The sequence below is a fragment of the Schistocerca piceifrons genome, chromosome 7, assembly GCF_021461385.2.
Source record: "Schistocerca piceifrons isolate TAMUIC-IGC-003096 chromosome 7, iqSchPice1.1, whole genome shotgun sequence".
Taxonomy (NCBI): Eukaryota; Metazoa; Arthropoda; class Insecta; order Orthoptera; family Acrididae; genus Schistocerca; species Schistocerca piceifrons.
Window position 1 is genome coordinate 11,081,745 of NC_060144.1, and position 144,179 is coordinate 11,225,923.

The following is a 144,179-nucleotide window of genomic DNA, read 5'->3' on the forward strand; positions in this document are numbered from 1 at the left end:
GAACCTTGTTGACAACTTGGGTCCATGGCCTCATGGGGTCTGCGCCACACTTGAACCCTACCATCAGCTCTTACCAACTGAAATCGGGACTCATCTGACGAAGCCACGGTCTCCCTGTCGCCAATCCATACAGTGATGAGCCCAGGGTGCCTATTCTGTATCTTTCCGCCATTGTGCCGATCGTTTCGGTACTCAATAGCACCGAACGGTTTAGTACTCGAACTAGAGTCTCAGCGTTATTCAGTATGCATTTCGGTAGCGATACCGTTCGGGTCTACAGAACCGAAGCGCTGTTGTCGGTTCGTGTCGCACAAGCCAATCAAAAGCAAGCGGACCCAGCTCTGCGCATGCGCACTGCAGCGCGCACGGCGCCACGAAAACAAAGCGGTTAGCAGACGACACAGGCGCGCTGTTCTTCCAAGTACCGAAAATTGCGATTACGTTGCCATAACGCATGACGCCGCATTCCATCGAGCTGGCGTGCCCGCCTTCATCATGTTTGCCTCCTCCTTAACAGTATCAGGCGCAGTATATCCATTTCCACGATTCTCAGCTGAAATGCATAAAAAATTTTACAGTTTCTCTGACCGCATGTTTCCTTGCATGCATAATAACGGTAGTGTATTTGACTGTATTCTGCAGATTGTCGTAAATGCCGCATTATGTCATCTTATTCTCGTTCACACTGACATCGTGCTTAGGATTTTACGTTTCGGAAAATGAGTTAGGAATAGTGTGTAGTATCACATTGTAGAGATACATCTATAAATACACCCGAAAAATTGATTCTGAGAGTTTCAAGGAATAAGAAGATAAACAGAATGTGCTTATAACACGCTCCTAGAGATCAAAATGATTAAGTAGCTCACTTCCCTACATGATGCGTCAACGATTTGGGTCTTAAAAATAAAAATTGAAAAATAAACGCATTTTCGAGAGCTCCTGCAGTTCGTCGAAGTTTACAACATGCATCTCATGAATGAAAATGTTTCGTATATGGTGCTACAGTCTAAAAATATGACGGCAGAGAGCTTTCATCTCTGTCTACTGTGGTTGAGGATTCGATCGCAGATAAATACTTGTGACAAGCAAGATTATGAAGAGACAACTGTTGCAGGTTGCTGACGCTGAACGAGGACTCTGTACCAGCACCCAGCGCCAGCCGCCGAGCAGCACAAACGCACAACGTCAAGGTATCGACATGCATGATACCCACTACTAACAAAGCCTATCCTTACACAACCTATCGCAGGCAGCAAGACAACCGCTACTGCTCTTGCCGCCCGACCTAACTTTCGCAGAGGTTTTTTTCCCTTGGCCCTTGCCTTGGCACTTTTTTTCCTCTGCCCTTCAAACCGCCACCCTTCGTCAGATTTCGACCAATCTATCTCCAGATGAGCGCGTATTAATGGTTAATCCTGACCAGACGTATGCAAACATCGCAGTACCCACATCCTGCGACACCTCACTTTAGTGAATACTAACCCTTATGCAGAGATGGCAGTAGACCTTTTGTGTTGGCCATCATGCCGGTGTGGGCGTGGAGGGGCTCCACCTCTTGAAAAAAAAAAAAAAAAAAAAAGATTATGAAGATGACTGCTGCTAGTTACATTCCCAGCAATTTAAGTTGTACTCTTAAATTCCTGTCCAACCGCATACTCCGAAATCGCTACATATTCGGAAAAAATGGTGTATTATTTCTGATAAGAAAAAATATAAAGGTCACTGTCGGTTGTTTCACTCGCAGCAATTTCATCTCCAACAATTTCATATTTCGTATTTTAAACACACAGAAATCACGAAATCATTACTGAGAAGGTGCACTCTTACATGTAAGTAATGACGAATATTGCAGAAAAATCTTAACTTAAACGAATAACAATGTCTCAGAACGTGCTGCATATATGAAGAGGAAAAAAATTTTTGCATCTACCCACGCAGGAATTCGGTATCGCATTCCCACGTGCTAACCACTTGGTCACGCCAAACAACAGACAGTGCTCATTTGTTGTAGTATTGTCTAGAGGAACGTAGGCTGACTTCGTTACCAAACGGTGCTGCGTAAGTCACAAATACGTGATAGTTTGGAAAGTTTCCAATATCGGGCTTCACATAATTGCTTTCCATTGTTACTTGAAAGTTGTAAACACGTTCAATAATTACTAACTAACCTATTTGTGGGAAAGAGTACACAAAGACACTAGTAACGTCAGTTCACACTCGTGTAATATACGTAAGCAGAGCCGATGTCTTGGTATTTAATGATCTTCAAACTCTTATTTGCATAAAAGTAACACGTTTTTTGAGAGAATATTGAGCGAAAACTTTTCTTTTATCTTATCATTCACAGTAACAACCTAACCATATTTGTAACACAGGAAAATAGTGTATTACGAACTCACTTTCCAACTGGATGTACCCAGCGGAGAAGTTGGAACAGCTGATTTACGACCAACTGTACATCCTCCAACGACAGGGCAAGCAAGTGTCCTTTTGCTGGGTGCCAGGGCATGTGGGCATACGGGGAAATGAACAAGCTGATAGAGCTGCCAAGGACGCCTGCAGATTACCAGAGGTGACACAGTGTTCTATTCCTTTGCAAGGTGTCGTTTCTGTGCTGCGGCGGAAGTATATGCAATTGTGGGAGGAGGAATGGCTGGCGGTGAGGGAAAACAAGCTGCGGCTGGTGAAACCCACCATCCAGCCGTGGTGTTCCTCCTGCCGGTCACCTAGGCGTGACGAAGCGACCCTTAAACGTCTTCGCATAGGGCACTGTCCTCTTACGCATGCCTTCCTACTACGGCGATAGGAAGCCCCGCTGTGTGATGCCTGTGGTGTACCAATCACTGTACGCCACGTTTTAGGTGAGTGTGATTTATATCGTTCTGTCAGGGCGGAAGTTAATATTAGTGGGGATCTGCCCTCGATTTTAGCCGATGACGAGGCGAGTGTCAAGAAAGTTTTACTGTGATGTTTCTGGGCTTCAGCCTAAAATTTTAGGTTGGAATTTTTAGTGTGTTGCCGAGTGGCTTACCACTCCTTTTTATTCTTGTAATAGGCCAGTTCCAAAAATGTGCTATGTGTTTCATTTTAACCCCTTCCCCTACGTTCTCTTGCAGTTCTCCTCTTTATGTGCTGCTTTCCACTTTGCTACTGTTGACGTGGAAACTGCCTATGTAGGCTTTCACCTTTAATTTTAGTCCTATTTTTGCACTTGCTGCATTTTAGTGACACTCGTCCGTTGTTCTTTCCGTTCGGGCGCTAAAGACTACACTGTTGAGCGCCCATAACACTATATCCATCCATCCTCCATCCATCCAACTGGATGTGTCCTCTGGTGATTCCTTAGTAACACAATCACTAAATCCAAATCTAAAACCGCTAATTATGTTTAAAATAACAAATTATAGGTGTACATAAACCACAGCTCACCGATCGACAGGGCCAGACCGAAATCCAAAACCTCTCGGTACAATTGTCGTAAAATCAGTGGAAGGACTGTTCGGTAAAAAGTCTCAGAAGCTTACTGAATAGGATATTTCGAATAAGAACCGAAAATGACGTCACTACTGAGACTAACCTACTACACCGATTGGTATGAACGATACAGAATAGGGCCCCAGGAGAGGCGCAGCAGGCGACGTCGTGCTGTTAGCAAATGCACTCGTGTCGGTCATCTGCTGCCATAGCCCATTGAAGCCAGATTTCGCCGCACTGCCGTAACGGATATTTTCGTCTTACGTACCACATTGATTTCTATGGCTATTCCAGGCAGTTTTGCTTGTCTGTTAGCACTGACAACTCTACGCTAGTGCCGCTGTTGTCGGTCGCTAAGTAATGGCCGTCGGCCACTGTGTCGTCCTTCGTGGGAGGTAATGCCTGAAATGCGGTATCGTCGGCACAGTCTTGACACTATGGATTCAGAATATTGAATTCCGTACCGATTTTCGAAATTTTATCTCTAAAGCGTCTAGCTCCAGCTACCATTCCGCGTTGAAAGTCTATCGATTCCCATCGAGCGGCCATACCCACGTCGGACACCTCATCACACGAGTCACCTGACCTCGTATGACAGCTCCACCACTGCACTGCCCTTTGACACCTCGTGTGCGGGATACTACCACCAACTGCGTGCGTGCATATCGCTGTGCCACGACTTGTCACCTCAGTGCATGGAGCAGTGTGTCTCAGACAAATGAAGGTAATTTAATCAATTAAACCTCTTGCCTCGTGTGTTGGAGCATGGTAGATATTGTCTGACAGTTTGACTACTCTTGTAACTAGGCTGTTTAGGTTTTTATGTTGGTAACGTCACGTAGCGCTCTGTACGAAAATCACTGGCTGTGCTGTGTGCAGTCTGTGGCTGGTTGGCATCGTTGGAATATTCACTATTGCTGTGTTGGGCAGTTGGATGTGAACAGCGCGTAGCGTTGCGCAGTTGGAGGTGAGCCGCCAGCAATGGTGGATGTGGGAAGAGAGATGGCAGAACTTTGAGAGCGGACGATCTGGACGTGTGTCCATCAGAAAGAGTAAATTACTAATACTGTATATCATGAACTATATACAGGGTGAGTCACCTAACATTACCGCTGGATATATTTCGTAAACCACATCAAATACTGACCAATCGATTCCACAGACCGAACGTGAGGAGAGGGGCTAGTGTAACTGGTTAATACAAACCATAAAAAAATGCACGGAAGTATGTTTTTTAACACAAACCTACGTTTTTTTAAATGGAACCCCGTTAGTTTTGTTAGCACATCTGAACATATAAACAAATACGTAATCAGTGCCGTTTGTTGCATTGTAAATTGTTAATTACATCCGGAGATATTGTATCCTAAAATTGACGCTTGAGTACCACTCCTCCGCTGTTCGATCGTGTGCATCGGAGAGCACCGAATTACGTAGGGATCCAAAGGGAACGGTGATTGACCTTAGGTACAGAAGAGACTGGAACAGCACATTACGTCCACATGCTAACACCTTTTTATTGGTCTTTTTCACTGACGCACATGTACATTACCATGAGGGGTGAGGTACACGTACACACGTGGTTTCCGTTTTCAATTACGGAGTGGAATAGAGTGTGTCCCGTCAGGTCAGGCCAATAGATGTTCAATGTGATGGCCATCATTTGCTGCACACAATTGCAATCTCTGGCGTAATGAATGTCGTACACGCCGCAGTACATCTGGTGTAATGTCGCCGCAGGCTGCCACAATACGTTGTTTCATATCCTCTTGGGTTGTAGGCACATCACGGTACACATTCTCCTTTAACGTACCCCACAGAAAGAAGTCCAGAGGTGTAAGATCAGGAGAACGGGCTGGCCAATTTATGCGTCCTCCACGTCCTATGAAACGCCCGTCGAACATCCTGCCAAGGGTCAGCCTAGTGTCAATTGCGGAATGTGCAGGTGCACCATCATGCTGATACCACATACGTAAACGCGTTTCCAGTGGGATATTTTCGAGCAACGTTGGTAGATCACTCTGTAGAAACGCGATGTATGTTTCAGCTGTTTGGGCCCCTGCAATGAAGTGAGGACCAATGAGGTGGTCGCCAGTGACTCCGCACCATACATTTACAGCCCACGGTCGCTGTCGCTCTACCTGTCTGAGCCAGCGAGGATTGTCCACGGACCAGTAATGCATGTTCCGTAGATTCACTGCCCCGTGGTTTGTGAAACCCGCTTCATCGGTAAACAGGTAGAACTGCAACGCATTCTCTGTTAATGTCCATTGACAGAATTGCACTCGATGATTAAAGTCATCACCATGTAATTGCTGATGTAGCGACACATGAAACGGGTGAAAGCGGTGACGATGCAGTATGCGCATGACACTACTTTGACTCAGTCCACCGGCTCTCGCAATGTCCCGTGTACTCATGTGTGGGTTCATGGCAACAGCAGCTAACACACCAACTGCACCCGCTTCTCCTGTGACGGGCCTGTTACGAACCCGTTTGCGTGCTACGACCATACCTGTTGCATACAGTTGGCGGTAGATGTTTTGCAATGTGCGGCAAGTTGGATGCTCTCTGTCCGGGTACCGTTCCGCATACACCCTGCAGGCTTCAGGTGCATTTCGTCGACGCTCGCCATAGATGAGTATCATCTCCGCCTTTTCAGAGTTCGAATACACCATGGCCACAGTTCCTACAACACTAAACTATCACAGACGTCTGGTAACACGGTGTACTACAGTTGGTCCGCGTGCGGAGACGAATGCAGAATAACAATAGCAGCAAGCGCTACATGCGGACACTGCGACAGCTAGACCAAATCACAACAGTGCACTACAGCCACACTCGTAAACACGGTCGTCATCGTAAACATGTCTCTGCAGATGCTGCTCGCCGACCGTGGCCCGTGTTTGTTACAACACGCAACTGAACGTCGGAGGTTTCAAGCGTCAACTTTAGGTTACAATATCTCCGGATGTAATTAACATTTTACAATGCAACAAACGGCACTGATTACGTATTTGTTTATATGTTCAGATGTGCTAACAAAACTAACGTGGTTCCATTTAAAAAACATAGGTTTGTGTTAAAAAACATACTTCCGTGCATTTTTGTATGGTTTGTATTAAACAATTACACTAGCCCCTCTCCTCACGTTCGGTTTGTGGAATCGGTTCGTCAGTATTTGATGTGGTCCACGAAATATATCCAGCGGTAACGTTAGGTGGCTCACCCTATATATTTACATATTGCTCAGCAGTTTGAAAATCAAATAACGTAAGTGGTTTACCAGCACAGTAATTCATAAATTTTTCCAAATGGGACGTTTCACTCTTTTGCATCAATTTCGTATAAATTCACAAATGACACAGAAAAGTGGGGGGGGGGGGCAACATGGAAGGGACATCCTAATTACGTTAAGAAGAGAAATTATCTTCTGGCTGCCAAAGGTAACGACTATACTTCAGAGTTTTATTTTTTTTTTTTTTTTTTTTTTGTCATCAGTCAACTGACTGGTTTGATGCGGCCCGCCACGAATTCCTTTCCTGTGCTAACCTCTTCATCTCAGAGTAGCACTTGCAACCTACGTCCTCAATTATTTGCTTGACGTATTCCAATCTCTGTCTTCCTCTACAGTTTTTGCCCTCTACAGCTCCCTCTAGTACCATGGAAGTCATTCCCTCATGTCTTAGCAGATGACCTATCATCCTGTCCCTTCTCCTTATCAGTGTTTTCCACATATTCCTTTCCTCTCCGATTCTGCGTAGAACCTCCTTATTCCTTACCTTATCAGTCCACTTAATTTTCAACATTCGTCTATAGCACCACATCTCAAGTGCTTCAATTCTCTTCTGTTCCGGTTTTCCCACAGTCCATGTTTCACTACCATAAAATGCTGTACTCCAGACGTACATCCTCAGAAATTTGTTCCTCAAATTAAGGCCGGTATTTGATATTAGTAGACTTCTCTTGGCCAGAAATGACTTTTTTTCCATAGCGAGTCTGTTTTTGATGTTCTCCTTGCTCCGTCCGTCATTGGTTATTTTACTGCCTAGGTAGCAGAATTCCTTAACTTCATTGACTTCGTGACCATCAATCCTGATGTTAAGTTTCTCGCTGTTCTCATTTCTACTACTTCTCATTACCTTCGTCTTTCTCCGATTTACTCTCAAACCATACTGTCTACTCATTAGACTGTTCATTCCGTTCAGAAGATCATTTAATTCTTCTTCACTTTCACTCAGGATAGCAGTGTCATCAGCGAATCGTATCATTGATATCCTTTCACCTTGTATTTTAATTCCACTCCTGAACCTTCCTTTTATTTCCATCATTGCTTCCTCGATGTACAGATTGAAGAGTAGGGGCGAAAGGCTACAGCCTTGTCTTACACCCTTCTTAATACGAGCACTTCGTTCTTGATCGTCCACTCTTATTATTCCCTCTTGGTTGTTGTACATATTGTATATGACCCGTCCCTCCCTATAGCTTACCCCCACTTTTTTCAGAATCTCGAACAGCTTGCACCATTTTATATTGTCGAACGCTTTTTCCAGGTCGACAAATCCTATGAAAGTGTCTTGATTTTTCTTTAGCCTTGCTTCCATTATTAGCCGTAACGTCAGAATTGCCTCTCTCGTCCCTTTACTTTTCCTAAAGCCAAACTGATCGTCACCTAGCGCATTCTCAATTTTCTTTTCCATTCTTCTGTATATTATTCTTGTAAGCAGCTTCGATGCATGAGCTGTTTAGCTGATTGTGCGATAATTATCGCACTTGTCAGTTCTTGCCGTCTTCGGAAATGTGTGGATGATGCTTTTCCGAAAGTCAGATGGTATGTCGCCAGACTCATATATTCTACACACCAACGTGAATAGTCGTTTTGTTGCCACTTCCCCCAATGATTTTAGAAATTCTGATGGAATGTTATCTATCCCTTCTGCCTTATTTGACCGTAAGTCCTCCAAAGCTTTTTTAAATTCCGATTCTAATACTGGATCCCCTATCTCTTCTAAATCGACTCCTGTTTCTTCTTCTATCACATCAGACAAATCTTCACTCTCATAGAGGCTTTCAATGTATTCTTTCCACCTATCTGCTCTCTCCTCTGCATTTAACAGTGGAATTCCCGTTGCACTCTTAATGTTACCACCGTTGCTTTTAATGTCACCAAAGGTTGTTTTGACTTTCCTGTATGCTGAGTCTGTTCTTCCGACAATCATATCTTTTTCGATGTCTTCACATTTTTCCTGCAGCCATTTCGTCTTAGCTTCCCTGCACTTCCTATTTATTTCATTCCTCAGCGACTTGTATTTCTGTATTCCTGATTTTCCCGGAACATGTTTGTACTTCATGGTTTCTTCGCAGCTACCTTCTTTGTACCTATGTTTTTCTTCCCAACTTCTGTGATGGCCGTTTTTAGAGATGTCCATTTCTCTTCAACTGTACTGCCTACTGCGCTATTCCTTATTGCTGTATCTATAGCGTTAGAGAACTTCAAACGTATCTCGTCATTCCTTAGTTCTTCCGTATCCCACTTCTTTGCGTATTGATTCTTCCTGACTAATGTCTTGAACTTCAGCCTACTCTTCATCACTACTATATTGTGATCTGTATATCTGCTCCTGGGTACGCCTTACAATCCAGTATCTGATTTCGGAATCTCTGTCTGACCATGATGTAATCTAATTGAAATCTTCCCGTATCTCCCGGCCTTTTCCAAGTATACCTCCTCCTATTGTGATTCTTGAACAGGGTGTTTGCTGTAACTAGCTGAAACTTGTTACAGAACTCAATTAGTCTTTCTCCTCTTTCATTCCTTGTCCCAAGCTCATATTCTCCTGTAACCTTTTCTTCTACTCCTTCCCCTACAACTGCATTCCAGTCGCCCATGACTATTAGATTTTCGTCCCCCTTTACATACTGCATTACCCTTTCAATATCCTCATACACTTTCTCTATCTGTTCATCCTGAGCTTGCGACGTCGGCATGTATACCTGAACTATCGTTGTCGGTGTTGGTCTGCTGTCGATTCTGATTAGAACAACCCAGTCACTGAACTGTTCACAGTAACACACTCTCTGCCCTACCTTCCTATTCATAACGAATCCTACACCCGTTATACCATTTTCTGCTGCTGTTGATATTACCCGATACTCATCTGACCAGAAATCCTAGTCTTCCTTCCACTTCACTTCACTGATCCCTACTATATCTAGATTGAGCCTTTGCATTTCCCTTTTCAGATTTTCTAGTTTCCCTACCACGTTCAAGCTTCTGACATTCCACGCCCCGACTCGTAGAACGTTATCCTTTCGTTGATTATTCAATCTTTTTCTCATTTTCTCATGGTAACCTCCCCCTTGGCAGTCCCCTCCCGGAGATCCGAATGGGGGACTATTCCGGAATCTTTTGCCAATGGAGAGATCATCATGACACTTCTTCAATTACAGGCCACATGTCCTGTGGATACACGCCTTCTGCATCCTCATGTCGTTGATCATTGCTGATTCTTCCGCCTTTAGGAGCAATTTCTCACCCCTAGGACAAGAGAGTGCCCTGAACCTATATCCGCTCCTCCGCCCTCTTTGACAAGGCCGTTGGCAGAATGAGGCTGACTTCTTATGCCGGAAGTCTTCGGCCACCAATGCTGATTATTTATCAAAATTTAGGGAGTGGCGGGGATCGAACCCGGGACCGAAGACTTTTTGATTTTTAATCAAAGACGCTACCCCTAGACCACGGTGACGCCACTCACTTCAGAGTGTAGGTATACAATGATTCATGAAGATATTTGAGCAACTCAGCGAACGCGTACTTTAGCGAAATTTACAACGTGTACCGATAAGGCTTTGAAAGTTCCGTTCAGTTCATCCAGTAACATCACAGGGACCCACGGAGTGTCTGAAGAACACTTGATCGGTCACTAGTGAACAACGAAAAACCAAGCTGAGTCCCAGTATCTCATAAGTGAAGCAAATCATCCGTGTAATTGGACGATGAATAAGTTTATAATGTTGTGTTGTGTTTCATAAAAGATAAAATGGGGGCTATGGAGTAGATAACAGAACGCAGCATGTCATTCTCAATGGAGAGAAGTCTTCCGAAGTAAGAGTCATTTCAGGTGTGCCGCAGGGGAGTGTCGTAGGACCGTTGCTATTCACAATATACATCAATAACCTTGTGGACAACATCGGAAGTTCACTGAGGCTTTTTGCGGATGATGCTGTGTTATACCGAGAGGTTGTAACAATGGAAATTCTAAGGAAATCCAGGAGAATCTGCAACGAATTGACGCATGGTGCAGGGAATGGTAATTGAATCAGAATGGAGACAAGTGTAATGTGCTGCGAATACATAGAAAGAAAGATCGTTTATCATTTAGCTACAATATCGCAGGTCAGCAACTGGAAGCAGTTAATTCCGTGAATTATCTGGGAGTAGGTATTAGGAGTGATTTAAAATGAATGATCATATAAAATTAATCGTCGGTAAAGCAGATGCCAGACTGACATGTGAGATTCATTGGAAGAATCCTAAGGAAATGCCATCCGAAAACAAAGGAAGTAGGTTACAGTACACTTGTTCGCCCACTGCTTGAATACTGCTCACCGGTGTGGGATCCGTACCACATAGGGTTGATAGAAGAGATAGAGAAGATCCAACGGAGAGCAGCGCGCTTCGTTACAGGATCATTTAGTAATCGCGAAAGCGTTACGGAGATGATAGATAAACTCCAGTGGAAGACTCCGCAAGAGAGACTCTCAGTAGCTCGGTACGGGCTTTTGTTGAAGTTTCTAGAACATACCTTCACCGAGGAGTCAAGCCGTATATTGCTCCCTCCTACGTATATCTCGCGGAGAGACCATGAGGATAAAATCAGAGAGATTAGAGCCCACACAGAGGCATACCGACAATCTTTCTTTCCACGAACAATACGAGACTGGAATAGAAGGGAGAGCCGATAGATGTACTCAAAGTACCCTCCGCCACACGCCGTCAGGTGGCTTGCGGAGTATGGATGTGGATGTAGATGTAGATGTATGTGAAGGACATGTTGATCGAGATAAAGAAACGGCTAAGTATTTCAACACAAGATTGCATAAGAATCTGAGTATTATTCACAGAATAAATAATTTAACCACTCATTCATGAATTAAATTCAGTTATTGTGATTCCTAATGTTTCACACGTGGACATGGCATCAACACAAATCACAATTTCCTAAGTCTCCTAACTCACTTAAGGTTAAGGATTTCGGTCTTGCTTTAAGCGCAATCAGTTTCTCTGAAACAATTCTCAAATACGATAGTGAGTTTACTGTGATAAACTTAAAGAAAAAGTGCGGTACCTTTGTGTAATCGCAATCACATTCACCAGTTGACCTGAGCACGAAGCACAACACAAAAGAACTAGTTTAATTACAAAATCACATACACTACAACGATTAAAACTGCATATAGCATAATGATGTTTCAAGGAAAATTGTTAATCATAATATTAGCGAACTTAAAGAACATTCAAATTCCTTCATTGTATCCATTACAAAATGAATAGCAATCACTTCTGTCTTACTTAGAGTGCACCGGAAGTGTGTCAGTTTGAACCGTCCTTCGTTAAATATCCTCACAAAGCCAAGGAGCGGGAAACGACTCCTCCCAAGAGGCTGGAAGTACTCCCGCCACCACAGCGGGGCACTCCTTGGCCCCTACACCTGTCGTGCCGGCGCGGCTTACCTCCCCGTCCGTGCACTGGTATCCCAAACACTGGCAACACTCAGTTACCAGAATGTGCATCCCGTCACCGACAACGACATAAGTTCAACTCATTCTATCATTGATTCAAGTTCACACACAGGATTGGCAAATACAGGAATAATACTGATACTCTTCAGACAGAGATAAAATGAAGAAACAGACATTCTTCCTTCTCGAGGGCAACAACTATCGCAAAGTAGGGAGAGGCTAAGATTAATTGTCATGAAAGCGGTCTGATGGATCCCTTTCAAAGAGAGTAGCAATGATTGACGGTGTAGTGCTCACATAGTCTCTGTTTACTAAAGGAATAAATAGAAACGACTCAGTTTTGTTAATTTATTTATTTGTGCCATTTTAGTGATGAATATTTCAGACATTCAACAATTTTAAATATACTTTTTTCTCATAATTCACTTCAGCCATATACCAGTCTATAAGTATTTTCTGGAAAAAGTACTGCTCTGGAAGGGAGAAAGGAAGTTTGGGACTTAATGACTCACTGACTAGGATGTCATTATAGACGATACTGCTCCGGAAGCTGCCTGCTGCCATAGACTTCCGCTATAAATGCCGCCGAATCCTTGGGCGTCCTCGTTCTGTTTGGACTGCTAAAATCCACCTCGTAGACTCCAAACTTCGCCCTGCATCAAAATATTGTTACATTACAAGACAAGTTTTGTTGATACTTGACATACACACACTGCGCAATTCACGTAATGCTCTCTGCATCTACGTCTATTGTCTACAAAGCACTACTTTGTGTTGGAGAGGGTATTTCTTATTGCGCCTTGAATAAACATTTCCTTCCGTTCTATTCTCGGACGAAGCGCAGCAAAATCTGTGCCCTCCCTGAAAATAGGGCGATTGTCGATGACATTAATTGGGCGCTCAAATTAGTGCATAATGTCAACCGCAAGTACGTACTGGCCACTTCCGGGGCATTTGATAACAGCTGGTAGTCACCGACGTTCGGAAACTACGCGAAATGTAGGGTTCAGTCTGTGGGTCCATCTTTTGTGATGTTTCCATAGAGCCTGACAGAAACGGACGGGAAACACACAGTGAGAGAATTATCGCATACGCTGATGATGTGTTGGCTGTGGTATCAGAAAACTCAGGAAGAGAACGGGAGACTAAAACCAGTTGTATACCACACAATATGGGAAGGTGGTGCCCGGAAAACAATCTCGGTGTTGCTCCCGACAACACAGTCCACGCAGACGATCAGAAGTGCTGTTATGAGAGGTCAAAGAAGTGTTCTGCTGAGACTATCAGGATCTTTCAGCACCATGTCGGTGGAAGTACTGTGCGTAGTGCTCGTAACATATCCGGTAGACCTAACAACCAGTCAGCGAGCTGCGCCATACTGGCTGCAGAGGGGCAGAAGCTTTAAGGGACAAACGGCAACTGAAACAGTGGCGAGTGAATGCGAGGCAACGTGAGTGGCCAACCGGTATTAAAGGGTGTAACGTTCATTCCTTTTTCCCCGACATCCGGAACTGGCTGAAAATGCTCCATACAGACATTAATCTAGAGCCAGGCAGCCTTGAAATGCATTTTTACACTAGCTTAGCGCTCGCTGCCTCGCTCGCGCATACTGTGTGGCCTGCAGATTTTTTTCTTATTTAATGGAATTTTTATGTTTTTCACAAATTGCAACTCCTTCTAAGCTTTTCACGCTAATTAAGCATGACCTTTTCCGAATGTACACTAATAGACATTAAAATTGCTACACCACGAAGATGACGTTCTACATACGCGAAATTTAACCGACAGGAAGAAGATGCTGTTATGTGCAAATGATTAGCCTTTCAGAGCATTCGCACAAGACTGGCGCCGGTGGCGACACCTACAACGTGCTGGCATGAGCAAAGTCTCCAACCGTTTTCTCATACACAAACAGCAGTTGACCGGCGTTGCCTGGTGAAACGTTGTTGTGATGCTTGCGTTGGTCGAGATCCAATTACTGTTGGCAGAATATGGAATCGCTGGGTTCAGGAGGGTAATACGGAACGCCGTGCTGGATCCCAACAGCCTCGTATCACTAGCAGTCGAGATGACAGGCATCTTATCCGCATGGATGTAACGGATCGTGCAGCCACGTCTCGATCCCTGAGTCAACAGATGGAGACGTTTGCAAGACAACAACCATCTGCACGAACAGTTCGACGACGTTTGTAGCAGCATGGACTATCAGCTCGGAGACCATAGCTGCATCACAGACGGGAGCGGCAGCGATGGTGTACTCAACGACGAACATGGGTGCACGAATGGCAAAACGTCATTTTTTTTGGATGAATCCAGGTTCTGTTTACAGCTTCATGTTGGCCGCATCCGTGTTTGGCGACATCGTGGTGAACGCACATTGGAATCGTGTATTCGTCATCGCCATACTGGCGTATCACCCGGCGTGATGGTATGGGGTGCCATTGGTTACACGTCTCGGTCACCTCTTGTTCGCATTGACGGCACTTTGAACAGTGGACGTTACATTTGAGATGTGTTATGACCCGTGGCTCTACCATTCATTCGATCCCTGCAAAACCCTACATTTGAGCAGGATAATGCACGACCGCATGTTGCAGGTCCTTTACGGGCCTTTCTGGATACATAAAATGTTCGACTGCTGCCCTGGCCAGCACATTCTTCAGATATCTCACCAACTGAAAACGTCTGGTCAGTGGTGGCCGAGCAACTGGCTCGTCACAATACGCCACTCACTACTCTTGATGAACTGTGGTATCGGGTTGAAGCTGCATACACGCCATCCAAGCTCTGTTTGACTCAATACCCAGGCGTATCAAGGCCGTTATTACGGCTAGAGGTGGTTGTTCTGGGTACTGATTTCTCAGGATCTATGCACCCAATTTGCGTGAAAATGTAATCACATGTCAGTTCTAGTATAATATATTTGTCCAATGAATATCCGTTTATCATCTGCATTTATTCTTGGTGCAGCAATTTTAATGGCCAGTAGTGTATTTCTTACCAAGAAGCGATTCTGATGGCTAGAGTCCAAGGTTTTTGTTAATCATGCCTTTCGCGTTCTTTTGGAGATATTTCCATAGCAACTTTCATTTCAAAACAAATTTTTCTCTATCTCTGACCGAGAAGGGAAATAAATACCAATTTTCATAAATTTGGTTTCAAAGTTGTTTTAACGTAGCAAAATATTTTCTCAAAAATTTTCATACCCTATTCCACTTCTTTAGGGACTGAATTTCCAGAAAGACTGAAATCATATGTTTTTCTTTTATTTTCTAACCAAGAGGTCGACTATCAGTTGTCATATATGTAGCCTTAAAATCCTGTAGTAGTTCTTTGGTAATTATTTATTTTCATAAAAACTTTCACCCACTATTTGGCCGCAGTAGTGGTTGATTTTCAAAAACTCTGAAACGCGTATTTTTTATTTTCTGATTGAGAAACCAAATACCAGTTTTCGTAGTTCTAGTTTAAAAAATTACCTTAATAGCGACATACTTTCAAAAAGCCGTTCATCCACTATTTCATTACATTAAGAGTGTAATTTCGGACAATCCCTTTTTAATCGATACCTACACTATAAGATTCACACCTTCTTCATCATCATTTATCATTTAAGACTGATTATGTCTTTCAGCGTTCAGTCTGGAGCACAGCCCCCTAATAAAACTCCTCCATGATCCCCTATTCAGTGCTAACATTGGTGCCTCTTCTGATGTTAAACCTATTACTTCAAAATCATTCTTAACCGAATCCAGGTACCTTCTCCTTGGTCTGCCCCGACTCCTCCTACCCTCTACTGCTGAGCCCATGAGTCTCTTGGGTAACGTTGCTTCTCCCATGCGTGTAACATGACCCCACCATCTAAGCCTGTTCGCCCTGACTGCTACATCTACGGAGTTCATTCCCAGTTCTTCTTTGATTTCCTCATTGTGGACACCCTCCTGCCATTGTTCCCATCCACTAGTACCTGCAATCATCCTAGCTACTTTCATATCCGTAACCTCAACCTTGTTGATAAGGTAACCTGAATCCACCCAGCTTTCGCTCCCATACAACAAAGTTGGTCGAAAGATTGAACGGTGCACAGATAACTTAGTCTTGGTACTGACTTCCTTCTTGCAAAAGAGAGTAGATCGTAGCTGAGCGCTCACTGCATTAGCTTTGCTACACCTCGCTTCCAGTTCTTTCACTATGTTGTCATCCTGTGAGAATATGCATCCTAAGTACTTGAAACCGTCCACCTGTTCTAACTTTGTTCCTCCTATTTGGCACTAAATCCGTTTATATTTCTTTCCCACTGACATTACTTTCGTTTTGGAGATGCTAATCTTCATACCATAGTCTTTACACTTCTGATCTAGCTCTGAAATATTACTTTGCAAACTTTCAATCGAATCTGCCATCGCAACTAAGTCATCCGCATATGCAAGACTGCTTATTTTGTGTTCACACATCTTAATCTCACCCAGTCAGTCTATTGTTTTCAACATATGATCCATAAATAATATGAACAACAGTGGAGACAGGTTGCAGCCTTGTCTTACCCCTGAAACTACTCTGAACCATGAACTCAATTTACCGTCAACTCTAACTGCTGATGACTATCCATGTAAAGACCTTTAATTGCTTGCAAAAGTTTGCCTCCTATTCCATAATCTCGTAGAACAGACAGTAACTTCCTCCTAGGAACCCGGTCATATGCCTTTTCTAGATCTATAAAGCATAGACATTTCGAACCTTCTTCAAATTTTAAATTTGTATCCTTTGCGATGATGTGTCAGTCAGTCAGTGAGACAGGACATTGCCTTTTCAGGGTTGCCACAAGTTTCCCCAAGTGAAATTCCCTGTTATTATCCCGATTTCCAGACAAGTTTTAGCACTTTTCCCTGACGATTTCGAGATCTCAAGGGTGAGTTAAGACGTAAGTTGACAATATGTATTTGCAGTTGCGGTACAAGTGCAGACGAGAAAATGTCTAAAAAAATTGCAAGTAGATGGCGTTTCCTGATGTGAGCAAAAATTAGTATTAACATCAAAATGTTTTGTAATGAACTGTTTGTAGACGGAGAAAGCAAGCCAAATGGTATATGTATTCCATTAAGACCAGGGTGTTATTTCGTTTCAGCAAAGCCGGCCGAAGTGGCCGAGCGGTTAAAGGCGCTGCAGTCTGGAACCGCAGGACGGCTACGGTCGCAGGTTCGAATCCTGCCTCGGGCATGGATGTTTGTGATGTCCTTAGGTTAGTTAGGTTTAACTAGTTCTAAGTTCTAGGGGACTAATGACCTGAGCAGTTGAGTCCCATAGTGCTCAGAGCCATTTTTGTTTCAGCAAAACGAAATACATTTGTTGAGAAAAATACGCATATCCTTGGAATCGCAAGACAGACTTGAAATTCTTTCACTGAGTTCAGAAATAAGCTCAGAAAAAAGTAGGCCTCTTCAAAAAAGTGTATAAGGCGGGAAATAATTGTGCAAACCAACACTGTAGGTTACCGCCAGTAAAATGTTGGTTGCACTATGTTTGTTATTGTGAGTTATTACCCACTGTGTTATAGCTATTATTTTACAGGTATTGTGTGATTTTTCTTTCGAGAAGTATATGAGTACATACCATACAAACCGCCAGCGGCTGGCACGATTTTCGTCTTCTTATCAGCCATACTTTCTAACATTTAAACTACTTTTGAAGAGCCAAAATGTACTAGAACAAATAAATGTAAAATGCCACACTGTACAACGCACTTGCGGTGAGACAGTCGCGAGTCCTGAAATCCATCGTCCATGCCCTCTGGCCTGTTGAGGAGCCCTGCAGTCCCGAGTCCAAGGACAAGCCGTGAAAATCCGCTGGTTTACGCCACACACAGACAGATCCGGCCTGCGGGCAGGTCGGTGAGACTAGATCCAACAGACAGGGCCTAGCGTTAGTGAGAACCAGATCAGCAGGGCCGATCCATTACAGGTACCCGCAGAAATGGCCTGCGGTTTTGGCCCGTCGTGGAAATCCACTCGTGTGGCCAGAAATTCACGAGCCACAGACAAAATGTTGATGAAATGTGACAACGGTGATCAATCCATACAAAAGCTAACTTTTGCGAATACTCTGTGAGCAGTAATAACGAGAATAGGTAGCAACTCACCGTGAAGATGATTGCTGGGCTGCAGGCAGGCACGTAGAAAAAACAATCACACTCTCACGACTAAATTTTCAGCAATAGCTTTTGTCAGAAAATGAGAGCACACACATCCACATAACCACTGAGCCACAAATCATGCACACATGACCGCCATCTCCGGCCGCTGTCTCTACAGTCTATGAGAATCAGATCAAAACAAACCTCTCATCGGCAGCTGCTAGGCTAGCGGCAAGCTGAGGGGAGTGGTAAGAAGCGGAGAAGCAGTAGGGATGAGAGAGTAGCGAAGCGGCGCATGTTCTCAGCAGCACCCAGCCAGCGGCGGTGCATGTCACCTCACTAAACAAACCATTTCGTCTACTGGAACAAAAACGAGATTTTTCCAGGTTTTTTCAAATTTCTTTGATATTTCCCTGACTTGTTTGAAATTCCCTGGTATCCAGAACCTGTGGCAACCCTGCTTTTATATTGCACACTACACATGTGCACCCGATGAACTAATTTTGCACATGATAACATCTACGAATCCATAAGGGACCCAGACAAATGGCAATATCTGAACGGATCCGTTGACGCTACATCACTTATACTATATGCCAAATACATAGAAACAAGACCGTACAGAACTGGACAGGCAGTTGCCCGAGGAGAACCTGATCCGTGGGAAATACCCGACACGGACCAGGAACGAAAGCACTAACTCTGACAATGACAGTTTACAACCAATGAGCGATGCAGTGGAAGCAACATTGGCAGACTGGCGGCTAACACCTGCCAAATAAGGAGATACAAAGGACTAACGCCTGTAGACTGTAACTGTTACTGAGGTATGCCCCAAATAGGCACGTTAAATGTGTAAGAGCTATAGTACAGAAGCAGTACCACTAGGAACCTAACTGGTATCTAGCCGGCCGATGTGGCCGAGCGGTGCTAGGCGCTTTAGTTTGGAATCGCGCGACCGCTACGGTCGCAGGTTCGAATCCTGCCTCGGGCATGGGTGTGTGTGATGTTAGGTTAGTTAGGTTTAAGTAGTTCTAGGGGACTGATGACCTCAGAAGTTATCTCCTATAGTGCTCAGAGCCATTTGAACCATTTTGAACTATTTTGAACTGGTATCTAAACGAAATAGGCCAACCAATACTTTGAACGATACAAGTACTTGCATTAAATTAGAATAGAACAGTTTTGGAATAGAATAGAACAGTTTTGGAATAGAATCGTGTAGAAGACAGAGTAACGGTAGCGACTCCACGCCCTTTCGGAGATGCTTCCTTACAGTCAGTCAATCACTAGGATTCGAAATCAGTATGCCACGCAGAGGTGAGCGGATCGAAGTTTACTACCGAGGGTCTCGCGTTTGGAATGGCACCGGTGGTGGGAACACACATTCTATTATTTTTCTTTTTTCCATCCTAATCGAAAAATCTTTGCGTTTATTCTTCCAATATGTCGATCTAAAGTAATTTTTAAATTTTTATTTAATTATAAAATCATTACTGTATACAAGGATACAACAAAATCGTCTTTTGTACAATTTTTTTTTTTAAAAACGGTGGTCTCGCGGTTAGGGCGCTCAGTCCGGAACCGCGCGACTGCTACGGTCGCAGGTTCGAATCCTGCCTCGGGCATGGATGTGTGTGATGTCGTTAGGTTAGTTAGGTTTAAGTAGTTCTAAGTTCTATGGGACTGATGACCACAGAAGTTAAGTCCCATAGTGCACAGAGCCATTTTAAAAACGGTAATGCAGAAAATAGTCCATTTAGTTACCTAGGTAACGGAGCATCAATAAAGTTAAATGTAAATAATTGTACGTTCAGTACCCCAGTGATCTCTACTCCGCTTATATAGGCTGTAAGAAAAAGGTATGTCCAAACTTTCAGGAAATATTCCTGACACCTATAAGAAATAAATATATTGTATGGACATCATTTCTAAGTTAGAGCTAGGTGTCTACAACTCTCCAACACATTAATTATGGGGAATACACAGGAAAAGAACGTATCGCCACAATGTGAAACGCCATTCTAAATGAAATGTTCAGAATGCCCTCCATTAGCAAGATACATCAACCCGCGGCCGCACTGAATCCCTTAATCACTCCTATAGCCGTGGAGAACAGTGCAGTGTTTCACAGCCTTTTACAAAACGGGCACGAAGACTCTGTACATCTTGTACCGGGCTTCCGTACACAAGAGCTTTCAAATGCCCCCCCACAAATAAAGGTCTTGTGGTTTTAGGTCCACTTCTACACATCATCCGTCACGGTACGTGTTATGTGTAAGCGTACGAACATTAAAAGTGAAATGAGGAGGAGCTCCATTGTACGCGACGTACGTGTGTCACCCTTCTAAAGGCTCATGTTCTAGAAGAACAGGTAAAGTATTCTCTAAGAAAGCACTGTAGGTTCCTCCGTTGAGTGTGGGTGGAAGAAAATGAGGCCGTAACAAACAGTCAACAATGGCGGCCCAAACGTTGACAGAAAATCTTAGTTGATGATTGCTCAACATTATTTCGCGAGGATTCTTGACAGCCCACAATAAGGAATAGGAGTGGACCAAAAATTGAACCTTGTGGGACTTTCTTCGTGATTTCTCCCTGGTCATTAAATTTTTTTCTTCTTCCAACGTATTTTGAAATATTCAGCACAGCATTTTGCTTTCTGTTTGTTAAGATTGTTTCAAATCTGTCATTTTCCCCTTCATTCATGTGATTAGGAAGAGGAGTAGAAAATGAACTTTGATATGGAATTAAAGCGTTTCTGGACTCACGTCCATACACATTCTATTCATCTACGTGTAAGGAGTGTTTCCTGAAAGTTTGACCATCGTTTTCTGTGCACTTTTCATAAATAAAGCACACGTTGTAGTTGGGAACTTGAGGAAAAACCATATGTTTTTTTTTTTTTTTTTCTGGGGTTACTCTGACATAGAAATTTCGAGATGTAGAAATGAACCCTGCAGTATTCTCGGGTACTATGACTTGAACAACAAAGCTCGTTCACCAAGATCGAATCTTTACGTGGCTAAAACCCGATAAAAATCCACAGTGCATTAAGTTTGTGCCGAGCTTGTTGTGGACCGTAGTACAGTTTCAAGTTGGGTTAATCGTTTTCGTAGTGGTCGCATGAGTATAGATGATAATCCAAGACCCGGAAAACTAAAAACTTCAGCAGATGAACGACGTGTGAAAATTGCGACAGATGCTCTTGAAGGAGGTCGCAGTGCGACTTGTGAGGAATTCTCTGAAACTACGGGAATTCTCCAAACAAATCTTATGACAAATGATTAGAAGACGAGAAAAATTTCTGTGAGATGGATCGCACACTGTTTGACTGCCTAAGAGAATCAGAAACGCCTGGTCATTGTAACCTTTCTCAAACAACGATTCGAAGGTAAAGGTCAAGGATTCTGGGGTCGAATTGTCGCTACTGATGAAACGTGGGTTAGAGACTCTGAATCGGAGTTGAAACCACAGTCCAATGAGTGGAGAGCTTCAGGTTTTGTACGTCCGAAAAAATTTCGAAGCGCTCAATCGAAGCTCAAGGTTCAAATGGTTCAAATGGCTCTGAGCACTGTGGGACTTAACATCTGAAGTCATCAGTCCCCTAGAACTTAGAACTACTTAAACCTAACTAACCTAAGGACATCACACACATCCATGCCCGAGGCAGGATTCGAACATGCGACCGTATCGGTCGCGCGGTTCCAGACGAAGCACCTAGAACCGCTCGGCCACACCGGCCGGCCGAAGCTCAAGCAAATGATGACTTTTGCTTATGATCACCACGAAATCGTCAAGACAGATAGAGTTCCATGTAGACTAAGTGTCACAGTAGTGTACTATCGTAACTTCATGCAAAACCTAAGCATAAAAATGCACAAGACCAGACATGAGTTGCTCAAAGCTGGGCCACTCCTTCATCACGAAAATGCTCGCTCGCGTATCAGCATGTTGTAGCCCAAACATGCGGATTGGAAGTGTTTCCGTATCCTGCCTATAGCCCGGACAAATTCCCGAAGTTGTTATCTTTCTCTGGAAGAGATTTCTACCGCCGTTACCCGAGCCATTCGACAGAGAACAGAAGTGGTGTCCTGGATGGAGTAATAGAACTTCCGAGGCGTTTGGATACACTCATAGAGAAACAAGGATACTATATTGGACTGTAAAGAGATATTGCAAAAAATGTGTAAGCAAACAAAAAATAGTATTCATTATTTGCGAAATTTCCATCGTACTTTCTTTCCCGCGTCACGTGGCCGTAACCCCGTCAGGCGGCATTCAATATGGACATAAATTAATAGCGCACTTCCGGGTGTACAGCCAAGTAGTTTCAGTTTTATGGATTTTGCGCATAAAATGGGGTCAAAAACTCGACGGAACACCCAGAAGTGCACCATTAATTAATCACGCCGAGAAAACTAAGGACATCACAGTCGTAATAAAGTTTTGGCTCGTCAGTGTGCGTTCAAAAATGTTATTCTTTCACCCTCCCCTTCATTCTAATCGCACAAAAGTCGGCAGACATACAGTTAGTGCAAATCTTTTTATTTAGCAGTTTCTGAAGGTTACTCACGTGAATCCTGAATCCCATTCCAGGACGTCCATGAGAGACCATAATGTGTACCCGATCACTGGAACACCGTCTAGGTTCACCGCTTCCAGGAGGGCTCCCAGAAAATCCTGAAAATAGTAAATTAAAATACTTGTAACCAAAATGTGTTTACGTACTCAAAAACACGAGTTATACAGCGGCCCAGCACAATAAGTGTTACATACCGCAAAGTAATTTATCCTGGTAACGTCGTTACGGCCACCAAAATCTTTCAGACCATTCTCTGTTATAATAATCGGGTATCCCGGATATTCGTTAGCAATCCAGTTCAATGATCTTCGAAATCCCGAGGAATCTATCTGAAAATAAAAAAGAAAATCTTACTTGTACTTATAATTTCTCCATTTAACACTCTTTTTTAAGAGAAGTGTGCATAAGGCCAGCATCAGCTTAATTCTTAAACTCACACTCTGTCAACAGTCTCTCTCTCTCTCTCTCTCTCTCTCTCTCTCTCTCTCCTCCCTCCCACTGTTACAGACACACACACACACACACACACACACACACACACACACTGTTTATTCTTCATATTTTACTGTGCATGCTTTAACACATATCGATCAAACGAATATCAGACAAGACTAATTTGGGAGCGCACTATAGAATGATCCCGCAAAATTCTGATTTAAAAATAATTTTGGTTATAACTGAAACAAATTGACGTTTTCCGTTGACATTGGGTGTTGCATGAAAGACATGACAAGCGATAATTGTTTGGACTTACTCAAACTACATAATTCGAAACCAAAATTGCAAGTATCTGCTGAACCACCAGAGAAAATATGCCTGCCGACTCTTAAGAGAGACAATCGGTAGATCGAAAACATCACTTCAGACATGGGGCTCCCTTGTCTAGTGGTATAGTTTATCGTTTCTTTCTACTGTGTATCGTATTTTATAAATATCTTTTACTGTTTTTATTTTATGGTTTGGCTGTTCATTCCATTTGATAATGCACCACAATATACTTCTCTGTACACTATCTATAAGCAATGCGCGTTTCGGCAGATTACACTCACTCCCCTTTCACAGTATTGGCTTTCCTATGAGTGTACAATCTTTTTTCCTGAAACAATGGTACTCTTCACTGAGGAAATGTTCCGACAGTACTTTAACTCTGTGTGTAACTTTAGCGCGTATTTTCTGTGGTACGTTTAGCAGGGTTACACCTCTGTAGCTTATAGGATGAACACTTTCACTTGTATGGAACGTCGTTTATATTAAGACATTTTTCACTCAGTTGGTATTCAGCATGTATCACACGCATATATTCAGTACACTCGTACGAAAGCTTCTATCTTTCACTTACTGCGAAGAGTGTTTCAGAAGTTCGCTATTGATAATATCGGTACCAGGGCTCTTCTTATTTGTCTTCGGCACAATTTCTAACGGGTCAGTTGGATGTAGCCATGTTAGTTGTAGTCCGCACAGTGGAGTTTTCTTGTTCAGAAGGACTGAACCAAAACTGTGTATAATGTTGCAGCAACGTATTTTCAGGTACACTATTTATCTGTGCAGTGTCTTTCCCGTCTTTTTTTAAAATGTTTCTGCATTATCAGAAACCAATACCACACCCTCAAGGACTGTGTTCAGTGTCACCAGGGTATAAATTGTGCAAAACTGAGGGGTTGTATGCTAATGATTCATCTGTCACGGTCATCGGCGATCAGACTGCGCCCAGACGTTTTGATGATGTTTTCTGTACCTTTGTAATTGTATTCTCATGTTATAAAATTGTAGTTGACACCAGTTCATCAAATTAAGTAACTTGTAAGCATTCATTTGAGTGCAGCCATTTCTGTTGGTCATTGTATATGCACAATATGTGAGAAGTTGGGACTGTTAGTGTTTGCACGTGTGTTAATAATTCAGCAAGGGACTGGTTAAAAGCATTGCTGGTTCTAAGGACAATTCCAAAAACTTTTTGAGTGCATAAGTAGTGGTTTATGGACTTGCTATATTGTGCGCAAGACTCTTCGATGGTGATTGTGCACCTGCACAGCCGCAACAGATGGCTGCTTGCCGTCTCTACAAGGACTGCAGTGGGTCTTCACCTTTGATGGCCCACCAATACCATACTCTCTACAAGGACTACAGTGGGTCTGCTCAAAGTTTGGCATGCAATCGTTTAGTGTCAATAGCTTCTGAAGAAGGCCAAATTATTTTGGCTGAAACCTAGGTAAATATTGGTTTCTGTTTGCAACTGAGGCTGACGTGTTATATTTTTAATGATTTTGGGCTGAGATTATTAGACTACGAAACTAAAGATTCTCAACTGAATATGCAATTTATTGTGGCATGCAAGTCACGACTCATTTAAAGACGGAACATTTTTATTGTCTTTTTTTGCGCAGATGGGGCCTATCTCTAACATAGAGGTCTGTGCAACTTAAGATATTCACGGAAACAGGGAAGGAATATTATGTTGCTACTGTTCTTTCTAAAGTTCTCGCATGATCATGATGCTCGTCATTCATTCTCATTTTACTGGAAATGCTTTGACTAAAATAGCAGCTGACCTTGGTTACTGGCACTATTTGATTTTGTCCGGAACACGCGATGAAGTACTAATAATGTTGGGCATGGGTCTAAGCAGACAAAAATATACTCCAATTAGGCACATATAAAATTTATTACATCCTACTAAATTCTTCACATGCACTTATTTGTCCCAACATGAATTTCAACAAGAACGATCATTTTTCAATGACTGTGCAGCCAATACCACGTTGGAAGTCAAGGCGGTATGTTGGAACTCACCTTAGTCCATCGTTCTTGGAAAATAATCAGAAATTCACACGAGACACATGATTTGTGCACCCAAGCCCAGTTGGTAGTCGTAAATTAACGGCTCTTTTAATTACTCACTCATGTGGATCGTTTTCGGTTTTATTACAAAAGTAAACCTCATGCGCATTTCCTGTTTGAACCTAATTTAGGACGCTGGTGGTCAAGTCTCCTTGCAGAACTGCTCACGTGGCAGCGTGGAGACAATGACCAGTAGACCGGAAATAAAAAATTAGCAAAGAGTTTCACTCGCAAGCTTACTTAAGTATTTCACACAATTCATGCTCAAAATGCCTAACCATACAGCGTGCTATGGTCTCTGCTATCTTTGTGATACTGTGGCGACCACAAATTTCTATCTAACGCACAGGGTGAGCCCCATTCTATAAAGATAATTCGTGTAATATTTGGCAAACTAATTTACGTTAATCATTAAAGTAAATATAATTGATGACAGAATTCAAATAAAACCAAATGTGTTGAAGGCACCTCGAGGTTGACTTTGTATTACTGGATTCTATTGTGCTCCGTGCTCTCGATAAAATATCAAACCTAACCACTGAATGTGTCTGTAAAACTACTACAGCAGGTGGTCGCCACATAACCCTGACTATAATCTCTCTGAAAAAGAATGGTTTAGTAATCTTAACAATAAGGTACCTCATCCCCTTCAACTTTTGCAAACTACGTGACGGACCCATCACAGCTTCCGCCTGCGCTCTAGCCAGACCAGGAGCTGAATGCCGAAGCCTCCTTAACGGTCACGCTCCTCTTCCCTGAGGGCTAATGGGACAGATACCCCACCAACCCTCTACAACTACAGGTGTGTCTTTGTCAGGTCCATACAGGAGTTAAACATTCACCAAAATCTAGGTAAAGCATGCATCTCTGTCCTACAGCTGTTCTGCAAACGTACCCACAATAAAACAATTCTGTACTTTATAGCAACATGATGAAGATAATGTAAAGTAGGTACATAACGAAATAAAAAATAAATGAACACATTGGCGTACATCCCTTTTGCAGATGCCTACTGTACCGTATTGCACTTGCAAGAATGATTAATGCGACGTATAAAATCATTGTCACGAGGTACAATGTGACACAGTAAGGCGGAACCACTGGTTTCGTCTCAAAGTTCCAGTATGTGTTTAAGAAGTACTCAGTCGTCCAGGAGAGCAATGGAATCAGGTGTGCGTAACTTAGTGTCCAGAGGACTGTCACTCCGACTTAACAATTTGCCGGTCATCGCGAGCTGCCGCCTCACCATACGGCTATCCGTGCACGGCTCACCGCATGACCCAAACTTCCACAAGTCGTCGGTGATGCGACTACAACCTGAACTCGTACATCCATTACGTATATTCCCGCACGAGTGAAACATTTTACTTGAAAGTCGCTTTCTCGGTGTCGGCGGATGATTCGTATCCATGCATGCGTTTCCAAATGAACTCTGAATCGTAATCCAGAATAATAGAGGCACTGCAAAATCGTATTTACCCGCAGACACCGGCCAAGCGCTTTTAAGGCAAAATGTCTCACCTGTGTGCGAATATACATGGATGTACATGTACAGACACCTGGTTGACAGTCCGCAGCTGGTGGTCGTGCGGTAGCGTTCTCGCTTCCCGCGCCCGGGTACCCGGGTTCGCGCCCGGGTACCCGGGTTCGCGCCCGGGTACCCGTATTCGATTCCGGCGGGGTCAGGGATTTTCTCTGCCTCGTGATGACTGGGTGTTCTGTGATCTCCTTAGGTTAGTTAGGTTTAAGTAGTTCTAAGTTCTAGGGGGCTGATGACCATAGATGTTAAGTCCCATAGTGCGCAGAGCCATTTGAACCATTTTGAACCGGGTTGACGACACTTGGAAGTTTGGGTGTGGCCGTGAATCGTGCACGGATAGCTAAATGGTGGGGCGACGGCTCGCGATATGCGGGAAATCCGGGTTCCATTCCCAGTTCGGCACAAATTTTCACTGTCGTCATTCCATTCCAAAGCTGACGGTTGTCCATATTCGCAACGGCGAATACATTTAATGTCTTTCACACCGGCTGTTGTCGCCACACTGCCTGTTCCTTTCGGCATGCATGTCCAGAGGAGCTTTGCATTGTAATTCAGAATAACACAGGCACTGCAATTTCGTATCTTAATATAGAATACCTGATGTGTGGCTGGTATCGTTTGGTGGTTGGTCATTGGCTAGTAAGCAACGTTTTGACAAATTAAATGAAGCTGGAGTTCTTTTGTGGTGGTAATAGAGATTAAACAGTGTGTTTCTGTTGTGGTGTAGGGTATACATGTTGGGAAGAAACGCACTATCCATAGGTTCAGCAAGCTGTGTCGCTTTTCCTGCTGTTTTTTTACGAAGGGTAAAGATTTTGCGGGCAATATTTGTCAGCACATAAATGCAAAAATTTCTGGAGTGGATGCACCCCCATCATACTGTGTCTTCAGAAAGCAGCATCAGAATGCTGTGTGGCTGTGAGAGCTTCTGACAACGCTTGCCTGTGAAAATTTTCTTTTGGGAAGAAATGAGGGTGCTATTCCTTTCATTCAGACATACTGCAGTCTGCGATAAATTTGGACCTTCTGTTCCCTCATGTTGGTGTGTCAGACATCTATTTCTGATAAACGAATAACGGTTTTGTAGAAAGTGCTGTTATTTTATTATTTATGTTTTGCACATTGTCAATACCGGTAGTGGAAAATCGTTAAAATATATTCTATTTTTCTTTCCTACATCAGTCACACTTAGATCTGATCTTGATATGATAGCTGAGATTACACCATGATCTTGACACTTTCTTCGGAGATAAGCAGTGACCAGGAGTAAAGAATCGCAATTTTAGTGTCGAAACGTAGAATTCCCGAGGTTCGAAACACACTCATCGCAAAATTTCAAAAATGTTGACTTATTATGTAAATGCACATCATAATGATAGGAGTATCTATCTTCCATGCATATAATCCCACTACTTCATGTAGTCATCAATGCAATGTTGCTTTGCACGAGAATGTTTTATTTGACCAAGTGTGGTTTGCAATTTGTCAGTGTTGCCATTTCATCAGATATTGAGTTAGAGGTGGTAATTGAAACAGAGATTGTATTGCATCGTAGGAAGATTCAGGTGGCTCAAATTGAGTGGTAGCGCTTGTCCAACAGTCTGTCATACGTAGAGAGCCAATTAATCAACAAGTACGAGGCAGACCAAATCAATGCTGAAGTTTTCTCCAGCCAGTACCACCAACAGCAGCCACATTAGTTACTGTGTTTGATGAAACAGCAATCGAACTGTTGGGCTGAGTGACAGCACATAGTGTATTGTTCAAGAAATAGTGTTGGAAATATTCATACGTTTATAAATTGCGATATGTTTTACTGCTGACCAAACATAGCAGGTAAGTGGATATGTGAGAAATGTGTTCAGTGACACTGCGAGAAGTATAGTAAACATTGTGTGTGTGTATGTGTGTCACAAGTTGGTCAATCTCATCACTGCACACAAGCACTGCTACAAACAAGCTGAATTTAAAGTATATAAAAAAACAATTATTTGATAATTATTGGAATATGGCTAATGGTTCTGATGGAAGGAAATTGAGCATTTGCGAGGTTCATTTGGAAATTAAAGAATGTTCTTTTCTACAGAAATTTTTGATGTAATTAAACGAAATTGTGTTTTACATACGATTTGATACCGAAGCTACTTTTCACCGTTCAAATTTAGACATTTCTACCGTTTTACCAACTATACTATGCATTCTGCATACTCTGTTGCCGCCCTTTAGTTGAACCAACTCTTTCTTTAAGTTCGCCATCACTTCCGTGGAGTTGTCCATTCAAAAAATCCTTCATTTTGGGTAAGAAGTGATAAAGACTTTCGGCTAAGCCAGACTGTACGGCGCGTATTGAAACATTTCCCACTGAAACCGATGAACCAGGTCCTGCGTCACTCCCGCTGCACGCGGACGTGCGTTATCGTGGTGGAAGACGACTCCACTGGTTAGCATTCCGCGCCGCTTGTTTTAATGGCGCTGCGAAGTCATTCAAGCGGCCGACAGTAGGTCGCTGCATTTGTAACCTCGCCTCTAGGCATGTAGTCGATGAGCAGGACACGAGCAATATCAGAAAATACCGTAGCCATAATTTTTTCAGTGCTCAAAATTTTTCTTGTTTTATTCGGTTTCGTTGGGGATTGCTAATGATACCATTCCATTGATTGGTGCTATGTTTCTGGTGTGAAATGTGATAGTCAAGTCTCATAACGAGTGACTATGTGATCCAAAAATTCATCATCATCTGACAAATTCGAGGAAACCACTCGGCACACTTTTTATAGCCCATACCCACATTAGCAGTCTCGTTGAACACACTTCTTGCAAATGTCTGACAAGAATGAATGCCGTCCACTAATTGTGAAAGGCCTGTTGTTGTTGTTGTGGTCTTCAGTCCTGAGACTGGTCTGATGCAGCTCTCCATGCTACTCTATCCTGTGCAAGCTTCTTCATCTCCCAGTACCTACTGCAACCTACATCCTTCTGAATCTGCTTAGTGTATTCATCTCTTGGTCTCCCTCTACGATTTTTACCCTCCACACTGCCCTCCAGTACTAAATTGGTGATCCCTTGATGCCTCAGAACATGTCCTACCAACCGATCCCTTCTTCTAGTCGTGCCACAAACTTCTCTTCTCCCCAATCCTATTCAATACCTCCTCATTAGTTACGTGATCTACCCACCTAATCTTCAACATTCTTCTGTAGCACCACATTTCGAAAGATTCTATTCTCTTCTTGTCCAAACTATTTATTGTTCATGTTTCACTTCCATACATGGCTACACTCCATACAAATACTTTCAGAAACGACTTCCTGACAGTTAAATCTGTACTCGATGTTAACAAATTTCTCTTCTTCAGAAACTCTTTCCTTGCCATTGTCAGTCTACATTTTATATCCTCTCTACTTCGACCATCATCAGTTATTTTGCTCCCCAAATAGCAAAACTCCTTTACTACTTTAAATGTCTCATTTCCTAATCTAAGTCCCTCAGCATCACCCGACTTAATTCGACTACATTCCATTATCCTCGTTTTGCTTTTGTTGATGTTCATCTTATATCCTCCTTTCAAGACACTGTCCATTCCGTTCAACTGCTCTTGCAAGTCCTTTGCTGCCTCGGACAGAATTACAATGTCATCGGCGAACCTCAAAGTTTTTATTTCTTCTCCCTGGATTTTAATACCTACTCCAAATTTTTCTTTTGTTTCCTTTACTGCTTGCTCAATATACAGATTGAATAACATCGGGGAGAGGCTACAACCCTGTCTCACTCCCTTCCCAACCACTGCTTCCTCTTCATGCCCCTCGACTCTTATAACTGCCATCTGGTTTCTGTACAAATTGTAAATAGCCTTTCGCTCCCTGTATTTCACCCCTGCCCCCTTCAGAATTTGAAAGAGAGTATTCCAGTCAACATTGTCAAAAGCTTTCTCTAAGTCTACAAATGCTAGAAACGTAGGTTTGCCTTTCCTTAATCTTCCTTCTAAGATGAGTCGTAAGGTCAGTATTGCCTCACGTGTTCCAACATTTATTTTGGATTTTTGTTTCATTCCGTCATTCACCACTGAGGGCAGGCCCGAGCGATCTCTGTCGTGAACGTTCTTCCGCTCGCCATTAAATATGGTACACCACTTTCAGACTGACGCTTCATTCTTCACACTACCGTAAACCTCAGTTCTCTGTCTATAAATTTCGATGGGTCGGAATTTTTGCGCGTTTAAAAAGCGGATAACACCTCATACCTCACACTTGGCGGGATCGTCAGTTTTGCCACACATTTTAAAGTCGCACAGTTGAGCAGTAAGCAACCGTATTTTCTCGTGGCTTCCGCCAAATTGAAGTAGGTGAGTACCAACGTTGGATAATTCAAGTCAATGAATCAAAGCAGAATTCATAGTGGACGTTCTTGTCAAAGGTCTAGTGGTAAACTGTTCACACTCCTGAGAACTGAAAGTGTCACCCAAACATTTCAGAAAACATACATTTACGTGCTCGAGAAAATATATGCTTGCATCATTAGACAGCATGTTGAACGCAGTACTCTGCGCCTTTTTTCTCTTATCCTTTTTATCTTTTTTTCTTCCTAGGTGCCAAATAACATCGAAAATTATTTTTCTCGTCCAGTAATTCTGACTTTTTCACTGTTGAAATAATTTTCATTAAAACACGTTTATCTATTTACGTTGTTATTTATCCATAATGTAGGTTTTTCTCATCACCCTTCTTTCAGATATTTCGTCTCTCTTGTAGGGGAATACTAGTAGGAAAAAAATACGAAGACCTTGTGTAGATTTTCAGTGTGCCACGAAAGCACAAAATCCATTTTTATAGTAGGAGTGAACTCGACCAGAATAGGTTATAACTCACAATGTTAGCAGCTGCCGCCATAGTCCCTTGTCTCTGCCCACGGGCAGCGTCCAGCATACTCGGAAATTTATAACTCCACGCTCTGCACAGTCTGATCACCGACGTCACAGACACACCCGCATCGTGGTTGCTTGCTGATTTACGCGCAAACACCAAAGTTGATTGATTTGCTCGAAGAGACCAAACAGCGAGGTAATCGGTCTCATGGGATTAGGGAAGGATGGGGAGGGAAGTCGGCCGTGCCTTTTCAGCGGGACAATACTGGCATTTGCCTAAAGTGATTTAGGGAAATCACAGAAAACCTAAATGTCGATGGCCGGACGCGGAATTGAACCATCATCCTTCCGAATGCGAGTCCAGTGTGCTAACCACTGCGCCACCTCGGTCGGTCGCAAACACGAAGGCGTGCGTGCTTCGTGTAGTCGATTCTGACCAGAAAGTTGCTCGTGTAAAACGGGTTTAAAACAGCGTGTCCTGCGGTGCGATAACAGTACACTGTTCGAGGTACGGAAGCTTTTTTTTTGTTTGTTCTAAAATAAAGTGCATAGCTCTCTCTCATGTTCTTGTCCCGTAGGTAGTAGTGTAAATGCGGGCTATTACCGGCGTAAATACCTTTCTACAGAAGCGTTCCTACCGTTAGTTTTGCCAACTCTAAGGGACTCTTATGGGACCTGATTATGTCGTCTCTCGCTAACTGCGTGGGATAAGTTCGTTTAAGTGAAACGTAGGCCTGGTGAATATTTGTTATTAAATAACATTGATGTAACGCTGAAGATCCGTATAATTTTTTTTAAAATTATCCCGTAGCGGTGATGGATTGGCCCATATTTTTACATATAACGTCTTGAAAATATTGGCTATTTGTGCATCACTGGGGGAAAAACGGTAAAACCATAAAAAACAGTCGTGTGCTTACGGAAGGTACTTAGCAGGAGATTATCTGTGACTAAATAATGCATTGTGGGAATTTTTAAAAATTCACAGACCGGTATTTACGTATGTGTTCTTGAAAACTCAGTGAGATTAGATCAAAACCGGTATTTAAGTGCGTTTTCTTAAAAATCTGATTAAATCGTTACGAAACTTGTATTTATGCGTATCTTCCTGAAAAGTGAGGGAAAATCGTTAAACAGCTGCGAAACCCATGTTTACGGGTGTCTTCTTGAAAGGTGGGGGAAATCGGTGAAATAGCGCCGAAACCGATATTCACGTGCAGATTCTTAAAAAGAAGTCAGTTAAACTACCCGTGAATATCGTGAATATGTTGCGCAAAATAGCATTGGCTGCAATACTCTGTCAGAAATTTGAGGAAACAGGAGCCAAAACGTTTGGATGCAGTACCGTGCTGTAAATCTGCGAATATCATCTGAATTTAGTGCTACTGCTGCTTTCTCGAGCGAGGTGCAGTTTACGAATGCCAAATCCCCTCTCAGGATTGCGGTGATGTGGACTGGACCAGTAGGAGCACATTGCGCCAGTGCGGAAAGGACACGCAGTTTTGGGTAATAAATTACGACTTTTATGACGACAGTTATCACTTTAAACTAAAAGCATTTGACCACTAGTTAACTCCTGAGTAAACATGAGCACAAGTGCAATAATCGGAAGCAATCTTGAACATGTTGTTGTTGTTGTTGTTGTGGTCTTCAGTCCTGAGACTGGTTTGATGCAGCTCTCCATGCTACTCTATCCTGTGCAAGCTTTTTCATCTCCCAGTACCTACTGCAACCTACATCCTTCTGAATCTGCTTAGTGTATTCATCTCTTGGTCTCCCTCTACGATTTTTACCCTCCACGCTGCCCTCCAATACTAAATTGGTGATCCCTTGATGCCTCAGAACATGTCCTACCAACCGATCCCTTCTTCTGGTCAAGTTGTGCCACAAACTTCTCTTCTCCCCAATCCTACTCAATACTTCCTCATTAGTTATGTGATCTACCCATCTTGAACATAAATTACGGTAATCACAATCACAGTTATAGTCCATTAATTGTGTTCTAAATAAACAAAACAAGGACAGGTTACTCACATAAGAGACATTAAATTTAGCTAGGCCAAGTAACTGGTTTGTTTACAAAAGAAGAAAAATGGGGGCTTGGGGGTACTGTGCCAACTGCCCCACTGTTAGTACGTTGTTTGAACACATTTAAATGACTCTTATGATTGCAGTCGGATGTGCTGACTCCCACAGCTGTGCTTGGATTATACGCCGCACCAATGACCCTATAGTAATCACTATACATCCAACATACACAACTTTGTGTTTGAGCGAATGCACCTCTTAACTTTCTGCGTGTCGCCACCATAGCAACGACTGTAAGTTACTACTTCTAAGTTTACATTCAGTGCTTACCTTCATCAGATATTGTTGCTAAATACTGTAATTTTCACGTATCTGATGATTACGTCTGAGGGGCGAAACCGGTTAGGGAATCGATTTGTGTGCGAGTTGTGGTTTTTTTATATGAATATTGAATATTTCTAGTAATGGTAATAGCTTACTCTAGAAACGGAAGTGATGACGCCGGAGTCGCGGGTTTTGGACGGCGATATACCAGTCACGCCTGACGTCACGTAATCTGTTTGGTAGTGATTCACTCCAATAAAGTCAGCCGATCCTGCAAGAAAGATAATTGCTGTAACTTGATGCACGTTATAACACAAAGAGAGAACAATATAGGACAGAACTGTATCAAGGTAGTTAGTATTGTCTCGTGCAGCTGTTATCGGTAAAAATATTACTTTCGACAACTATTACTCTTCTGAGTAACACTATCTACTAAACAATGATGTTAATGTAGGGCAGTTATTGCTTCTGTTTGCAGTGATGTATATAACTGTTGGTCCTCTTAATTTTTTTCGTGCAGCCATTAACGTGTAACCACAAATAAAGTTCAGATTAAGGACAACCCAAAAGAATTTATTGACGGCCAATTCGTACTCCACTGACGAATTTCTTAACAGAATCAACTGATGTTTATATATCATTAACAATATCAAACAATCTGAGTATTATGAAAATGTGTCTTCTCTACATCTCCAGTGCAGTAATAATACTAATGTAAATAAACATTGCAAATGCAAACTGATTTTCTCTTTGATATATGGCTACTATAGTCTAAGAACTACAGTATGCACCTCAGAGTATTGCACCCTTCTATATTCTATGACAAGTTCGTTATTACCTTTTACATGAAAAAAGCGCATCCATCAGGAGCGTTTCGTGTGGGATATGTGGCAGTTAAATTAGAAAATCTCTATTACTTTGTAAATATATATTTTGTGTTCTTGTTTGAAAGAAAACAGTGTAGCAGTAACCGTATTTGTTGTGAATTTTCAAAACTACGTCCTCCTTCACCTTTATTTTGTTTGCAAATGAAAATTCCAGATGCATCAGGTTTCCAGAGCTTCCTGTAAAATTGTACCTTCAATTCGCGATATTTTCTTTTCTCTTTTTACCAGCCAGTGTCGAAAACTACCAAAACGCTAATATGGAAAGTATTAGCGTAGATCTGAACATTACCAGCCCGACAGCAATTTGCTGTGAACAAATCTAACACGAAACATACTCTCTCGCTTGAGTATGAGGGGTAATCAAAGAGGTTTAATTACCGTTAGCAAAAAAGCAAGACTCGATAATGGCATTTGGTGACATGTAGACACATATCCAAGATACAATTCTACTGTATTTTCTCGAGAATGGATGACTTGCCGAAGAACTTGATTGTACAAGTCCGCGGTGTAGAAGTACGCATTTTGATTGATCAGGAAACGTTTCACCTTGAAAATCATCTTGCCGTCAGTAGAAATACAGCGGGCATTCTAAACCATCTGCACCATGACGGCCTGGACTTAACAGTGATGTCATCAGCCTTATCAGTGACCTCATCACCCTTGTTAGTGTCAGCATAGTCCTTATCAGTGGGAAACCATGACCAATTTCCTCCTTTCTCCCTCTCCTGCCCACCACCCTATCTCCAACCAATCATAGTCCAATACTAAAAATGAAAGAATCAATCAAAATTCAAGAGCGCGGAAGTAACCCATTTCTGTCAGTGTGAAATTGAAAATCCATAATGAGGGAAATAGCTCAATTTCACTTTATGCCCCAACCCCCTCCTCTTTCCAATCAGTCACAGCGAAGTATTAAAAACAAAACAGCCAATCAGAAATCCAAACTGGGGGAACTAGCTCAATTGTGCTCCACAGCCCATATCCCTCTCCCTCTCCTCTTTCTAACCAATCAGAGCATAATATTAAAACTATGTTTAAAACTGGCTCAAAGTTGCATTACCTTCGTTATATTTATGTAAAGACACACTGGATAGTGTACTACGTCCCTTCCCTCTTTTCCAATCAGAGCCTAGTATTTTAGTAGTCATTAAAATGAAAGAGCTCAAAAGCATACAAATGACCAGAAGTATTTATAAAAATAAATCCATCATTAGCCACTGAGCATCACTGCCCACTGACCAGTCACTTTCCTTTGGCACTCACTTTTCACTGGCAGTCACTGTCCACTGCAATCACTGCCCACAGACCATAATTTTTCACTGACCATCATTGTTCATTGACCATCATGGAAGCAATGATATCCATTTTCATGTTTCAGATGGGTAGAAAATGAACTTCAGAAGATATGAAACAGGCAAAACAAGCTCTTGGTGGAGGTTTATCGTTTAGAAAGTCAGTTGGAAATTTTAAAATACCTCGGAGCACATACCGAGACATATTAAGTGTGGATATAAGACCATGCGCCGGTGGTTACCCTATGAAAACTATTCTTATCCATTTTTATGTTTCAGATGCATACAAAATTGACTCCAGAAGATTTTCAGATGCCGAAACAAAGTGTTGTTGAATGTTAATCAATTAGGAGGGCCACTGAAAGTTTTAGAATACCTTCTAGCATACTGAAAATCAGCTTAAGGAGTGGAAATGAACTGGACGAGCTTAGGAAAGGAATATGAAAACACCTGGAGCTACAGTGAGTTTAAAGAATCAAGTTCCCATTCGACTCAGTGAGTGAAAATGTAAAACAACATTGATTATGCAGTGTCTAGTCATTCCTTAATAGAGGCATTAATGAGACATTAAGTTTCAGATGCGAATCCAGTCGTGCGTAATGTTGGATACAAAAAGATCTCTCCAGGTTTTAGCAGAGAAAATGTGGTTCAAGAAGCATGCACTTTGACTTTCCATCAAACCCATTTCTCAGAGATTGAGATAGCTATTCCGAAAGAAAAGAGATGACGACGTTAAAACCAATGCATTTATGAAATCCTTAGCTGTAGAAGAAGAAGATAATTACGACAAAGGAAATGATGAAGGTGATTATAAAGACGAAGAACAAAATTATGAGTGTTATCATATTCACAACTCGAAGATCGTCCCTAACAAATTACCAGCAGATTTTGATCCAAATACATTCGCGGAGCGATTAGTATTTTTGCTAGCTTTGAAAGCAATAGGCAGTAACTGAATTGATACTGAAATACTGTCTACTGAAGCGGAACTTCGAGAAGCATCGATTATTGCTTGAAGTTGCAGGAAAGTAAAGCAAAAGACTGCCAAGTTTCATAGGATAACATTAAATCTTACCTAGACTGGATAAGATGACGTGGGAAATATGTTGTGATTGTATACTATTTGTCAAAAGGAAGACATGATAATGATGTGAAGGTTACGGATAATATTGAACTTCCACCAAATCTTCAGGAAGATGTAATGGTTTATAAACCAAAAGCAACAGTTGCTTCGTCATATGAACAGCAGGTGGCTGTAAGAGCTTTTGACAATACTCGGCCGTGTAAAATATGTTTTCAAAAAGAGAGGGGACTTCTATTCCTTCCGTGTAGGTACATCGCTGTTTGCATTTCAACTATAGTAACAGCATATTTGTCGTAATAAATTCAGTATCCATGAATAGTTTTCACATATAAAATGGGTTGTTAATATCAGCTATTCTACTTTGTGAAAAATTAATAACTGGTGTTAAAAGAACGTGATCCAGTGAGGAGGCTTCCAACAATTAGATACCCCTACGATCGAAATTTCGTTGTTTACCGATCAATAATTTATTTAAGTAGTATCAACATGCAAGACATGTGTATTTTAATATGTTAGACAGACAATTTAGATACTGAAATACTTGATTTGCTTGCAAAGGGCGAGAACTTGCGGTGATTTTTACACGTGAGAGTAATACTGGTGCATTTTAAGCTGTAAATTAGCTCTACAGTAGTGCCCATGTGTGAGCAATTCTTACATATTTAACTAAATTTAATGCTTAGCATCTAAATCGAATAAGAAAGTTGCATATATTTTGACAAGCTATAAAGACGATTTAGAAGCGTAAATATTTAGTTTGAAGCTCCACAGAGCTTGTAATTGTGGTACACATACCTAATTATCATCGTAAACGTATGCTGCTTAACCTAAAAGCTCTTATCCCTAATGCCTATATACAAGCTGTGCTCATTTTAATAAGTAATATGGACAATTTAGATGCTAGAATATTTAATATGAAGCGTGAGTATGGTTGCAAAGTGTGTGAAGTCCATTTGTAATAAGTAACTTCGATCTTATTTATTCTGTTGATGCTTTACCTTTGCTTCCCCCATAAGTTTGTTATAAATAACGGTAGGAGATGATAGTACACATAATCAGATTCAATACACTTTATGTATTTAGACACTGTTGTGATGTAAACATTACGCATTGCTGGGGCATTTTTACGTACTTTGAAGAATATTGCGACATCTGACAATCATCATGAAGATGAGGTAAAATAATAGTTACACTATGGTAAAACGTCAAGTAGGTTTCAATCATTTGCCATTATTGGCAGCAATTATATTTTTCTAGTCATACATTATATTCACTCCCTCGCCTGACACATACACTAAAGTTCACAGTCATGTTTTAAAGGTGCCACTCCGGCGGAAACGTGTGTAGTGGAAAATAACACTGCGATTCATGACATAAACATTATTCTTTTCTTCCATTGCTGACATATTTTGCGAACATTTTAGAAAATTGTGACATTTGGGAAGCATCATAGATGTGGAAAAATAATTATTTCAAGGCTCTGTTGTGTGATGCACGAAGTATGGAGCACAGATCGAAGTTTAAACATTTTTACAAGTGCAGACATCTGTTGGTGACAGTGAGCAGCTGAGACACAAGTCAGCAGTTGATTTTTTCCACGTTCTTCAGGGTTTTCAGAACAATATTTAAAGTAAAACTCATCTTCATCCTTTATGTAAAAGTAATTTTTAATTACATTTGATAAGCAAATGTTGATTTTGAACTGTTTGTGCAGGGTATGTTACATACCCATTGCGGTATTCCATAGAAACTGAGATATAGCTCCCAATGAAATTTGCCGATGCACTGGCGACACAGTATATAAACAATTTTTACGAGTCAAGTAGTTGCCAATGTTTTCGTCATTTTACACATTTCACGTACTTTTTTAAGTGTGTGGCGTATTTTTTATAAATAATTCAGGTCGTTCGAATACTTTTGAGCATAGACACGATGGAGCTACACTGTAATTGATTTTAAAGACTGACATCAGTCAGTAGTAAGACTGATGTCACTGATAAGCCCAGACCCTCATGATGCAGACGTAAACGACACGAAAAATGGTTCACAATGCTTGCTGTATTCCTACTGGCGTCATTCTGGAAATGTCTGCCACACAGTGCTTCCTAGATTTGAGGAGCGATGAAGAAGCCACTGGGGTGCTATGTCAGGACCATAACGTGCGTGAAACGAAATTTGATAGACGAAAGAAGTAGGAAGCGTGATCGCGTGCTGAGCAGAATGAATCATGGTTCAGAAACATCCCCTTGGTCAGCTTCCCGCGACACTTCTTATTGGCAGCTGCACATAACGTCATAAGGAAATATCTTTAATATGCTGCTGTGACGGTTTGCTCCTTAAGAAAATAATCTGTTAACACGGCATCGTTGCAGTCTCTCTCTGCCAATGATGTCGACTTTTTTGCATTTTCGGCAGAGGTAAATCCACATGTTTTCACTGCTCCTTCGTTTCAGGGTCGCAGTGATACAACCACCACTCATCCGTGGTGACTAAGAGGGTAAAGAAATCTGGATTAGCGTGACATAGCTGCAAGAGTTCCGATGCTGCTACCGGGTTTTCGAATGTGTATGGGCAGTCGGGGAATCCAGGGGATGGCAAAAAGTCATGAAAGTTGTTGAAAATTGATCGACTACTGATTTTTTGATGTGCCAATCTTTGAGGACCAGGCAGTCGACTTCGCTTGTGATTCCTTGTTCTTTACTGAAAACTTCTCTGCCGCTTCTTCCTAATTGAAAGGGTCAGCGGAAGAACTTAGTAAGGATTACTCTGACCACCATATCTACTGTATATTCCAATGTACCATACGCTGCGAACAAGTAATACCTCGTGTACCGATAGAGAGGGCTGATACATTAATTATTTTTCCTTATTAATTTATATTCCTTTCTTTGTATTTATGAAAACATACAGTGTGAAAATTAACAAAAGCGTGCAGTGACTGATTCCTGACCGGAAATGGGGGAAGGAAAGTCCTATGAACATGTGTCCGGAAACGCACGGCGTGCATGCAGCAACAAATCGTCCCGGATCAGAACTGTGTCGGTTTCACGCCACAACAGGTGTTCAAAGTGGTCTCCATCGGATACAATGCACAAGCTAACACGTCGCATCATGTTTCAAATGGCTCTGAGCACTATGGCACTTAACATCTGAGGTCATCAGTCCCCTAGACCTAGAACTAATTAAACCTCAGTAACCTAAGGACATCACACACATCCATGCCCGAGGCAGGATTCGAACCTGCGACCGTAACAGCCGCGCGGTTCCCGACTGAAGCGCTTAAAACCGCTCGGACACAGTGGCCGGCGTGACATCATGGATTGCCACACCCTTTCACACATTCCGGCCCCTCTATGAATAGCGTCACAGGCGTCGTGAATACGCTATTGAAGGATCTGCACATCAAAAACTGGCGCAGCATACACAGCGATTTTCAGATGCCCATGAGGTAAAAATCTAGAAGTCCGGTGATCTAGCAGGCCACGCTAAAGGGCCTTCACATCCTATCCAATGTCCAGGGAAGTTGATGTTGGGGTGTCGCCGAAACGTAATGCGGAAGTGGGGTGGTACTCCATCATGCAGAAACCACATAACCTTTCGTATTGCCAAAGGCATATTCTCAAGCAGTCCAGGCAGAGTATATCACAAGAAGTCCAGGTACATCCCCCTTCGAGGTGCTGTGCGATAATAACCAGGCCAAGTATATTGTCGCCAAGAATCCCCGCCCAAACACTGATGCCGAACCGATACTAATGAAACGCCTCAACCATTCCCCGAGGATTGTCTGTAGCCCACAGATAACTGTAACGATGCGGTGTTAACAGATTATTTTCTTAAGGAGCAAACCGTCACAGCAGCATATTAAAGACATTTCCTTATGACGTTATGTGCAGCTGCTGAACCGATACTAATGAAACGCCTCAACCATACCCCGAGGATTGTCCGTAGCCCACAGATGACTGTAACGATGCGGTGTTAACAGATTATTTTCTTAAGGAGCAAACCGTCACAGCAGCATATTAAAGACATGACGTTATGTGCAGCTGCCAATAAGAAGTGTCGCGGGAAGCTGACTAAGGGGATGTTTCTGAACCATGATTCATTCTGCTCAGCACGCGATCACGCTTCCTACTTCTTTCGTCTATCAAATTTCGTTTCACGCACGTTATTGTCCTGACATAGCACCCCAGTGGCTTCTTCATCTCTCCTCACATCTAGGAAGCACTGTGTGGCAGACATTTCCATATGCAGATTGATGATGCCAGTTGTCGTAAAGTTTGCGTCGTCAGTAACGAGAACTGAAGACAGAAATCCCGTGAGTGCGATGGTCTGGTGCAAAAACCATCGACGAAATCCTTCCCGTAGAGGAAATCCGCTGCTGATAACCCTTGCACTCGTTGCAGGTTATACGGATGGTATCGGTTGTCAAGCAGTATACACACAATAGTACTTTGGCTTACACCATGTTGGCGAGCCACTTGCCTGGACCTCTAACTAGGATTCGTCTCAGCATCGCGTAGAACTCCGTCCTCCAAATCTGGTGTAGTCTGCCGCCTAGCTGTACGTTCGTCCGTGTGAAAGCGCCAACAATCACACAAACGTCCAGAAAGGGCTTGAAACGTTGTCTGACATGGTTGGTGTCTGTGAGGGTATCTGTTTAGGTATAGTCATGCTGCCACTCGACCATTTCCATCTGCTTGGCCGTACACAAACACCATTTCGGCTTGTTCCCAACATGAATACCAGACCATTCTGCTGCTTACAGCACGGTGCTTCAGTCATAAAGCACAATCTTACAACACAAGAAACAACGGCAAGTAGAGGAACTTTCATTCGTCAGCGTCATCTCCTGTGGCAACGCAGCATTTCCGCGCACGTATTCATAGGACTGGTCCCGGCGGAGGTTCGAGTCCTCCTCGGGCATGCGTGTGTGTTTGTCCTTAGGATAATTTAGGTTAAGTAGTGTGTAAGCTTAGGGACTGATGACCTTAGCAGCTAAGTCCCATAAGATTTAACTCATATCCGAACTTTTTTTTTTTCATAGGACTTTTTTTCCTCCATTTCCAGTCAAAAACGCAGGTTGTAGGTTTCATTAATTTTCACCTCGTATAACACGCAACTAGTCAAAATCCCCTCTTATAGGTTAGCATTTTATTTCGGCGATTCTTTCAGATCACATTTGCTTGACAACATTATGCCCCTCAGCGCCACCTAGCCAGTGTCTGACATGACCGTGCTTTTCGCCGTGGAACACCACTGTGCCGCAGAGGATTGCAGTGTGTACCAGGACTACATACATGTATTTTCAGTTAATTCCATAACTTTCTTTTTTTGAGGTGATAAGTAAATCTTTGTGATTATCGCTTGTACGTTGGAGGTAATAGTTACCGAATGTAAAGTACTAACATCAAATCGTTCTGCGACAAGTGAATACCATAATATTTCTGAGTATCATTCTGTAAGGAACTGTGCTTCGTTTCCTCCCTTTCTATAAATCTAACAGACGTTTCTCCTTTAAGGGGGGTAGGACGTCAAACGGGCAGTCTTGGAGCAGGAGAGACACCACGGGACATTTTAATTTCCACTGTCTATACTTTTACAAATAAATTCATAAAACTTTGAAAGCATGATCAGGAATGATTCAGGATTCATACTCATAGCAGTGGAAGCTCAAAAACGTAACAAAATACATTTTTTTACATGTGAAATTTTATCATTTTTTCACTTACTACTGGCTGCATTTGTTTCTGTAGGTACACTTTTCTTCCTAAGTAAGAGAGATTCTTTGATGAATTTTGCACAGCATACAAACTATAGTTACATGTGTATGAAACTCTAGAGTTTATTTAATTTATGAAAAAATGCATGAACTGTTACATTTTAAACTTCTTGTCTAGAAAAAACTCAAATTTTGTAGTTAATTATCTCAATTTTTACCACAGTTTTAATAGATTTGGAAAATTCTAGAGTTTCATACACCTGTAAGTACTGATTGTACGCTGTGCAAAATTCATCGAAGAATATCTCTTACTTAGGAAGAAAAGTGTACCTAAAGAAACAAATGCAGCCAGTAGTAAGTGAAAAAAGTGATGAAATTTCACATGTAAAAAAAAGGTATTTTGCTACGTTTTTGAACTTCCACTTCTATGAGTGTGAGTCCTCAATCCTTCCTGGTCATTCTGACAAAGTTTTATGAATTTATTTGTAAAAGTATAGACAGTAGAAATTAAAATGTGCCTCTCCTGCTCCAAGTCGGCCCCTTTGACGTCCTACCCCCCTTAAGGAACAAACGGTGGGTTCGCTCTTGAGCCCATGTGGAACATTGTAATGTGCAGAAAGACACAACTACAGCGGCTGTTTTAGCAGTTTATAGAAAGGCGATAAACCCACGTGGAGTCTCGTGTTGGAGTAGAATCTGCTGAGACACTCACCCCTGATGTACTGGACCTCTTCCTGTGTGAAGGACGGCAGCCTGGACCTCGGTCTCCCCTCTGCTGCGCTGTTGGCGTCCACCCTCTCTCTCACCACAGCCGGGTAGTCCCCTTCCGCACTGTAGATGGGGTGAGCGTAAATGCCCATCTGCAATACAGAGTAGACCAGCATCCATCTCTGGCAGTCACTACATATCTGTGCCTAACAAACATTCGTGCACAAAATAGTTTTTATGTAGTCGACTTAGAAACTATAAACTACAAAGCAGATGGATCAAAACATTCTCGCCACTATCCATAGAGGGACTGAACGCAGCCTAGTGATGTTGAGAGCACGTAACGCGATAGGGAAAGTACAGGTATAGGATGTTTCACATTCGTCTTACACACACGTATAGGTGAGTTAATAGATGAAGTTTTACTAGGAACCCATGTCCGAAAACATCATCTAAGAACGCCAGGAGCGTTAATGTTTTAGGCGCCGGCGCCTGTAAATGTATCTATTCACATGGTGATTCCGTTATGAAGTTGAAAACTTTCTACGATGTTGCAGAAGAATAAAATTATCAATTTGAGGTAAAGCTCCCTTCACCGGAAACGGACGAGTCGAAAGTTAAAGCGGAGACCGTTCTGCTACCTCTCAAAGTGGCACCGGTATTGTTGTCGCTATGTTGGCAGGGCAGCTAACTTTCAGAAGTGCTAGTGTGGACCAAAAAAAAAAAGGAAAAAAGTGTCCGTTAAATACGGGCTCGAAGATTCATACGCTAAGAGGATGAGCACTAGTTCAATAGAAGAGACGTGTTGCGTAGTAGCGAAGAAGAACGGGTGCTCGTAACTCCTCAGGTATTCATTTTATAGCCAATGTTTACTGGACATATTTTTCCTTTTTTTAGTCCATAATGCCACCTCTGAGAGTTGCCTACTCTCCAACCTCAGCAACAACATTACCCGTACTTGTATTCCACTGACAGAAGTATCAGAATTGTTTTAGACTCGTTCGTTTCCGGTAGAGGGATCCTTACCTCAAATTTATACATTTATCCTTCTCCAGCATCCTAGAAAGTCGGTAGCATTATCACGGAATCACCCTGTACATACATACATTTACAGCGCCGGCGCCTGTGACTTTGACGGTCTAAGGCGCTGCAGTCATGGACTGTGCGGCTGGTCCCGGCGGAGGTTCGAGTCCTCCCTCGGGCATAAGTGTGTGTGTTTGTCCTTAGGATAATTTAGGTTAAGTAGGGTGTATGACTTCATACACTTTTTTTTTAAACATCCACTGTGGACTCCGGACTTTGGGTGCAATAATATACTATGTGGGAGATTCACTTGTGTTTGTATCAGACGTGTGGTAGTAATCAAAGGCGCCATAACAGCCGTGGATTATGTGCAAACCTTCGTGGTTGACGTCTTCTGCTGATAGCGATGGCATATTCCAGCAGGACAACTGTTCATGTCACAAGACTCGAATCGTACTACAGTGGTTTGAGAAGCATGTTTGTGAACTGATGTCTGGGCCGCAAAATTCGCCTGATGTGGACACAATGGAGTATCTCCGGGACGCCATAAGGCATCAGCATCGAGCCAACAAACCGCCGGACCGCTTTTGACAAGTATTGCGTGATTTGTGCGTAAACTTCTGATGCCACACGCTTCCAGAAATCTACTGAACACTTGTCGAATCCATGTCATAAAATGTCTGCTATATTGCGTTCCTAAGGCGGAACAACACGCCATTAAGCAGATGGGCACAATGTTTTGATTCGTCAGTGTATGTTCACAGTACCACAATTTATTACTATTGGGCATTTCAGACAACCAATGGTAATTTTCTTGTGGCGTCAGACGCAATTAGAATTTCAGGCAGAGAATATACAACCTGTACCGACTTAACTGTAGGACCTTTAACTGGCGTACGTCAGTGCTAGTGTACTTACATCGAACTGACGTGCTCTCTCGGCAGCTTCTGCGTCCTCCGTAGAATTAGTAAGGGGCTCAAGGCCGAAACTAAATGTGATTCCCACGCTACCTGCAACATTTTGAAAGCAAATGCTTTACTCAGAACTTATAAAAATATGTATCAGAAAGTTTAGAGATTTATTCTTGATATCAGAACAAATGAATATGGGTCAGAAAATTCTTCGTCAGGGATGTATTATGGAAGGATTTATTATCCAAAGCAGAAAAAATAACACAATTACAAAACACATTTATCGACGTCACGACATTTTGGCTCCATGCATCACCTGATCTTCCGGTCCATATGTTGTACGCTACTCGTGGGCGCCGCGTTAAATCCATTTTGGATACAGCCCCTCAGAACATCGACATTGTATGCAGGAGTTGAATATACCAATGATTTTAAATATTACCAATGGAACAGATCATATGGATTGAAATCTGACTATCGGGTAAGTCATGTAGTGGATCCTCCTCGACAAATTCACCTTTTCGGAAACTGCTTATCGAGATAATGTCAAAGTAGTCGTGTAAAGATAAGTGAAGAACCGTAGTGCATAAACCACATTTGTTAGATAACATCAGTAGGAGTATAGTGAGCATTCTGACAGGGATAACGATCTTATGTCGACGTTACTGACAAGGACTTTTGGTGTTGGGTTACACACTTGGGCTCCTTGCTTCCCTCATTCCCTCTCCCCTGGGGGAACCGCTGGTAATCGATCGAGGTCACCCAGGGGAATCACCCAGGCAATTGTGTCACGTAAGATACAAATGGCAGGACTTTCTGGACGAATATAAGCAGATCATTACTGACGAAAGATCGGTCTGCACCAGGCCCACGCAAGTCTCCACCAACAGCTGAGTGTTAGTGTCCAACGGGCACAATATTTCGGCAAGCGGCCACGTTGCCATCATCAGGTGCGTTGACGAACTGACCGCCGAGGCGCCGACGCCGGCCTTTTATCTCCCCCCCCCCCCACCCCCACCCTCCAGGTGTTCCCAACGTAGTCTGCGCCCAGGGGCGCGTTCCAGCGGCGTCTTCTCAGTTTCTCTGCCAGCTCTCGAAGTCAGTTCGTGGTGGGATATCTTCTTTCTCCTTTTAATCAGATTCAAAGCGGGTTCCTAGGCCTTGCTAAGGATGTAACCGCTATGCCGATTGACCAGCGATTCCTGTATTCGAATCTCGGTAGATTCTTTAATAACATAGTCCTAATATTCTAACATCTGTGTCAGAACCTCGATCTGGTCGTAATTCATTCTGTGTAATTTCGAGAGGCAATGTTCAGCAATCGCCGACATGTTAGGCTACTGCTGCGGAGGCAGGATGTATTGTAATATTATGATTTCTCGTAATTCGGATGGCACGGAGTGATGTTGGGACAAGCATTTCTGCTTATAATACAATACGCCTGTTGTGTACATAGTTCTGCGTAGTCAGCGCGTACACAACTTTCCCACTAGAGCGCGCCCCGCTAAGCACAACAGCGCAGGCGCAGTGCTCGTCCGTCTCCGCACTACGAGATGGCGCTGCCTTTAAAGACGGACCAAATTCTGCTTCCGTCGATCCGCGTATTAATATGTCTCGCAGCCAATGAGATTGCTGCTAACGCAGAACCTTTTCTCCTCGCAGATCACACTCGCGCAGTGATACCTGGACGCGCGAGGTATTATAACGAGTGTACAGACCTCCGATTAGTCAGTCTGCATTAGTCTGTAGCAGTCTGTATTAGTCTGTAGTCAAGTTCGAGCCTGCGCCTAATAAGATTATCATATTCCTGTACATAGCTATCAAGAGAAATGTATAGACACTTTGTCAGGTATCAGAGATATGTGAGAATAAGATTAACGTACCAAGACCAAAGGAACTTCAGATTGTCAATTGTAAACAGCATCCAGAATTAAGTTACGTAATGTCTATGATTTTTATTATTTTAATAAATGTGTGTGAAAATTAATCAAGTTCTGTTTAATGTTGGTCACCGTCAATCTGCTACTCTAAGCGTGCAAGTGGCATTTCTATCGTCTGACCTAACGCCAGAGGATAAACACGCCACGATAAGACCACGAGACATATTGCTGACACTCGCCTACTTCGTTAGAGCGAAAAGTCAAATAATCTGATGGTGTGTGTACCGAAGGTCTTACAGTACGCACACCATAACGCCAAAGGGGTATGATGAGTGGATACTGATGTAAATAGTTGTTAAATGTTTTGGAGGGTTTAACGCTTAGGAGTTAACTTAAACATGAACTGAGATTTTATGTTGTAACATAAGGAAGGATGGATGAGACGTTGGGCTAAGAACTGAGCTTTGTAGCTCAAGTAACCTAATGCTAAGAGGGAAACGGTAAATGTGTGTGAAGTCTTTGGTTTTTGTTGCAGACCGACCACTCGTTCAGACAAAGATGTTCAGGTCTTTCCCAAGAGGGGAGGAATATAATTTCCATCGTGAAGAGAAAATTTGAATGGGTTGAATTCAAATGTTCTTCAAATCTGTTCAGTTATCACTTGTGTAACGCCGTCGCTAATTTCAGGCTTTATGGTGAGACGAGCTGCTCCACAGCAGGCAGTCACAGAGGCGCCGGTATTCGATTTCGTAAACTAGGTTGTTTGCATGCCACAAGGGCTATGCCTGTCCGCGCAATCTTGGCGACGTCGTAGAAAATCGCAACTACCAACCGGCCTCACAGGTGCTTCCACACCATTCGTCCACGGAGATGCTGAGCTGTACTTACCACCAACAAGCAATCGCGCCTTTCACCACTATAATTACAGTCTGATTCTGACACAATTAAGTGCATTCTGGCTGCTCCAGGCCCACGCAAGTCTCCACCACGTTACGAGCCAACGCCGGTTTGGGCAGACACCGCCACCAGATCAGTCCACTGGGTTAAGTCGGCACCTGTGGACCTGGAGCAGTACAACGGATGAGCCATCTCCAGGCTCTACAAAAGCAGCGAACTTCCGCCTTGAAGGGCAGCAGTTCGCGACCAGGGTGGTACCACGGCCAACAACCCGCTCCAGGGCGAGCTTCTCGTCTCGTAGCAGTCGATCTCTACGAAAACCCAGGCAGATGTTCACGTCGCTGAAACTTCTCGCTCACAGCCTCACAGTGATAACTGGGACACGTGCTGCTGAGTGACGAAAACAGTTCCAGCTAAGTAGGAAATGGACGTCACACGTCCAGCACGTTTCAACAGCATTACATAGCATGCCGGAGGACCACACGCCTTCAGGACTTCGATGATTGTAGTAAAAGACTCAATAAAGGTTTTCACCTTTCCTAACCATCAATAGCCAGTACCATCGCCTCAAAACGGCGCCATTCCACCACCTACACACCGTTACGACACCGCTCACCCTGCGTCGATACGTTTCCATGTGGGCAGCCGGCCGGAGTGGCCGTGCGGTTCTAGGCGCTGCAGTCTGGAACCGAGCGACCGCTACGGTCGCAGGTTCGCATCCTGCCTCGGGCATGGATGTGTGTGATGTCCTTAGTTTAGTTAGGTTTAATTTGTTCTGAGTTCTAAGCGACTAATGATCTCAGAAGTTAAGTCGCATAGAGCTCAGAGCCATTTGATCCATGTGGCCAAACAACAAAAATATCGTATACATTTCTAAGAAAGCACGGAGATTTCAATGCCCCTGATGTCAGGGCACGTTCCTCGAAATCTTCCACAAACAGACGGAATAATACGTGACAAAGGGATCCCCAAAGCAACTGTGTCTGTCTACTCACATTACTAGTCACAAAACTGAAAGCAAGTGAAAGCCAACTGACAATAGGTCAAAGAGGCCTTGTGGATCTTCGGAAGGCCATATGACCTAGTGGGGACAGTACAGTAAGAGTTACCACTCCAGACAGTCTCTTGCGACAAATTTATTGATAATGACAACGGAAACTAAGATCTCAGCCGCAGTAAGGCACTGAAATATATCCAATGGCGACTAGTGAAAATATGTGCCGGATCAGGGCTTGACCCCAGGTTTACCACTTTCTGTGAACGGTTGCCTTAACCGTATCAGCTACCCGAGCAGACTTCCCGTCCAAGTTACATAAGCAGTTTCTCTTGTGTCATGCTTATAAACTGCCGCTGAATCAAAAACGGTGTCTGTTGTCTTTTCCGAAAGAACAGAGTAACAAGGCGTTTTACTACAAGCTATATCGAAGTTTTAATGTTACATACAGCAGGAAAGTTCTTCAGGAGGGTTGTTACTCTCCTTCTCGGATCAGCACTAAGCCTGCCTTAGCTTGAATCAGATAGTAGCCACAGCAACTTTCGAATATAGTCGGGCTCATCCAATACAACCGTAGCATTGTCCTTGTCCACGGATAAGATAACAGTATCAGGGTCCACCTTGAGTGAACGCAAAGCATTTGTCTCAGCTGCTTCGATACTAGGGCGAATGTACTCCAGTCAACGAACGGATTGCTTCTGTCCTAAACTCCTCGGCAGAATCAGAAGGTAGTTTAGAAAGAGGCTGTTCGACATTACTTATAAAATCAACAATTGGTAAAAGATTGACCGTCGGTCCAAAGCGTAAACTTTTCCGTAGCACGGATAAAACTTTGTCGTCTAAAGCGTTCTCCGTCAGATTCGATTTCGCCAATTTCTTAACACTGCGGCATTGAGACCCAAGTACTTTCTTAGGTATGTATACAATACCTTTGTTGTTTGGTCTCACGGAAGCGATAATTTAAATAGTTTTATATAACGTTTGAATTCACTCCGTTCGAATTTACGCTTTATAATGGAGGTGTAAAAGGATGGTTGCCTTCCCTTACTTGGTCAGGTGAAGGCTGATGGTACGTCGGGATATGTCGTTCGTAGGAAGGCTACTCACACTGATTTTCATGTTCAGCTGATAGTTGTCGCCCCCCAGCTCAGCTTGAAGGGGTATTTCGTACCTTGGTTCTTAGGACCCACGTCATCTCAGACCCTGACAGATTGTCAGATGAATTAGCCCACCGAGAATTCACCTTTCATCAGAATGGTTACAGTGAAAAACAGGTCAACCGTGATTCGGCTGTGATGAAAGTAACAAGGAGGCATCTAACTCGACGGCCTTTTTGCCTTACACAAAAAGCATTTCTATCAGGATTTGTCATAACTTGCGGACACACCGTGTGAAATGTATGGTTTGGCCGTCACCTAAGGTTAGGGGTCTTATGGTGTGTAAAGGATGATCTTGGTCTGGTTAAGGCGCGTCTCTACCGCATCCCTTGCAGCTGTGGCATGTCATACATTGGTCAGATCATCAGGACCGTGGAGGACCTATGCACTGAGGACAGAGGACAAGTCACACATACAGCTGCAACAGGCACAAATCTGCTGTTGCAGAACATAATCTTGGCACTGGCCATCCTATGAAATGTAGCAGCACGGAGATACTGACATTTATTTAAAAGTGTTGGAATAGTGTTATTAAGGAAGCAGTTGACATTGAATTATGTGACCATGCAAACAGACACCGAAGTTCTTGCTTAAATTCTTCTGAAAATCCTGATCTCTCCCCGGTCATACTCCGGAGGGACAGAGTTAGTGATACTTTTTCATCATTTAGTTATTTATATTCACTATCGATGGTCATCTGTAGTTATTTACAGTGTGTACCTTGTTCTTTTGCGTATACCTCTCATACCGAGGTTTTAAATTTCCTTGCTCTATCGTTGCAGTTGTGCCTTGGGAATGATTAGGTGTGCTCCTGTCGAAATGTCGGTGGTTGTCAAAGACTTTCCGAATTTCACCCCAAATTATAGGAGCATAAAGTTTGATGAAAACTAAGAGCCTCGAAAATAGCAAGAAATTCTGTACATTATAAGTTATATTCATTGGCGGCTGCTGTGTAAGAGCACAAGAGCACGTGAACGTCCTAACCTTTGACACTTTGTGGTTTCATTGGTTAGTTTTCTTTGGGCTCTGTTAAACGTAATATAGACATGGTAATTTCAAACATATTTCACTTATGTCTACCGTGCTATGGTACCTTGCTACTCCACTGGACTCCGTGAAACGTGGCATCGGGGTCGCTAGCCATCTTCAGTTGTGCACGTTTTAAGTAAGTTTTGCGCATGAGCAACTGGTATACGTAATTGCCTTATGTGTCAGATACACACAGATTTTATAAACAAGGTGCACAGCTAGTCCTTACCACTCAACCACGTATTTCCATCGTTGCCACTAGGTGGTAGCACATTGCTGCAGACGTTTCTCCACATTCGCCTGGCATAGATCCTAACTAGATGGTACCACATCCTCATATACCACAATTCATTCCCTATATAGTAACATTAGATTGAACGTCAGTGTATGTTATAGTCATACTGTAAGGAAAACCTATGTTGTTGGTTTCTGCATGAGTTATGGTACATCAAGTTTTGGATTTTATCCTTTTTATCCTTTTGTATTCCTAACAGGAGAGTTCATCGCTTTAGTAGGTTTCTTTTACCTGTAGATGGTACTACGTGAATTTAATGATTTCCACAAACAGCATTTTGTGTTTGAAGTTGGTTGTTTTGATGTGCAGGTGACAGCATGAAACATTGTATCGGCAATTGTATGCAGTCTCAACATGAACTCTGTTGAAACTATTTTAATTGCTCATAGAAAAATAAATTATCAGGACAAGTTAGCCGCAAAGGAACTAAAGCCGCCCACTGGAGAGCCGTTGATTGAGAAATTGACGAAATCAAATAAGTGTAGCTACAATCGAACAAGCAACAAACAAGTGTACAATAAACAAAATGGTTGTGTGGGTGCCTGGTAAGAATATCCAATTTTCAGCTAGGAAGGGATATTCTGCATTTGCGCAAAAAAATAAAAACTCCCACTTACACAAAAATGCGGAACGGAGAGTAGCGAAAGCTTACACGTTACTTCATTCTTGCCCAAAACTGTACTTTGTTAAGTACAAAACAACAAAACTACACAAAAACAATACTTTCCTTCCTCAGACAAGTTTTGTATATTTATTATTATTTTTCTTTCGTAGTAGCTGCAGTTGTATAAATTTGTTCATAACCATAGTTGTTTACAGCAGATTCTATTTTACACTTGCCGCGCTGGATTAGCCGAGCGGTCTCAGGCGCTGCAGTCATGGACTGTGCGGATGGTCCCGGCGGAGGTTCGAGTCCTCCCTCTGGCATGTGTGTGTGTGTGTGTGTGTGTGTGTGTGTGTGTGTGTGTGTGTGTGTGTGTGTGTGTGTGTTTGTACTTAGGATAATTTCGGTTAAGTAGTGTGTAAGCTTAGGGACTGATGATCTTAGCAGTTAAGTCCTATAAGATTTCACACACATTTGAACATTTCACACACTCAGATTTATTTGAATCGAAAAATCTGTGATCACCCAAAATGTAAATTCAAGAGCTGCCACTGGCCGTATTTAATACACGATAAAGTGTAGTTCTTTTCGGTCGTTCTGTTCACGTTGATAGGCTTCCGACCTCAAAGTAACATTCTCGCCAGGCAGTGATCCAGTTTTCCGTGATTACCGGGGCATGCTATCAACATCAAGTCGGACATGTTTGGCACGTCCACGGGTGGAAATGACAAGCTACAGGAAACTGAGTAAGGGAAGGCAGAAAGGAAAAGACCCTCCACTAAGAAAAAACAACTGCAGAAACAGTCTTCCCGAACGTAGGTGGTAACGGCTGAAACATAAGTGGGATTCATGTCACTTAAACGCTCTCATAGCGATACTCGTCGCACCCGTGCTCAAAGTCGTAGAGCTAGGCGATAATGGTTACAGCACACTTCGATTTTGAGTTTCGTACAATGTGGCGTTGCCAAATCTGCGAGTCTATTGTTATTATGATTATTAAATCAATTGCATAGTACACGTACTTCTCAGATTGATTGGGCGAATGCAGTTTCTTGGATGCTATGCTAATACTAAGAACTTATACAAACAAATTATTAATGTATTAAAACATATTAAGAGTGTACAAAAGTAAACTAATGACCGTCATTATAACAGGAGAGTGCTTGAAATGGTACGATGAGCCCCGTACCACTAGAAATGTCAATTTAGGTTTTTCAAGAGCATTGACAACACGCAAGTCACACTGGACTTTACTCTTCTGCCTTAATAGCGAGCCCAGGATGAGATGGGAAATGTGTTAATTTATTACGTGTCTCTACCCACTGTTCAATATTCTTTCCTGGGTTCACTTCTGAATGACTGGGTGGGTGACTGAATTTGTTTTGAAAGTTCCGTGGGGAAGCAGAGAGTAAACACTTGTTGTAACAGTAATTCCGCAGTCGAGTATAGCAGGAGGTCAGAGATGTGTCGCTTCTGCCAGAGCGCCCTAGGCAGAAGTTGGCACTCTATATAACAGGCTCGTTCTCCCCTCCGGCTCCAGTAAAGAAGGGGCCCCGGAAAATAGCGAATAGTCAAACACTCTTGGTCCAGGCGCGTGAGTATAACGAAGATAATACTTGTAGATAGTAGAGGCTTGAGTTATTTCAACATATAGCGCGATAGTTTCTTTCCGATGTATCACTCAACAAAAAGTATTTCACGATTAAGTTTTCATTTCTTTCATTTAGTTTCTACATGCAGATTCCAGTTTAATACGAAGAACTTTGTTCATTACAAAACGCAATCATGATAATATATGGTTCACTGCATTTAGCCACTCATGATAAGCTAAGTTCCTAATGTATATGCATATTTGTACACAAGGGACTGGTGACCTCAGATGTTAAGTCCCATAGTGCTCAGAGCCATTTGAACCATTTTGTAAGGACCTTTTTATTTTCTAATTCTTAAGCCACGATCCGTTTCGGACTCTTACACACCCACCGTCATCAGGTGTGGTACTGAAAATAAACAAGAGACCAAAGCTAATAACAAATCTTACACGCTGCAGTACATTTGAGAAAAGAAAAAGTAAGTACTGTACAACATTCTAGAAAACAGTAGTCGGGCAAGGTGCGGTAAAACTCAAGTCGATGTCAAAGCGACACCAGACGATACAACGGACGACTGCCTGGGTAGAGAAATATGCATTGACACTCAACACTTTGTGATGCGATCCCGAGCACCGCGATGGACGAGTATAGGACGTTGGGTACCATCAGCGAGTGCTGACCGCGGAGCAGCGTACACGAAAGAAGCAGCAAATAGATAAACTAGATTGGCAAACGAACTGCTGAAGCCGGCCGGAGTGGCCGTGCGGTTCTAGGCGCTACAGTCTGGAACCGAGCGACCGCTACGGTCGCAGGTTCGAATCCTGCTTCGGGCATGGAAGTGTGTGATGTCCTTAGGTTAGTTAGGTTTAATTAGTTCTAAGTTCTAGGCGACTGATGACCTCAGAAGTTAAGTCGCATAGTGCTCAGAGCCATTTGAACCATTTTTTTTTTAAACTGCTGAAACATCCCATTAGAAAAATTTATGAATGATTGTGCTGGTAAGCCCCTTACGTTATTTGATTTTCAAACAGCTGAGCAAAATTGAACGTAGTCAGACATTTCTCTCTTTACATATTCTGATCATCACTAAACTGACACACAATATTTTTAGCGCAACGCAATCTGACTTTCAATAATCCTTACAAAATAATGGCCGTGACTAACAATAACCTATACCTTTCATGAATCACTTACCTCACAAAAATCTTCGTTACTCGAACTACTGCAATACAGCGAGCGCCAATACTGCCATCTAAATGAAAGATACTAACTACTGAAGGATTAACTACTGATAGGCATACTCACGAATGAGATTTTGATAGAGAACAAACAATGTACTTACCTTAATAATGTTCAAAAGTCATTATATATATATATATATATATATATATATATATATATCAGTTCATGACATCAAGTCTTACAAATGTACGGTTTTGATGGACACACGTCCAGATCATCCGCTCTCAAAAATCCGCCATCTCATTCCCCACATCCACCACTGCTGGCGGCTCACCTCCAACTGCGTAACGCTACGCGATGTTAACAGCCAACTGCCCAACACTAGAATAGTTCAATGATGCAACCCAGCCACAGACTGCACACAGCACAGACAGTGATTTTCATACAGATCGGTACGTGGCGTTACCAACATAAAAACCTAAACAGCCTACTTACACTGGCATCTGTTGACTGGAAGAAAAATTTGAATTACTGACTACAGCCGCGCGGGATTAGCCGACGGTCCCAGGCGCTGCGTCATGGACTGTGTGGCCGGTCCTGGCGGAAGTCCGAGTCCTCCCCAGGGCATGGGTGTGTGTGTTTGTGCTTAGGATAATTTAGAGTAAGCAGTGTGTAAGCTTAGGGACTGATGACCTTAGCTGTTAAGTCCCATAAGATTTCACACACTTGAATATTTTTTTACTGATTACATGCAAAAGGGGAAAAGAACATTGCAAGTGTTGTGTCTAGGAATCCTGCATAGTCGATTCGCTAGACAAACAAACAAAACGTACTAATGCGCTTTATTACAACGACACAGTTACAATACTTAACTTTGATAAATGTGCCGCAAGCAAAGGGCGACATATAAAATGATCAGTCTTCTTCAGAATAGACAAACACAAGTTTGTGATAGGTAGCATTTGCTAATGATAGAGGCTACGGTGCGTCTGCTAACCAAGTGCCTAACATTGAAGATGCTGCTACCACTCGGGCGCGGCACTTACGTCGTCTTCACATACGGGCCGATGCTATGGCGTTGTCGTCCTGAAGGGAGGTCCATTAGCGTACTATTGGCTGACCTCTTCTCACAGCCTTCTCTTTCCTGTCGTTCCCGACTGGCGTGCCGGCGCTGACTATATGCCGTAACAGCAAGGAAGTTAAAAGTACATTATGACTGAAGGAACACACTGAACAAAGGCAGTAAAGAACTGTCAAATTTTTAATTTAGTGGAGACGCATATGGTGACGTGCGATAACGTGCCACAGTCATGAGTTGAAAGAACGTATATTTTGTGTTAGCAGAAGAGCCAACACCGTGTTACGAGTGGGGGCCGAAATGCACGCGTTTTAGCTCACACAGGCGGGCGTGAGGAGGGAAGGACTATACTGACGTGAGGTCCGAAACATGACAAGGAATTAGAATTCAGAAAGCGGACGTAGCTAGTTGATACTTAACTTTAATCCATTTATGATGAACGTCGCTCTTGACGGTACATGATTCACAATATTATCTGTTCGGATTATAGTAACTGAATATGGCGCCTTGCTAGGTCGTAGCAAATGACGTAGCTGAAGGCTATGCTAACTATCTTCTCGGCAAATGAGAGCGTATTTGTCAGTGAACCATTCCTAGCAACGTCGGCTGTACAACTGGGGCGAGTGCTAGGAAGTCTCTCTAGACCTGCCGTGTGGCGGCGCTCGGTCTGCAATCACTGACAGTGGCGACACGCGGGTCCGACGTATACTAACGGACCGCGGCCGATTTAAAGGCCACCACCTAGCAAGTGTGGTGTCTGGCGGTGACATCACAGTATACATGTGCCATTCCTATTAAAAAACATCTCGCTACTAAGCAAAACTGGAGGTAGCTAAACCTTAAAATCCACACTGTCAAAAACTTCTACACCAATGAATAGCTAGCAGCAATAGCACTAAAGGGACACGTTAAAAGCAGGAGCAATTACAGAGCTGCTAACTAAAAGCTGTAAACTCAATAAGTTAAGAGTTTTACTCCAATTCTGTACTGCTTCTGTTCAATGCATTCGTTCACTATCGTAAAGTACTTTAAACGCTTTTCGTGCTACTTTCTTGCAATGTTATTTTTTTCCCCTTTTTCCCCTTTTTACATTATGGAATGACAGACAACTCTTAATTTAATAAGGACACAGATAATGACGCACGATAACGCGCCTTAGTCATAGGCTATAAAGTTAGAAATATGGAAACTTCTAGAGCCATTTAAAATAGAAACTGGGTGGATTTTTCTGTCCTCCCTATAGGATGTATAGTAGCTAAGCCTAATTCAGGATCACGTCGCCATATGCGTTTCCACTAAATTTAAAATTTGCATGCCATCTTGGAAAGTGGAGAAAAAATTTTGGTGTGCTTTACGGTTATACATGAGGTTTAAGTCGTTGGCTTTCAGTTAAGAGTTTTACTCCAATTCTGTACTGCTTCTCTTCAATGCATTCGTTCACTATCGTAAAGTACTTTAAACGCTTTTCGTGCTACTTTCTTGCAATGTTATTTTTTCCCCCCTTTTTCATGTAAGTCACCGGTTCAACTTATGAACGGCCGGGCTAGTTGTTCCAGTGTTGTTCTTCCCATCAACAGATGGCAGTACTTTAGCCAACCTAGTTTACCAGTTTACTTGCTCCTTCGTGTACGCAACTCCGCACTCTGCGCTCGCTGGTGATACACCGCGTCCTATATTCGCCCACCGCGTCGCTCGGGACCGCACCAAATAGTGTAAGTGTCCTGGTGTCCATTGCATATTTCTCTACCCACGCAGTCGTCCGTTGTATTGTCTGGTGTCGCGTTGGCGTTGACTTAAGTTTTACCGCATCGAGTCCGACCGCTGTTGTATGAAACTTGTTTTTTGGTTGATTGGTTGATTTTGGGGAGGGGACCAAACATGTCATCAGTCCCATTGGAGTAGGTTAAGGAGGGGGAGGGAAGTCGGCCGTGCCCGTTCAAAGGAACAATCCCGGCATTTGCCTGAAGCGATTGAGGGAAATCACGGAAAACGTAAATATGGATGACCGGACACGGGCTTGAACTTTCATCCTCCCGAAAGCGTTTCCAGTATGCTAAACCCTGCGCCACCTCACTCGGTCTTCTTTCTTTTCTCATTTTATTTCTCTACTAATAACCATTTGTGTGTGTGTGTGTGTGTGTGTGTGTGTGTGTGTGTGTGACTGGCCGTCAATGGCTCGAAGAAACCATTCCGAGCTATTCACCGTCAGTCACATTCGGTGATGGTCCTAACAAATCTATCTTCTTTTTATATTTTTCTTAAAAAAACAACAAAATTTTATTTATATTTCAACCTCAAATTATTGACATTTTGAAAAGTATCATTCATTGTAAATGTTGTAGATAAAACAAAAGGAGAGAAAACTGTAAAAGCCGGCCGGTGTGGCCGAGCGGTTCTAGACCCTTCAGTTTGGAACCGCGCGACCGCTACGGTTGCAGGTTCGAATCCTGCCTCGGGCATGGATGTGTGTGATGTTCTTAGGTCAGTTAGGTTTAAGTAGTTCTAAGTTCTAGGGGACTGATGACCTCAGATGTTACGTCCCATAGTGCTCAGAGCCATTTGAACCAAAACTGTAAAAAGATGAAAAACGAAAATTGTAAGATGTACGACCTATTTTAAACATTAGGTAACAGGTCTATAATTTGGCAATAAATAAATAAATAAAATAAAAAAATAAACCGTCTCATCTGTACTACTGCGTGTAAAAGTTGTTATCTTCGGTCTCTTGCTTATCTTCAATACCACACCTGATGGTGGTGGGCATGTAAGAGCCCCAAACCGATCGTTGTTTAAGTATTGCAAAATGAAAAGAACCTCACAACTGAAGTGGCATGTTCAACCTCTACATCAACCATTATTTTGGAACGAGGTCCCTTAATTTATATTGTCCTTGTCATTGTCCTGACCCATCCATGTCACATCCGTCTTGAACACGAGCCTAGCCGTGCTTACTACCTGGTACCCTTGTGTACATTATTTCTTCTTCTACTGAGTGTGTTAAAGAACCTTTTAGTTAATTAAATGCCATGAAAGGTTGTTAAGACTAAATTACCGTCTTTTGTGAATTGCGTGCATGCGTTTGAAGCTTTATGTCCCTTCTATAATGAGTAATAAGGGGAAAGTACATCGTATTAAAATTACCCGCTGTTTAACGGCATTTTGCCCATGCAAGGGAAGCCAAGAGTAATAACGTTTAACGTGGGTATGCCAAGTGTAATATTTATTAGTTCCCAAAATATGTAAATTGTGAACCTCATATGGTATGTTGCACTACCCTCCAAAACCTTATGCCAGGTGCAACAAATACGATGGATTTCTGAAAGTAACAATGGCGCCCACTTCTCCCAGCACAAACGCAGGTGACTTGCTCATCTTTTATAAGAATGTCACACAGTCGTCGACCTGGGTGGTTTCTTCTCCGCCGGCACCGGGCGTTAACGTGCATGCAGTAAACACTGCGTAATGAAACGGCAAAAGTGAAAAATCTCACTGCTGCTAGAAATGAAATTACGAAATATTGGGACTCCACTTGATTTTCTTTTGTTAATGGAATCACAAAATAAAGAAAATGATTCCCAGAGCCAGGGAATTTTCGGTATATTTATTATTTCCCGAACATCGTAAAAAGTCACAACAAAATGCTCCACACGGACTCACAATTCACTCGAGATCGCACATATATATTTCGCTAAATTATTCCATCTTCAAGCGAAATTGTACTTCATACATTAAATCACTTGTTGCCTTCCCGGAAATAGATCATAGTCTAGTAGTCAGCTGTCGTAACAGTTTTGCGTCTGCCGGCTAAAGGCTCGCTTGTGATTAGTTATTGGTATACCAATGGCTATAAATAGCAACTAAAATCTGTGATTAGTCAGAATCCTAATTGAACGTTATAGTAATTACTTTTAACAAAATGGTTCAAATGGCTCTGAGCATTATGGGACTTAACATCTGAGGTCATCAGTCCCCTAGAACTTAGAACTACTTAAACCTAACTAAACTAAGGACATCACACACATTCATGCCCGAGGCAGGATTCGAATCTGCGACCGTAGCGGTCGCACGGTTCCAGACTGAACCGCCTAGAAGCGCTCGGTCACACCGGCCGGCTTACTTTTAACAAGTTCTCCGTACAAGTAACGACAGGAGCAGAAATAATAAAATATTCGCTTCTTGGCCGCCAAGCTGTCTCTCAATGTTCCGGTACGATTCAGCTTGTATTCCCCCGACCGTTCTTACGCTCTGGCGCGCAGTGGGATGGGTAGGTCGAATGACACTAATTTCTTAGTGGGTTCCAGCGACAAAAACCTTTATATACTGTGCATTAGAGCGTAACAACAAAACATAGTAACTTGTAGGCAGAGATGTTGCATAAACGCCACACATTCTTGTGAATAACCATGACAGTCTCATGTTTTTTAATCGTAAATTATTTTCCGTTCTTTGTGATCATCTACTCTTCCAAACTTGAGTTCATCCCACTCCAACGACAATTTTGTACATTAATATTTTTAGAAAGGGAACAAAACTGATTTATGATAATGAGTCCCACGCCAATTCTTGCACTGTCACTTTGCACTGAGCTTTTGTGTTAATATACCCGAGTTATCCACTGCGTTTCCATGGAATATCGACGACAGAATCACTGCTGAGAAAGCTAGGTTCCAACTATGGAGTCGTTGAGTAATACCGAAGTGATTTCTTGCGTTCCTCAAGGCCCTTATCTACATGAACGACTTAGGACACAATATGAGCAGCCGTCTTTGGTTGTCTGCAGATGATGCTGTCGTTTTCCGTCTAGTAAACTCATCACAAGATCTAAACAAATTGGAAAACGATTTGGAAAATATATCTGAATGGTGCGAAAACTGGCAGCTGCCACTAAATAATGAAAAGTGTTAAGTCATACACATGAGTGCTAAAAGGAATCCGTTAAACTACGTTTACACGATAAACCAATCAAATCTAAAGGTCGTAAATTGAATTAAGTACCTAGGAATTACAGTTAGGAACACATTTAAATTGGAAAGAACACATAGAAAATGTTGTAGGGAGGCTGAACCAAAGACTGCCTTTTATTGGCAGAATACATAGCGATGAGACTGCCTACACTACGCTTGTTCGTCCTCTCTTGGAGTACTGTTACGTGATCTGGGATCCTTACCAGACAGGATTAATGGAGTACATCGAGAAAGTTCAAAGAAGAGCAGCACGTTTTGTATTATCCCGAACTGGGGAGAGAGTGTCACGGACACGATACAGGATTTGCGATGAGCACCGTTAAAACAAACGCGTTGCTCGTTGCGGCGGAAACTTTTCACGAAATTTGAATCACCAACTTTCTTCTCCGAATACGAAAATATTTTATTGACGCCGACCTACATCGGGAGAGAGATAGAGGTGTTCGTTTTTGCACACGCTGTTCGAAAGTGGAATAATAGAGAAGTAGTGTAAAGGTGGTTCGATTAACCCTCTGCCAGACACTTGAGTGCGATTTGCAGGGTATCCATGTAGATGTAGATAGAAATGTATGGAGAGCTGCGACCTACCTTCCCCATTGCTGAAAAAGAGGTTCAGAACCTGTACCTCCTGGCTATGATGAGAAATGGACTAACTGAGAGTCAATGACATCTGGATTTGGCAGATCAAAGGTTAATTTGGCATGATGGGGCTACAGTGATCAAGATGATAGTGTAACTGTGGAAAAGACCGGACTGTCAATCATATATTCCAGTGCCGTCTACATCCAGCCTCTTGCACGGAGGAAAATGCATTGGAAGTGTCCACGTTTTAGGTAAAAGAAATATAGTCGTAACTCTGTACAATATGTGCGTCTCTGATACGAGAGTAAGAAAATAAAAGAAATCTGTACACCAGGAAAATTTTAAATTTCACAATTATGATAATAACGAAAGGCTAAATACTCATTTCGGATCATTAGAAAGTACTCGGGTTAGTAGCCTCTAACTGCTGTTTAACTTTATACCTGAAGGTTTGGAGCACCGTGATAGACATGAAGAGTTTTGGACAGATGAAAATAAAGAGTATGTAAGGAAATAAGGAAGTCTGACGACAAGACAAGAGACGATCAGTGTAGGTGGTTACACGACACGCTGAACTACGACAGTGCACTGACCGTTCTGCGTAGCCCTGTACTGTTCGTCGTACAGGTGCCAAACACGCGCATGCGCCTTGAGCATTGCGTGAGTCGCCAGGTAGTCGCCTATTCCAGAAGCGTTCTGTCCGGGAGCAATATTGGCGCTTGCGTACCCTCTCAGGAAGACAGCCGGCTCGTTGAACGTCGTCCACCACTTCACCTGTACAGACAGATGCTGCTAATAATTTTTTTTTTAAATATATGTAGGTCACTGACAGTATTGAGTGGAATTTAGACTCACCCTGTCCCCAAAGTTTTCGAAAAGTATCCTGGCGTGCTCCACAAAATAATCGACAATCAACTCGTTGGGCCAACCACCAAGGTACTGCAGCGATTGAGGCATGTCCCAGTGATAGATCGTCACCTAAAAGACAGTACATCACAGAGATCAAGGCATCCAACTTCGTGATGCTTCCATCAGAATAATAACTAGCAACCAATGCTGTACAGGCTGTTCAATTGACTCTTTTATTAGAACATGTTACGCGTTTCGGGATTACACCAATCTTCAGACATCACAAACTTCAACTCCTTCCTAACCAACCAGGCGTACAGCCTTGATAACTCAAAGTGTCGAATAAGATATGACTGCGACACAAGCAGTATACGCTCTGCTTCAAGACGCCTGGTTGGTTAGGTAGGAGTTGAAGTTCGTGATGTCTGAAGGTAGGTGTAATTCCGAAACGCGTAACATGTTCTAATAAAAGAGTCAATTCATAAAATGAAGGCTTTCACGACCGGATGGTACTGTTGTTGGTAATTCGTCCGGGTTATATGGCGCTGGTCCATGGAACACTTCTATTCCTAACGTTTCGTCCAATACCACGTTGGACATCCTCAGAGGTATGGCTGGTCCTGTTGAGTCCTGCCGACTGACGAGTCGAGTGTCGGAGAGCGGCCTCAATACCTAGGAAAGTGGGCGTGGTCTAGCTTGCACATAGTAGCAGAGAGAAAACTAGTCAAAGATAAAATGTAAATATCGATAACAGTCCGTCATAGATAAAAATCACTTATCGATTCTGTAACGCCACTGTCCATATCTCGCTTAATTTCAAGGCCTCTTCATTTCTATTAAAATTATCTTCATGTTTATAAATTTCAATAGCCTCCCTATACAGTCGTGGATAATAGTTCGTGGTAGCACTTAAAACCGTAGTTTCAGAAAACTTACTACATGGTCACCGGACTGAAGTGCATGCTCCGCAACGGCTGATTTATATATTTTACCCAGTCGGCAAAGACTTGTGCCCCTTTACCCTCGTATTCACCCTTCTTTTCGTAGTACCAATATAGACCTTGCCACAGGCACACGGAATTTTATACACACCGCTAGATGATAATGGTGGCCTTCTATCTTTAACAGAACGAAGTACTTGTCCTATTTTTCTGGTAGGTTGGAATACCGCTTTCAATTTATGTTTCAGCAAAATTTTGCCGATTCGATCTGTAACCTTACTAATGAAAGGTAAAGACACCGTATTCTTCCATTGTTGTGCACCATCCTTGTCCTTTGGCCTGCAGTAATTAGGTCTTAAGACTCTATTAATTTCTTTGTTTGAGTACCCATTCTTTTCGAAGGCCTGTTTCAGATCATTCAGTTCCGTATCCAGATGTTCCGGCGTACAAATACGTTTTGCCCTGTACACTAAACTTTTGATTACACCTCTTTTTTGTTGTGGGTGATGATTGGAGTTCTTATGTAAGTATCTATCAGTATGTGTGCTCTTCCTAAACAATGTTTTAGACTGCCATCGGTCTGTCTCATGACTAACACATCGAGAAACGAAATAGCCTGGTCTTTTTCCACTTCAATGGTCTGAATTTTAGGGTTTATGCTATTTAGATAATCAAAACATTCGTCTAAGGCTTTTTTACCGTGTGTCCAAACCACGAATGTGTCGTCTACATAACGATACCAACAACATGGTCTCTTATTTGCTTTATTCAACGCTAATTGTTCTAATTTCTCCATGTAAAAATTGGCAATCGCAGGGCTCAACGGGTTATTCATGGCAACACCATCCATTTGCTCATAAAACTCTTCATCCCACTGAAACTGACTAGATGTGAGACAGTGTCTAAACAGAGCGGTCAAATCTTCAGGGAAAACTTCCGTTATGTAAACCATAACTTCATTGACCGGAATCATAGTAAACAGAGATACAATATCAAAACTAACCAAAATGTGTTCAGGAGCCAAGGTTAGACCTTCAATTTTCTCAATAAAATGACGTGAATCCCTCACGTAAGAATCAGTCTTTCCAACGTATGGTTGTAGAAGAGTAGCTAGATACCTAGGTATTTGACAAGTAGGGGAATCAATCGCACTAACAATGGGTCTCAGAGGCAGATTTATTTTGTGAACTTTAGGTAAACCATAAAGTCTGGGACACTTAGCTTCACACATTAGCAAAAATTTTTTATCCTTGTGTGGAATGGAAGTAGAAGAATTTATCAATGTATTAATTTTCCTCAAAATAACAGCCGTCGGGTCTCTTCTAAGCTTATTGTAATATCCCGTCACTAATAGATCCAAAATATAACCCGGAAGAATCATCAACAACAAAAGAGTCAATTGAACATCTCATGACTTTATTGCGATTGTACAGCATTGGTTGCCAATTATTAACATGAAAATGATCGCAGGGCTCAGAAGGGATTTTATGTCCTGTACAGCACGCGCTTCCATCAGAAAGATACATTCCTTTCCGAACCTTTTTACCAAAAGCTAGTGCCCCGAAGCTAGTCGCATCAGCGCAAGCCAGTGAGTCGTTCAGAGGTCCTGCACAGGACGAGCCGCCGCTGCCAGTGCAGCCGTAGGCAGCAGTGGCTGGTGTAACAGGCGGTGCGCGTGGGGACGTTTGGCAAGGGATGATAACCGCACTTGTCTGATGCCTTCGAAACGCTCCATTGATAGGAGGGTCATCGACTCTGCCTGTGTCTATATTTCTCGCTTCAGATCGCTATTTGGACAGTCTGCGCAAGTTTATGACGACTTACGCTACGCTCTGGACTTTGTTTCTGGCTAGGCGTTCACCGCGTGAACCACACCGTCATCGACCACATGAACGTTTGCTTCTTCCACAACTCTCTGCATCATCGGCAGTGTGAATGATCATAAACTGTGTTCTAGAAACGCCGACGAGGATATAAAAATACGACAGAGAAATATTACATTAATAGAGTGACGTATCATTCCTAAAATTATTCAGTATAATTCTGACAATTGAATAAAAACATATTGAAATTTTTGTAGTCCTTAACTTACGAAAGCCTTTCGGAACAAAATGGCTCTGAGCACTATGGGACTTAACATCTGAGGTCATCAGTCCCCTGGAACTTAGAACTACTTAAACTTAACTATCCTAAGGACATCACACACATCCATGCCCGAGGCAGAATTCGGGCCTGCGACCGAAGCAGTCGCGCGGTTCCGGACTGAAGCGCCTATAACCGCTCGGCCACAACGGCCGGCTTTCGGAACAGAATCTCAATCTGTTCACTTCGATGTATCGCTTTCAGTTGCTAGACTGTCGAGACAATCGCTCTCGAGAAAGCGGTATGTCTTCATCAACTTGAAAACTGAAAAACTCCTTTCACCATACGTAACGCGCCGGAGTACTACCGTACTTCCTGTTAAGATAAGCCATGGGTGAAACATAAGCCCATTCAGATGGGGATTTATTTGAAAAGTTAACTTCAAAAATAGATTTGCACTGATTAGGACAATGTTTCGTACTGGAGTCAGTGCCGCCTCATAACCACACATTTCGCATTTGTATCGCACACGTATCTTTCGTGGACCCATGTTTACTGGAACGCATCTGCTTCTGTTATCATATACTATCAACTATTTCAGTTATTGCTGTTAGCATTACGGTACGTCCTGTATACAAATTTTGCATGCCTCTGGCACATCTCGGCATGGCGCCCCTAGCTATTTGTGGACCTTAAGCCGGGTCTGGACGTTTGTCACCTGAACGGTGGAAGTGAAGTTGTGAGCGACTAATATCATTAACAAAAGTCGGGTAATAGAATTACGGAGCTAGCATTTGTAATAAGAGTTTTTAATGACCAACGTAAAATTTATAGAGTATGTAGCTCTACATTGCTGAAAACTTAAAGTTTGGGAAAAGAGTCATACAAACGTTTCGAGAGATCGACATTTATCCCTTCAACAAAATACATATAAAGTAGCAGCCCAGCCCTGCTTTGCAATGGGAAACATTAAGTACCTACGGATGGACGACTTGTCTGGTGTAGTCGGTTGGGTTGGGTTGTTTTGGGGGAGCAGACCAAACAGCGAGGTCATCGGTCTCATCGGATTAGGGAAGGAAGTCGGCCGTGCCCTTTCAAAGGAACCATCCCGGCATTTGCCTGAAGATATTTAAGGAAATCACGGAAAACCTAAATCAGGATGACCGGATGCGGAATGGAACCGTCGTCCTCACGAATGCGATCCACTGTGCTAACCACTGCGCCACGTCGCTCGGTGTCTGGTGTAGTGATAATAAATTATTGAGGGTGTAACTAAATTCAGTTTACAGACTTTGCCGAGTTTTAGAGGAGCCATGACGATCAGCTTTAGCATAGGAACTCACGTGCGGAAATGTACCTTTTTCTCGCTACACGCAAAGTACCTCAGCACTCGTTGCTCTGTGACTACCGCTGCTTGCCGTCTGGCTCCACTTGCAAGTAAGGCTCGATGTGACGACCGCCAACGTCAAAACAGATACAGAACCTCTGTACCGCGTTCTGCTACACACGATGTCAAATCACTGGTCATCCGCCATCCGTCGCAAGCATGAACTGCGCCAGTAGCTCTTTTGCGGATGCCACAGGGGTCTCGTAAATCAAGGATTTCGTGTGACCTCACAGCCAGTAGTCTAGCGGTTTCAAGTCGGGAGGACAATAAGTCGGGCCACCGCGATCTACCCACTGTTGCTCAAGTCGCCCAGACGATCTCGGAGTGCACGTGAAAAGTGAGACGCTGCGCCATCGTGCTGTTTGACGCAACTGCAGTGGCACAGCTTCCGAGAGCCCATGCTGTATGCCCTCAAAGATTCGCAAGTAGGCGGTATCCGTGAGATGTGGTGGAAGAAGGTATGGCCCAGTCACACGCTTATCGAGGAACCCTACCCAAATGTTCAGACCGCATCGTTCCTGAAACCCATGAAGCAAGCGCAGCATGTCGGTTTACGTCAGCGCACACATACTGTTGCGGGAACTGAATCCACCTCCACAGGTGAAATCGTCTTCATCCGTGAAAAGGATCTGCCGTCGGAATTCGGGCTCGTCAACACGGTGGAGAAACCAACTGCAGAAGTGGGCTCGTGACACAAAATCCCGTCGCTGAATTGCCTGTGCTTCCTGAGAGAGGCACGGGTGTAACTGCTGCTCGCGCAGAACGTGCCAGGCAGTCTGGGGATCCACATTGAGTCTAGCCGCTACGTTGCTGGTGCTCGTTGCTGTGTACGGAGTACAGTCTCCTCACACTGGGGTGTACGGCGATGCCGTGGATCACCGCAGTCGCTCCTGCTGTTGCCTAATGTACTCACCTCTGAGGTCCACTGGTACACTGTAGCAAAGACGGAGTGCGAAACTGTCTGGCATACAACTGACGAACAGCCACGCCATTGCAGCGAGCTTCTTCGTACAATGACGTGCCGGCGTGTTCCACGAAAGTGTAGTTCACCACGGTCAACAGCTCCACATTAAAAATGAAATGAACTTACAGCTTGAATTCTGCAATGCAGTGAATGATTACTACTGTATAATAGTTCAGTATGAACAAAGACCAGAAACACAACAGAAGGTAAGACCCAACAGCCGGCCGAAGTGGCCGTGCGGTTAAAGGCGCTGCAGTCTGGAACCGCAAGACCGCTACGGTCGCAGGTTCGAATCCTGCCTCGGGCATGGATGTTTGTGATATCCTTAGGTTAGTTAGGTTTAACTAGTTCTAAGTTCTAGGGGACTAATGACCTCAGCAGTTGAGTCCCATAGTGCTCAGAGCCATTTGAACCATTTTTTTGACCCACCAGGATACCCTTAAGTTGGTGGTAAGTATAGTTCATAAGGACCACAAATGACAGATAATTCCCAAGCCAAAGCCAGAAACTACATTGGTGATAACCATACGTTCCAAGAACCATTAAAACACCGCTGTTTGGTGCTATATTTCACAACAAACAGAAATAAAGCTGGTGCAGCGGATTGCCAGTAGATGCCAGGAGCGTACAGAAGTGATAACACACACTCCCTCAAACGATGTAAAGAAATACATTTAGTGGGAAGTGTATGCCTCACGGCCCGCGAAAGGGTTAACTTCAGTAAGTCATTTAAGGCCGACTGGTTCTAAAATTCACCATACTCTGAGGGTAAAAAACAATTAATATACATGTAATTATCACGTGTGTTGACTACCGTAATTTGAGATCAGGTTTATTTCATAAGTATTCATGTATATTTACAGGTGTTTTCGAAGGACAATGTTTTCAGGAAGAGAATGCGACGGTACACGTAAACCCTTTTGACACAGATGAGCCGTAAACACTAAACAGTTATCTGTCAGCAGCATTCCACTGCCAGGGTAACATCGTCAACATTAATAAGCATTGATTGTTTATTTAGGAGGAGAAGTGTCTCCAGCTGCATCAAGCAGTCTTCGAACTGAAGACCACAACAACTACACAAAACTACAATGCTCACTGCCGTAAATGCCATCCTTATTTTTCCGGTCATGTGCGCCGTGGTCGAATGAAATTCTGGGAGAAATGCAAAAAATTTCTTCCCTGTATGCGAGAATCTTCTGCGGCATAATAACTAAACTCTGTTCGAACAGGCCTTGGAAGACCCTTATCAAAGTCGTAAATGTGATGTACGCATTTCTCCTCCTTACACGAGGCATCACAACAACGTTTCACCAGGTAACGCCGGTCAACTTTCGTTTGTGTATTTGTGTGAAAAGCTAATCATTTGAAAAAAAAAAGACTCAGTGCACTATGCGACTAAACTGAGATCATCAGTCGCCTAGAACTTAGAACTAATTAAACCTAAGTAACCTAAGGACATCACACACATCCATGCCCGAGGCAGGATGCGAACCTGTGACCGTAGCGGTAGCTCGGTTCCAGACTGTAGCGCCTAGAACCGCACGGCCACTAAGGCCAGCTAATCATTTGCATATCACAGCATCTTCTTCCTGTTGGTTATATTTCGCTTCTGTGGCACGTCATGTTCGTGGTGTAGCAATTTTAATGGCCAGTAGTGGTGCTCCTCAGGTTTTCTCACAAGGGCTGAGTGCACCACGCTTGCCAACAGCGCTCGGCAGACCGGGAGGTCACCCATCCAAGTGCTAGCCCAGCCCGAGAGCGGTTCTAGGCGCTACAGTCTGGAACCGAGCTACCGCTACGGTCACAGGTTCGCATCCTGCCTCGGGCATGGATGTGAGTGATGTCCTTAGGTTACTTAAGTTTAATTAGTTCTAAGTTCTAGGCGACTGATGATCTCAGAAGTTTAGTCGCATAGTGCACAGAGTCTTTTTTTTTTCTTCAAATGATTAGCTTTTCACACAAATACACAAACAAAAGTTAAAGGGCGTTACCTGGTGAAACGTTGTTGTGATGCCTCGTGTAAGGAGGAGAAATGCGTACATCACATTTACGACTTTGATAAGGTATTTTAAACATAGCTGCGCAACAGCAACGGTTCCACGTAATAAGATTAAAAACAGCCGACCAGTTGCAAAGGATAAAGTAATCTTTACCTAGGTTTCGATAGATTTAAATCTATCTTCTTCAGAAGGCGGCCTGCGGACAATGAACATCGTAATTTATATTAAAAGGTATGAAACATAAGTTTTTTTTTCTTTATTGTGATTTCATGCCCCTGCCCCATATGGGCAGGGGAGGGCTGTCAGCAGCACAATCCGCCGCTCTTCAGCCAAGTGACATGACAACTAAAACAAGAATAAAAGAATACATACATAAGGAGGTAAAAAAGGGGAACATAAAACAGAGTAAGTGGAGAAAATGGAGGTAAAAATACACTGACATGTAGACGTTCAATGGGGACAGTTAAAAAAGTCACCAGAAAGTTAAAAAAACACAGTTGGCGATTCGTAAAACACAGAGAAGACACTGGATCCCCATGCACAGGTTAAAAGTTGGCCACAGTATTAAAAACACTCCGAAACAACACACTTAAAACCCACGGGGAGCACACACGACGAAGAATAAAACTACCAGGCGGGACCTGCCGATGGAAAGGTCAGAGAGGATGGAAAAGGAGGGGAGAGCATGGGGCAGCTGGGGAAGCGGCGGGATGAAGAAAGGAGGGGCAACCGTGAGTTCACGAAGAGGTAGGAGACACATGGGGCGGGAGAGGAAAAGGGAAGACAGGGCAGGAGGGAGCGCAGAGACACTGAAAGAAGGCACAAGAGATGGACGGGGAGTAGGAGGGGAAATCCGCTCAGAAGGAGGGAGGGGGAGGAGAGGGAGCTCTGAGGAGGAGGCAGGAAGAGGGGGTTAGAGTTGGTAGGAAGGGTAGATGTCAGGGCGAAGCTCATCATCCGGGAGTGGTAAACCGTGGAAGTTGTGTTGGGAAAGGAGATGGAGGGTGTGGAGATGGAGAGAGGGAGGGACACAACGGTAAAGGCGCGGCAACTGGTTGGGAGCGGAGAGGAAGGGAGACACCAGGGGGTGAGGGGGATCAAGGCGGCGGACAATATATAGTGTGCGGATGTGTTCAAGGAAAAGGAGAAGGTGGGGGAAGGGGATGAGGTCATAGAGGATGCGCGTGGGGGACGGAAGGCGGATGCGAAAGGCGAGGCGGAGTGCATGGCGTTCGAGGATTTGGAGGGCTTTATAGAACCGGGAAGGGGCAGAAATCCAAGCGATGCTGGCATAACAAAGGATGGGGAGGATCATGGTTTTGTAGGTGTGAAGGATGGTGGAAGGATGCAGACCCCATGTCCGGCCGGACAGGAGTATCAGGAGGCGGAGGCGGTTGTGAGCTTTGTTTTGGATGGTAAGGAGATGGGGAGTCCAGGTGAGGTGGCGGTCGAGTGTGAGGCCAAGGTATTTGAGGGTAGGAGTGATGTGGATAGGACGGCCGTAAATGGTGAGGTAGAAATCATGGAGGCGGAAGGAGCGGGTGGTGCGGCCTATGATGATCGCCTGGGTCTTGGAGGGATTAACACGGAGGAACCACTGGTTGCACCAAGCGGTGAATTGGTTAAGGTGGATTTGGAGGGTACGTTGGGACCGTTGAAGGGTAGGATAAAGGGCTAGGAAGGCGGTGTCATCAGCGAACTGGAGAAGATGAACAGGAGGGGGAGGTTTGGGTATATCAGCAGTGTACAGGAGATAGAGGAGAGGGGAAAGGACAGAACCTTGGGGCACGCCGGCAGAGGGGTAGAAAGTACGGGAGTTGGAATTGTGGATAGTCACATAGGAGGGACGATGGGAGAGGAAGGAAGCAACGAGACGGACGAAGTTGATGGGGAGAGCATAGGTCTGGAGTTTGAAAAGGAGCCCGGGATGCCAGACACGGTCATAGGCGTTCTGGAGATCAAGGGAAACAAAGATAGCAGAGCGACGGGAGTTAAGTTGGAGGGAAAGAAGATGGGTAAGGTTAAGGAGCTGGTCGTCAGCAGAGAAGGAAGGCCAGAAGCCACATTGGCTAAGAGGAAGGAGGCGGTGCTGGTTAAGGTGGCGGTGGATACGGCGAGAGAGGATGGCCTCAAAGACCTTACTGAACACGGAGGTGAGGCAGATGGGACGATAGGAAGAGGTAGTACAGGGGGGTTTGTTAGGCTTAGGGAACAGCAGGACACGGGAAGTCTTCCACAGGTCAGGGTCAAATCCAGTGGAGAGGAGGACATTGTACAGGGTAGCAAGGACAGACAGGAAGGATGGATGGGATTCCTTGAGGTGACGGTAGGTGACGCCATCATGACCAGGGGCGGTGTTGCGTTTGGAGCGGAGGACAAGTGTGATGTCTTTCATGGTACTGGGAGTGTTGATGTCGGAGGGGGGTAGCCGATCCAAATACTGGAATCTAGGGGCGAGCGGGGGGACAGAGGTGTCAGTGCGGTCACATAAATCAAGATTTTTTTTTTCCTTTATTGTATTTCAATTCCCCATCGGGGTGGGCTGGCAGCAGCATATGCCGAAAGACATAGAACAAAACAATAGAAGACATTTAAAAACAGCAAATGAGAGAAGAAGGCGAACATAGATATAAAAAAGGGAGAACATCATGGAAGGCAATAGAGAAAAAAACGGGGTGACTGTAAAATGGAGATAAAAAACTGTTTAAAAGTAGCACACACAAAAGGCCACACACTGCGACGATTAAAAGAACACAAGGCACAGTATGACTGGAGCATAAAGGTGTTGACGGATGGCATAGCACACAACGTAACACTGGCGGCGAACCTCAAGGCAGTACACAATTAAAATCACACCTCTTGACGCACACGAGAAACAGCACTAAACACAACACTGATGTGGCACACTGATGATGATCAAGACAGAGCATCTGCCAGGTTCAAGGAGATGGGGGAGACCTGAAGAAGGGAGGGAAGGGAAGAGATGGGGGAGGGGAATGGGGGGCGCGCAGAAGAGGGCCAGGTAGGGAGGGATGTGGGAAGGAGAGAGGCAAGTATGGGGTGCAGGGTCTCAGGGGAGGGGAGGATGGAGGAAAATCCGCTCTGGGAGAAGGAGGAAAGAGGAGAAGGGGGCCCTGGGGAGGGGGGGGGGGGAACAAGGCCGGGTTATAGTTGGAAGGAAGGGTATATGTCACGGCGAAGTTCGTCATCCGGGAGGGGGAGGCGTTGGAAATTGCCCTGATGAAGGAGATGGAGGGTGTGGAGGTGGAGAGAGGGAGGGATACAGCGATAGAGGCGCGGCAACGGGCCGGGGGTGGAGAGGAAGGAGGAAACCAGAGGGTGGGGGGGATCAACCCTGCGAACAGTGTAAAGGATGCAGAGATGTTGGAGGAACAAGAGGAGGTGGGGGAAGGGGATCAGTTCATACAGGAGCCGTGTGGGGGAAGGAAGGCAGATACGGAAGGCAAGGCGGAGCGCATGGCGTTCAAGGATTTGGAGGGCCTTGTAAAAGCGGGTGGGGGCGGAGATCCAGGCAACGCTGGCATAACAGAGGATAGGACAGATGAGGGATTTGTAGGTGTGGAGGATGGTAGAAGGATGCAATCCCCATGTCCGGCCGGACAGGAGTTTCAGCAGGCGGAGGCAGGAATGGGCTTTCTGCTGGATGGTCAGGAGATGAGGGGTCCACGTGAGGTGTTGGTCAAGGGTGAGGCCAAGGTATTTCAGGGTGGGGGTGAGTTGGATGGGACGACCATAAAGGGTGAGGTAGAAATCATGGAGGCGAAAGGAGCGAGTGGTGCGGCCTATGATGATTGCCTGGGTTTTGGAGGGGTTGAGACGGAGGAGCCACTGGTTACACCAAGTGGTGAACTGGTTAAGGTGGGTTTGGAGGGTGCGTTGAGACTGCTGAAGGGTAGGACAGAGAGCCAGGAAGGCGGTGTCATCAGCATATTGGAGAAGGTGGACTGGTGGGGTGGCTTGGGCATATCAGCTGTATACAAGAGATAAAGGAGAGGGGAGAGGACAGAACCCTGGGGGACGCCAGCCGTGGGATAAAAGATACGGGAGTTGATGTTGTGGAGGGTGACATAGGAAGGACGATGCGAGAGGAAGGAAGCGACCAGACGGACAAAATTGATAGGCAGGGTGTAGGTTTGGAGTTTAAAGAGGAGACCGGGATGCCATACACGGTCATAGGCAGTTTGGAGGTCAAGGGAAACAAAAATGGCGGAGCGACGGGAGTTGAGCTGGAGGGACAGAAGGTGAACAAGGTTGAGGAGTTGGTCGTCAGCAGAGAAGGAGCGTCGGAAGCCACACTGGGTAAGCGGGAGGAGGTGGTGTTGAGCAAGGTGCCAATGGATACGGTGGGAGAGGATGGATTCAAAGACCTTACTGAAGACGGAGGTGAGGCAGACGGGATGATAGGAAGAGGCGGCAGAAGGGGGTTTGTTGGGTTTGAGGAATAGGAGGACGCGGGAGGTCTTCCACAGGTCAGGGTAGAAGCCAGTAGAGAGGATGACATTATAGAGATGGGCGAGGACAGTTAGGAAGGAATAGGGGCTTTCTCGAAGGTGACGGTAGGTGACATAGTCGTGACCAGGGGCCGTGTTGCGTTTGGACTGGAGGAGAAGTTTAATGTCTTGTGCTGTGATGGGAGTGTTGACATCGGAGGGGGGCAACTGCCCCAAGTACTGGAGGCTAGGAGCAAGTGGAGCGACGGAGGTATCAGCACGTTCCATGACCGTGGGGAAAAGAGAATAATCAAAGTGGGGATCATCAGGGATGGGGAAGACCTCGGAAAGTTGGGAAGCGAAGTGGTTGGCCTTACTGAGGTTGTCTGGAAGGGGGCGATCGTTATGGAGAAGGGGGTAGTGGGGAGCGGAAAGGGAACCAGTAAGACGATGGAAGGCGGACCAGTACTTGGAGGAGTTGATAGGGAGGGTGGCATTGAGTTGTGTGCAGATCTGGCGCCAGTCCCGGCGTTTCGTTGCTGTAATAAGGTTCCGTACGTGTTGCTGTATTTGCCGGTGGCGTTGGAGTGTATCCCTGTCACGAGTGCGGAGGAAGGAGCGATAGAGGCGGCGGGATTCACGGAGGAGGAGGACAGCCCGCGGAGGGAGAGTGGGACGGTGTGGGTGGATGGTTTTAGTAGGAACATGGGCCTCCACGGCGTCAGTAATCACCGTTTGAAGGAAGGACGAGGCGCGGATGATGTCGTCAGGATGGCGATAGGTAAGAGGGTGGCTTTCGACCTGGGTGGAGATGGAGTCCCGGTTGGCACGGCGATAGTCATGGACGACCTTGGGAGGGGGTGCAGGTTGCGGAGCTGGAGGGGGGCGGTTTGCAGACGTTATGGTGAGAAGGACAGGGAGGTGATCGCTACCTGTGGGGTCAAGGACGGCGACAGTGATACGCCCAAGGAGGTTGGCGGAGGCAATGACAACATCGGGAGTGGTGTTACTTTCGGGTCGGGTGTGCTGGGGAATGGGAACAAGGTCACCCTGGATTGTGGAGAGGAACTGATGCCACCGCCGAAGGGCAGCAGGAGTGCGGCTATGGATGTTGAGGTTGGCGGCAATCACATAGGTGGAGAAGGTGTGGTCAATGTGTGAGATGAAGTCATAAGGAAGAGGAGCAGTGGAGCGGACATAGATGGTGGCACAGGTAATGGTGAGGGAGGGGAAGAAGACGCTAAGGATAAGGTGTTCAGTGGGGTCATTGAGGAGAGGTTGTGGCCGGACGGGGATATGCTTAAGGTGGCCAATCGCGACTCCACCCTGCGCACGAGGACCAGGAGCATCAGTGCGGTGGAGGATATAGGGGGAGGTGCGGATAGAATGGTGGGGCTGGAGAAAGGTTTCGTTCAAGAGGAAGGTGTCGACCTGGTGATGGGAGAGGGTGTGCATGAGGATGTATTTGTTGGAGCGGAAGGAGCGAATGTTCTGGAAGAGGATGCGAGACTCGTGCCGCGCCATGATTGGAAGGAGGGGGGGAAGAGAGGGAAGGGAAGAGACTTAAACTAGGGTGTCGAGGCGGGTGAAGGTGAAGTGGGCTTGGTTGTGGGAGTAAGTGGCGAAGGTGTTCAGGTGGAAAACAGAGCAAGCAGCAAGGGATATTTGTTGGAAGGTGTGCGGGCGCTGAAAAGGGTGAATGTTTTGGAGTACAACGGTAATGAACCGGATGATGTCCTCGGCCGTGGGGGGTGGACGGAGGGAATTGTTAGGGTGGACAGGAGGATCGACGGGACGAACTGGGACTGTAAGTTCAGGGGTGGCTGGAGGGGGTTTAGCTTTACACTTGTGGGAGTATGTGGGATGGGGGCCATTGCAGGTATGACAGGAAGGAGGAGCAGCGAGGTTGGGGCAGTTCTTGAGAAAGTGGGAGGCCTTGCAATGGGGACAGGTGGGGGGGTGGGGGGGTTTGCAGTTGGGAGTCAGGTGGTCATTGTACATCAGGCACCGCTGGCAACGGTAGGATTGGGGAGGGGATTTGGAGGATTCAACAGGGTGGCGACGGTGGTATATCAGGGCACCTTGGGTGAGGAGATGGTCTATGGGTGGGGCAGACTCTGAGAATACCCGCATGAGGTAGGTGGGACCAGAGGCATTGTGGATACGGCGGGCAGAGCGGATTTCCAAGTCCGGGTGGGAGTTCAGTTCTACCAACACTTCATCCTCTGTGATCACCGGGCTGAGCTTCGTGATCACAGCGGTGTAGGTGGGGGGGGGGGGCGACAGGGAGGCTGGGGCTGACGAGGAGTGGAAGCAGAAAGGAAGGGTGTCAGAGAGGCGTGGGGGCCAAACATAACTCGTGGGAGTTTTTGCAGGAGGTCGGTGTGAAAGGATGGGGACGGGGACTTGATAAGGACTGAGTCCCTGCGGGGAATGAGTTGGGAGATGGGAGCACCAGGTAAGTACTTTCGTGTTTCCTTGGTGAGGGTACGAGCGTCGAGGAACTTAGGATCGGGAGTTGACAGGACAAAGGTGTGGAGGGTGGGGGGCAAGGTAGGGGTGGCAGGAGGAGGGGTGGTGTCCATGGTGACGGCAGGGGGAGGGGGAGGTGGTGTTGATTTTTTGCATAAGTCAAGAATAGAGTTCAACATATATTAGGAGAAACTTGTATTACAAAATATGAGAAGGATTCCTGGTACTTACAGTATTACATTAACATGGAGTGATATGTCATTGTATTTACAAACATGTGCATAGCTCCATTAGTCCAAATAAAATATAGCCCTGAGAATAGGGTTTGTCAGACAAATAAAAATAAGTACATGGAAGTTGGAGAGCGCATAAGCGACTGAGTAAAATCGGCCAGCGTAGTAGCACTGCAGCCAGCGCAGGTGGCGCTCAGGTCGCGTACTATGTGCCGATTGGCATACTGAAGCAACATGTAAAATATCAATATTAATTGCGTCCTTAGATAGAGTGACAATAAATAAAAGGACAGCATTTAACACTCCCGTTATGACATTGTGGGAGCCTTAAGAACAATAACGTAGATACATACATCAAAAAGGCAGGTGGCGCTTACGCCGTAAGTTACATGCCTCACCTCCGTCTTCAGTAAGGTCTTTGAATCCATCCTCTCCCGCCGTATCCATCAGCACCTTGCTCAACACCACCTCCTCCCGCTTACCCAGTGTGGCTTCCGACCCTCCTTCTCTGCTGACGACCAACTCCTCAACCTTGTTCACCTTCTGTCCCTCCAGCTCAACTCCCGTCGCTCCGCCATTTTTGTTTCCCTTGACCTCCAAACTGCCTATGACCGTGTATGGCATCCCGGTCTCCTCTTTAAACTCCAAACCTACGCCCTGCCTATCAATTTTGTCCGTCTGGTCGCTTCCTTCCTCTGGCGCCGTCCTTCCTATGTCACCCTCCACAACACCAACTCCCGTATCTTTTATCCCACGGCTGGCGTCCCCCAGGGTTCTGTCCTCTCCCCTCTCCTTTATCTCTTGTATACAGCTGATATGCCCAAACCACCCCCACCAGTCCACCTTCTCCAATATGCTGATGACACCGCCTTCCTGGCTCTCTATCCTACCCTTCAACGGTCTCAACCTACCCTCCAAACCCACCTTAACCAGTTCACCACTTGGTGTAACCAGTGGCTCCTCTGTCTCAACCCCTCCAAAACTCAGGCAATCATCATAGGCCGCACCACTCGCTCCTTTCGCCTCCATGATTTCTACCTCACCCTTTATGGTCGTCCTATCCAACTCACCCCCACCCTGAAATACCTTGGCCTCACCCTTGACCGACACCTCACGTGGACCCCTCATCTCCTAACCATCCAGCAGAAAGCCCATTCCCACCTCCGCCTGCTGAAACTCCTGTCCGGCCGGACATGGGGATTGCATCCTTCTACCATCCTCCACACCTACAAATCCCTCATCTGTCCTATCCTCTGTTATGCCAGCGTCGCCTGGATCTCCGCCCCCACCTGCTTTTACAAGGCCCTCCAAATCCTTGAACGCCATGCGCTCCGCCTTGCCTTCCGTATCTGCCTTCCTTCCCCCACACAGCTCCTGTATGAACTGATCCCCTTCCCCCACCTCCTCTTGTTCCTCCAACATCTCCGCATCCTTTACATTGTTCGCAGGGGTGATCCCCCCCACACTCTGGTTTCCTCCTTCCTCTCCACCCCCTGCCCGTTGCCGCGCCTCTATCGCTGTATACCTCCCTCTCTCCACCTCCACACCCTCCATCTCCTTCATCAGGGCAATTTCCAACCCCTCCCCCTCCTGGATGATGAACTTCGGCGTGACATATACCCTTCCTTCCAACTATAACCCGGCCTTGTTCCCCCCCCCTCCCCAGGGCCCCCTTCTCCTCTTTCCTCCTTCTCCCAGAGCGGATTTTCCTCCATCCCCCCCTCCCCTGAGACCCTGCACCACACACTTGCCTCTCTCCTTCCCACATCCCTCCCTACCTGGCCCTCTTCCGCGCGCCCCCCATTCCCCTCCCCCATCTCTTCCCCTCCCTCCCTTCTTCAGGTCTCCCTCATCTCCTTGAACCTGGCAGATCCTCTGTCTTGATCATCATCAGTGTGCCATATCAGTGTTGTGTTTAGTGCTGTTTCTCGTGTGCGTCAAGAGGTGTGATTTTAATTGTGTACTGCCTTGAGGTTCGCCGTCAGTGTTACGTTGTGTGCTATGCCATCTGTCAACACCTTTATGCTCCAGTCATACTGTGCCTTGTGTTCTTTTAATCGTCGCAGTGTGTGGCCTTTTGTGTGTGCTACTTTTAAACAGTTTTTTATCTCCATTTTACAGTCACCCCGTTTTTTGTCTATTGCCTTCCATGATGTTCTCCCTTTTTTATATCTATGTTCGCCTTCTTCTCTCCTTTGCTGTTTTTACATGTCTTCTATTGTTTTGTTCTATGTCTTTCGGCTGAAGAGCAGCGCATATGCTGCTGCCAGCCCGCCCCGATGGGGAATTGAATTACAATAAAGGAAAAAAAAAAAAATCTTGACTTATGTTTCATACCTTTTAATATAAATTACGCTGTTCATTGTCCTCAGGCCGCCTTCTGAAGAAGATAGATTTAAATCTATCGAAACCTAGGTAAAGATTACTTTATCCTTTGCAACTGGTCAGCTGTTTTTAATCTTACTACTTTGATAAGGGTCTTCCAAGGCCTGTTCGAACAGAGTTTAGTTATTATGCCGCAGAAGATTCTCGCACACAGGGAAGAAATTTTTTGCATTTCTCCCAGAATTTCATTCGACCACGGCGCACATGACCGGAAAAATAAGGATGGCATTTACGGCAGTGAGCATTGTAGTTTTGGTTGTTGTGGTCTTCAGTTCGAAGACGGGAACCGGTGATACCACTGCAACAAGGCCATTGGCAAAATCCCCAACCCGGATGGGAATCGAACCCGGGACCCCGTGATCCAGAGGTACAACGGCGGCATAATAGCCTGAAATATTTTAATAAGTGTAGTAGTTACATTGTCGCATTCTCTAAATTATATCTACAGTGTGAAACTACTGTAAAGTGCAGGAGGCATATCTTATTGTACCGGTTATTAGGACTTCTTCCCACTGAGTGCGCTTATGGAACGCGGTATCAAACACAGTGTAAACGCCTCTATCCAAGTTGTTTAATTGTCCTAATGCCTTACCGATCACTACGAGAGCGATGCATAGGGGATTCTAATATATTCCTAGAATCCCAAATTAAAGCTGCTTCTTGAAACATTTTAAGTGGACTTTCACGGAATACTCTGCGTCCATCTTCAAGCGTTTGGCAGTTCAGATTTTCTAGCATCTCCATCACACTCCCCCCATAGGTCAAACTGCCCTTCTTTGCATATGCTCAAATATAAGGAACGGTGATTGTCCGCTATGACTGATCAGGCGAGCTCAAGAATCTCGTAGTGTCAGAGACTTGCTCGAAGCAGAAATATGCTTACATTAATCGGGCACGTCCTAGGTTCTTCAACTTGGTTGGCCTCATATTGTGACCAGCTATTATTAACACCGTCTCCCCACAGGTCTTTTAAAATTATTGCCTTGAACCCCTCGCCTAATCCTGTGCTCCATTTCAGAACGGGCGAAGTTAGGGACTCAACACCACAACTGCGCTCTATCTGATGAGAATAACGGAGCACCCCTGTGTAACACGGAACTGACCACTAGATGTCAGGAGACTTTGGGCAGTACTAAAAAGAGAGGGGGAGTATACAGTTGTGAGCAGAGAAGCAGTAACAACAAAATGGATCGGTCAGGATAACTCAGCGAGTTCGAACGGACTTGGCATTGGAGGTCACGTGAGTAACAAATCCCTCAGGGTCATTTCAACCCTTCTAACGCTGTGAAAGTCGACTGCTGGCGATGTGGGAACTTGAAGGAACTCTGCAATTCTAAAGAAGGGACTGCACGCTGACCAGCGCAGCGCCGTCAAGAAGGTGCTGACCCGCGCGCCAATGGAAAACAGAGTTCAGCGCCCCCTGTCGACGCTGATTTAACCAGCCGCCCGTCGCTGGTCGACCCAGTTCGGTCGCAGTCTTCGAGAGCATCAGTACTGAGAAACAGGAAGACGATACTTAAGTTTGCGTCCTGCGAGTAGTAACAGAGAAAAGTCATCGAACGTAGGAGGCACAAGAAGATAAGTTTCTTTTCTTTTTAGAAATAAAGTGTTGTATTGATCAGCATGTGGTATGCACAAATGATTTTGGATTCATTTCACCGGCCACGGCTGACTCCCACAGTAGCCGACACAACAGGAATAATCACAAATAAACCAAAACCGGGCAACCATAATTCACTGACGGACAACGGTCACCTAGCTTTGCGGAGGCTGATTGGACAAAAACGAGTGATCTGGTGTGATGTATCGCATTTTACCGTGTGGCAATACGATGGAGGGGTTTGGGTTTGGCGAAAGCCTGGGTAACGCTACCTGCCACGGAATGCCAACAGTGTATTATGAAGGAGACGATGTTAAGGTATGGGGCTTTCTTCGTTGTTCAGATATGGTCCTATTGTTGCCTTTAAGTAAAATCTTGTCTAAAATTAAAAAGATGTGAATACATAGTGCACCATGTTGTATTGGTTAAAGTAGAGGGACTGTTCGGAGACCGTGATGGTTTGTATCAGCATGACAGAGAAGTCTCTCATAAAACAGAATCTGTGAGGCAGCGGTTGGTGAACAATAACATTCCTGAAATGGACTGCTCTGAGTCCCGACCTGAAACCAATGGATCACCTTTGGGATGTGTTAGAACGTCGGCTTTTCTCCAGATTCCAGTATCCAGCACGACCACCGTCTCTGGTTTCGGCTGTTGAGGAAGTAAGGGATGCTTTACATTCAAAGACATTCAGATACCTCACTAAAAGTGTCGTCAGTAGCATTAAAGCCGTGGAATCGCGAAGACTAGATATATCCTATATTAATGTCCAGTAATACGTGTCCATACACCTTTAATCAAATAGTGTATATTAACATAATGGCCAAGAACATACAGCCACACTTCATCAGAAAAAGCTGATCTGACTATTCATCTGAATTGTCCAATCTAAAACAGGACTGACGAAAAAATAGGAAAACATGTGTGGTTTTGTACAGCCTGGGATATGTTGCTCAGATTGCAGAGTCGGTCTGATATAGAATTTACGTTAAGATGGAAGTACAGAAACGGGGAAGAAAGGTGAATGTCTTCCAGAATTGCAACCTCTAACTACAGAAGAACGTAGATATAAGAGATGAGTGTAACTATATAGATCATAAAATCTTGCTGGGGAAATTAAAATGGTGTGGCATTAAATATCATCTCCATGCATGGATGGAGTCACATCTTAACGTAAAAATCAGGGACTCGTATTAACAAATGATACGACAGGATTAATATTAAATTCGAAGTGGACAAGCATTAGATGTGGTGTGCTGCAAGCTTCGGTGCTTGACCCAATCCTGTTCTTGGTCTAAAAATAATATACCAGAGACATTTGAGGACTCTTCAAAAGCCGCAATACACTATGTGATCAAAAGTGTCCGAACACCCCGAAAAACATATGTTTTTCATATTAGGTGCATCGTGCTGCCACCTACTGCCAGGTACTGCATATCAGCGACCTCAGTAGTCATTAGACATCGTGAGAGAGCAGAATGGGGCGCTCCGCGGAGCTCACGTCTGTTGAGTGACGGAGACCGCCAACAGTTGAAGAGGGTCGTAATGTGTAATAGGCAGACGTCTATCCAGACCATCACACAGGAATTCCAAACTGCATCAGGATCGATTGCAAGTTCTATGACAGTTAGGCGGGAGGTGAGAAAACTTGGATTTCATGGTCGAGCGGCTGCTCATAAGCTACACTTCACGCCGGTAAATACCAAACGACGCCTTGCTTGGTTTAAGGAGCGTAAACACTGGATGATTGAACAGTGGGAAAACGAATCACGGTACACGATGTGGCGATTCGATGGCAGGGTATGGGTATGGCGAATGCCCGGTGGACGTCATCTGCCAGCGTGTGCAATGCCAACAGTAGAATTCGTAGGCGGTGGTGTTATGGTGCAGTCGTGTTTTTCATGGAAGGTTCTTGCACCCCTTATCGTTTTGCGTGGCACTATCACAGTACAGGCCTACACTAATGTTTTGAGCACCTTCTTGCTTCCAACTGTTGAAGAGCAATTCTGCGATGACGATTGCATCTTTCAAGACGATCGAGCACCTCTTCATAATGTGCGGCCTGTGGCGGAGTGGTTGCACGACAATAACATCCCTGTAAAGGACTAGCCTGCACAGACTCCTGACCTGGATAATATACACTCCTGGAAATTGAAATAAGAACACCGTGAATTCATTGTCCCAGGAAGGGGAAACTTTATTGACACGTTCCTGGGGTCAGATACATCACATGATCACACTGACAGAACCACAGGCACATAGACACAGGCAACAGAGCATGCACAATGTCGGCACTAGTACAGTGTATATCCACCTTTCGCAGCAATGCAGGCTGCTATTCTCCCATGGAGACGATCGTAGAGATGCTGGATGTAGTCCTGTGGAACGGCTTGCCATGCCATTTCCACCTGGCGCCTCAGTTGGACCAGCGTTCGTGCTGGACGTGCAGACCGCGTGAGACGACGCTTCATTCAGTCCCAAACATGCTCAATGGGGGACAGATCCGGAGATCTTGCTGGCCAGGGTAGTTGACTTACACCTTCTAGAGCACGTTGGGTGGCACGGGATACATGTGGACGTGTATTGTCCTGTTGGAACAGCAAGTTCCCTTGCCGGTCTAGGAATGGTAGAACGATGGGTTCGATGACGGTTTGGATGTACCGTGCACTATTCAGTGTCCCCTCGACGATCACCAGTGGTGTACGGCCAGTGTAGGAGATCGCTCCCCACACCATGATGCCGGGTGTTGGCCCTGTGTGCCGCGGTCGTATGCAGTCCTGATTGTGGCGCTCACCTGCACGGCGCCAAACACGCATACGACCATCATTGGCACCAAGGCAGAAGCGACTCTCATCGCTGGAGATGACACGTCTCCATTCGTCCCTCCATTCACGCCTGTCGCGACACCACTGGAGGCGGGCTGCACGATGTTGGGGCGTGAGCGGAAGACGGCCTAACGGTGTGCGGGACCGTAGCCCAGCTTCATGGAGACGGTTGCGAATGGTCCTCGCCGATACCCCAGGAGCAACAGTGTCCCTAATTTGTTGGGAAGTGGCGGTGCGGTCCCCTACGGCACTGCGTAGGATCCTACGGTCTTGGCGTGCATCCGTGCGTCGCTGCGGTCCGGTCCCAGGTCGACGGGCACGTGCACCTTCCGCCGACCACTGGCGACAACATCGATGTACTGTGGAGACCTCACGCCCCACGTGTTGAGCAATTCGGCGGTACGTCCACCCGGCCTCCCGCATGCCCACTATACGCCCTCGCTCAAAGTCCGTCAACTGCACATACGGTTCACGTCCACGCTGTCGCGGCATGCTGCCAGTGTTAAAGACTGCGATGGAGCTCCGTATGCCACGGCAAACTGGCTGACACTGACGGCGGCGGTGCACAAATGCTGCGCAGCTAGCGCCATTCGACGGCCAACACCGCAGTTCCTGGTGTGTCCGCTGTGCCGTGCGTGTGATCATTGCTTGTACAGCCCTCTCGCAGTGTCCGGAGCAAGTATGGTGGGTCTGACACACAGGTGTCAATGTGTTCTTTTTTCCATTTCCAGGAGTGTAGAACACCTGCGGGATGTGTTTGAATGGCCCCACCGACCGACATCGATACCTCTCCTGAGTGCAGCACTCGGTGAAGAACGGGCCGCCATTGTCCAAGAAACTTCCCAGCACCTGATTGAACGTATGCCTACGATATTGTAAGCTTTCATGAAGGCTAAGGGTGGGACAAAACCATATTGAATTCCAGCAATATGAATGGAGGGAGCCACGAACTTGTAAGTCATTTTCATCCAGGTGTCCATATACTTTTGATCACATAGTGTATATGCTGATGACACAAGCATGACTGATAAATCGCCGAAACATATTCACACCAGACGCAGCCTGTAAAATAATTGGACAGGGTTACAACTCGTTCACAGGCATCAGTTTAAGCCTTAATCTTACTAAAATGCATATTACGCAATTGCTAAGAAATAAAAATGATTTAAAGGTACCGGAAGCAAAGATCAATGAGCATACTATGGACGAAGCTCAGTGTGTAAAGTTCCTGGGGATCCAGATGGATAATTAAATGAGCTGGCACAAACAAGTGGATAAGGTCATCAAAAAAAGTCAATGCTGCCGGTTTTGCACTCAGAAATTTCACTCGCCGTGTTGCTTTGCACACAGGATGCTAGCATACATTCACTCAGTTCTGTTCTATGGTATAATCTTTTGGAGCATCGCATCTAAGCTGAAAAAAGTACTTATTTTACGGAAGTGCGCAGTATGAGTATTAATGAGTATTACAAAAGGGTGAAAAGAAAACTCTTGTACCAGCCGCTTCGGGGATGCAGAGATTCTTAAACGTATATGCCAATACTCCCTAAAGGCGTTTGTGATTAATTAGCACGAATTCAGTCGTCTACAAACACAATCCTAGAAATGCGCCGGTGTGCAAAACTTAACTACGAAAGTAAGTTGCACATGACGTCTCACTGCCAAGTAACGCAGCTCAATGAAACTTGGACCGTACGTCGAACGAACTGCTACAGTGCAGTACAGGTGGTGACTGACAGAAATACGTAATGAGACGAACAGAGACGGCACTTTTGTTCAAAGGCAGTTATTACACCAAAGTCACTGCGGGAGCATCACAAAAGGTACGATATTGTATAGTGTGTGTACACCACTGTTGGTAATGCACGCTGTGCAACATCCTCTCATGCGGGCCGAAAGGTCGGTATAGAGTTCTTGTGGCAGTGTATCCCATTCATTCTAGAGTTATTGTGGCAGTGAGTTCCAAATGGTTCAAATGGCTCTGAGCACTATGGGACTTAACTGTTGAGGTCATCAGTCCCCTAGAACTTAGAACTACGTAAACCTAACTAACCTAAGGATATCACACACATCGACGCCGAGGCAGGATTCGAACCTGCGACTGCAGCGGGCTCGCGCTTCCAGACTGCAGCGCCTAGAACCGCTCGACCACCCCGGCCGGCAGTGAGTTCCATTCATTATAGAGTTGTTGTGGCAGTGTGTTCCATTCACTATAGAGTTCTTGTGGCAGTGAGTTCTATTCATTATAGAGTTGTGGCAGTGTGTTCCATTCATTATACAGTTCTTGTGGCAGTGAGTTCCTTTCATTATGGAGGTGTTGTGGCAGTGCATTCCATTCATTATAGAGTTCTTGTGGCAGTGCGTTCCGTTCACTATAGAGTTGTTGTGGCAGTGTGTTCTATTCATTATAGAGTTGTTGTGCCAGTGTGTTCCATTCACTATAGAGTTCTTGTGGCAGTGAGTTCCGTTCATTATAGAGTTGTTGTGGCAGTGTGTTCCATTCATTATACAGTTCTTGTGGCAGTGAGTTATTTTCATTATGGAGGTGTTGTGGCAGTGCATTCCATTCATTATAGAGTTCTTGTGGCAGTGCGTTCCGTTCACTATAGAGTTGTTGTGGCAGTGTGTTCTATTCATTATAGAGTTGTTGTGCCAGTGTGTTCCATTCACTATAGAGTTCTTGTGGCAGTGAGTTCCGTTCATTATAGAGTTGTTGTGGCAGTGTGTTCCATTCACTATAGAGTTCTTGTGGCAGTGAATTCTATTCATTATAGAGTTGTGGCAGTGTGTTCCATTCATTATAGAGTTCTTGTGGCAATGAGTTCCGTTCATTATAGAGGTGTTGTGGCAGTGTGTTCCATTCACTATAGAGTTCTTGTGGCAGTGAGTTCTATTCATTATAGAGGTGTTGTGGCAGTGTGTTCCATTCACTATAGAGTTCTTGTGGCAGTGAGTTCTATTCATTATAGAGTTGTGGCAGTGTGTTCCATTCATTATAGAGTTCTTGTGGCAGTGAGTTTCATTCATTATAGAGGCGTTGTGGCAGTGTGTTCCATTCACTATAGAGTTCTTGTGGCAGTGAGTTCCGTTCATTATAGAGTTGTTGTGGCAGTGTGTTCCATTCACTATAGACTTCTTGTGGCAGTGAGTTCTAATCATTATAGAGTTATGGAAGTGTGTTCCATTCATTATAGAGTTCTTGTGGCAGTGAGTTCCGTTCATTATACAGGTGTTGTGGCAGTGTGTTCCATTCATTATAGAGTTCTTGTGGCAGTTAATTCCGTTCATTATAGAGTTGTTGTGGCAGTATGTTCCATTCATTATAGAGTTCTTGTGGCAGTGAGTTCTATTCATTATTGAGTTGTGGCAGTGTGCTCCATTCATTATAGAGTTCTTGTGGCAGTGAGTTCCGTTCATTATAGAGGTGCTGTGGCAGTGTGTTACATTCACTATAGAGTTCTTGTGGCAGTGAGTTCTATTCATTATAGAGGTGTTGTGGCAGTGTGTTCCATTCAGTATAGAGTTCTTGTGGCAGTGAGTTCTATTCATTATAGAATTGTGGCAGTGTGTTCCATTCATTATAGAGTTCTTGTGGCAGAGAGTTCCGTTCATTATAGAGATGTTGTGGCAGTGTGTTCCATTCATTATAGAGTTCTTGTGGCAGTGAGTTCTGTTAATTATAGAGTTGTTGTTGCAGTGTGTACCATTCATTATAGAGTTGTGGCAGTGTGTTCCATTCATTATAGAGTTCTTGTGGCAATGAGTTCCGTTCATTATAGAGTTGTTGTGGCAGTGTGTTCCATTCATTATAGAGTTGTTGTGGCAGTGTGTTCCATTCACTATAGAGTTCTTGTGGCAGTGAGTTCTATTCATTATAGAGTTGTGGCAGTGTGTTCCATTCATTATAGAGTTCTTGTGGCAGTGGATTCCGTTCATTATAGAGTTGTTGTGGCAGTGTGTTCCATTCACTATAGAGTTCTTGTGGCAGTGAGTTCTATTCATTATAGAGTTGTGGCACTGTGTTCCATTCATTATAGAGTTCTTGTGGCAGTGAGTTCCGTTCATTATGGAGGTGTTGTGGCAGTGCATTCCATTCATTATAGAGTTCTTGTGGCAGTGCGTTCCTTTCATTATAGAGTTGTTGTGGCAGTGTGTTCTATTCATTATAGAGTTGTTGTGGCAGTGTGTTCCATTCACTATAGAGTTCTTGTGGCAGTGAGTTCTATTCATTATAGAGTTGTGGCACTGTGTTCCATTCATTATAGAGTTCTTGTGGCAGTGAGTTCCGTTCATTATGGAGGTGTTGTGGCAGTGCATTCCATTCATTATAGAGTTCTTGTGGCAGTGCGTTCCTTTCATTATAGAGTTGTTGTGGCAGTGTGTTCTATTCATTATAGAGTTGTTGTGGCAGTGTGTTCCATTCACTATAGAGTTCTTGTGGCAGTGAGTTCTATTCATTATAGAGTTGTGGCACTGTGTTCCATTCATTATAGAGTTCTTGTGGCAGTGAGTTCCGTTCATTATGGAGGTGTTGTGGCAGTGCATTCCATTCATTATAGAGTTCTTGTGGCAGTGCGTTCCGTTCATTATAGAGTTGTTGTGGCAGTGTGTTCTATTCATTATAGAGTTGTTGTGGCAGTGTGTTCCATTCACTATAGAGTTCTTGTGGCAGTGAGTTCTATTCATTACAGAGTTGTGGCACTGTGTTCCATTCATTATAGAGTTCTTGTGGCAGTGAGTTCTGTTCATTATAGAGGTGTTGTGGCAGTGTGTTCCATTCACTATAGAGTTCTTGTAGCAGTGAGTTCTATTCATTATAGAGGTGTTGTGGCAGTGTGTTCCATTCATTATAGAGTTCTTGTGGCAGTGAGTTCTATTCATTATAGGGTTGTGGCAGTGTGTTCCATTCATTATAGAGTTCTTGTGGCAGGGAGTTCCGTTCAATATAGAGGTGTTGTGGCAGTGTGTTCCATTCATCAAGGAGTGCAGTTTGTGAACCGCTGGATAGTCCGGTGGTGCATGTGGACGTTCTGCAATACGTGTGCCATGGCTGTACGTGCTCGATGGGAACTGGCAGTCCAGTCCTTTCGCCAATTACCCTCTCATTGCCAGAGCTCCTTACGTGGCCTGATGCGGTCGCGCTTTCTTGTTGTCAGCTATAAAAATGAAGTCAGACTGAATACGGCCCTGAAAAGATGCAGATGGTGAAGGAGTATGGTGGCACAATAATGTCGACTGGTGGGTGTACCGCATACAACGATTTGCGACGGTGCCAAAAGCGTATGAACCGTACCAACGGGGAGTGTGGTCATTCTCGGATGAGAGCAGATTCAGGCTGCTTAGTGTTTCTGGACGTACCCTCATAGCACGAAACGCACTCAGAAATATTGTCGAACGTCATCGTTTTGATAATTCAGGTGATACAGGGTGAGGAGACATAATGTTTCGTGGGTGTACTGACCTTCAGACGTTTGGACACACTACAGTCACTGATCAACGTTATTGTGACACTATACATATTCCCCGTGTGAGTCTTTTCAGTGCTGTATCTGGCCCTGACTTTATTTTTATGGATGACAATGAGCGATTGCATCGAACATACATAAATAGATAAATGATTTGGCGGACATGGTGGGCAGCAATTTGCTGTTGTTTGCTGATGATGCCGTGGTGTACGGTAAGGTGTCGCATTTGGGTGACTGTAGGAAGACACAAGACGACTTAGACAAAATTTCCAGTTGGTCTGATGTATGGCAGGTAGCCGTAAATGAGGAAATATGCGGATGAATAGGAAGAAAAAAACCTTTATTGAACCTGTGATGAAAACAGCACCTAATATCTACAATTACTGAGGCCGCGTAAATCTCGTTACGATTCTTCCTGTAAAATATTCATTATAAATTTTCGAGTGGAAAACAGAATCGTGATCTTCAGTGAAAGTTCGGAAATCTGATAAAAGTAGGTTTTATTTTCTTTGCTTCAACATGTATCATCAGCCCACATTTAGTATGCAAAACTGCTATTATAAGTTCCCAGTTTATGTCACACGTAAAGCACCCGGGATTCTCCTAAGTCCATTCCGAGAATAATCACGAGAATATACAGTCACTTTCTACACATAACGTTGTTTTCTTACGTAAGTCGTTCAGTGGATTTCTTTCACAAAGATTGCTCGCCAAATACATTCTGTAGTAGCACACAGAACATAACCACGCGGAATTTTCCAAGTCTAACAAGTCACACGGGTATATCTCCCGAACAAAATATCCCACGACTCTCAAACTTTTACAAAATGTTCGTAGCAACAAAAGCTACCATTACAAATCCATCTGAACGCGAAGGACCGAACATTTCTTCATCTTACACATTTTATGGACACACACACTTAACATGACCTTCGCGTCTCAAAAGCTAGTCCATGACTCTCTCAATGCCGTTTCTCACAGCTCATATACTACTTGATAGAGCGTGGGAAACACTTGGCTGTGATTGGTTGATCAAATGAACAGCTAATCAGATCAGTCTTTCAAGATCATATTCGTGCCTAAACTGTTCTGAGCCAATCACTACATCAGATTCACTGGCGTCGCTTCGACAAGCAAATTATTAGTATAATGTTTATTAATTGAAACTAAATGAAAATTAATCTTGAGATAATTTTAGGAAAACATTACTCTACAAATAATCATTCTGCCTGCCTTCTTACAAAAACAAGTACTCTTGGATATACGTCATCAGCAATGTTTGTACGAACATCTTTGCCACACTATGACTGCGTAACGCATTACATAAAATTAATCCTGAAATTTAACATATGTGCCACATACACACTCCCACTCACTCTCATTTACTCCCACAACGACATAAGACACAAATAGTAATTTTGTCTGAATTTTATATTACAAAAATGAAAATTAAAGTTTTAATATGAAAAGCTCAATTAATTAATTCTGCACACTGAGAGCTCTGTTTATGTTTTCAAATAATACCAAAAGATAAACTATTAAAGTTCCTAACTGAATTTAATTCCCTAAGTGTCGGTTTTTGGTATTCTAGGTAATTTTCTCTAATTTTGAAAATACCCCAGCCAGAAAGCTGAGATTTTGCAGCCAGCTTCTTTTTAATAACAAAAGCCTACACATTAAGTTTTATCAAAACTGAATAATATTTAGTATCGTTTATTTAGGTTCTTAGGGGTTTGAATATTCTGTCGCTGGAACTGACGGAAGTAGCACTTCCCACGGCCGCGCTAGCGACAGGGATTTACTCAATCACGCCGAGATGCAAGCGGCTGTCACCGCCACCTGCTCCAAAGCTACGACCCCCTACTGCATTAAAACACTGTGGCGGACTGACTCGCGACGTTACACGTTGCAAAGCGATATCGTGTGGAACGAGCATTTGAGGACTGTGTTAGGAAAGACGAATGGTCGACATCGGTTTATTGGCAGAATTTTAGAAAAGAGTAGTTCACCTATAAAGGAGACCGCATATAGGAAGCTGGTGCGATCTATTCTTGAGTACTGCTAGAGTTTTTGGGATCCGTAACAGATCGGATTGAAGGAAGACATCGAAGCAGTTCAGAGATGGGCTGCTGGATTTGATACCGGTAGGTTCAGGCAACGCGTAAGTGTTACGCAGATACTTCACGAACTCACATGGGAATCCCTGCAGGGAAGGCGACGTTCTCTTCGAGAAACACTGTTGAGAAAATGTAGAGAACGGCACTTGAAGCTGACTGCCGAACGGTTCTACTGCCGCCAACGCATGTTGCGCGTAAGGACCACGAAGATAAGATACGAGAAATTAGGGCTCCTACGGAGGCATATAGACAGTCGTTTATCTCTCGTTCTATTTGCGAGTGGAACAGGAAAGAAAATGACTAGCAGGAGTACAGGCTACCCTCCGCCACGCGCCGTACGGTGGCTTGTCGAGCGTCTACGTACATGTAGATGTACATGTGGAAGGGCGCAGATCGTGGATTCGTAGAACGAGAGGGTATTCGGCGAATGGACTCTCCTGTCCGTTGCCCCGACTTAAACCCCATCGAGTGAGCGTGGGCTGCTCTGGCGAGACGTACCGCAGCTCTCCCTCAGGCACCGGCGACCGTCCAGCAGTCGTTAACCTCACTGCTGGAGGGGTGGGACGCCCCAATGAGAACTCACTACCAGACACGTGCCCTGCACGGCAGCACGTTCCAGAGTGCGCACTGTCGTCTGTGGCGACCACAGAGCCTATCAAGAAATGTGGCCTGCCTTTTGCAATGTCGAGGGGACCATCACGAACAACGGTGACTTCAGTGTAATTACCGTCTGTGAATAAAACTGTCATCTCTGTTCGTTTCATTGCAAATTTCCTTCAGTTACTGTCTGCACTGTACTATAGCAGGTCTTGTGTGGTCCAAGCTTCATCAAGATATGTTACGTGGAAATGACTCACCATGTGGAAGTTACTTTCGTTCTTAAGTTTCGGGCACCAGTCTAGAAATAACTTCCTCTCTTTGTTTCAAAAATGGAGCTTTATATTCTGTTTCAAAAATCTGTAACAGATTGGCCATGAACATCAGGCAGGAAACTGAAATTCTCCAAATCTTAAAAAGCGAAGTACAAGAATGCCTCATGATAACTCCTTTTACAATGTTTAAGAATACCTGGGCTAAACAATCTAAATTCCACGTAACTCTTATAGTTCTACTAAATATAATGACTTACATAATATAGAGGCAGTAGTTGTTTAAAGTTACATAAATGCTATGTTCAAAGTATTAGATTAAAAACATATATATAACTTGCATGGGACAACTGGGGCCATAATATGACGTTGGCTTTTTGTTGCTAGGTGGGGTCGCTTCAGAGATATGAAGCTCAACTTTGTTTTTTCAAATGGGATGCTATACTTTGGTACTTATTTTCTGATAGCGGCTATCGAGACGAATCCAATGATGTGTAACAGTAAGTTCTTTGAAGATCAACGAAGGTCACAAAGGTGGCATGAACGTCCATTTGCAGAAGGTGTTCGAAGTGATGACCATTGGTATCAATGCAGTGCTGCAATCCTCTTATCATGGATTGAGTGGTATTCCTTATCACATCGGCACTTACCGAAGCACAAGCTCTGACAATTCTCTCTCACATATCTTCACGTGTAGTTACAATGTCTTTTACGAATCCCCACAAGAAAACATCCAGGGGCGTCAAGTCTGGCGAACGAGCCGGCCACGACACATCTCCTCTGCGTCCAATCCAACGATTTGGGAATTGTTTCTGCAACTCATTTCTAGCCATCAGGGAAATATGAGCCGGACACACATCGTGTTGATGCCGCATTCTGTTCCTTCTTCCTAAAGGTATTTCTTCCACTAACAGACCTAACGTTCCTTACAGGAAAGTGGTGTACTTCCTACCATTAAGATTTCCTTAGACGAAATAGCGGCCTATAACCTGTCCTCCAGAATCCCACACCATACATTCACTGACAACGGTTTTTGGTGTGCAACTTGTAGCAGCCAACGTGGATTTTCAGTTGCCCAATAATGCATGTTATGCAAAGTAACATTTTCATGGTTCGTGAATCTAACCTCGTCAGTAACTAAAATAAAATCAATAAATGTGTCATCCCTCTGAATCTGAAGTTGAGCCCATCGGCAGAATTCAGTGCGACGCATACAGCCCGTACCAGTTAATTCTTGGTGGAGACTGATATGGTAAGAATGGAATTTATGGCGATACAGAACACGCAGAGGTGCAGATACGGAAAGGTGTCCGACAAGGTTGCGCACTATCCCCTGCTATCTTTAACGTATACATTGAAGAGGCGCTGAAAAAAGTAAGGGAAAATTCACAGACAGGTGTAGTAATTCATGGCCAACGAATAGATATTATAAGATATGCCGATGATATAGCTGTCCTGGCTGAAAGTGAAGAAGATCTTGTAGTCCTACTGAATAGAATGGATAAAGTTATGGGTGAAGAATATAATATGAGAATTAATAAAGCAAAAACAAAGGTAATGGCATGCGACAAAGAAGATCAAGTGAAAGTCCAAGTTCATGTAGGCAATGAACTGCTTGAACAAGTTAATAAATTTACTTATCTGGGCAGTAATATTACCAGGGATGGAAGGAGCAAGACAGAAGTGAGAAGTAGAATAGCTCAAGCAAAGGCTGCTTTTAACAAGAAGAAAAACATATTAACATCTAAGAGCATCAGCCTTGAAACCAGGAAAAGATTTTTGAAATCATATGTGTGGAGTGTGGCATGCTATGGGTGTGAAACATGGACTCTCGGGACGGAGGAACAGCAGAAGCTAAATTCTTTTGAAATATGGTGCTATAGACGCATGCTCAAAATAAAATGGATCGACAAGGTCACCAACGAAGTGGTTCTGGAAAGAGCAGGTGAGAAGAGAAGCTTCTCGAGTTTCATTGTTAAAAGAAGAGTGCAATTTACAGGCCATCTATTAAGACATAAAGGACTCCTGAACACATAGAGGGATATGTCGAGGGAAAAAGACCAAGAGGAAGACCACGACTGAGTACATGGATCAAATCGTGAAAGATGTGGGATGTGACACCTATAAAGAAATGAAGAGAAAAGCTGAAAGACGCACAGAATGGAGACAAGCTGCCATTGTAGCTGTTGCAAACCAATCCTTGGATTGACCACTACAGAAGAAAAGAAGAAACAGAACACGCACTACTCTTGCTCATGCCAGATTCTCTTGCGATTTGACGCTAACACGACGATCTCGAACCACAGTGGCAAGAATACCGTTTCCCCGTTAGTAACTTGCCTTTGCCGGATATGTTTCCGATGCATTAAAGATCCAGTTGTTCTCAATTTACCATACACATATTTCAATGTTCGACGTGTAGGGTGAGTACGTTGGGATATCTTTCAGCGATCAGTTTCCAACTCTCACTGAATTTCGTTGGCATTCTCCGTAAATGAGAAGCATATCGACTTGTTCTTCGAAGAAATACATCATTCACATTCGCTTGATTCGACGATACCAGCCTTATGGTTCGTATTAGTGTTGTATTGCGAAACCGTCGAATGGTGTTTACATGTCAATGGCAGACGGATACGCCGTGTTCAGCGAATATTTGCTATTTTCACGATATGCGAGAGAGAATTGTCCACATCATTGGATTCGTCTCGATAGCTACTGAAGAAACTGCAAAAAGGTGGGAATTTAAGGATATGGGGTCTGGATAAACTGACTAAACCAGAGGTTGTACAGAGTTTCAGGGAGAGCGTAAGGGAACAAATGGCAGGAATGGGGGAAAGAAATACAGTAGAAGAAGAGTGGGTAGCTTTGAGGGATGAAGTAGTGAAGGCAGCAGAGGATCAAGTAGGTAAAAAGACGAGGGCTAGTAGAAATCCTTGGGTAACAGAAGAAATATTGAATTTAATTGATGAAACGAGAAAATATAAAAATGCAGTAAATGAACCAGGCAAAAAGGAATACAATCGTCTCAAAAATGAGATCCACAGGAAGTGCAAAATGACTAAGCAGGGATGGCTAGAGGATAAATGTAAGGATGTAGAGGCTTATCTCACTAGGGGTAAGATAGATACTGCCTACAGGAAAATTAAAGAGACCTTTGAAGAAAAGAGAACCACTTGTATGAATATCAACAGCTCAGATGGAAACCCAGTTCTAAGCAAAGAACGGAAAGCAGAAAGGTGGAAGGAGTATATAGAGGGTCTATACAAGGGCGACGTACTTGAGGACAATATTCTGGAAATGGAAGAGAATGTAGATGAAGACGAAATGGGAGATACAATACTGCGTGAAGAGTTTGACAGAGCACTGAATGACCTGAGTCGAAACAAGGCCCCGGGAGTGGACAACATTCCATTAGAACTACTGACGGCCTTGGGAGAGCCAGTCCTGACAAAACTCTACCATATGGTGAGCAATATGTATGAGACAGGTGAAATACCCTCAGACTTCAAGAAGAATATAATAATTCCAATCCCAAAGAAAGCAGGTGTTGACAGATGTGAAAATTACCGAACTATCAGTTTAATAAGTCACAGCTGCAAAATACTGACGCGAATTCTTTACAGACGAATGGAAAAACTAGTTGAAGCCGAGTTAGGGGAAGATCAGTTTGGATTCCGTAGAAATAATGGAACACGTGAGGCAATACTGACCCTACGACTTATCTTAGAAGCTAGATTAAGGAAAGGCAAGCCTACGTTTGTAGCATTTGAAGACTTAGAGAAAGATTTTGACAATGTTGACTGGAATACTTCTTTCAAATTCTGAAGGTGTCAGGGGTAAAATATAGGGAGCGAAAGGCTATTTACAATTTGTATAGAAACCAAATGGCTGTTGTAAGAGTTGAGGAGCATGAAAGGGAAGCAGTGGTTGGGAAGGGAGTGAGACAGGGTTGTAGCCTCTCCCCGATGTTATTCAATCTGTATATTGAGCAAGTAGTGAAGGAAACAAAAGAAAAATTCGGAGTAGGTATTAAAATCCATGGAGAAGAAATAAAAACTTTGAGGTTCGCCGATGACATTGTAATTCTGTCAGAGACAGCAAAGGACTTGGAAGAGCAGTTGAACGGAATGGACAGTGTCTTGAAAGGAGGATATAAGATGAACATCAACAAAAGCAAAACGAGAATAATGGAATGTAGTCGAATTAAGGTGAGTGATGCTGAGGGTATTAGATTAGGAAATGAGACACTTAAAGTAGTAAAGGAGTTTTGCTATTTGGGGAGCAAAATAACTGACGACGGTCGAAGTAGAGAGGATATAAATTGTAGACTGGCAATGGGAAGGAAAGCGTTTCCGAAGAAGAGAAATTTGTTAACATCGAGTATAGATTTAAGTGTCAGGAAGTCGTTTCTGAAAGTATTTGTATGGAGTGTAACCATGTATGAAAGTGAAACATGGAAGATAAGTAGTTTAGACAAGAAGAGAATAGAAGCTTTCGAAATGTGGTGCTACAGAAGAATGCTGAAGATTAGATGGGTAGATCACATAACTAATGAGGAGGTGTTGAAGAGGATTGGGGAGAAGAGAAGTTTGTGGCACAACTTGACTAGAAGAAGGGATCGGTTGGTAGGACATGTTCTGAGGCATCAAGGGATCACAAATCTAACATTGGAGAACAGCGTGGAGGTTAAAAATCGTAGAGGGAGACCGAGATGAATACACCAAGCAGATTGAGAAGGATGTAGGTTGCAGTAGGTACTGGGAGATGAAGAAGCTTGCACAGGATCGGGTAGCATGGAGAGCTGCATCAAACCAGTCTCAGGACTGAAGACCACAACAACAACAACAGCAACAGCCGCTATCATAAAATAAGTACCAAACTATAGCACCCCATTAAAAAAGAACAAAGTTCACGATCATGTCTCTGAAGCGACTCCACCTAGCAACAAAAAACCAACGTCATATTATGGCCCCCGTTGTCCCATGAAACTTCTGTCCCACAAACTTTTCAGCTACTATCATACTTTCGGAGTTATTCTCGGTGGCAATAGTTAGTGACTAATTATCATAGGTATCAATTCGAGTACATTAGAGCTACTCATAATTTGTTGTTAATATATTTTACAGAGGTAGCCAGTAGTTTTACCTTTTACCTATTACTGTGTACGTTGATCCTTTCCACATTGGTGAAGACTCTCCTTCATTACGGGATTTACGGAACACGATGTGGAATGGAAGAATGAATTAATGAAATGCACGAACAAGCTTCGAACGATTGCCCTTCTAGACTATCCTGTCTGAAGTGAAGACAGTTTACCCTGACTCACCAGAGGCTGGATTCCGTTCGCGAGCAGCTCGTTGATGAGATTGTTGTAGTAGTCGATGCCAGCCTGGTTGATGACGTCAAGGTCCCCAGTTGGCAGGACACGTGCCCAGGATATCGAGAATCGGTACACGTCCGCCTGTTGGATAACAATGTGTAAAGAGCAAGTATCAACAGTGTCAAATGTTTGTATATGTGCATTAATACAATGCTCTTGTTTGTTTATTTCTTTCATGTCCTGAAGACTTGCCTGTTAGGCAATAATAGTCTGTATTATTTATTGGTATAAATGCAAAAGAGAGTAATGATATGCCCGTACAGATCTCTTAATGCTCTTTTCTTCGTCGTCTGACTCGTATACTGTCCGGCAGTGAGAAAAGAAATTTTGCAACTTGTTCCGAAGTGATATTCAGCCGGTAATGATTCTAGAAGCCAACAGACTACAAAAATATGTATAAAAGACACGATGTGTCGCAGCTGTTAACACGCGATGTATTTTATTTTAACCAGAATGAAATTTTCACTCTGCAGCGGAGTGAGCGCTGATATGAAACTTCCTGGGAGATTCAAACTGTGTGCCGGATCGAGACTCCAACTCGGGACCTTTGCCTTTCGCGGGCAAGTGCTCTACCATCTTTCTTATTATATTTTAGATTGTATCAGCATGTAACTGGAAATACTGTGTGAATCGATTTTTCGCATCTGTTGTTGGAATTTCGTTCGGAAGAGATCTGATACATCCTTACCGTTTTTGTACAGTACGTTCAACAATCACTACGAGCAAGGAGCCATTCATATACTTTTGACATTGATGAAGTAAGAGGCGTAGCTAGTTAGAACGACGTCCTTTATCTCTTATGGCAAATTAGTCACAACCCTTTAATCTTTCCTGTTGGTACAACTTGGACTTTACATTGAGATCATTTATGTGGTTTTGGTATTATCTTTGAGTAATATGCAAGCAAGCCGCGAACTACCAGGACACGCGAACCGCAACGGTTGACGTTTACGCTGCTATTACTCGAGCACGTAACCAGGCTTGCATATGTTTAACCTCTGTGGATACCAGATCCTCTCGTATTTGTCATCTGATGAATTCAGTGTTTCGTTTACGAACAACATAAAGGTCTTACGGTTCGTGACGCACGCAGTAAGATTACATTTTTTCTTAATTCAAAGAAATAGGAGACTGCCCAGAAGACGAACTCTATCGTCTGCTTGCTAAAAATATTTCTGTGTTTCCCTGCTGTAATTTTATTAAGTTCTGTGTTTGGAGTCTCCATAATTTAATAATCAACAGCTCAAATTTCAGTTTCAATGATGTCCTGCATAATATCCACTGTGTGGCCAAAATCTTGTTTGTCTCCTCCAATTTTGGGAAACCAATTGTTCTTAACTATCACTCAGGCGAAAATCTGAATTATTCAAGTTAGTCTTGAACTATATACGAAATATAACGTACAATGCTTTGAACAACTTACTGTTCTAAGATATAAAATATTGAGGAACGCAAATAACAACTGACTTTGACTTCAGAGAAGATAGAATTCTATAAAAATTCAAATGCGGATGTGTCAGTACACGAATCCTCCGCAGTAACACGTAATACGAAGGTAGCATGAGTTTCCCAGATAATTCGCTAATATTCCTAGGGTATGAGCAACCATTTTTTATCATTCCATACCTGTTTACAGTTTTACATAACTTTGGCACAGTGCAAAACGAGATCTAGGCATGCTATATGAACTTCATTAATAACTTGTTTAATACTGCATTTAATGAGAGGTCACGAAATTATTGCAATAATTTTCCTCTTTTTTGTGGATGAATAACTAGTACATATTTTCCGCTGATTTTTGTTCGTTTCTAACTAGTTTTCAGATTATTGGGCCATCTCCAGGAAACAATTAACTAGGCTGTGGAAGGGACACTAGTTCTTCAATAAAGAAACATTATAACCAAAGATACAATCCTCTTGCACAATATGTTGCGCACCAAACTTTCTTTAACTTTGAAATAACACTTCACGCAGTGGATTATACGAAGCGCGATACATAATTAAACAACACGATATTACAGTATTACAGGTAATAATGTTATAATGCTAAAGTTTATGAGACATTGGTCAAGAAACTGTCAAAATGAACACTCTTCATTAATGTTGTCCACAAAATAAGTTTTTAACGTCATATATTGCAATTTACCATATGGACAATAATTAACACAATATTAAAGTATTACATGTTATATGGTTATGATGTGAAAGAATCCACAAATAAGATAACTTTCTCTGTTTATTAGTATCTTAAACTTATGAGTCATTAGCTTTAAATTTGAATGTTGGTCATTATGTAAGTATCTAACTTGGTTTCAGTAGTGTTTAACATCACAGACATGATGTAAGGGTGAGTTGTAGGGCATATGGAATCTTTACCTTTTCTTATGTCTTTCCGTCTTTGGTCAGTGTTGGTGAGTGTGCTTTTGTCCAGTGGCCGGTGCGACCAAGCAACCAATTGAAGTAAATGCATTAACATTTCAGTGTGCTTGGAATGGTTTTGTAAGTGTGAGTTCCATACTTTACCTTTTCACTGGAGTTACATTATTCGACTGTGTTCTCTGTGACTGATTTCGCGCAACTATACAAACTTCAGCACTTTCGATATCGATACGGAGCCCGAGTCTCAAGGCGTTACATTTCCATTGATTACTTCTTTGCTACTAACTGCATTCGCAACACATTTTGCAGATACTATCGACATACACTACTGAATGTACGAAATCGCTTCCCCCGAAACATCTGAAGCGTAGTCTAAACATCCTGCCAACAAAATACCCGTCCACATGTTGTCAATATTGCTTCGGCTACCTTTCAGCAGTTTCATTCAGCCACGCTGCGACAGTTACAGACACAACAAACGCGGAGTTCAACACAGTTCTGTGAGCATTTTAATTGAGAGATACTATAAAATGTGTGTAATTACAATTCATGAGTGTAGATGCTTGCGTTCATGTATCTTGTCACGAGATGAGCAGCCAGTTGGGCCAAAAAACTGTTACGCGTGCACACCCGAAAACGAGTGCCCTCACCGTAGGAGTGAACCAAATGTTAACTTCAAGTAACACCAGGTAACGGGGCCCGGATATCGGAGGGGGTGGGGGGGGAGCAGGGGGGGGGGGGGTAGCAAACCGGGGTATATCTGTCCCGGGGGACAACTTCAGGAGGCGACAAATTCATATTCTTGAAGAAGAGAACATTGTATCGAATGATTCAAATGGCTCTGAGCACTATGGGACTTAACTTCTGAGTTCATCAGTCCCCTAGACTTAGAACCACTTAAACCTAACTAACCTAAGGACATCACACACATCCATGCCGAAGACAGGATTCGAACCTGCGACCGTAGCAGTCGCGCGGTTCCAGACTGCAGTGCCTAGAACATTGTTTCACAAGGCAATTATTCACATAATTTTGAAATGCATCCCTGTCGGATTTTTAATATTTTTGAACACATTCTAAGTTGATTTCTTAACGGATCACAAGTTGATTTTTTGCGTGCATAGTCTAGGCCTACGTGATGTCTCTGCCAGGGGAATCCGCGTCGCATCTAGAAATAAAAAAACTTTCGCGCAGACTATATGACCTCAGCCGAATAAACCCGAACGGCTGAATGCTGAACGCTGTTTGTTTTGTGGATGACTGGGAGTGCCAAATATCAGCGTTGTGATAATTATTAGCGAAACCCATAGTCAGACTACTGGAGTGGAAATAAACGAGCAACGGCAATAACATGTTAGGAAGCTTACATATTCATCTTCTCGGTGTATTCAAGAAAATGTAACTGTGACAGAAAATTTTTGCGAGATCGCTACACTGCAAAAGGCCAATTGCACAGTCCCGGGTTAGCAGCCGCTTAAGTTCTCTGTATTCTCGGAATAGCGCGGAAAACGCCTTGTACGAACACGTAATAACGCCTAACCGGAGAATAAACGCGGGATAACTAAACTGGTGATTCTGGCAGAGTTAGTGAAGTCAACCGGAGAATAAGTTTTGACAATGGTAGGAACAGCTGTAATTATTCCGTAGAATTAATTAAGACTAGCTTGTTTGTTAGGACAAGGAAGGAGAAGAAACGGCGTCATCACAAAAATTATATGGAAGAATATGACGATTCTCAATTTATATAAAAAATGCGTACTACTATTTTTCGATCTCATGCTTGAGCAACTGGAGCGTGTGAGGGAAATGTGAAACTATTTCCCAATATAAAACTTTTTGCTTGTGGTAGGCCTAATAAGCATTTAATATTGATACTTCGTGAATTATATTCTGTTGTGTTATTAATGTAAATGAGCTAGATAGTAATGACCGTTTGTGCCAAAACAGTCTGGATAATTTGGCGGGTGTTACAATTGCTGCAATATCTGAAAGGCCTATTTCGTTTTATCTAGCACACAGTGACAAAATAGATGTAATTAAATAGAGAAACCACACCAGTCTTGGGTACTATTTGTATTAACAGCTTTTTCAGAATCAGACGACGACATTTTGATTTTTCATGTAGCAAAACGTTTGCCGAACATTGCTGAGGTAAACCGAGCGAGGTGGCGTAGTGGTTAGCACACTGGACTCGCATTCGGCAGGACGACGGTTCAATCCCGGTGCGGTCATCCTTATTTAGGTTTTCCTGATTTCCCTAAATCGCTCCAGGCAAATGCCGGGGTGGTTCCTTTGAAAGGGCACGGCCGACTTCCTTCCCTAATCCGATGATACCGATGACCTCGCAGTTTGGTCTCTCCCCCAAACAACTCAACTTTGATGAAGTAATAGAATCTTTCACAGAAAATAAAGCACGCCGTGTAAAGCTGCAGTAAGATTAGAGACAAAAATGGGACCTAAGGATTGAAGAAATGTGTATTATATTGCTTGTCTCTTGTCATTACTGGTTTTATGTTTCCTATATTTAATTTTATGTCACTCAAAAGAGAAAGAGGTTTTTTTTTGTTTTTTTTTTTTTTTTTACGGGTGTTATGATATCAAATCAGCCGACTGGAAGCAGAAGAGGCAACACAGGAATTCAGGAATTTTAATTTCCTCTGTTCTGAATATAGGTTTGATGGCCCCTGTTACAAAATGTACACGTTTGAATCCCACAAAGCGAAATATAGTGACGTGCGATAGAAGAATAGAGTGTGAAGAGGCTGTTGCACTGCACTTTCGTACACTTAAGACCAGATAACATGTCTAACATTTCCTCGAACATAGATGTTTTATATACCATACACTACTGAATGTACATACAAAATCTCTTCCCAGCGAAACTTCTGCAGCGTAGTCTGAACACACGCTGACAGAGAATCGTTGCTGGTGGCCACTGATGTGGGTGGTGTTGGGATTGTCCTCGCTCCACGCACAGCTGTCGCGTCTTTTGAACAATACAAGCTGTACGAAGTCTGGCATTGCCGTGGATAATCCATTGGCAGAACTGACTGCAGCGCTCAAAATCCATTGGTCCCAGTGCTTGCTTGCACACGTTCTTTATGACAGAGATGTAAGATCTCTTGCACCAGTACTCCCTTCGAAGTGTGCGTTTCAGGGGCAAGTTGAAGGGTGCTTATTGCTGATAGATCGGCCACGCGATCCAACACCATCTCCTCAAAGTCTGTAGCTTGGACATGGACGACCCCGCCTCTTGTGAGGTGGTATCCAAAGAGATAAACTTCTTCCAGTTCGGATGAAGTCTATTTGGAAAGCATTCTCCGTACATTCGTGCTGCTAGATGGGCACTGCACCCTGCAGCACAGAGCATTAAATGCAAGTCTGCCAACTACCGTGACAAGTAATGTACCATCTTTGGCTACATGTCATGCACTGTACACAGTAACATACCTCACCATGGAGATCACAAGCTGTTTGACGCTAATGACAATTGACACTAGGGATAGTGGTGTGCGTGCAGCACAGATTAATGCGCCTGTGTGATGCATGTCATTGCCATACGACATATGTGGTATGAGCTAACTTGTGTGCAGTATGTCTGTTTGGTAGTCTCGGGTGTACACTGTTTATTACCTGCCGCCTGTTCCAGTGTTCAATAGACCCCTATGGTCTTTGCGAGAGTACAGCAGAACTGCATATGCCACTGCGATACATGTATTGAAACTGGCGGTCGTCACGTTGAACAATTACTATGAACTACTTTGTCGTTATGTGAAGTGCACAGTGTGTATCCATAACACAATAAATATGCCTTGTCGAACATTGTTTCCCTGTTTCAATATAATCGGCTGTGGGTCAGCTGTCACATGTCTCAATTTCACATACAAATTGCGCTTCATACTTTAAGGGAATTGTCTCGCAACTCATCTCCAGTTGCCGCCAAGAAGATCCAAACCAGATATTATACAAGTGATGTTATTCATCGTTCACTGGACCTAGGATTGTACCAATGTTTAAAGCCATATCAGTGCACTTGAGAACATTGTACTATATTGCCACACGTAATCTTCATATTCCAGTTAAGTATTGTAAAACTCTTACCAAAAAATCATTGCAAACTGTTGCTAATTTGTGATGCCATCTATTTTTGCTATAGCTGTTGCCTAACCACATTTAGACCTGTGACGAGTCTGTGTAGTTGCTGCTTGCAAGAAAGCCACCTCAAAATGCAATGGTAGTGGCTTGTCTTCCAACATTTACATGTCTGACGCCACGTGGATCTGGTAAATACAACACCAATCCAGTAGAGGCCAGTGATCACGTCCTAATGTGCTACAGTATGCTATAAATATTGCACTAAAATTACGCCATTTCTCTTCGAATCCGAGCCAGAAATCACACTAAAATTCTCTTTGAATTTGTGCTGTTATGCAAATGCAACGGACGAAAACATATTTTGTGTCGCCTTCTCAGCGATAACTAGAAACAAGTGTCAAATGCTGAAGTGACGGTAAGCCACGCTACGATCAGTTCAGAGAAGGGTCGCAGCAGTATGTTTCCGACCAGACATGCTCGTCGTCCCCGCTGGCACTGATAGTGCTGTGTTGCTCACAGCACCAGGTCAGTGTTTTCCTTCGAGCATGCTGTGTGAAGTATTGCGAAAGCCTAGCGTATGAGGGGATTCAGAGCAGCTCTTGTCTCAGCGTCATTGTGTCTGGGTGGCCCATTCTGCCTTTGGCAGTAGTGAGACGAGCATGTTGTCCTGCTTGCAAGTGAGTGTGCCTTTGTTTACTTCCACTTACCGATTGTCTTCGTGTCTGAATTCATCGATCACCATGGCGTTTGCCATCGACAAGACACGATTAAATTAACTTTTCCTTTGGATCATGAACGACCGAAATCGTGTGAAAAAGGACGGTTTATATGGAACGAAATACTTCTCCCAGCACAATCTCCGAATTCATTTTTCGATCCATAATATCAGTGTGTACATACAGTTGGCAAATGAAGAGCTGTGCGCCGATGTTGTACGGCGCAATGCTAACGATCTCAAATTCCTACACTCTGATGGCCCTATAGAGGCTCGATCACGCTGGTTTTGGCCTCTGAATGTCGAGGGTTCTCGAACTCTCATTCGGGACGATGGCGGACATTATGATGAATGCCTTTATGGCAACGTCGTCAGTCATGCTGCCGAAATATGGAAGACGTTCGAAACGTACCGTGCCCTCAGTGGTATGTGCCAGATAAAACTTGAACTGATGCAACACGTGCCTTCTTACGTGATTATTGGCGGCCACAGGGCTGTCGTCATGTACGATGGGCAGCAGCACACTTGTTGAAGTTATGCCCTGGAAGGCCATGTCTGTAGACTGGTTCTGACGCCACTCAGACACGTCGCTTTTCCCGAGATCGCCATTGTTTTACCTCTATCTTAGGCATCCACAGCGGGGCTGCCTGATCTGTCCACTCTGAATCAGTCGGCACTGACATCAACTCGTCTCGATGATGGATGTTTTTCCTGTCTTTCCTACAATGCTGCCAGAGCCAGCCCTAACGGTGAATGGCCATCAGAAGAGGCAAGCCGTCTCTACCGGCCCCGTGATTGTTGGTCTTGGAGGTGTATTGCTCTCCACATTTCTGTTGTCTGGCTGCATGTCAGACGAAAGCCATCCCCCATCTGACATGAAACAACTGTTAGGAAGAGATAGCACCATACCCCTGCTTGGATGTGTGCATAGGATGATGATTATCCCAAAATGATGCACTGTTCTCTGACACCCTGGCACCAGATGACATGAAGTCTCTCCGCATCTCCATCTCTGGTCAGCATCCACCATTAGATACCGTCTTCCCCTCCTCCATTTGATATGGTTATCCCCCTTTTTGTGTCTGACGCTACCTATAGGAGCAGCTCTGATAGCATTCCATTGAACTGGCCCAGTGAGACTGCTCCTGACATTGATGATGATGACAGACGTTCTGGAGGTCTACAGAGCGATTGAACTCCGTTGGTGCAGTTCGCTCCCTCCCCTTCACGGTGATGTGCCCTTCCACCTGTGTCTAACAAGAAGCTCTCCATTCTTCCTCCATGTTTGCATCGCCCACCCACCTATTGATGGTAGCTTTTCAACCTTATCGCATAAGCATGGTTAATATCAACACCCTTTGTATGCACCATAAACTGGCATTACTTCATGGAATGCTGTATGCAGTAGACGTCGACTTTGCCCTCAATGAGGAGGTGCTTGTTGGAACTTTTTGTGTTCCCCATGGCTTTACTGCACGTATCCCATGCTTTCCCTACTGGTAGTGGGGTGGCGATCCCCTTATACGATAGTATCCTCGCTGAAGCAATTGCCTATGTCCCAGATGTCAGAGGTATGGCTCTCATGTTTGATGGCATCAGGATCGCCAATATATAGGCGCCATTTGGTTCATGTCACCGCTGCAAACGTTCCACTTTCTTCTCTAAGGCAGCCACGCCTCTAATCCTTGGTCGGCAGGATGCCTTGATCATGGGAGGCGACTTGAATCCACCTAGGCGCCCAAAGACCAACTGCCACATCATTCTCTGTGCATGGTCTAGCTGCAATAATTAGAGCCCTTCAACCTTTGGAGCTCTTGGTAGCATGTTCGTGGTGATCACCTGGCTCTTACACATTTCAGTAGCCCTTCTTCCAGTCCTCTCAGTCGTGCTTGTATCTCTCGCGAAATTGTCGGTGGGGTATGGGCTGTTGAAGTTTGGCTCATTGCATTCTCTGAACTTGACGGCTATATCTGTGCCATCAATCTGTGCCGCCAAATGCTATGGCGCGGCCAGAGAGCGTGGAGTCTGAATATCATCCATGCAAATACGGGCAGCGTATCGAAACCACATGGACAACCTGTCGTGAATGCCATGATGCATACCAGTCTGTCCTGTTACGGTACGTCCTCTGTGCAAAGCCTGTCCTCCACAATGCCTTGATTGCTTATGGAAGGGAGGTCACAGGACTTCACCATTCTCCAGGAATGTACTACGATGTCGTATTCACCAGAGCATCAGATGATCATGAATCATGGCCAAGCACAGCCCACTGCCCTCTGTCGATGTCATCTTCAAGACGCTCTGATAAGAGAGTTCACACATGACATGTTAATGCAAGAATATCCATTTTTGTACTGCATGATAGCGGAATGGCACCGCCATTGGAGGACTGATTAATGTCCTTACATCTGATGACAGGCGGCACTTAGATACCCAACGTGGATACGGTTTGCCCACCATGCATATTACGTTATGCTGTATTCTATATAGTGTCGTCACTTTGCAAACATTATGGCTTTCCGACTCCCCTTTTGCTTGGTGCCTGATGGATCCGCTTGCCAACGTAATGGAGGACGAAGTCCACGACGCAATGCGGCCCTGATGGCACTGATGGCCTCCCACTAGATTTTTACCACACTTTTGTCGCCTACAAGCGCTGATGCGGATGGGAATCTGTCGAGACCTTGTCACCTATCATGCATATCCTAGACGATTTCCTCGGCAGTCTTCTCATTCCTGCCCACAAGCCTCGGGACACATCACAGGTATGCGATTATCGCCTCTTGACTTTCTTCAAAGCGACACAAAGATCTTTACCAGACTGTTAGCAGCACTATTTCAACGGACGGCCCAGTATATGGTTTCGCCTGATCAAACCTGTTTGTTAGGTTCCAATAACATCCGCACTGATCTTTGTCGCTATCGGGACATAATCACTCTTGCTCACGCTCGTCGTGTGCCTTGACTTTTGGTCACTATTGACTTCAGCCAGGCGTTCGATCCGTCTATCACGACTAGCTGAAAGGAGTGCTCCGGAATATGGGATACCCTTATAGTATTATTGACGTCGTAATGCGCCTCCTTCAAGAAGCGATGTCGCATGTACTCTCTAATGTCTGTCTCATCCTCCCATCTCGATCCGTCGGTCTGTGTGTCAAGGCTGCCCCCTCTCTACACTGCCTTATGTTTTCATCATGGAATCGTTGCTCTGTGGCCTCCGTCAAACGCCCGTCTGCAACGGCTCTCGTTGGCCAAGTATTTTCTTGCACTGCTTATACGGACGATATCGTCCTCGTTCTTCGTTGTGGGGTTAAAGTCAGGGAGTCATTGGCATGAGTTACCACCTATGCCTTAACGTCCCCAAATCGAGCGGTAAGGTTATACAGTAGGTGCCGGGCTTCCTGAGGACGGCGCTGCTCCATTGCGTGTAGCTGCTACTATCGATGCTTAGGAGTCGATTTCGCGATTGGTCAGCGGCGCACAGTTGTCCTCAACTGGCGGCGCCCACTGACACACTTAAGAGCTGGCTTCTAGATCATCGTTTACGGGCCCTCGATCTTCTGGAACGGACACAATCTGTAAATGTATATTTGGCATCACATATCCCTCACCTGTCACAGACGTTCCCCATTCCGCCACCCGTGGCTCGCCTTGGGTTCATACGTACGCTGCGTCTTGCTGTTCAAGGTAAGGTAGCAGACCGTCACCCTCCCACGTTGCACAGGTGGTTTGGGCCTGTATCATATCCCTGTCAGAGCGATAGTCCTTTTCGTCAGCTCTCAAATGGCGCTTTGGCGCCGTTGTCCCACGTGCGATACGAGCCTGTCGCTGTAGGACGCCCCCGCACCACGTTCTCTCTCAGCCCCTATCCAGATTTCGCATGTCGCATCGCCCTTCTTTCACTTCTATCATTTTTCCTCGAACTGAACTGTGTCCATACTGCAATATTCCCCACACGCTCGATGTCCACGAAGGCATGCGCTCCTTATCTTGCCACTGACGTCCAGTCTGCGCTGTACCTTGCAGTCAATGAGAAGCGAGTATGTCAGTCACGCCTTCACGCGACACATTTTGCTGACACGCCGTTGTGCGTCACCTGTCTCGTTCTGGACACCGACGAGCATCGCCTGGTGTAGGGACCGGTGGTAGGTGTCCGGGTCTTGGTGCGACAGATGCTGGTGTTAATTACCCCTACGACTGCTCATCAGATACTTCCTCACCTGCTCACTCGGGATGCTTCCCACGAATGAAAACATGGCTTGGTGAACACGCAGTTCGGTACTTGTTTGCTGACGGAGAGAAAAATGCTCTGGAGTTTTGGCACATCCTTAATGAACAACGTTATGGAGTTGTCCGCAATCCGCAATTTGCGTGTTCCTGCAGTGAGAAGTGGATCCTTCCATTTTCCATTCATCGTATCGATTATTCCTGGTCGTCGGAATGTTGTTCTCCACGAAGTGGCCAATTGTCACTCCCTCCTCCTCACGACGTTGGTTGCCTGCTGGGCTCGATGGTTTAAAATAAAATTTAAAAAAGTAAAAAAAGAAACCTTGTCTCATTGATGTCCTCTGTACCTCTACTCCTCTGCTCTACATTCGCTAGGCATTCCTTGGTTGTTGGGGAGGGAAGGAACGTGATAGCCAGGCCTTGGGTTGCTATCCGTGCTCATTCAGTGATTCAGTGATAGACCGGTAATTCATTGGCCTAGGTTCGAATCCTGCCGGTATCAGCTTCTTTATTTTAGTTTTATTATATTATAATTGATTGGTACAGACGTCCTGTCTACATTTCATGCTGAGAGCGGCTTTGTTCTTAATTTACCGCTCGCCTAGTGCTATCTGTGCTGCGACATGGGAGTACTGGCCACTATGAAACACGTATCATTTAACTTTAAGAAAACTATTTAGTGAAACTTTGATTTTCGCACATCTTACAGTTTGACATGTTCGCTTGATGAAGGACTGAATTTCTTTTCGTTATTCGTAATAATTACTGTGCTTTATGAAATTAAGTAAAGCATTGCACAAAATTTTGATTAGTCTGCAGAGATAAAAACGCATTGCGTAAACTTTGCGTATGATTGATTTTAGCCCAAACATTGCTGTGTATGAAATCTTGATAAGACTTCGAAATTTTATTTAAAACTGAGAGCAGATCGATCTCTCATTTCGTTCTGGAGATATATTTTATTATATCCGTCAGACGATCATATGTGACACGCCCATTTCTGTCCCTGTAGATCGAGAACCATCAAATTTCATAAACGGTTCATGATAACGGAACAAGACAGTTTGTAAATGATAGCACTCAAAGAAACATGTATATGCATTGATATTTACTCGAGCCTCTTTTATCCACCGAAATGTGGAAGTAATTCGTCCATGGGAGTGAGAGGGTCTGTGGAACAGGATGTAGAAACATGTGAACAGTGCATAAGTTTTCTAAGCGCAGAGGATGACGGATTTTCGGGCAGCGGTAATCGCACTTATTCTGTAGCCTACTGGTCAGTGGTATGGAGTGGCAATTTGTCGATATAGGTGCGATTTCCAGTGATGCCATCAGCTTTTTGCTCGTAGTGTTGAATAAGTGATAACAAAATTTAAATATATTTCACTACTTCAGTTTATACACGTAAAATTAATACAGTCTGTTTAGCCATATTACTACTCTTGTAAGTCAAAAGGCTGTAGGCCGCCACATTGTACGGCACTGGTATAATTTTACATGAGCCACTTTTGCACAAATCATTTATTATTTTCACTGTTTGAAATCCATGATAACGTATTCAGAAAGGAAATAATTGATTACTGAAGATGGATTTCACTTTACGATTTTATGTATTAACAAAAGTCGCAAACTGCATGTTTTGTTTAGGGATATGTACTCACGTTTATGTCCTTCAGCATTTGCACATCCTCCTTGTACTTGTGGTAAGAATCACAAGCGACGTCTCCTGTATCCCCCGATGTGTATTCCGGATGGTTGTGAAAGAAGTTGTCCTGGATACTTTCTCCCTTACCTAGAGAGACACAAAAATCACACTTCTGAAAATCTGTAGAAAGCAGCTTGTCCGGCATCGTATAAAATAAACTGAACAGTGGTCGTGTAAGGCCCTTTCTATCTGACGAGCAGCGCGCAGTTCTCCGCCCAGCCGCACCACCGTTTCACAGACGACAGCTGCCAGGAAGAGTCACTTACTGTGCATTTGTGCAGTTTCAAAATGTGTCTCAAAATTAACGAACCCGCCAAGTAGGAGGTTCGTAGTGTAAGATGATTTCTGAGTACAAAAGGAGCCTCCTCCATCGAAATGTACTGATGGATAACTGAACTTCATGGAAGCTCCAGATCGAAAATCTTGCATCATATATTTATGGGGGCCGAATGAATATTAGTGTGCTTCTTCACTATAACGCTCGTCTGTATTCTGTTGCCTTGAAGAAATATTTCCTTCCACAACTCAAGTGGGAAATTTTTTAACATCCTCCTTATATGCCGGACTTGTCATCCTCACTAAAGGGTTTTGTAACTTGGCAGACAGTGACAAGGGAAACTTCCCATCGCATCCCCCTCTGATTTAGCGGCAAAGTAGCTCAATGGTAGCCCGTCAAAAACTGAACACAGATCAAGTATGAAAACAGGAAGAAGGTGTACTGAACTGTGGAAAAAGAAGTAAAATAGAAACCGTGAACGGTTCAAGTTCAAAATGCACAACATCGAGTAACTCTCAGCCACGGCAGCGTAGCTGTGTCGGCACAGTGTTGGGTTGCAAAGGGGAAGATCCGTGTTCATATCTCACTGGTACCCCTTTTTTTCACAAAATTGCGAACTTTACGTCTGGTCATTGGCGTGTCTGATCTCCTTCTGTAGTCTTGACAATTGTCATAAATACATTGGTTATAGAATGTGAGTGATGAAGTATATTACAGTCGCAAGTAAATGTGATGAATAGTGAGAGCAGAGGAGAGGCCACATAGACCTCTCACAGAAAGGGAAGCAACATACAAACGAGTGTGAACTATGCTACAAGAAAGGAATTCAAAACTTCCAAAAGGGAACGTAAGAGTCGTAACATGTGGTACTTGTGTAGAACAAATAGACGGTACGTACGTCTGAAGGTCCCTTCCTTACACCTCGTTGCTCGAAACGGGCGTTACAGACGGCACAGACACAAACCTGAATACAGCGAACGGACACGTCGATGACCGGACGGACAGTTCATAATTGTGTGGAAAAAAGTATATCAGGCATGAGAGAGATTTAACACGGATCTTCCACTTTGCAGTCCAATAACGTAACCACGCAACCACGACCTGCAGCTCTTTCAAATCACTCGACGCTGCACACCTTGAGCTTCACTGTTTCTATTTTACTTTTTTTTCCACCGTTCAGTTCAACTTCTTCCTGTTTTCATGTCTGATCTTTGTAAAGTTTTTGACGGGATTACCACTGGGCCATCTTACCACTGAGAGGGGCGCGATGGGGAGTTTCCCCTGTGAGTATGTAGAAGGCACAGGAAAGCTTGTGGAGCACTACGACAGATGCGTAAATCTTAATGTCAATTACGCAACAGAATAGCTAGGATATCAAAATACGTTACGAAAGAGGTTTTATTTCGTTGCCTTTAAAGGCAACCGCTTCATAGCGAGCGCTTTTCGTACGTCGCGGAACCGCACGCTGTATAAGTCAATCGTTGATTCACAGGAAGTCAACAACGAGTCGTCTTCGTCCTCGAGTTCGACGTTTAGCCAAAACAGGGGAAGTACAGGAATCTCTTACCGTGAGGCCAAAGCTCTGACTGGACCCAGGCGATCAGACTGCTAAGCGTACTTCGTTCCGTCAGTTCCCCCTGAGGCCTACTATTTAAAATACGGAGGAACTCTCACCTCGTCCTTCGCCATGTAGCGGCAGTACTCCAGACACACGTTGGTGTATTTGCTACAGACGCACTCTACAGGGAGCCTCTGGCGTAATGGAGAGACTGCAGCAAGCAGGGATCATTTCAGCTGCATTCTTACGACTGAGAAACGTGATCATATTGAAGTTAGGTAAAAGCGTGTCCTTTTCTTGTTATCTTTCCACGTGGGCTTGCCGTGAAATTTTTTCTCTGTTCTCGTTTTCAGTTGCTACGGAAAATGAGGTAGTTGCCATCCGATTCTGTATTATGCATCTGTAAAGCGAGGTTCTCTCGCTCACGAGTCTAAGGCATTTGTAAACTTACTTTTATAAAAAAAATTCTATGATATGATTTTCGGAAGGGATGTTAAATATTCTGACTTGATATTCGTTCACAGCCAGAATAACTAACTTGAACATTTCATCCGCTTTTATATTGAACTGGATTTCTCATACATTTGATCTTCGAGAATTTATTAGATTACGCCTCATCGTTGACCTATCAATTCTACCAAGTGTATTTTGCTTCCATGTTTCAGTGCTTAACATTGGTTTCATGCGAAACGTGTTCCAAACACATGCTTTGCATTTTGCTCACAGGTCACACAGCACATGCGTCCCACGCTTGCATTTATTTTTCGAAAGAAATTTCAGAAATCAATATTAAGCTGACAGTGCTGCAGATCTTTGAGATACGGTAGCGGAGACGACGTCATTTTTCATCATCTCTTTCACCACCCAAGCTCTATTTTATTGATATTACGTACTGTAGGTAGTAGGCGAAAAAACAGTTGTCCTTGCACAAATCGGGTCTTTTAAGGCACGATTTCTTATACCTCGAGGTTGCGTAGTAAGTTCAGGTTTAATATTCAGTTATGTTAATTCCGACTAATTTCGGTTCCCCCCTTTTTCTCATTGTCTTTTGCGTAAGCTTTGCACGTTTTATTGCTCCGAAGTTCGAGCACGTTATTAATGGACCGTGTTCAGTGTCAGCACCCACGGTCTAGGGACAAAAAGCACGTCATCATTCCGGCACGGTAGCTCACCGCACTTGGTCAGAGGGCTGGCTGCTCTCCGTAATAAAAAAAAAATAAATAAGAGCAGTATTCAACGATCAACTTGAACAGGTCTCACGTGACGTCCGCCCGGACCAAATGCCAAGAACAATAACGATCAAAATCAAAACATGGATGCAGTGATAAGAATGTTGTTGTTGTGGTCTTCAGTCCAGAGACGGGTTTGATGCAGCTCTCCATGCTACTCTATCCTGTGCAAACTTCTTCATCTCCCAGCACCTACTGCAACCTACATCCTTCTGAATCTGTTTAGTGTATTCATCTTTTGGTCTCCCTGTACGATTTCTACCCTCCACACTGTGAGTGTGGGGTTGATCTGAGATTCTTTTATTCTGCGCAACGGATTAATCTGAGATGTACCCTTTCCCCTGTGGCTCCTGCAAGATGCAATTTCCACCCCCACACTATTACAGAAGTCAGACGCTCCTAACGTTCTAAAGAGAAATGCCTGAAAAACTTTCAGCAATGAATATCTTCTGGAGTCGTCCGCTGTAAGGAAATGACACAAAAATTCATAAAATTTCTTACGTAACTAGTGGAATACTTGGGCACTGGAGTAGTGCTAGTTAGTGTAAGAAAAACATGAAACTAACGAAAGTTATTACTTATTTTGCAAAAATTATGAGAAATCACAATGGCACTTTTAGTTATTAATTGAACAAGTTATTTCCGGGTTCTTTTCGGAATGTGAAGTTACCTCTCAAGAATGGGATTCGCTAATGAAATTTCTATACAAAGTTTAACATTGTTATTGACTTGGCAGAATGGCTGAGAGGTGCGCCTAGTCAACTTGAATAATTATCCATTAGAATGTTGCTAGGACGGTCGAGGCTGTTGTGTGTGAAATGCAGTGATGTGTACTGTTCTGGAGGAAATGTGGGGCTCGCAAGAGCTGTAGCGCACAATACCATAAGCTGCGATGACTGCTGTCTGCGGCGCTCGCTGCTGACAAAATAAGATAACTCTCATTCTATCTAGATTGTCCTTCGCCAATCAAACTCTCTCTATGCCTTGATGAAGGATTCCTATTCACTCCTAGTCTAACTATTGGCATGGTACACTGGTCAGATAACCAGTCCACTGCGATGCCACTCAAATATTCGCTCGCAGGCGTTTAACTATAACTCTGTCCTTTCACACCCACAATAAGCGTGTTGGCCAACACAGTGAACAACGCTTAATTGCAAAGACTCAATTAGAGAGTCGCACTTCGATTCGCTCTCGACAGAGGTGCTCTCCCAGTGAAGTACTGAGGAGAGACTTGTTACTCGCTCCGAGAGCGACAACGGAACGGCGCCTCTCCACGCCAGACGTGAAGGGGTATATCTTTCGGTCTCTTCCATTACTCCTTCAGCTCAAGGCGTCAGAAATATCGTCTGCCAATCAGCATTGCTCTTCTAAAACTGGAGAATGACGTTTCGTTTAAGGCGACCAATCCGGAAATCTGTGGTATCAGCTTTTGGTGTTTGCTGTCTCCCTGTGAAAATCTCTGAAACTACGTGCTATGTATAAAGAATTTGTAGGCTGGCTGCTCCCACACAATGTAGCAGAATTTGCTTTTAAGCCTAACACGGGGTCGTTCCTCCTTTCCCTCGGGCGAATGCTGTCTGCTCCAAGGGCGGCCACTGACCGACGTAGATGGGTTGGGACTGGCCTCCTGGCGTGCCGTTGCCTCTGTCGAACTAAAAGCTCCTGTGACCATCGTGTCTGGAATGTATGTGTGTACGTCAGCCTCGAATATTTCAACCACGGTGCGCATTTGCGATTTATTAGTTATTTGCATTCGTTTACATGAATTCATACAACATTGACTTTATCTTGAGTGCGGAATCTTGATGTGTGGAATATGGTTGTGAGGGCGGAATATGTAAGCAATGAAGGTCAGGAGACCACGACGTCTTACAACACTGCCCTCCAATACTACATTGGTGATTCCTTGATGCCTCAGAATATGCCCTACCAACTGGTCCCTTCTTCTAGTCAAGTTGCGCCACAAATTTCTCTTCTCTCCAATTCTATTCAATACCTCCTCATTAGTTATGTGATCTACACATCTAATCTTCAACATTCTGTAGCACCACATTTCGAAAGCTTCTATTCTCTTCTTGACTAAACTATTTATCGTCCACGTTTCACTTCCATACATGGCTACACTCCATACAAATACTTTCAGAAACGACTTCCTGACATTTAAATCTATACTCGATGTTAACAAATTTCTCTTCTTCAGAAGCGCTTTCCTTGCCATTGGCAGTCTACATTTTACATCCTCTCTACTTCGACCATCAGTTTCTTTGCTCCCCAAATAGCAAAACTCATTTACTATTTTAAGCGTCTCATTTCCTAATCTAATTCCCTCAGCATCACCTGACATAATTTTACTACATTCCATTATCCTCGTTTTGCTTTTGTTGATGTTCATCTTATATCCTCCTTTCAATACACTATCCATTCCGTTGAGCTGTTCTTCCAGGTCCTTTGCTATTTGGTTTCTGTACAAATTGTAAATAGCTTTTCGCTCACTGTATTTTACCCCTGCCACCTTCAGAATTTGAAAGAGAGTATTCCAGTCAACATCATCAAAAGCTTTCTCTAAGTCTACAAAGGCTAGAAATGTAGGTTTGCCTTTCTTTAATCTATTTTCGAAGGTAAGGGGGGTAGCGTCTGTAATTAATAGTCAAAACCGCCTCGATCCGACGTTCGAAACCCGCCATTGCTTCAATCTTGAATAGAAATCACCAGTAATGGTGCCATAAGAAGCAGCCTCATTCAGCCAACGGCCTTGTCAAAGAGGGAGGAGGAGCGGACAGAGGTTCAAAGTACTCTCTTGTCCTAGGGTTGGGAAATTGCCCCTAAAGCCGGAAGAATCAGTGATGATCAACTGTATGAGGATGTTGAACGTAATGGATAAAGATATATAATGGATTAAAGATACATAATGTCTATCCACAGGACATGTGGCCCGAAATTGAAAATGTGTCGTGATTTTCTCTCCATTGGCAAAAGATTCCGGAATAGTCTCCCTACCGGATACTTGGGAGCGGTCTAACAAGAGGGAGGTAGCCACGTAGCAAGACTGAATAACAAACGAGAGTCGGGGAATGGACTGTCAGAAGTTTGAACGTGGTAGGGAAGCTATAAAATTTGAAAAGGGAAATGCTTGGGTTACGTCTAGATATTGTGAGGATCAGTGAAGTAAAATGGGAAAAAGAGAAGGATTTTTGGTCAGATGAGTTTAGGGTAATATCAACAGAATCAGAAAATGGTATAACGGAAGTATGATTCGTTATAAATACGAAGGTAGGGCAGAGAGTAAGTTACTGTGAATAGTTCAGAGATAAGGCTGTTCTCATCAGAATCGACAGCAACTATAGTTCAAGTATATATGCCGATGAGTCAAGCTGAAGATTAAGAGATAGAGAATGTATATGAGGATATTGATTCAAATGGTTAAAATGGCTCTGAGCACTGTAGGACTTAACATCTGAGGTCATCAGTCCCCTAGACTTAGAACTTCTTAAACCTAGCTAACCTAAGGACATCACATACATCCATGCCCGAGGCAGGATTCGAACCTGCGACCGCGGCAGGAACGCACATCCGGACTGAAGCGCCTAGAACCGCTTGGCCACAACGGCCGGCTTGAGGATATGGAACCAGTAATTCAGTAAGTAAAGGGAAATCAAAATCTTATGCATGGCGGACTGGAACGCGGTTGTAGAAGAGGAGTACAAGAAAGGGTTACTGAACAATATGGGCTTGGTACTATAACTCAGAGAGGAGAGAGACTAATAGAGTACTTTAATAAATTTCAGCTAGTAATAGCGAATACTCCGTTCAAGTATCACAAGAGGAGGAGATATATTTGGAAAAGGCCGGGAGAGACAAGAAGATTTTAGTTAGATTACATAATGATCAGGCCGGATTCCGAAATACACTCAGATCGCAATGTATTAATTATGAATGGTAGACTGAAATTTACGAGACAAGTCAGGAAGAATTATTGTGGAAAGAAGTAGGGCACGCAATTACTAAGGAATGAAGAGATATTCTTGAAGTTCTCTAAGGCTGTAGATACTGTGATACCGAAAATCTCCGTAGGCAGCTCAGATGAAGAGAAGACAATTATAGAAGTTAGAAAGAAAAATTGAAGTACAAAGAAGGTAACTGCAAGGAAACCATGGGTAACAGAAGAAATACTTTAAAAGTTCAAAAATGTTCAGGAAAATTCAGAAATTCAGAAATACAAGTCACTAACGAATGAAATAAATAGAAAGTGGAGGAACGCTAAGACGAAATGGGTGCATGAAAAGTGTGAAGAAATCGAAAAAGAAATTGTTGTCGGAAGGACTGACACAGCATAAAAAGACAAGTCAAAACAGTCTTTGGTGAAATTTAAAATTAGAGTGGTAACTTTAATAGTACAACAGGTATTCTACTGTTAAATGCAAAGGAGAGAACTGATAGTTGGAAAGAGTACACTGAAGATCTCAATGAGGGGGAAGACTTATTTGATGACGTGATAGGAGAAGAGAGAGGTGTTCTATAGAAGAGATAGTGTGTCCAGTATTAGAATTTAAAATTACTCTGGAAGATTTAAGGCCAAATAAGGCAGAAGGGATAGATAAAATTCCATCAGAATATCTGAAGTCATTGCGAATGGCAACAAAATGACTATTCACTTTGGTGTGTAGAATATGTGAGTCTAGCAATATATCATCTCACTTTCGGAAGAACATAATTCTGAAGATCGCAACAGCTGACAAGTGCGAGAATTACCGCACAATCAGCTTAACAGATCAGGCATCAAAGTTGCTGACAAGAATAATATATATAGAAGAATGGGAAAGAAAATTGAGGATCTCTTAAGTGACGATCAGTTCGCTTTAGGAAGGGTAAAGGCACCAGTGAGGCAGTTTTGACATTGCGATTGATGATGGAAGCAAGACTAAAGAAAAATGGAGACACGTTCATAGGATTTGTCGACCTGGAAAAAGCGTTCGACAATGTCAAATGGTGCATGATGTTTGAAAATCTGAAAAAAATAGGGGTAAGCTGTAGGAAAAGACGAGTAATATACGAAGTGCTCGCATTAAAATCGGTGTAAGGAGAAATGTAGTCTTTCGCTCCTAGTGTTCAATCTACACATCAAAGAACGTATGACAGAAATAAAAAAAGAAGATTCAATACTGGAATTAAAAGTCAAGGGGGAAGGTGACGAATGACGAGAATCGCTAATGACATTGCTATCCTGAGTGAAAGTAAAGAAGAATTAGAGGATCTGCTGAATGGAATGAACAGTCTAATGAGTTCAGAACATGGATTGACGGTAAAGTGAGTAATGAGAAACTTAACATCAGGGTTTGTGATCACGAAGTAGACGAAGTTAAGGTATAGTGCTTCCTAAGCAGCAAGATAACCAATGACGAACGGAGCAAGGAGGACATCTAAAGCAGACTAATTCAAGCAAAATGGGCATTCCTGGCCAAAAGTTGTCTACTATTATCAAACACGAGGACTGTGGGAAAATCGGAAAAGAAGAGAATCGAAGCATCTGAGATGTAGCACTACATAAGGATGTAGAAAATTAGGTGGACTGATAGGGTAACGAATGTGGAAGTTCGCAGAATCGGCGAGGAAAGGAATATACGGAAAACAATGGCAAGAAGAAGGGACAGATGGTAGAACATCTGTTAAGACATCAGGGGTTAACTTCCATGATTCTAGAGGGAGCTGTAAAGGAAATGACTGTAGAGGAAAACGGAGATTCGAATACATCCAACAAATAATTGAGGACGTAGTTGCAAGTGCTACTCTGAAATGAAGAGTTTGGCACAGGAGAGGAATTCGCGACGGGTCGCATCAAGCTAGAAGACTCATCATGAAAAAAAAAAAAAAAAAAAGAAAAGTGTCTACGGGTATATTTCAGGGGATAAACCGTGTTCATAATCTTGTGTGAACATCCAGGTATAGTTTTGAAAGGAGTGGCAAGTTTCAATCCTGAACAAAAATGTATGGACAAACGAAAGTATCTTACTTTTAGAATGTCGCTCGTATTATGCCTCTAGTATGCTAAGAGGTCTGGAATAAACATAGCTTGTGTTACGTGTTGCCGACTCACCGTCCTCATTCCAGGCGCCTTCTACCTGATAGGCAGACGTGGAGGCACCCAGGAAGAAACCGTCCGGGAATCTGTAAGTGGCGGACTGTGCCGAACCAGTGGCCAGCACTGCCGACAGGGCGATCACCAGTGTCCACATTGCTTCTCGTTTCTGACTGTGTGAGACTTATGAACAAGTTTATATAACTGACCTGTGATTTGTCTCGATAAACACGTTACAGAAACAACATTTCACGTAACGTTATCTGTTTGTGTCGAATATTCTCAAGTGTGCACACATTAAAAACGCGATTACGTATAATTACCTAAAGACTCCCACCACACACAAGTGGTTGTTATCAGTATTGACGGCGTATACTTGCAGAACGTTCTTCACATGCAGGTGAGGAAGTAACGGTCGGTTCTGAGGGGCACAGATTGTAACTGTCTCTGTTGATAACATACACTACTAGCCATTAAAATTGCTACACAAAGAAGAAATGTAGATGATAAACTGGTATTCATTGGACAAATATATTATACTAGAACTTATATGTGATTACATTTTCACGAAATTTGGGTGCATACGTCCTGAGAAATCAGTACCCAGAACAACCACCTCTGGCCGTAATAACGGCATTGGGCATTGAGTCAAACAGAGCTTGGATGGCGTGTACAGGTACAGCTGCCCATGCAGCTTCAACACGATACCATAGTTCATCAAGAGTACTGGCTGGCGTATTGTGACGAGCCAGTTGCTCGGCCACCATTGACCAGACGTTTTCAATTGGTGAGAGATCTGGAGAATGTGCTGGCCAGGGCAGCAGTCGAACATTTTCTGTACCCAGAAAGGCCCGTACAGGACCTGCAATATGCATTCGTGCATTATCCTGCTGAAATATAGGGTTTCGAAGGGATCGAATGAAGGGTAGAGCCACGGGTCGTAACACATCTGAAATGTAACGCCCACTGCTAAAAGTGCCGTCAATGCGAACAAGATGTGACCGAGACGTGTAACCAATGTCACCCCATACCTTCGCGCTGGGAGATACGCCAGCATGGCGATGACGAAAACACGCTTCCAATGTGCGTTCACCGCGATGTCGCCAAACACTGATGCGAGCATTATGATGTTGTAAACAGAACCTGGATTCATCCGAAAAACTGACGTTTTGCCATTCGTGCACCCAGGTTCGTCGCTGAGTACACCATCGCAGGCGCTCCTGTCTGTGATTCAGCGTCAAGGGTAAGCGCAGCCATGGTCTCAGAGCTGATAGTCCATGCTGCTGCAAACGTCGTCGAACTGTTCCTGCAGACTGTTGTTGTCTTGCAAACGTCCCCATCTGTGACTCAGGGATCGAGACGTGGGTGCACGATCCGTTACAGTCATGCGGATAAGATGTCTGTGATCTCGACTGCTAGTGATACGAGGCCGTTGGGATCCAGCACGGCGTTCCGTATTACCCTCCTGAACCCAACGATTCCATATTCTACTAACAGTCATTGGATCTCGACCAACGCGAGCAGCAATGTCGCTATACGATAAACCGCAATCGCGATAAGCTACAATCCGACCTTTATAAAAGTCGGAAACGTGATGGTAAGCATTTCTCCTCCTTACACGAGGCATCACAACAACGTTTCACCAGGCAACGCCGGTCAACTGTTGTTCGTGTATGAGAAATCGGTTGGAAACTTTCCTCATTTCAGCACGTTATAGGTGTCGCCACCGGCGCCAACCTTGTGTGAATGCTCTGAAAAGCTAATTATTTGCATATCACAGCATCTTCTTCCTGTCGGTTAAATTCCGCGTCTGTAGCTCGTCATCTTCGTGGTATAGCAGTTTTAATGGCCAGTAGTGTATTTTCCGGTCATGACGGTCTATGACGAGCACTCATATAAACTGCGGAGCAGTATTCAATATACCTATGCGACACAGGAGCTGGAGTTTGATGCTCTCTTGAGCAGTGCCGCATCCTCATGACGCCGAATGGCAGGGGATGACACGGCACCCGGTCGACATTCCTTCCGACTTGAAGCGCTGGGCGTGCAGCTCGTTTCGTTTTGTATGTAGACACTTACACCGCCCGTCCAGGAAGTTCCGAGACTGATTTTAATACTGGCATGTAAGTGGCGTCAGCGCAGTGAGTACAGTGGCAGCTTGAACTGACGACAGTAAACAACACACGTGTATTCGACCCGTCAGTTGTGAGCAGGCTGCGTGAAGTAGTGGACGTGCGGCACAAGTGTGGCAACGTTGTTATGCTACAAATTGCAAACGCAACATCTGTAAATCAAAATTTCAAGACATTCGTAAGAATGTTCTGAAGAAGAGAAAAGTATATGCAAAGTATGTCTCGCACATGTAGATTCTATAGTAATGTTCAGAAAAAACATAACACGTTTAACAACTAGGGATAGGACATTCATATTCACAGGAAATGTAAATTAGTATGTTCTGCAGAAATGATTAGCATTTGAACCATATCTTCGAGTCCTCCCTCGGGCATGGGTGTGTGTGTTTCTCCTTCGGATGGTTTACGTTAAGTAGTGTGTAAGCTTAGGGACTGATGACCTTAGCAGTTAAGTCCCATAAGATTTCTCACACATTTGAACATTTTTTGAACCATATCGGGCCGTAGGTTAAAGATGAACATCGATACCGCGGCGCAACACCACCTACCGGTAGAATGTGTCTGCGGCTCTCGCTGTCGCTATAAACCGAAGGTAAAGGGTCAGTTTGACTTGAGCAGAGGTGCAGGATGCCTGGCATACGTATGCGCGAACCGTACTGTGAGTTCGAAGGAGGACGCATTATTGGCACGAGAGAATGTGATGCATCCATCCGCCAAATTGCTCCTAGCGTGGGACGAACATTTCGGCAGTGCACTGCTGTGTGCAGAATGGTTCAGGAAGGCCGTAGAACACGACGTGAGGACTCAAGCGGCACCATCCTCACTGTCCCCCCCCCCCCCCCTCGCCCTGCAGAAGATCGAAATCTCATCCTAATGGCAAAAGAGAATGCACTATTGGTTCAAATGGCTCTGAGCACTGTGGGACTTAACATCTGAGGTCATCAGTCCCATACAACTTAAAACTACATAAACCTAACTTACCTAAGGACATCACACACACCCATGTTCGAGGCAGGATTTGAACCTGCGATTCCGGACTGAAGCGCCCAGAACCGCTCGGCCACCGCGGCTGGCTGGCTGGCTACAACGCATCATTCACATGAGAGAATGTGATGCATCCATCCGGCAAATTGCTCCTAGTGTGGGACGAACTTTCTCGGTAGTGCAACGGGCGTATGCAGAATGGTCCAGGATGGCCGTAGAACACGACGTGAGGGGTCAAGCCGCTCCACCCACACCGAACCGCCCTTCCCGCCCCCCCCCCCTCTCAGAAGATCGACAACTCATCCTAATGGCGTTGCAGGACAGACCTGCGTCCTCCTATGCTCTGGCACAACTGTGGAACAGTCTAACACATCGTACAGTATCAAGGGTGACAGTCCGTCGCCGTTTATTACGGCATGGGTTACCTGCGCGTCGCACATTTCTCCACCTACCTTTGACGAATGTGCAGAAACATGCTAGACCGCAGTGGGACAGGTATTGAATCAGATAGGGTTTACCGCAGACAGGGAGAGTGGCATCACAGTGACTGCATTCGCACAGGAGATGCAGCGCCAACTCAAGGACTCGTGGTGTGAGGTGCTATTGGGTACAAGCACAGCACAAAGCACACTTGATGCGTGTCCGCGGCCATGCGAACAGTGTGACCTACGTGCATGACACACTGCTGCCCTTTCTGCACAACACTCCAGACGTCGTTTTCCAGCAAGACAACGCACAACCACACGTTGCTGCCTTCTTGGTATCACAGGATGTCAGTGTTTGACCCGACCCGCCGGATCACAAGACTTGTCGCCGATCGAAAATGTGTGGTATATGGTGAAACGACAGTTGCAGCCCTGTGACCCAATGCCAACCAGCACATATGAACTTTGGAACCAGGTGAATGCACTATGGAAGCCATTTGCGCCTCATACACGTCGATTCCATCATGCATGGAACATTTATCAGTGCCCACGGGAAGCTTTTGCCTACGAGAGAACTGGGCACATTGCTGAACGGGGATGACTGAAATAATAATTATTTCTGCAGGACATACTAAGGTACATGTCCTATGTATTATGAACGTCCTACCTCAAGTCGTTCAAGGTGTTCTGTTTTTTCTGGACATGACTATACATCGTGAAATAAGTTACGGTAATTTCATACGCCAGAGGCTACAGTGCTGCAGTAATCTGGTGCGCTATCCGGTCAGAGGGATTTACTCTCTGCTATTATTTTTTGTTCGATATCCGACATGAAACGAAGTTTCTCATAACCTATTCCTGAGGTTATAAAGAAGAATAAACAGTCTACTTCGTACAGGGCGAGTACTTCAGATTTTCCGAATTTAATTACATCATCGGAACATCTCTTTCAGGTGATAAGGTAGTTATTGGTGGTTCTTGGTCAGTTGTTACAGGATCTGACTTCGGAGTAACTAATTACATTGTAACTTGAAAGCCAGCCATGGACTATAAAAATACAGGGAGCATGACGCAGAGTTGCTGATTAGCAACAAGGAAATTACTTTAACTACAATTTACTTACTTTATTTATTCACGTATAAAGGATATCCCAGGTAAAAGGTAATAGTACTTAGTATTAGGCAGATTAGACTACTGGACTATTCGGCTGTTGCACAGACTGATATCATTTAGATGAAAGATGTCTCAAGTCTCGAACAAAAACGATGGCACGTCCACGCCTGCAACGACTTGACTGACATGAAAAACGCGGTCACTTCTTTTCTGCGAAAAGTCATCAGTCCGAAACTACCACAAAACGACAAAGTGCATTATGGATATCCGATGGTTTACCAAGACCAAAGACCGTGCGAATGTGACGTGCGAGTTGAACGAGTAGGGCACGAGCAGGGGAGGAAGAAGATGTTGAACACATGAACCGACTTGAGAGTCAGTGCCTTTTGCAATCGAAATTTTACATTTGGACTTATTCGTATTTGTTCCAGTATTTGATCACATCATTGGAGATGATCTAGTATCAATTTTCAGTCAAAATATTTAATGGGATTTTGTAAGACTGTTCAAATGAGAAATTTGTGCCAGGTATGAACTCATTCAGATACCTTCAAATACATATAGGCGGGTTTTGAACGATCTTGTGTAAGTAGTGAATCAAAATTTTTGTCAGTTAGAGAAATTCCTACGGGCATAGTTTTATGTACTGAAAGATATGCTTCGCACGGAGGAGAGAGCAAGTGATTTCCTTTTAAGGAAAACAGGGCCTTGGTTGATGCGACAGTTTGGTAGCGCGAAGCAATTGAATTCTTCATCAGGCGAAGGCTAGATCGTTACTGTTCCGGCGTAACGACGACCATCAAGAAGGGAAGTGCAGAGAGGGCGTGAGGCGACGTGAGCCAACAGTATGCTAATTAGGACGACACCAAGACAGGAGTGGCCTCTACACGAAGAGAATAAAAGCGCCGCGCTCGCTAGCCACGGGCGGAGTCGAAGATGAGCCGTCTTACAAACGCTACAGCAGTGACTTCTGAACTGTATTGTCACCCAATATTACACGAGTGAGCAGGACACAAAAGTTACGAAGTCTCAACAATCGTTTTGTACGTGGTCCGCTCGCGTTGTATTATGTAAAGAGTGGGAACTGCAGCACGGGAGCTAATCAGCAGTGAAGTCACGCCGAGTCTACTTTGTTCGATTCCCTGATCTCCGAAACTGACTTCCAATGTTTTCGGCCAGGCAGTTACTTGCAAAAGCGCTTTAAAAATTTGCAAAGGGTTTCAGAAGAATTGCATTGAGTAGCCACTTCAGAACATTTCTGCGGGAGCGAACTATGCCGACGAACTGAAATTTTCACAGGTGTGCCAGTCTGATTTCTAATGGTTATATCGAGTCGGAACTTTTAATAGCTTTCACTTAACATGTTCAAGTGCAGCACTCTGAACATTTCTGTACACACGTCATTCCGTGCTACAAAAGCTGCGTGGCAGCACAACCGCACTTCGGACATTTGACAGCATTTGCATTCTGAAGCGACCAAATATTCTATGAACATTTAGTGTTACACGCTGCCGGTCTCGAGGACCTCAACTTTGGCACAGGTTCCTCATCTGGCCTGCCATACACAGTCCCATTAATAATTTGGAAAAATTGATACTCGTTAGTCTAAAATTACATGACACACAAATAACTCAAAAACTACAAATCCGACTTCAAAATGGCCCTGGCCCCACGAGAGTAATGCCCACATAAATCCTCACACCAAATTGCGTGTTCGTAGTTTTAATACGCAGCCGATCTCAGTTTCAATGAAAATTTCGAATAACCGCTAATAACTCCCAACCTACTGCTCACAAGACCATGAAACTCCTGCTCCTGAGGTGTTTAGGCACCCTGAAAACTACCCCGCTAACAAAATAGTAGGTCAAAGAACGCGATTTAAATAATGAGAAAATATTTTAACAGTGGTTTTGCGTGTTATGGCTAGTTACCCGGGTTCGACGTCCGGATTCTATACAGTAACAGCCAAACAGCGCTCATATCGCCACAGTAGCCATCTTAAAATGGCATTCGCATGAGGGACGTACACACATCAAAAAAAGTTTTGCATAACCCCAGTTCCCAGAACTCCTGAATATAGACGTTGACTATGGATGTTGTATCACAGATACAGTCCCTTTGACTGTTCAGAGATGTCACTAAACCATCCCAAAGATGTAAACAACCATGCATGAGCAGCGCCTATTAAACGGAGAGGCTCCGACAGCCGATCAGTTCCAGTCATTCCACCAGGAAAGGGAATACAGCTCGTGTTGTCTGTAGTTCAACCATGTCTAGACGGTCAATACCGCGGTTCGATCGTGTCCGCATCTTTACTTTGTGCCAGGAAGGGCTCTTAACAAGAGAAGTGTCCAGGTGTCTCGGAGTGAACCGTTACGATGGTGTTTGGACATGATGGAGTTACAGGGAGACAGGAACCGTCAATGACTCGCCTTTCTCAGGTCGCCCAAGTGCTACTACTGCAGTGGATGACCGCTACCTACGGATTGTGGCTGGGAGGAAACCTGACAGCAACGCTATCATGTTGAATAACGCTTTTCGTGCAGCCACAGGACGTCGTGTTACGACTAGAACTGTGTGCAATAGGCTACATGATGCACAACTTCACTCCCAAGGTCCACGGCGAGGTCCATCTTTGCAACAATGCAGCGCGGCACAGATGGGCCCAACAACATGCCGAAAGGACCGCTCAGAATTGGCATCACGTTCTCTTCACCGTTGAGTGACGCATACGCCTTCAACCAGACAATCGTCGGAGACGTGTTTCGAGGCAATCCGGTCAGGCTGAACGCCTTAGATACACTGTCCAGCGAGTGCAACAAGGTGGAGGTTCCTGCTGTTCTGGGGTGGCATTATGTGAGACCGACGTACGCTGCTGGTGGTCATGGAAGGCACCGTAATTGCTGTACGATACGTGAATGCCATCCTCCGACCGAAAGTGCAACCATATCGGCAGCACATTGGCGAAGCTTTCGTCTTCATAGACGACAAGTCGCGTCCCCATCTTGCACATCTTGTGAATGACTTCTTTCAGGATAACGACATTGCTCCACTAGAGTGGCCAGCATGTTCTCCAGACATGAACCCTATCGAACATGCCGGGGATAGATTGAAAAGGGCTGTTTATGGACGATGTGACCTGCCAAACACTCTGAGGGATCTACATTGAATCGCCATTGAGGAATGGATCACTCTGGACCACCGGTGCCTTGATGAACTTGTGGATAGTATGCTACTGGGTATTAGAGGTACCATTGTGTACAACAATCTGGACCACCACCTCTGAAGGTCTCGCTGTATGGTGGTAGAACGTGCAATGTGTGGTTTTCATGAGCAATAAAAAGGGCGGAAATTATGTTTATGTTGATCTCTATTCCAATTTTCTGTACAGGTTCCGGAACTCTCGGGACCAAGGTGATGCAAAACTTTTTTTAATGTGTTGTAAGTAGGCAGTTTAGGTTTTTATATTGGTAACGCCTCGTAGCGCTCTGTATGAAAATCACTGGCTGTGCTGTGTGCAATCTGTGGTTGGTTTGCATTGTTGTCTGCCGTTGTAGTGTTGGGCAGCTGGATGTGAGCAGCGCGTAGCGTTGCGCAGTTGGAGGTGAGCCGCCAGCAGTGGTGGATGTGGGGAGAGAGATGGCGGAGTTTTGAAATTTTTAAGACTGGATGTCATGAACTGCTATATATATTATGACTATTAAGGTAAATACATCATTTGTTCTCTATCAAAATCTTTCATTTGCTAACTATGCCTATCAGTAGTTAGTGCCTTCCGTAGTTTGAATCTTTTATTTAGCTGGCAGTAGTGGCGCTCGCTGTATTGCAGTAGTTCGAGTAACGAAGATTTTTGTGAGGTAAGCGATTTGTGAAACGCATAGGTTAATGTTAGTCAGGGCCATTTTTTGTAGTGATTTTTGAAAGTCAGATTGCGTTGCGCTAAAAATATTGTGTGTCAGTTTAAGCACAGTCACGTATAATTTTTCTAAGGGGACGTTTCATATGTCGATCCTTAGCCGAGGATACCTCACTGGAATCTTCTGATTTTTTCTTGTGGTTTGTGTAATTAGTGTAGATTTTGTTTATTGCTAGCGCATAACTGTAGAGAGAATCTCCTTTGTAGTTGCAGTCTTTTATTGTTGTACAGTAAAACAGTTGTGGCGTGCATGTAAATTTGCACCAAGTATTTCGCAGCTGCGCTTGCAATTAACTAGATATTATTTTCAGCTCTATGTTAATGTGTTCTCTTATTTTCTGTGTTATCGTGTGAAATATCGTGACAATAATGGCGTGAGAAAAACGTAACACTGGCCACCAAAGTAAACAGAGAAATAATAGTGACGACGAGCGTAGCTTACCAGCACCGCTGTGCAATGAATTAACAGACATTCAAAGTAGTAATTTGGTAACTGTGCATAGGGAAATGGAGTGGGAGTCAAATAATGGTGTAGACAGTGAAACAGGTAGTGAACAGGGAAGCATTATCGATCGATCGGTCGGCAACATCTCGCCTCAGGAATTGGGAATGACAGAACACAATATTGCAAATACTGTAGACTCAGGTTTTTGGTTCTCACCGTTTTCTCAAATGAGTCAAGACACATTTTTCGCTTGTCAATATGTGAAAGTTGCCGGTGCAAATTCACTGCCGAAAAGCACTGAGGAACATGTTTCAGACACCAGTGCATTGTTATTACAATTAATGCAACAAATGGGACAAAAGCTTCAAAAGTTAGATACAATGGAACAAAATCAGAGACAAACACAGCAAAAGCTTCAAAAGTTAGACACAATGGAACAAAATCTTCAAAACTTGGACAAAATGGAACAACACCAGAGACAAACACAGCAACAGTTAGATGCAATGAAACAAAATCTTCACACCACGCTTGAACAAACACGTGAAGATTTAACTACTGAGTTACATAAAATCGAATCGAAATGTCAAAAAGTCTGTAACGACGTAAAAACACAAATTTGTGAGCATTTTCAACCTATTTTTTCGCGTCATGAAAATGCATTACAGAATCACGAAGCAGCCATAAAAGAACTGCAAACTATTGTTCATGAAAATCATGAGACCTTGCAAGCTAAAATTGACTCAGTTGCATCTACCGATTCGGTTACGCAACTTGCAAAAACTCAAGAAAACTTAAAGGACACAGTAGAAAGACACATGGAGCAAATTAGTTCATTATCAAAGAAAGTAGTTGAACTTTCGGATCAGCTAAATAATTTATCTACGAAGGTAGATGATAATCTGAATGACACAAAACCGGTAGTCTTTAATGACACAGAAGAGTGCGAACAAATTAGGAAATTCAAACAAAATCAGAATCAAATTAATACGCAACACCAAAGAGAAATTCGGGAAGTACAAGATCAGCTGACACAGGTAATACAAGAATTACGTATTTCAGAGGCCACTCGTGCTCCAATACGAGAAGAGGGACATAGAAATACGGAACAGCCACAAAATAATAACTCAGGGCACTTCGGAAATTATGAAAGAAATTGGCAAGGTACACCGAATTTTGAGATGGAACCGCCGAAACGACGTAACAATGACCGACATGCGACTCGCCGACATGATGATTTTGACTATTAGCTGTTCATTACTACACGTAAATTCAAAACATTTAAGAATTCTGGCAACGACATTCATCCACAAGCATGGCTCCATCAATTCTCTCATTGTTTTCCTCCCAACTGGTCATTAGAGCACAGATTAGAATTTATGTGTGGCTACTTAGAGAATGAACCAGCTGTAAGAATGCGATCGGTCATTCACGATTGTCACAGTGAAGGAGAATTTTACCATGCCTTCCTCTCAGCAAGACCGAGTAAAACATAGCATCATAATGATGAAACATTTCGAACAATCTGAATTTTCCAGTCTTGTGAAATATTTTGAAGACATGTTGCACAAGAATCAGTACCTGTCAAACCCATACATCCCCTCAGAACTCATCCGCATTTGCTTAATCAAATTACCTGAACATTTACGACATATTATTTTGGCAGGACGTTGCAAAGACGACATTGAAGCTTTTTAGGGACTCTTACAAGAATTAGAAATTGACACTGATAATCGCGGTACGCGAAAACAGGAACACAACAATTACAGGTCACATCCGTCGCAATTCCGCGATGAAAGAAATAATAACTGGACACGACAAGGCTATTCTCACAACACAAATTGTGACCAAAACAGACACCACCCGTATGACAACCGTTGGCAGAGTAATAATAGTTACAGAGAAAGATCGCATTTTCGTAGTAATGAATATGACAGAGATTACCATAGAAATAGACAATATGGGAACAAAAACAGTTATTATCAAGGGAGACAGAATAACTTCAGACGCAACGGTCCACCACGCAGTTACGATTCCGGGAGAAATTCGCCACCACATGACCGACAAACAAGAAAATATTTAAACTACCGACAAAACGACAGACCTGAATTCCGTCAGAACTGGCGGGCTTCAAACAGAGCAGGGCACTCTTGACAAGGTGAATTTGTAGAAGTTAGGTCTCCTAATCCCAATAACGATGCGCGCCAACAAAGAGACAGACAATGACTCGCACCGCAGGCAGCCGCTTGCGCCGGCTGGCTCAGAGAAAAATAACATAGACGCTAACCTTGAGAAAAATTCCAGTATTCTTTACCGACGTATACTGCATGATAATTGCGTTCAGGTTGAAACTCTGCGTACTAGGAAGAGTAAAGGATTGCACCACATTTCACATGTAAAACCGTTTATTGAGAGATAATCTGCTTTTTAACTTTGTCTTTGCTATAAAATTTTTCACTTCATGTTACTAGTATGCTTTGTCACACATAGAAACTGTTAACATGCAACAATGTTTGAAGTTAAATATCCAGTCTAGAACCTAGGGAACATTTTTAAACAGAAATTACGAATGCATTGTTATAGTGAACAGACGACACAGTGTTGTATTTGTACATTCTTGCTTGTTAGTTGCACGATTACGTAACGACTATCAGGCTTACATACTTAGGACATATACTGGTACTGCTAATGAGATTTTAATGCAACATTTTGGTTTACTTGAAAATACATTCTGGATTTAAAGTACTTTCAGTGAGATACCAGATGACATAGTGGTTAGTTTATGTGACAGCTACACGATTTTATCACGACGCTACTAATGAATGCAATTTACAATGTTGCTTTTGCAGCGTATCTGTTTTATATCTGCACAGTTTTTCTGTATTATTGTGGAAAGTAAAACATGTTTTAGTAGTAACTTTTGTGGTATAGCTACAATGAGACTGCCTTTTCTGTAGCACAACAATACGTTACAGCACAGTACTTTCTTCATCACAGCAATAAGCGTAATAACTAAGATATCTATACGCAAAGCATTTCACTTTTGTTTATCATGAGGTAAGTACATTGACTTCTGCAGAACTTAGCTTTCGGAGGACGATAACTACGACACTTCCACAGAGATTATCTTACAACAAGACGCATAGTTTAGCGCTGCAGTACACGTATTTGAGTAATTAATTTTGTACTTAAAACATTTGTCTTTAAAGATATTTGAAGTACAATGATACAAGAGTTTTCCGTGATACATTTCATTCCATTGCTGTAATCTGTAACACCTGAGGGTATAATTACATTAATCCTCAGGGGGGTACACGCTTACTTTGTGTACCATGTGTGTGGCAAGCACAAGGAGCCCTAGCTAATATGGTATTTGCTTATACAACTTTACACATCGGTACCATATTTCTCCAACACAGAATTACACAGCTACCTGATTATTTAACAGAGAAACAAACATTTTTTTTACTACATCAGTGACACATGTTTACGCAATTACACATTTGGATAACTTTGCACTTACGAAATTGTATTTTGTCTGTACTTTGTGAACAGTTCATATTTTTTCGGACCCATTGTGATATTATGAGAGCTTTGAATGATATATTTGGTATGGGATCACGATTTTTAAAGTACGTTTGAGGCATATGACACTTTTGACATGAGCAGAGAATTTTTTTAGGTTTTGAAATTATTGGAGGAAGCTACGACTATTTTGAGAGTTGACTGAGGTGTTATGATGTTATTATTACGATGACTATGTGTATTATGCTGCTGAGGTATGTTTATGGTCAATAAGCTGATGCTATATGAAGAATTTGATTGTGCTACATATCTGTTATGATGAAATATTGAAGAAGTGTCGAAAAATATTTATATGTGAAATAAGGTAAGGAGTAATGAATAGTGGTTAGGGACTCTGACTTGTGAAAAAGGATGTTGGAAACCAAGAATCGTACTTTAAGAGTTATGAAATGTGTGTAAATGCGTGAATGTATCACAATGCCGGTGAAAATTTTTTGGACACTGTTATATTCATAAGATTTTGTATCTACACATTTGCAACGCAAATTCTCGACCCGTGATATTTTGTATATGAGACTGCCACTGTAGTGCAAACTGGTGTTGTAAATATTTTGGTAAGAAAGTTAAGTGACCACCAGCACGTAATGCGTCGTGGGCACCCAGCTGGGCGACAGTCGCCTGGAAAAAATCCATTACTGTGTGCCTTTTCAGAGGCACAGGTGGAGAAAAAAAAAAAAGGGAGGCCATGATCCTCGCTATTGACATTCCTTTGTAGAAAGCATCGCAAATAAGACATGCTCAAACTTGAAAACATATGATTATACCGTGGAGCTCTTAATTTATGATATTTACTAAAATGCCTAATGAAATGATGAGAAACATTCACGGCTGTTGTCTTGCTAGTTGAGAGAAATGCCATATGGCTTGCTTTATGTATTTATTTACTCATTTTGTTTAATATCTAGTTTCTAGCTGCACTGCAGCATTGGTTAAAATAAAATTTAATAGTTGTACTAATATAAATATTTTATGCTTACAGATCCAGTAAATAATTTTATGATCTATTCAAAAAAAACGAAGGAGCATAAAAAGACATTTCCCTTCACAGGAATTGCATACAGAATTTTCTTTTCAACTACTTGGTAATTTTTTTGGTAGAATAACTTCTTGTGGTGCACCACTTTAATTACATAGACATTAAGATGTGAATATACATTTCCTTTCTGCTTGAGCTATGTCATGTTCAGATATAAGTTATAGCATTTGCTGCTGCTGTTTGCCAGGCATAGTGCTACTTAATTTCACTTTGTATTACTCTGTTAAGCTAGTTTTACTACTGATTTATCTTTCTTGTTGCTGCACATTGGCTCATATTAGTTGTAATGTTGCATTGCTTGGTAATTTAGATTTACTGTAGCTTGCTTTGCAATTTTCCATTTTTTTGTCATTGTTGTTTGTGTTAATTTGGTTTGTGCTGCTGCATTGCCTTGTCCCTTAGTTTAGCATCTGAGCTCAGTAGATTTAAGTTAGCTTAAGAGGGGGTAGCCTATAAGAGAATGAGTTGCGATGAATTTGAAGAAATGCACTGAGAGGCTATACGAGAAAAGTACAGAAAGCAGGTATAGATAGGACTTTTGGAAATAATGTAGAATGAAGGGAAATCTCCGAGAAGTAAAGAAAGTTTTGTTTTCAAAATACTGCAGTAAAACAAACCCTGTCCTTTCCTTGTACGAGGGCTATCCACAAAGTGCATTACGTTTTGGAATTAAAAATAAATACAGTATTGGCAAAAATTTTTATTATATATAGATGAAAGCCACACTTTAATACTACTTTTCTACATAGTTGCCATTTAAATTAAGGCACTTATCGAAGCGATGGACGAGCTTGGAAATTCCTTCGTCGTAAAATTCGGCCGCCTGCGCCTTCAACCACGTGGTTACTTCTTTTGGGACAGAAAAGGTGTGATTTTTGTGGATTTCCTGGAAAGGGGCACTACAATAAACTCTCAAAGGTATTGCCAAACTCTGCACAACCTCAGAACAGCAATACAAAACAAGCGCAAGGGAAAGTTGGGCTCAAAGATCTTGCTGATTCACAACGCCCTGGCCTACACGACAAATGCCACTCGTGAAGTTCTCGAATCTTTTAAGTGGGAGTTGTTTCCTCATCCGCCGTACAGTCCCTACCTGGCACTGAGCGACTTCCACTTATTCCCAGCAATGAAGAAGTGGTTGGCTATGCAGCGTTTTGATGACGACGCACAGCTCCAAGAAGAGGTAACCACGTGGTTGAAGGCGCAGGCGGCCGAATTTCACGACGAAGGAATTTCCAAGCTCGTCCATCGCTACGATAAGTGCCCTAATTTAAATGGCAACTATGTAGAAAAGTAGTATTTAAGTGTGGCTTTCATCTGTATATAATAACAAAAATTTCCAATACTTTATTTATTTTTAATTCCAAAACGTAATGTACTTTGTGGATAGCCCTCGTATTATTCCGCTGTATGTTTGTGTACCCTTGTGTATTTATGTTCTTCCTGTCTTTATTTGTTTATGTTGTAGAATTTTTCTAATACTCAGCTACATGAACTATGATGAGGAATACTGTTATACTCAAATATAATTTGCATTAATAATATGTTATTTACTTTGTAAAGATGTTTAGACATTATTTATTCTGTTTTGTTTTAATGCTCATGTGTGAAGTTGATGTTTCAATAATTATTCTGATCTTTTATGTATTTACTTATGTCATAATTCCTGTAACACTGATGTATATGTTTATTTCTATTCTGTTGTAAAGCCTGTACTACAAATGTTATCTGTATTGTTATGTTCTTTAATGATCTATTTTGTACCTTTGCAATTGTATTCTTATGTTATAAAATTGTAATTGACACCAGTACATCATATTATGAACTTGTAAGTTCCATTTCACTGTACACGTTTCTGTTGGTCATAGTATATGGACAATATGTGAGAAGTAGGGGCTGTTAGTGTTTGCACGTGTGTTAATAATTCAGCAATTGGCTGGATAACAGCATTGCTGGTGTGGTGTCACCGCCAGACACCACACTTGCTAGGTCCATTAGTACATGTCGGACCCGCGTGTCGCCACTGTCAGTGATCGCAGACCGAGCGCCACGACACGGCAGGTCTCGAGAGACTTACTAGCACTCGCCCCAGTTGTACGGACGACGTAGCTAGCGATGCACACTGTCGAAGCCCTGCTCATTGCAGAGCAGATAGTTAGAATAGCCTTCAGCTAAGTTAATGGCTACGACCTAGCAAGGCGCCATTAGTAACATGGAGTCTCACTTATCGTCAAGAGCGATGTACCACAAGGATGGATTAAAGTTAAGTATTCCAGGAGCTACGTACTTTTCTTTATAGCATTCATTACGTATCCTGTTGCAGACCTATCTCTATTCTGCGTGAGCTTAGCGCGTGCCTTTCGGCTACTTCCGAGTGGCGTGGTTGTCTTGTTACGCCACAACAGCTGGTTCTAGGGACAATTCCAAAAAACTTTGTGAGTGTACAAGTGGTGGTTATGGACTTGCTATATTATCCACAAGACTCTTCAATGGTGATTGTGCACCTTCACAGTCGCAACAGATGGCTGCTGGCCGTCTCTACATGGACTACAGTGGCTCTGCATCTTTGATGGCCCACCAATACCACTATTTCTACAAGGACTGCACTGGGTCTGCACCTCTGGTGGCCCACCAATACTGTAATCTCTACCAGAACTACAGGGGGTCTACTCTGTGATGACCTACCTACCACTATTCTTCAAAACTTCGAATGACTCTGCTGTGGGTTTGCTCTGTTGTGGCCCATTACCTCTCTACATGTCGAGAGTCAGCACTGTCTTTCCGTTGGAAGGACAACACTACTTCTCCAAGACTGCATGGAAATCCACTACTTCCGTGTGTATTTTCTTTTACTGCTCAGACTTTGAGAAAAACACTGCAATTTTACTGTGATGAATGATCAGGACTGTCTTTATGGACTGTGAGAAAATTTTAGCTTTTGACCAACACTGTATCAATAAGTGTGTGCATTTGATATCTTTGTTATTGTAATTATGAAAATTTTTATCAAATTATTATTGGCCACTGCCCAAAACAATTTGTAAAATTTTTTGTGGGGAGCATGGGGGCTATGTAAGTAGGCTGTTTAGGTTTTTATATTGGTAACGCCTCGTAGCGCTCTGTATGAAAATCACTGACTGTGCTGTGTGCAATCTGTGGTTGGTTTGCATTGTTGTCTGCCGTTGTAGTGTTGGGCAGCTGGATGTGACCAGCGCGTAGCCAGCAGTGGTGGATGTGGGGAGAGAGATGGCGGATTTTTTAAATTTGTAAGACTGGATGTCATGAACTGCTACATATATTATGACTATTAAGGTAAATACATCATTTGTTCTCTATCAAAATCTTTCATTTGGTAACTATGCCTATCAGTAGTTAGTGCCTTCCGTAGTTTGAATCTTTTATTTAGCTGGCAGTAGTGGCGCTCGCTGTATTGCAGTAGTTCGAGTAACGAAGATTTTTCTGAGGTAAGCGATTTGTGAAACGCATAGGTTAATACAAAATTGTTAAGGCTTTCGTGGCCACTTGTTGACAAACTGCCTATTGGCTTCTGTCTCGGGTTCTTCGGCCGACGTTCATCTAATGATTCTTCTGACGTTTCGCCAGCACGAGTGGCTGGCATTGTCAAAGCTTCACCCTCCATAGCCGGTGGTGAACTGGAGGCGAGCTCACAGCCGCAGACTATATGTACCTGGCGGGCCAACGTCCGAGGGCTTCTCCGCGGTCATTTCCGGTGCGATTGTCCTCTTGCTACCTGCGACGGTCGTTCGCTGCAGTACGGGAAGCCAGGATCCGTTTACCCTAAGGCTTTCCTCTTTCTTGTTGAAATTGTTCGCGTGTTTTTGGATTTCTACAGCTTCTCTGAACAAGCGCGTGTGTTAGTGCTTCTCTACAGCCAGAACTTCCGTGACGGCGAATTTTATTACGTGGTCGGTCTCATTCAGTGCGTGCTCTGCCTCGGCCGATTTCTCCACCTGCCCCAACATGCAATGTCGCTTATGCTCTTTGATCCTGGTGTTAATGGATCGTCCAGTCATTCCAACATAAACTTTTCCGCATGTGCAAGGTATACGGTATATTCCCGACATTGTGAGAGGGTCTCTTTTCTCCTTCGCCGATCTAAGACACTCTTTGATCTTCCTTGTCGGTTTGAAAATCGTCTTTACGCCGTGTTTGCGCAATATACGGCCGATTCTGTCCGTCTCTCTGGGAATGTATGGCAGTAACGAACCAGAAAAAAGAAATGTCGGGGACGGCCTTTCTGGGGCCGCGAGCTCGCCTCCAGTTCACCACCGGCAATGGAGGGTGAAGCTTTGACAATGCCAGCCACTCGTGCTGGCGAAACGTCAGAAAAATCATTAGATGAACGTCGGCCGAAGAACCCGAGACAGAAGCCATTAGGCAGTTTGGCATAGATTAATGTTAGTTCAAATGGTTCAAATGGCTCTGAGCACTATGGAACTTAACAGCTGTTGTCATCAGTCCCCTAGAACTTAGAACTGCTTAAATCTAACTAACCTAAGGACATCACACACATCCATGCCCGAGGCAGGATTCGAACCTGCGACCGTAGCAGTCGCGCGGTTCTGGACTGCGCGCTTAATGTCAGTCAGGGCCATTTTTTTGTAGGGATTTTTGAAAGTCAGATTGCGTTGCGCTAAAAATATTGTGTGTTAGGATAAGCACAGTCTTGTATATTTGCTCGAAGGGGACGTTTCAGTGTGTGTAGTCTAACACAAATTACCATTAGATGAGAACTCATGTACAGTCCTTAAATTATCTGTAAAATTGTGTCGTTATCCCATTTTTCCCTTTTTGGAAACTTTTACACCCTCAGTATGTAGGGGTTGTGGTGGAAGGGGCTCCAGTTCAAATTCTGTACCTCCACCTGTGAAACCCACTAGAGGTCTTCATGTAAGAGTATATTCATGTATTAGCACCTAAGATCTGTCAGGACTGTTGTAATAGGTTTAAGGCATTACACTGTTATGGAAAGTATGAGAATACAGACTTTATCTTATTGCGTAGTCATTCTTTGAATTTTGCATGGCTTTCGAGAAAAATGTCTTGATGTTTCCTATAAAAAGGTCGATGTTGACGGAATCCCTTTTTACTATCATTAAAATTACTAAAACATGAAGTAAGCCGGCCGGAGTGGCCGAGCGGTTTTGGGGGCTACAGTCTGGAGCCGCACGACCGCTACGCTCGCAGGTTCGAATCCTGCCCCGGGCATGGGTGTGTGTGTGTGATGTCCTTAGGTTAGTTAGCTTTAAGTAGTTTTAAGTTCTAGGGGACTGATGACCTCAGACGTTAAGTCCCATAGTGCTCAGAGCCATTTGACCCATGAAGTAAATGTATGTTCATGGGCGTCCGCAGAAAGGTTTTCAAGGGGGAACAAAGCTCTAAAATTTTCCCTTTTGATATTAAAGAGCAGTTTAATTTACAGACATGTCATGTCATAAGAACAACATTTTATAAGTGACACGAATAACTTATTATATCCCAGAAAACTGACGGTAATCCACATACTTTGTGAATATAATCTCTGCTTCATATTCCGGTGGAGGGACGTGGGGTATAAGAGCCCCCTCTAGCCGTGTCTTGAGCGCGCTTATGGCCCCGTTATTGCTATTTGCAACGGGCTCCACAATCTGATCACCTGAGATGTTCTCCGTTTGATATAAAAATGGTCTTGATAAAAATGAAACTTTGTACATGTTGCGCGTCTGTACGTGAAGGTTATCCTCGAAGTAATTAGTTCGTTGTACTTTTTAAAGCAGAGTTCCGTTCGTGTTGTTCATATAGAAAAACTGAGACAGCGGACGGTCATAAAATTCACTGCTTTGGCAATTTAAGGTCAACGTAAATTTTCTTCATATCTAGTTAACGTTTACAAGGTAAACAGATACGTAATAGGAGGTTGAACTGAAACGTCGTCGAATTTTTCTTGAAAATGATCCACAAGATGGGCGCCGCTGATCGGTGACGAAGATGAATATGATATTGGACGATGGGAAATTAAAGGTATATGTGTGAAATACTGGACGTCATTGACATAGGTAACGTTCGGGACACTTTATACGAAAAAAATAAGAAATGAAAAACCCTTTCGCGACGTGTTTGCCGGATCCGTTGAATGCTGAAAAAAATCAAACGCGAAAATTTCCTGTTATTTGATTTGTCTATATTAGAAATAGCTTTCCAATCTTCCTCTTTGATATGGCTTTGGAGGTCACTGTCTGCAATCGTATGAAGTTCGATTATTACGGAATCATCGTTCGATCATAGTGAACGCATCTGTTTGGTGGCCGGTTGATATTTTGATGACAGGTCTACTGAGATGCTCTTACTATTAAGGTTATCAGTGCTACAGATCCATCGCTTTGATTTTTGTCTTTCATTTTCGTTTTTAATGCATTCCCGTAACACGTACTATTCTAGGACTTGGAATTGAATGTGACCGTTTCATGGATCTAAAAGAAGGGTGATTACAGATTATAATTTCTCCAACTGAAACACATACAGGGTAACAATTATTGAACTATATGAAATAAAATCGTCATAACTTCTGAGTGGTTGGGCCGTGGGGTTTTATTTAGCGACGATGCCCCCTTTCACTTGGATGGCTTCGTCAATAGGCAAAATTGGCGCAATTTGGGGGACTGGGAATCTGCATTTCGCGATCGAGAAGTCTCTTCACCTTCAGTGGGTGACTGTGTGGTGTGTAATGTCCAGTCACGGAATAATCGGTGCGATATTCCTTGATGGCACGGTGACTACCGAACGGTACATGAAGGTTTTGGTTTTGGTTTTGGAAAATGATTTTATCCCCATTATCCAAAGTGACCCTGATTTTGCCGAGATGTGGTTCATGCAAGACAGTGATCGACCCCATCGAATTCTGGCTCTGGGGTACTCAGGGGCCACTGGCATGGGCCTCGATTGATCGCCTTATTTCCGGGATCTGAATACATGCATCTCCTTCTTGTCGGGCTATATTAAAGACAGGGTGTACACCAATAACCCAAAAACGATTGGTGAGATGAAAACAACCATTTAGGAGGCCATGGACAGCATCGATGTCCTGACACTTCAGCGGGTCATGCAGAATTTCATTACTCGTCTGCCCCACACCATCGGCAGTGGTGGCGGGCATATCGCACAAGTCTTAACCGAAATCTGATAAATGCAGTAACGTTTACACGCGAATGAAGTGTATGCACGCCACAGTTTGAAACTAACTTACATTTTTTTCATGTAGTTCAGTAATTGTCACGCTGTACATTGTTCACGTAATAGCGGCAACACCAATGAGGAGAGATTTGCCAGTCCCGACAGACTTCCATGATGTTATCGATTTTATGTTGCATTGTTTACACTTTGAACTACACTGAGCAGTTAAATAGACAGTGGTTGTGCAAAATTATGCGTCTGCTACCATAGTCTACAAATCCTGTTTCATGTTCATTACGGAAAGTTCGAAAGCTGTGGCTGGCTCGAGTCATGCTTGTCTTGGGTTAAACCTCGGTTGCAGTCCTGTGGTTTTATTTCTCCTGTGGTTATCGCGCTAATGTTGCTGTCCTCTCCATGGGTGGCAGTAGCAGCGTCTGTCGATGCTAGTACTGCAGTACCATCTTTGGTGTGGCGGATATAGTTTCCGGCTGGGCAGTGTGTGACCAGTCAGTCGGTTGGCGTGGAGCAGCGAGGAAGTCTCCGTCGTGCGTACTGTGCAGGGGCCGCTGGCGGTGTGCACGTGAGGTTGGAGTGTGAGGTGCTGCTTGCGAGTGCTACGAAGTTCGTCGTCCACCGATCTTGGACATGAAAGTTGACTCCTCACTTAACCTACTATCGAGCATCAACTGTTTACACTTCTTCGTTTGATCATGGTTGTCGCTTTTGGGACACTCCCCCGCACCAACGTGTGTGGCTAAGATTCCAGCCGTCTTCCTGTGGAGATTAACTTATTTATTCCCTGTTACTGAAGTTGGCCAGCGGTATCTTCGACCTTGTGGCCGTTGACTTTCCGGTTACGTGGCCTGGTCGTTGACGTAATTTTCGGCAGTGTATTTTCCTCTTCGTGTTGTTGCTGTCCAGCGCAGCGTGTAGTTCGACAGCTGAGGTGTTGTTGGTCGTTGTGGGCGCCAATATTCTGTTTGTCGTTGTATTGAAATCTTGTGGTCGTTTCGCTGGTTGCGTGGAGCGCAACTGATCTTGTTGATTGGTCGGTAGGTTGTCTGTCGGTTGGGTTGCCCTCAGATGAAGGCTGTCTGTCTCACCTAAACGAGCGTCAGTGTTACAATCCCAGGCCGACCCTTGGAAACGTCTGAGCGCCGTTCATGTGTGTTACATAGTAATTTTCCTGTCTTGGTTTTAGTTATTTGGTTGATTTGTGGCCTTCAGCCGACTATCAGTATCTCTTAAATTAATGTTCTTGTCTTGCCCTTAAGGCATGAGATTGTTATTGTTTATAGGGGCCTTCAGGCAGAAGGCCATATCTTAAAACATTGCATATAAAGATACGGTCTTCTGCAGACCTTCCTCCATTTCGCTGCAATTTTCTAATGCTGCAACTTCTCTGTATACTACAGCATCTTCCGCGAAAAGCCGCATGGAACTTCCGACACTATCTACTAGGACATTTATATCCATTATGAAAAGCAACGGTCGCATAACACTCCCCTGTGGCACGCCAGAGGTTACTTCAACGTCTGTACATGTCCTCAACTGAGAACAACATGCTGTGTTCTGTTGGATAAAAACTCTTCAATCCAGCCACACAGCTGGTCTGATATTCCGTAGGCTCTTACTTTATCAGGCGACAGTGCGGAACTGTATCGAACGCCTTCCGGAAGTCAACGAAAATGGCATCTACCTGGCAGCCTGTATCTAATATTTTCTTGGTCTCAAGAACAAATAAAGCGAGTTGGATCTCATACGATCGCTGTTTCCGGAATCCATGTTGATTCCTACTGAGTAGATTCTGGGTTTCCAGAAATGACATGATATCCAAGCAAAAAACATGTTCTAAAATTCTACAACAGATCGATGTCAGAGATATAGGCCTATAATTTTGCGCATCTGCTCGACGACCCTTCTTGAAAACTGGAACTACCTGTGCTCTTTTCCAATCATTTGGAACCTTCCGTTTCTCTAGAGACATGCGGTACACGGCTGTTAGAAGGGGGCCAAGTTCTTTCGCGTGCTCTGTGTAGAATCGAATTGGTACCGTGTTAGGTCCAGTGGACTTTCCTCTGTTGAGTGATTTCAGTTGCTTTTCCATTCCTCGGACACTTATTTCGATGTCAGCCATTTTTTCGTTCGTGCGAGGATTTAGAGAAGGAACTGCAGTGCGGCTTTCCTCTGTGAAACAGCTTTGGAAAAAGGTGTTTAGTATTTCAGCTTTACGCGTGTCATCCTCTGTTTCAATGCCATCCCAGAGTGTCTGGATATGCTGTTTCGATCCATTTACTGATTTAACGTAAGACCAGAACTTCCTAGGATTTTCTGTCAAGTCGGTACACAGAATTTTACTTTCGAATTCACTGAACGCTTCACGCATAGCCCTCCTTACGCTAACTTTGAGATCGTTTAGCTTCTGTTTGTCTGAGAGGTTTTGGCTGCGTTTAAATTTGCAGTGAAGCTCTCTTTGCTTTCACAGCAGTTTCCTAACTTTGTTGTTGAACCACGGTGGGGTTTACCCGTCCCTCACACTTTTACTCGGCACGTACCCGTTTAAAACGCATTTTACGATTGCCTTGAACTTTTTCCATAAACACTCGACATTGTCAGTGTCGGAACAGAAATTTTAGTTTTGATCTGTTAGATTGAAATCTGTCTCCTACTGCTCTTGCTAAACAGATAAACC

General features: G+C 43.7%; 1 protein-coding gene across 1 annotated transcript; it reads right to left on the minus strand.

Moving 5' to 3' along the window:
* Window positions 1-12,745: 12,745 nt before the first annotated feature.
* LOC124805018 (myrosinase 1-like) lies at window positions 12,746-120,841 on the minus strand. The gene is made up of 11 exons (XM_047265425.1): window positions 120,703-120,841; window positions 111,501-111,631; window positions 98,370-98,504; window positions 63,256-63,378; window positions 62,994-63,174; window positions 46,154-46,245; window positions 44,217-44,364; window positions 34,678-34,793; window positions 23,126-23,260; window positions 22,923-23,029; window positions 12,746-12,872 (listed from the first exon to the last, which is right to left on the minus strand). The coding sequence occupies exons 1-11, from the start codon at window positions 120,839-120,841 to the stop codon at window positions 12,746-12,748; spliced, it is 1,434 nt and encodes a 477-aa protein (XP_047121381.1).
* Window positions 120,842-144,179: the final 23,338 nt, after the last annotated feature.

Bases quoted from the DNA above. Each gene is read 5' to 3' on its own strand.
- LOC124805018 (XM_047265425.1), bottom strand. From the start codon at position 120,841: ATGTGGACACTGGTGATCGCCCTGTCGGCAGTGCTGGCCACTGGTTCG. The intron at 46,246-62,993 runs GTCAGTGCACTG...AAAATGTTGCAG, and splicing joins GTACAGGGCTACGCAGAACG to GTAGCGTGGGAATCACATTT. The intron at 23,030-23,125 runs GTATGTAACACT...TACTATTTTCAG, and splicing joins CCAGGATAAATTACTTTGCG to GATTTTCTGGGAGCCCTCCT.